The 144,179-nt window shown below is 36.5% G+C and overlaps 2 protein-coding genes and 1 long non-coding RNA gene across 7 annotated transcripts in view; all 3 read left to right on the forward strand.

Moving 5' to 3' along the window:
• Positions 1-20,538: 20,538 nt before the first annotated feature.
• Positions 20,539-76,368, forward strand: pspc1 (paraspeckle component 1). Of its 5 annotated transcripts, NM_001045258.1 has the most exon segments (9): positions 20,576-21,056; positions 41,040-41,341; positions 41,430-41,525; positions 41,642-41,838; positions 42,109-42,193; positions 57,344-57,449; positions 72,945-73,002; positions 74,274-74,401; positions 75,734-76,368. In NM_001045258.1, coding segments are annotated over 9 exon segments (1,539 nt in total). In that variant the 5' UTR covers positions 20,576-20,702; the 3' UTR covers positions 75,947-76,368.
• A 7,161-nt stretch (positions 76,369-83,529) lies between these two features.
• Positions 83,530-109,136, forward strand: dnajb14 (DnaJ heat shock protein family (Hsp40) member B14). The gene is given in 8 exon segments (NM_001077787.1): positions 83,530-83,688; positions 91,852-92,032; positions 92,701-92,846; positions 92,952-93,140; positions 99,933-100,018; positions 102,536-102,645; positions 107,927-108,099; positions 108,204-109,136. Coding segments are annotated over 8 exon segments (1,143 nt in total). The 5' UTR covers positions 83,530-83,555; the 3' UTR covers positions 108,329-109,136.
• Positions 109,137-141,745: 32,609 nt separating this feature from the next.
• The window catches only part of LOC137495495 (uncharacterized), a 4,492-nt gene continuing 2,058 nt past the window's right edge, over positions 141,746-144,179 (forward strand). Inside the window, exons 1-3 of the long non-coding RNA XR_015476626.1 lie at positions 141,746-141,842; positions 142,120-142,814; positions 143,035-144,179. The exon at positions 143,035-144,179 is cut by the window's right edge and continues 2,058 nt beyond it. This is a non-coding gene — a long non-coding RNA (uncharacterized LOC137495495). The remainder of the gene's footprint in view (positions 141,843-142,119; positions 142,815-143,034) is intronic.

A 144,179-nucleotide genomic window follows, 5' to 3' on the forward strand; every position in this document is an offset into this window, starting at 1 on the left:
CCATCAGTACCATATGCGAACATTACTGCTACATATACATAAAGCGTCATATTTAAAATGCTTCTGGATAAAAATTCCAGCACCAACCCCACAGGTGGTGAAACTGGACCCAGGTAGTAATCGGTACACCACAAAGTGAAAAAAATTCACTTGGGGGCATACAATATCCTCATGGAAGGGGCGAGTATGGTTTGAACACGTTTAGTTAAAAAAAACAAGATCTATGAGCAGGGTACCCTCAGAGGCCACACCCATAGTTTGCCTGGAACAGAAGAACTCTATGAACAAGAATCTCCCATGGGAGACCATTATGGAAAGACATTAAGCCTGAGAACCTCACTCATGTAGGCCACGGGGCCACCAATAGTAAGTTGTGCCCCCTAAATGGACTCTCTCCAGAACTCCAAGGAGCAGAGCGATCGAGGGGAAAGCATACAGACAAAGCCTCAGCAATGTCTGCACCATGACATCCAGCCAAAATGGTGCTGAGTGTGTCAGTAAAAAAACACAATGGCCATTGTTCGTTTTGACAGGCGCATATATGCATGTCGGATCTGCCGAATCTCTGTCAAATGGCTGCCACCACTTCTGGGTGCAATCGACAACCCCTGCCTCAACAGGAGGTCTGCTCCTACATTCCTGGGCCTGAGATGTAAGCTGCCTTCAGTGAGTGCAGCTTCACCTGAGCCCACAGAAGGATCTGCTCCAAAAAACCTGCACAGAGGGCGTAGATTCAGACTGCCTAATAGTTGATATAAAAGACCTCCGATGTGTTGTCGGTTTTCACTAACACATGGTGACCTCTTACTTGAGGGAAACAAGTGTTTCAAAGCCTGAAACATTGATAACATCTCCCTGCAATTGATATGCTTGTGGTGAAGATGGTCCCTCCTTTGCCCCAATGTGGAAAGGCACCTCAGGGTCACTTCCCAACCCTCGCAAGAGGCTTTTGAGGTCAGTGCCATGCGCTGAGAGATTACTCCCAATGTAGGGCTTTGGGACAGAAACCAGGCCTGTCACTATATCGAAAAAAGCTTGTAGATAATGTCACAAGGCTTTGATTATGCAAAATCCCTGGATTTGAGCCACCACTGAAACAATGTCAGGGTAGGGGAACAGACATGTGAACATTTCTGTGGAGTCCCATAATACACCTTAAATGTGTATGCCAACTTCTTTCTCAACAAGAACTGGCACAATAACTTTTCTGTGAGATTAGCCGCAACCACAACTTCTCTTTGTAAGAAAGAACAACACCTCTATGTGGAATTGCTAAATCCTTAAACTGGAATTAAATTAGCTAGCTGTTGAGAAAATTGAGAATACAAACCCTTTGTAGCCAAAGCGAAACCAATGACACGTTAACTACTTTGAACGTGTGGGGTGAGAATGCCAGACCGAATGGAAGAACCCTGTAACCTTGTAAGCCCAAATTGTGGCAAGAAAATATCCCCAGCACCATTACACCACCACCAGTCTGAACCATTGATGGATCCATTCTTTCATGGTGTTGATCCCAATATCTGAACCTACCATCAGAATATCGCAGCAGAAATCGACTCGTCAGACCAGGAAACGTTTTTCCAATCCTCTATTGTTAAATTTTGGTGAGCCTGTGCAAATTGTAGACACAGTTTCCTGTTCTTAGATGACAGGAATGGCACCCGGTGTGGTCTTCTGCTGTTGTTGCCCATCCGCCTCAAGGTTCACATGTTGTGTGTTCAGATGCTTTTCTGCATACCCCAGTTGTAACAAGTGGTCATTTCAGTTACGGTTACTTTTCTATCAAACCACTCTGGCCATTCTCCTCTGGCATCAAAAAGGCATTTGCACCCATAAACCTGTCACTCATTTTCAAAATTTATGCTCATCTTGGCATTTTCATCAACCGTTTTTTAAACACATATACAAAATTCACAAAAAATATAGGTGGATGGAAATATAGCAAATAACACCCATCGTGTCCTTTTTCTAATGGATCTGTTGTGATGAGAAATTAGAACTATATAGACTATACTAACTATACTATATGCCTACAGCGCACGCGCGCGATCAGTTCTCTCCGCTCGCTCGCTGGTTCTTCTCTCTGCTCGCGCGAAACATTTCGGATTTTTGTCAGTCCTGGGGCGGGACTTGGTTTACTTGTTATCTCTAACGCTATTGGCTACTCTTCCTTTCCGGAAGCTAGCCGGGATTGGACGCAGGTAAGCTAGTTTCCCCATTAAATAAAAATATATAGGATATCTTATCATAATGTCACAATGTGAAACTAATAGACTTACTTTCTCAGTAATAATAGGTGACGACTTACTTTCAATTATGAGATATTTCTTGTAATAATTAATCTCATAATAATGCCTATTCTTACCATCATGACCAAGTCATATAATGACAAATCAAAATAATGAGATATATTCTTGTAACAAACTTTAACTCTTGCTTTTATATCTTATACCCTAATTTTAACTTGAGCCTATCAGCACAGTGCTCAAACAACACGGCTTGAAGATCACTTTAACATTGTTACTTTAAGTCCATTACTTGGGAGAGAAAGAGAGAGTTATACCATGTGGCAAAAGATCTCTCCATTAAACAGAAATTGGGGAAAATATACATGGGCTAATAAATCAGAACGAATAATTCAGACTTTAAATGTGTGTTTTAAACCATTTGATAAAGTTTAGCACCTACATTTAAACTGAACTCAAGCCAAAAGTTTTAAAATTTATAAAAATCTTTTTTTTTTCTTAGACTCATTGTCCTTGACTTATTTTCTATGAAAAACAAGTCAGAATAAATTTGATGGACAATATTATTCAAAATAGGCTACACATGCATGCAGTGCATAAAGTACAAAGGTTTATAGTAAATATATTGCCATTAGTCTGTTATTCCAGTATACAGTTGAAGTCAGAATTATTATCCCGCCTGAATTATTAGCCCCCTGTTTATTTTTATCCTAATTTTTATTTAATGGAGAGAAGATTTTTTTTCAACACATTTCTAATCATAATAGTTTTAATAACTCATTTCTAATAACTGATTTATTTTATCTTTGCCATGATGACAGTAAATATTATTTGACTAGATATTTTTCAAGACACTTCTATACAGCTTACAGTGACATTTAAAGGCTTAACTAGGTTAATTAGGCAGGTTAGGGTAATTAGGCAAGTTATTGTATAATGATAATTTGTACTGTAGACATTCGAAAAAATAAATAGCTTAAAGAGGCTAATAATATGGACCTTAAAATGGATTTTAAAAAATTAAAAACTGCTTTTATTCTAGCCGAAATAAAACAAGAAAAAAGTGGGCTAATATTTCTGGCTTCAACTGCATATGTGACCTTTAAGATGTTGGCATGTTGTAGAGAGAGTGGTATTTGTATGCCTCTGAAGTGGAATAATGTAATGGATACATGCAGTAAGTAAAGCCAAACGAAGATTGTAGAAATTAAATTGTTGCTCAATAGGTGGCGATAAACACCCATCTGAATGTCTGTCACTGTATTCTTTATGTTTGATTGGGCTAATCATTTTTGATTGAAGTCTTTATATGCAGGTTATTCAATCATTAACTAAAAATGAGATTGAAAAAAAAAAATATATATATTATATATATATTTTTCCACTGATCTATATTACAAACAATGGTAATAATAATAATAATAATAATAATAATAATAATAATAATAATAATTATATACAAAGCTGCACTGCACATATAGTATGCATTGTATGGAAAGATCTAAAAAGCAAATAAACTCTTCTGAACACAATATTTCCAAGAAAGATCATCCCCACGTGTAATAATGAGCACTGCTGTTGTGGTTAATAATGGGTTAATAATGAAGTAAAATACAACAAACCAGACAAGTGCTGCACGAGACAAATCAAATGGGTTCAGAAAGTCATGTTACAAGAATGCAAGTCATTATTTTAGAAGATTAATTATTATTATTTGACTGTTTCTCGAGATTGAATCCTCATAAAGTTCTCAGAAAGTTTCTTATGATTATGACTTGCAAATTGTATATATATTTAATGGCGTGATCTTTTAACCTGCGTCCAATCCCGACTAACTTCCGGAAAGGAAGAGTAGCCAATAGCGCTAGAGATAACAAGTAAACCAAGTCCCGCCCCAGGACTGACAATAATCCGAAATGTTTCGCGCGAGCAGAGAGAAGAACCAGCGAGTGAGCGGAGAGAACTGATCGCGCGCGAGCGCGCTGTAGGCATGACCTCGCTCGCGAGAGCGTACATCGTGCGCACATCGTTCTCGCGTGTGAACCTGTAATCTGCTCACGGTTCACTTCTCCTCGCGCGCAAACATCACCGCTGCGCTCGATTAATATTGTCATTGATATGCCGTCATAGCCCTCTTTCTTGTATTATGCTATAGAAATAAAGGTGACAAATGTACAAGCAATGGTTTGTTAATTTTCTTATACATATGACCTTTTAGAGCAAATAAGTTGTTTAATTTTGTATATTTATAATGCCAATATGTCAGCATTATATGGAAGTTGAATTTTCCTTATTTCCTAACCCCAATCCTCAAACCTGATAACGACTTAAATCAGGATGGTAGAATAGGGGCAACTTTCTTTGCCTTGTGACAATGCTGTACATGGGAGGAGATTTAGAATGGAGATATGGTGTGCAGGATAGCAGTCACATAATTTCTGGTTTTTGCAACTATGTTCAAAGATTGCAGCTAAATGCTTGTCTTCTGTGAAGCTGACAGGAAGAAGTGGGCGCTCAGTGAACCATGGCTTGGCTGCCACGAAATGACAGGAATCATTGGCATACATTTCAAACAGCTTGCACGATCCCATTAAAGTGCCACATACTCCACTTCAAAATAGACAAGAAAAAATCCACTTTGATAGATAGAGACTAGAATGGATTATTGATTTTTTTTTTCCTTTCAGTGTGAAGAACTTTCCAAGAAAATTCCAACAAAATATAAGGAGAATTATAACAGCAAACTAAGATATCTAAAAAGCTATTAACTATTAAGTGTGTATGTGCTTATATATCTGTGTATGTTTTGATTATTTGTTTTCAGATTTTAAATGAAATATAGGATACGAGGAAAAGGACATTTTTCATTCGCTCACAAATAACCCTTTTTTTTTTTTTTTGGTTTAGGGTAGGAAAACACATAAACGACTTTAAGATGTATTATCCACATATATAGGCAGTGTCAAAATACACACACACACACACACACACACACACACACACACACACACACACACACATATATATATATATGTATTTCGCCACTGTCTATATACCATATTTTCTCATTACGGTTACTTTCAACTTCCATTTGGACTGGTCTCAGCCCAGGATGAGTTCCAATGAAAGATTGACAAAAACTATGAAGCTTTGCATGGAGTTATGGCCATTATTGATGACTTTCTCATTCATGGAATGACCAAAACTGAGCATGACAGAAATTTCTGTGTGATGCTTCTTCGTTCCAGAGAGAGAGATACATGTCAAACTTAATCCAGAAAAATTCATTATCTGTGCCACAGAGGTAAGCTACTTTGGAGATCTCCTCATGTGTAATGTATTCAAGTGAAATTGATATTAAAAACATTTGGTGTTTAAAGTCTGTGTGTGGTCCATTAATCACCTTCCACAACAGAAACAACCTGGGGGCTGTTTCATAAAATTTGTTTAGAAAAGTGTGGATTAAAGTCAAAAGCCTGACTTCAATGAGCCAAACTAAATGTCCACTCTTAAAATGGTTCCATAACAGCAAGTTGAAGATCATTTGATCCAACTAATCTGAGTTCAGTTTAAATAATCTAGATAACTGCTCTTGCACGTTACTGTCGTGAAACCTTAAAGGTCAAGCAATAGATACACCGATTATGTTGTGTGCTGCTAAGGCAACTTCAAGAACTGAAAAGCTCTGAAATGAGACACAGCTATGTTTACAGCGAGTAAACAGCATTAGTTTTTGGATTTCAAACATTTGAATATTTAAACAAAAATCAAATAATACGGCTTGCAAGGCAGACAGGAAATTGCAGATCGTCTCAATAGGCTACATATGTAGCAATATATTTTAAAATATAGGCAATTATTTGGGCCTTTTAATATTTAATAAAAAATTTGTCATAATACCTTAAAATTGTGCTTAACTGCGCGCGCAAGAGAGAATATGCACTTACTGCCAATTGTTGCTTGCAAGGAAAAGTTTTAATGCCTTGCAGGCTCTCTGTAACATACAAAATGTGCTAAATGTAAACACATTAGGTTTAAAATAAATAAATAGCCGTGCACGCACAAGCGTTGGGATTTTTAATTTGCTCCTGAAGCTGCTGCAAATTGCTACTTTCTCTTTGACTCATGTGTTTCCTGTGGCCCGTAGGAAAATATCTTTACATTAAAGTGAGACTTCTGCTTAACCTGAATCATCTCCCGATTATTCCACTCAGTGTTTACAGCTTTAAAGTCATTATATGAAAAATGTACGTAATCTACTTCTTTATATCAGTCAGTGCTTTTTTTTCTCCCGTGTTGGTGCAGGTTTCCTCCGGGTGCTCCCGTTTTCCCTACAAACCTAATGACGTAGTATTGGTGAATTGGGTAAGCTAAATTGTCCGTAGTGTATGACTGTGTATGAATGTTTCCCAGTGATAGGTTGCAGCTGGAAAGGCATCTGCTGCGTAAATCATATGCTGAATAAGGTTCATTCCACTGTGGTGACCCCAGATTAATAAAGGGACTAAGCTAAGAAGGAATATATATATATATATATATATATATATATATATATATATATATATATATATATATATATATATATATATTTATATATATATATATATATAGCTAATAACACCCCTCAATATTTTCTACAGGATGCTTTCCAAAAATATATTTGTGCATATACATTACATTATTCAGTACCAAACAAAAATTGGAACTGATCTAACAAAAAATAAACTAAAAATCAGTCTAAAAATAGTACAATCAAATAATTTTGTTGGGAATTTTTTTTAGATAAAATTTTAATCAACAGGGGAAAAAAAATCTACAGAAACATAAAAATATATAAAATTTAGTTGAAGTGTTGTAGTTTGTATTTGTTTCATTTGGAATAACTTATATGAATTTAAATATATTATCGTTTTATTTTTAAATATGCTTGGTGAATATATATATATATATATATATATATATATATATATATATATATATATATATATATATTATTAAATTTTATCATTATTAAGAGGTTAAGTGAATTAAAATGGCATCAAGAAATGGCAGGTGAATGTAAACATTACTTTGATTAAGCTTGATAATTTTTCGATAAACGATAATGACAGTTGGATAATTGTTATTATTACAATATTGTTATTGTTACAATATTTACGCACTATGCGTAACGCTGCGCAGGCATTTTGCAGCATGCCTTACTGGATGCCACATGCAGTACAAATTTACAGCCATACAGTGTTAGTTGCACTTAGAGGAGTGAGAAAAAAATAAGGTAAAAAAGGTCAGAGTCACAGACTTGAAATGTCACTAGACATCAGTCTGGAGCTACTTAGTTTTTTGCAATCCGACAAATAACAGAGCATAACGTGCACTGCAAACTGCGCAGACGACTCATGTCATCAAAAGCAGGCAACACCACACACCTGTTTCATCATTTAAAACAACACCACCCTTATGAAGATGCTAACAAAATTACAGACCCAAACAAGTGTTTGTAAACTAGTGCAACTACCCGGCAGAGTTTCATTTCGTGTCTTACGAAAAAAAACACCCGAAAAAGACAGAAGATATGACAGACAACACAATCTCAATGAACACTTGATGCTTGCTGTAAACTACAGGCTGCATGTTTAAGGGCATTTGTTATGACATTGATTTTTGTTGTCAAGCTTATGTTTCTTTTTTAATATTGAGATATTTGTTTTGAAAAATCTGCAATACCACTATATCCTCATCGACGGCAAAATAACCTTTATATATTCAAAGGACATAATCACTGAGGAGATATCAGGTGCTTACGACATAATCTTTATTACAAATGCAGCAAATATATCACTGACGTTTACAACAGCAGTGGATCATTGATTAAATCCTTATTTTCTACGGAGTGAAACATCATCCACCCGCAGTTTTTTAAGATGGGCACAAACTTAATATATATATATTTCTTTGAAAATGTATCTTTTTTCAACAAAATGCGTTTTGTATAATGCGTAATTTAATTTTTATGTATTTTTGTTGGTCAGTTATCTACAGCATAAACAAGAAAAACGAATAACATCTGAGGTAAAGCAATTAGCCCGCTATGTAATATGATTTAGCGCTAAAACAATCCATTAAACTATTTTCATGGTTCCATTTTAATTCATTCACGAAGCGCGGTTAGAGCAGCATAACAGGGTTTTATGCGTTCCGCAATATGTGATGTCAAGAGGGTGACTCCATAATAAGGTAAACTGCACACACTTGATGATGTAATGTGTGGACGCATCTCAAAGCACAAATTAAACCTTTAAATGTCCATGCTTAATCAATCATCAATTAAAGCGTTTTGACAATCAATAGATTATCATGGAACCGTTAGCATCCCTAAATGAAATATATTAAAGGATATTTCACCCTACATTCCCCATACTTATCATTAAAAGGAGAGTTCATCAAAAACAGAAAATTCTGTCACCATTAACTCACAGTTTACTTGTTTCAAACTTATTTATTTTCTGATGTTCATATCCAATAACTTGTAGGTAATGACTTTGGTTGTTGAAAACTTGAATAGTAAATGCTGAATTAAGATTGTTATTTTGCTTATTATTTTATTTATGTTGTCAGACAGCTAAAACATTTTACAAAATGTTAAATCAGCTTCACAAAGAGATTTGCATGCTGAAAATCCCATCAAATTGATAGATATAAAGATTTTACATTTATCGTGATTTTTTTTTTTTTTTTTTTTTTTGCCATATCGCCCAGCTCTAGCTTGAACTTGTAACGACCTGTGTATGGAGCAATATGGATAGTCCTCAACATGAACAAAGTTTGCAAAGATGATTTTCCCTTAGTAGTAGTTTATTGTCCAGAAAATGAGTATATTGTCCTTTACAAACTAAATGCCGCACACAGGGTTACTGAAGAAAAGTAAAAATAAACAGAGTACATTACACTCATATACAAACAGGAGCTCATGTCTAATGCAACTATAGCAGCAACATAAAAAAGGGTGCGTGCTCTTAAAGGGGCCATACACCTTACGCGTTACACACTTTTGACACCCTATACCGACCAGAGAATACAGGGGCAAGCTTGGCTGTAAAGTTTGTTTTTGCATCAGATTTTGGGTGTGTTTTAACTCTCACCAGGGGCCTCATGTACGAAGACTTGCGTGGAAATCTTACTAAAACATTGCGTACGCACAAAGCTGTAAATGTGCGTACGCAGAAAAAATTTCAGATGTATGAAACACTGCGTACGCCGAATCTCACGCATATTCTTTTGTACATCCGAATGAACGTGAAACTGAGCGCAACATGCACGAGCGCAAAACCCCTCCCTGCCTCCTCCCCCGTATGAATATGCTAATGACTATGCTAATGGAAAAACCCAACGAAAAAGCAACGGCAAAATCAAACAAAAAGAGAAACTTTGAACAGAATGCGAATTGGAGGTGCTGCTTTCGGAGGTGGAACGGAGAAAAGCGGTGTTATTTGCAAGTTTGTTCTCCGGAATTAACAACAAAAGAAAAAAATAGAGTGGGAGAGTTTAGCTGATACGGTTAACACAGTTGGGTCTGAACATCGCACTGAGTGCATTTACAAAAGAAATAGTGTGGTTTATATCTGTAAACTGTTGCAGTACCCTTAGCAGTCTCAGTGGCGCACCTCATAAGAAGCATATGATCATATACTAACACGTTCGAGCACAAACTCGGTTCGAATCCAGCGTCTGATGAATTCTTTCTTCTTTTTTTCCCGCTACATATCAGATTTTGCCCACTATTTATCACGAGAAAAGACAAGTAGGAATCATTAATAAGTTTGTGCATCATATTTTATTTGCACATTTATTGAATGGAAATGTTTCTGATTCACGCATGCAAATTTATCTTCAGATAGTGTCTTTATAGCAATGTGCGTGCAGTAGATAGCTCAGATTACATTGGGAAAACAGGCGACCGCTGCAAATTGTGCTTTAATGTTTAGCTGGTCAACTGTATGGTATGGAAATCTTACATACCTACTATATGAACCCGTCTCATACAGCTGCCATTGCAAGGATCAGACACTTTGTAGAGAAGAATTTAACACAACTGCCTCTAGGAGTCGCCAATGGAAATAAAACAGACACGCACAAAAAATGTGCGTACGCCTGCCAGAAAGCTGCCGTGAAGGTGCGCACATTCCCACGTTCAGTTCATTGTTAGTAAATCCAAACGTGAGCGATTCTGAGCGTGAAACCTGGCGTACGCAAAGTTTTTGTGCGTACGCAGCGTTGATACATGAGGCCCCTGGTCATTTACAGCAAATGAAACCAAACGGTGCTTCAGGTCAAAGTGCTGTTGCCCTCTGTACTGCTTTTATTTTGACCCACTTAGAAAAGTAATTGACAAATACGAGAATATACTTGTTTTCATTCTGAGTGTGAGGGAGAGGGCCCTCAAAGTCAACACCAGTGTATTCCCATGGTTTCTGTGGTTTAATTGGGACCATCAAACCTGCTGGTTTCTTTTGACTAGGCTTTGTCAGCTGACACACAGTACATGAGGTAACATACCTCTTTACATCCTCAGCCATTTTAGGCCAGAAGAACTTGAACTTAAATCTGATCAAAGTTTTGGTTAATTCTAGGTGTCCTGCAATGGGGTTGTCGTGATAGTATTATAACAGGACACCTCTAATGGAGGCCGGCACATAAAATCTAAGCTGTTTCATTGGATGCAGTCCACAAGCCACTTTTTGTTCTTTGACATAAAGCAAACCATCCTTAATGACATACTTATCATCCAAATCTTTTCCATCATTTTCCAAGTCACACAAAATATCACTGATCACTGGACTATTTTTTTGTAGTTGTCCTAACTGTGCTTTGTCCGTCAGCACGACTGAGGACAGGCATCAGAGGTCCATCCTCCCAATAAATCCATAGTCAGGTAAAATGTCCATTGGTGTAGCCTCACCCTATATTAGGTTACATGACAAAGCACCTTTTAGGTGTTGAATAGGGTTTTTCTGCCTTGTGTAGAGTCCTACTTGCAAAAGCAACAACAACATCCTGGCCCATGTCATCCTTTTGCATTAAGGCTGCCCCAAGATCCAAAGAGAAATCTGGAAAATGCTAGATTGGTGCTGATGTAAGGGACTGTATCAACTAATCCATGGCCGTCTCTCAGTTTTCGTCCCAGCAGAAAGTTGTTTCTTTTCTGATAAGATGGAAAAGGGGCTCAGCTTTACTCGCATAGCCTGAGATAAATCGACGATATTAGCCTGTGAGTCCGAGAAAACTTCTGACATCCTTCACGTGTTCTAAACTCTTTGACAGCCTTTACTTTTTCTAGATTGGTGCTATATTTTCTGCCGTGATACGGTAGCCAAGGAATACAAACTCACTCAGACAGAATTGGCATTTTTTCAATTTCAATTGGAGACCAGCTGATTGCAATCTAGACAGAACCTCTCTAAGGTCATTGAGATGTTGCTCAAAAGTTGGCGAAGCTATTACAATATTGTCTAGATACACTGCACAGCATTTGTAAATCAGGCCAGCAAAGACAGTAGTCATGACCGTTTGAAATGTGGCCGGGGCATTGCAAAGCCCAAATGGAAGGACTTTAAAGTGCATTAGAGAGATACAGAGGGAACGAGAACCCCCAATGAGGTTCTATATGCATCAACAAGTTGAAGCCAATCCCCAGGCAGAACTTTGCCATCTCCTCTGAAAATTGGGGGCTCAAGTTTTGACTTATTTAGAACTGAGGCTAGAGCTTTAGTTGTGCTATTCAGGAGTAAGGATGTTTGAGCTGAGTCTGCTGCGGTTCCAGATGCTAAATTACATTCAACAGCTATTGCTGAACGTTTTGGCTTGTAAACAGGCTGGGCCTGAGCAAAAGGAGTGGAAGATACTACTGATGTTATTGTTTTTAGCCATAGTATTCTAAATCTTCAATTAGCAGACTGCTTTTTATACCAACAATTAATAAAAAGCAGTAGAAAATGCAATACTCAATAAAAGGCAAAAAAACAAACAAGTAGTTATTATAATAAAATATATCCCCACAGATATATTATGACAGCAAAGTTTAACTAAACTGACTGAATCAAAAACAATCTGTCAATCTAAAAAAAATCCCCAAAATAAAATGTATACGAGAGCTTGACTAGTAAAACCTGTTGAACAGTACTAATAGCACTGTGAGTCGAAAAAAAAAGGTCTGAATCTTGTGAAGATTCAAATGAATCAATCTGTAGTTGAACTGCAAGCTTAACAACGAACAAGTGAACAGAAAACGTGCATATAAACAAACATTTTTTTTCCAGTTTCTAGCAAAAATCGCAAACCTCCTTTTGTAGTTTATGAAACAAATGTGCATAATCTGTAGTTGAACTGCAAGCTTAACAATGAACAAGTGAACAGAAAACGTGCATATATACAAACATTTTTTTTCCAGTTTCTAGCAAAAATCGCAAACCTCCTTTTGTATTTTATGAAACAAATGTGCATTTTCATTTAGTCCACCGGTTCAAACGACTCCTCAAATGAACCAAAACGAATCCCGCATGCTCAAATGATTCTCACGTGGCAGGGTGCAAACTGTCCAGTTTTTCTCTGAACTTTATTGCATACAAAATCAGTCGATCCAAAACGAAGAGTAATAATGTCCTGAATATTTCAGATGAATTGCTGCTCAATTGATACATTCAAAGTGAATTGCATGTATGCTCCAATGAATCACATGTGTCCTTGCACACATCACTCACGTGCATCACGCTGCTTTAGTGCATTGAAAAAAAAAATGTCCTTAAATCCACAAAGGAAAAAAATAATATCCTCAAATGTCACTTATATTGGGTTGATCTGAGATTTAAAGACAAAATGTTTGGGCGCCACTTGTGTGCCACCCTCAAAATGAACAAAGTTTGCAAAGATGATTTTCCCTCAGTAGTAGTTTATTGTCCAGCAAAGGAGTATACTGCGCTTTTCATACTAAATGCCGCACACAGGGTTAATGAAGAAAAGGGAAAATAAACGGAGCAACAGAGTAAATTACCCTTACATACATGCAGGGGCTCCATAGCAACAACATAAAAAAGGGTGCATGCTCTTAAAGGGGCCATACACGTTACTCGTTACAATCTTAAGACGTTTCACACCGCAAGCGTCAGCGACGCGTGAGCAGAGCGTGAGCAGCGCATGTGTTTTCGGCGTCCATGTTAACAGATTAGAGCTTTCATACCTCACGCAGCAGCAGTGCGTCAGAGCGAGGCGTGAGCGTCGCCGAAGCAGCAGTGCAGCGATAGTTTCGGCGCTCGGTCTATTTTTGACGCGTTGCTCACGCTCAATTAAAGTGACAGTGCATTGATAATGACCGAAACACATTGAATGACAGTAAAAAGTAGCAATTTTACCAAATAAATGCGTTAATAATGTCAAATGGTTTATATATAGTCATTCAAATTAACTTAAAACGATTAAAAACGGCAACAAACATTTATTTAGGCCAGAACTACAAAACCAAATGTAAAACAATTTTAGTATCAGTTTTGCTTAAGTTGCACACTAGTGTTGTAGTAGAGGGGAAATAGAATATTTACTGCATTTGTAGCCCATAGCGAAGTGTATTGTGGGTAGTGTAGTTCGACACGCATGCTGGATTATTTGAGCTCGCTGTGTGCTGTGCAGCTGAGCAGAGCAAGAAAGTTTTAATCGGCTTTGTTTTATGTTCACTCGAGTTATTCCTACCGGGAGCTGTTTGCACTGTGAATCTGACAACATGAAAATAAGTAAAAGAATGGCATGCATTGGTTACTTTTGTCCGTCTCATCCTCTGCATGAGCATGAATTAACGAGCTGTTATTCTGCCGCTGGACATCACTGAAGCGGAGAAAGTAACACTAGTTTGATCATGTATAAATATCATTATAACTATATTGTATAAATATTATTATTACTAGGTCTACAGCAACCTGATAATCAAAAAACAAATGACATGATATCACAGGCGATTGTCTTCTGACTGTAGACACTTCTCATATAAGTTAGCTTAAGAAGCATACAGTACTATTAGATCTATAAAATTTGTAAAATAAACATTTGCAGGTTAAAGAAACAGCAAAGGAGGGGCCTTGGTGCAGATGAAAAGATTAAAAAGTGTATTTGTAAATAGACATGGGTAACTAGATAGAATAGACAGAGATAGGTTGATCTCAGCAGCAGCTGCCGAAGAGCTGCGCGCTGCAGACGGAGCTGGTGTGAAAGGCAAACGCCTGTGTGCTGCTACTGCTCGACATATGCGCTGCGCACGCTCTGCTCACGCGCCGCTGACGCTTGCGGTGTGAAACAGGCATTAGAGTAAGCCTGCCCCAGACCAGGCTAGTTTACCGGCATAAGTTGCAAGAGTAACTAAGATTGAACTATTAAAAATTTGATTTATGAAACCGAATCCGCCTTTAATAAACTTGGACTTACCAAAATAAGCCTGGATATTTCTGTAAGCTTGGTTTATGCAACAGCCCCCCGGTCTCCTATAGCTTATCACCCGTGTTGTGTACATAATAATTTTAAAGTAAAATTCTCACTAAATGGGAGCTTTCTAATGAATACAGGGAGTCATCACTGTAGTCAGTCAGCTTGAAGTATTAGTGTTGAAAGCAATGTTTGAGTGGTAAATAAAGTGGGAAAGGGCCTTAACCTTTAAAAAGCTGGAGCCCATTAAAAAAATAAAACCAAAATAAAATACAAAAAACATTTAAAACACATAATTACTTGCTGTGTTGCTCCTATCATATATCATTCAGTCCCTTCTAATTAATGTCTGGAAACTCTATAAGAGAAGTGTAGATTATCTACTTAAAGTGGATGCTCAAAAGTGATTGTCTCATTTCCATCTGACAAAATGATGAAAATTAAATTTGAGCCTTAGGAAGATAAATGTGTATTTGAAACAGTAAAATCCATGCACAGACACAGAGCATTATTAAACAAGTGTCACACCAATGTTTTTTTTTTCTTTCCAGCCATTATTTCTACTTACAGCATTATGCATATTCTTTTTTAAAGAAAATCAGCTGATGAATTTTATGACTAAAACTAAAGTCATTATTTCTCTACATTTTACTCTGCTCAATTTGAGTGTTACATTTTGGTCTTTCTCTCTTTACTTGGGTCCAGTGACAGGGTTCTATCTCCCAGCTACACTTGACTGAGTTCCACTGACACTCAACTGTCAGACCGGCAGCCCTCAAACCACGACCCTCACATGCTCTACAGACTCACCCAATTAACTCACTTTAACTTCACACTGTGGCAAAGAGCTTCATAATAGGTGGTCAAGGTGCTGCGTGTCTGCTTCGTCTATAAGACAGCTCACAAACAGTGAAGCGGTCTCTCTCACCTCACAAAAGTCATGGTCTACTTGTAGTGACAGAAAGACTGCATAGACCTAGGCATAGACTTAGAAAATTGGGTCATTGTATGAAACTGTTTTTTTTTTTTCTAAATGTAAAAGGTGATTTCTGAAAAAGTTTACATTTAAAAAGTGAAAAAAACAGTACTTTTACTGAGATTTTTTTATTAAAGGTTTTAAAGAAAAGCTGTTATTTATATTGTATGCATTTCACTGGGTTAATTACACTACAACATCAATAATGTGACAGCACTAAAAGTTATGTTGAGAAACACTGTTGCATAAATATTCTCTGGCCACTGAATATGAATAATCATTAAAAAAAGTGAGAACGAAATTTTGATTTGAGTGTTGTTAACCCTCAAATGTTTTCTGTATTCCAGGTGATATCAGCTGTCTTTTTTAAAGTCAGTGCAAAAGAAACTCATAAAATTACATCTATTTTTGTCATTTAGATAACTATTATACATTTAAAAACTGTTATGTGTTTTTATTACTTGTGTGCACCAATAACAAAAACGCAAAATTTTTATTATTATTTTTTTTTAAAGTTGAGCATTGTTATTCCTCATTGAAGATCAATCTAAAACAAATCCAAAGATAAACTGTAACTCAGCGAATTCTTCTCACACAAACATGAGTGTGCTAAATGCTAGAATGTCTGCTTTTAAACGATGTAACTCAAATATAGCATTTAATATTCTCTGTTTATTTAATGTTGGGGAAAGCAAGGAAACTCACGATTGATAAGCTGCACACAGTCCACCCCTGCTGTTTTCACGTGGAAAAAAGCGCACACATTCTGGACACACAGACCGCAGGTTGAGCAAATAAAAGCACAGCAATGTTATGCCAAATAATAAAGTTTGCTTAATAAATACCTTATGGCCACATGGTGGCACTATAACATCACAAAAACTCTTTGCAAATAACCAATTTCCTGATTGACTTGGCATGGAGTGTTAGTGTCCAAAGTGGAATGAGGGTCTATGAGGACTTATCTTCAAAATTATGGCCATAGGTTAATGATGATATCGAAACAAAACTCAGTGGGCATGTTTGACAATCACCAGGGGACAAGCTTGAGTGTGTAATTGATTGTGTCCAAGATTGACAGACATAAGTTAAATTAGCATTGATTAAATGTTAAAACATCAACCAAACTGTCATTGAAACAACAATGAAAGGTTTTTTGCACCGTGAAATAATGTTATTTCAATAGTGATAAACAAATCAAAATGATCACAAAATCAGCATTTATTCAACTATAATTAAATCAGTATTTACTATGAGGTGCCCTGTAGGATTGAAATCAAACTTTGCTTATCAACACATACATAAAACATGTTTATATACACCTATAAATTACTCGCATATACACCTATACTACTGGATGTTCAAAACAAAATAGATGAAACTTGAGTATATACATATAAACTTAATGCATGCACACATCCACATACACACGCGTATACATATAAACTTGATTCTCACATAAACACCCATATTAACACACACACACATACATATAAACTTGCTGCATGCCAACACACCTATACACATTCGCATATACATATAAACTTGCTGCATGCAAACACACCTATACACACTCGCATATACATATACTGTAAACTTGCTGCATGCAAACACACCTATACACACTCGCATATACATATAAACTTGATCTATGCATATGCACCCATAAACTCTCACATAAGAATGTAAATTTGATGTGTGCATAAACACCCAAATAACACTTGTGCAAAAATACAAAACAAAATTCACAAACATATATACAGTTAGTTGTGTATGTACATATATGCAAGTGATTTTATATGTGTGTATGCATGAATTCTCACTATAAAAGGAGGTTATTTCACTTTAAATGGAAGTAGTTTAATTTCAACGTAAATGTCCTTTGAGCATAATGAACAAGATTATTATTTGTCATCAATCAAGTTATTGCAAATCTTAGGAAACAGAAATAATGTGATTAGTAGAGGAATTACATCTGTTGAATTATGAAAATAGATTATGCTAATTCTAAAAAAAGATTTAATAAAATAAAAAGATAATGCTAAGGAATGCTCCTGCAAATTTAATGGTTTGTTATGCAATAAAATTATTGGAAATGTTATTATGGTTTAATAAATATAAGGTTGCTTGAATAAAATTTTGGATAAAATATGTTTGTTTAATATTAGTTTTTAATGTTTGTTTTATTGTCGGTGTCACTATTCGTTAAGGGTTATGATATACACTTATGTCCAGCAGGGGGCAGGAATGCACTTAAGTGGGTTTTCCTGTCATCAATAAACAGGTTATTTTACCAAAATGCTGGATGCCAGCTGCTGTAAAAAAGATTAGTAGTTATTAAACACAAAAGGAGTGTCCAGAGGATATAGCTTTTCCATGGGGGGTCAACTTGACCAACATGATAAACACAGACTTTTAATCAGCGTTTTTTTTTTTTTTTTTTTTTTTTTGTATATGCTGAATAATTACCAATCAAAATGATACCAAAATCTTGCAATTTTGACACCAACATTGTAAAAACCTATAAAAAGCATAATAATTATAAGAATTTAAAAAACAAAACAAGAAGACTATAGGTTTAGTTTAGTTCTAGTTGCTTTTTGAACGTCCTTTAAGGGTTCTATCTGTCCATTTATATTTGTGTATGTAATTACCTAATTAAATTAAAAGGTTTAAAATAGAAATATTTCTTATTTTGAATAGTCTATTTATATAGACTAATATTTTATATAACATATGTTCATAATTTAATATATTTAATCCCTCTATTAATCGCATTCTTTCTATTTCATAAGCTTTGCAATAACCAGATTTGTGATAAACATGTTTGTGAATATTATTATTTTTATTTTTGTATGTTTGCGCAATGTGTTATTTTGGGTGTTTATGCACGCATTGAGTAATATAGGTGTATATGCGAGTAATTTACAGGTGTATATACACATGTTTTATGTATGTGTTGCTAAGCAAAGTTTGATTTAAATCCTACACGGCACCTCATATCATACATAAGTAACATAATGCATTACGCAATTATTTATGTCTTTGGGGGAGTAACTCAATATTGTAATGCACTACTTTCAAAAGTAACTTTCCTCAACACTGTTAAGTATCATGTTTAACAACTATAGTGGAATACAGATTATGAAGGATATTTCTTCAATTTATAATTTTAATATTTGGAATACCTTAAATAAGTGTAGATCATATTTAAGAGACATTTATATTATTGGTGGTTATTTTTATTTATTTATTTATTTATTTATTGACAAAAAGGAAAGCATTTCTGGACTTATTTACCCAGTTTATTCAATTCTTTTTTAAATAAAATCAATAAAAGCTATAAACCAAGCTAATTTTATTTTACCTGTAAAAGAAAAATGTATATCAGAAAAGGAACATTGGTCAAAGAAAATGAAAAAGAAGGTTAAAGACCTTGACATTGAATGTGTCAATGATACAATTAAAATAAATTGGCTTAAATTCCTAAAAAGATCAAATAAATTAAATCAAATTATATGTATATCCCCAGCCTATTTTTTTATTAATTAAGATGGTATCCATTTTTTTTCCTTAGATGTGATTATGACCTTAAAACACTGTTAATAACATCTAAGGATATTAAATGGACGCCTTCAGTGTTTCATTAACAGGTTTTACTTGACTGGAAAATTATCCAAAAGCATAATTTTTGTCTACGTAATATTCCTTTATGGAAATGTAGATACATTGTATATAGGAACAAATCTTGATTTTACAAAAACTGGTGGGAAAAAGGAATATGGTCAGACATGCAAATGTTAGATAATAACAGAAAAAAAAATGTCTTTTTAAAAAGTATTTATTTTCAAATTGTATTTATTTGACAGAAAGCAATATAATAATATCATCAAAGCTATCCCACAATATGTATGTCTTGTAATCTATCTCAAAATAATATAACAACTTGTCTTCCTTAGCTTTTGGTGATTAGAGATTTGATTATTAATAGACATTTATCCAGTGTTGTTTTACAGTATGTTTTCTATTAATGTTTAAAAAAATGCACTATTTCTCTAAGGAAAAAAGTTAAATTGTTATGAACTAAATATTTAAAGTTTCCAGTGGCACCAAAAGTATAAAGAAACTCTATTTTAAAATTCAAAATGGAGTATATCCTTCTAAAGAAAGTTTAAAGTTTGATTCTGATTCCAACAATTTTGTGATGATCAAATTGAAACCACAGCATCTTTTCTATGATTGTAAATTTGCTTGTGCCTTTTTTGGGAAGATTTGCGTAATTGGTATTTTACGAAGTTTCAAGATTTACATTGCTTTAACAAAAGAAAATGTACTATTTGTATATTTTTAAACAAAACACATAATTTACCAGTAAACACAGTTATTATTCTTGGGAAGTTATTTTTTTTTTTTTTACATATTCTTAAGAATCCCTCAAAAATGTTATGTATTTAACTATGTCTTTATTTTCTATCGCTTAAATGAATGAAGAAATAGAATACCTCAATTATCTGTGATTGAATAGAACATAATGAACTTGCTGACAACCTTTAAGAGTTTTTTCTTTCTTTTTTATGATGCTTATCTGTCCTCTGATTAAGGAAGCTTTTATTATGTACCAGTAAATCATAGATGTATTGTTGCTTTGTTCAAAGTTGTTCAAAAATAAATTAAAATGCAGATTTTTTTTAAGAGCGTTAAAAGCAACCATATCCACTACAGCATAGAAAGAAAGTGAGCAGATTTTAGTAAATTATTTTCTAGGATATTGCTCCGCACTCCAGTTGGTGGCGGTAATGCGCCAGATGTTGGCTTGCCAACCGCCATTAAGTACCATTAGAAGAAGAACAATGCGGGGACTGGATTCGTCTCTGTATAGGATGTTGAGCTCAGTTAAATGTGGGTTAACATAATAGTAAACAGTGTAATTCACAGTGTCTATTATTAAATTTTATTACAACAAACTAGAAATCGAATTGAGACAGTATTGTAATAGTTACAGTTAGGTCTGCAGCGCAATGGCAAATCCTAACCTAAAACAGGTGAATATTCAAAACAATGCAACATTCCCTCATCAGCAGAATGTTACGCGCTCTACGGAATCTCCGGGAGACCCTAAGGAAACGATGGAGGCAGTCGCTCCATCACCACAAGACCCCAGTTCTGCAAACTCTGAACCTCAAGAGATGACCGTAGACATCAAGAACTTCAGAAGACCAGGTGAAAAAACCTTCACTCAGCGTTGCAGATTATTTGTCGGTAATCTACCTTCAGATATGGCGGATGAAGATTTCAAAAAGCTCTTTTTCAAATATGGCGACGCAAAGGAGGTGTTCATCAACCGAGACAGAGGATTCGGCTTTATACGCCTGGTAAGACACCGTGCTTTGCAAAATACAAGTAGCCTGAAAATCAAAACATGGATCATTTTAAAGAACTTAACGTTACGTTAGTAGTGTGTGGAAGGGGGGTCGTTGACTGTTTGAAATGGAAACAAATAAACATTTTAACAAACAAATAAACAAACAAATAAACATTTTAATTGCGTAAAAAGTTTTTTTTTACGCAACTAATTATTTTGTTTCTTGAGAAATATATTATTTTGTTAGAATTGTTACAAATATTATAAACTACGTTATTGCTTATTGCGTTGCTTGAAAAATATATTGTTAAAACTGTTATAAAGCTGAATATGTGTGACCAAAGGACAGAAACAATACAGAGGAAAAGAAACAATGAAGAGGAAAAGAGGGTGCATACCATACAGACATTTTCTAAAATTATTATTTTTAATAATACATTACTTATTGCGTGGCTCCAGAAATATATTATTATTCTGTTATAAAATATACTTTATTACTTATTGCGTTGCTTTGAGAAATATATTATTTTATTATATATATATATATATATATATATATATATATATATATATATATATATATATATATATATATATATAAAACAGTTTATATATAAATATGTATGTATGTGTGTGACTGTGGGGGACAGAAACAATACAGAGAGGAGTGTGCGTTTCATTCAGATTTTTTTTTTTACTGTGTAATTTTGTTAGATCTGATAGTTCAGTCACTAGGTGATTCCCATGAAAAAAACAATACAGAGAGGAGTGTGCGTTTCATTCAGATTTTTTTTTTTACTGTGTAATTTTGTTAGATCTGATAGTTCAGTCACTAGGTGATTCCCATGAAAAAACAATACAGAGAGGAGTGTGCGTTTCATTCAGATTATTTTTTTTACTGTGTAATTTTGTTAGATCTGATAGTTCAGTCACTAGGTGATTCCCATGAAAACCTTGTTTTTAAATCTTGTTCTTGACTTTAAAAAAAAAAAAAAACAGGCAAGAACGTTGTGGATTTTTTCTGGAAAAGCCCATTCACACATCCATTCCAAAATGCCAGTAAATTCTCACATCATTAACCAGAAATTAGCTCTAAACAGCTGCACTTGTATTTGTAAACATAGATGGGGTTAGGCTTTTGTGGATGATTGATGATACATAATATGTGTGTGTGCTGGCACTCACTCATTCCTGCACTTCATGTGCACACGTGTCAAGCAACTGAAGCAGAGCTTGAAGGTAAACAAACAGCAGTTTATCAGCCTGTATTAGCCGAGAGTGCTTTTTAAGTAGTAGGAGCCTTTCATTTACTCACGGCCCGCACTGACATTACATTCGGGCCTGGGCACGCTTACGTCATCAATGATGCGCTGTTCTGTAGAGAAACGCTTCTGCTCAGCACAGTGGAGATTTCTTTAGTTATATTGTTTTAGTCGTTTGGTATGCGGTGACACACAGTCAAATATTTCACTGAGCAGATCAACCACTTTTGATGCTCATAAACCACTATAAAGTCCTTGTGCTGCAGGAATTAGTAGGTTTGCTAAAGGTACATTGTGCATTGAGCGGTTTGCGTCTTTAATAATCTTTGACAGTTTGCGTTCATTGAACAGTAAGAATGATTGATAAATCCAGATGAAACAATCCCGTAAAAGTCACATCTCATTTTTAGTTTTGGGCTCAGGCGTGCTTTGCACTAACAAGCGTACTGTGCCAAAGCCCAAGTGAACCGTATTCTGGCACACCTCTTCCAACCAGGCCACGGCCAGCCAAGTGAATCGTACCTGAGCCAGATTCAGAGCACTCACACTTCACAAATGATCTGGGAAACATTTCTGCTGTGAGTTGGGTAGCTGTGGTTTTATTTTTTGTGTACAGTCCGGGTTAGCACTCAGACATTCCTTTCAGACAGCTTACTCTTGTGTCCACCTGCTGTTGGTTGTGGTTCATCCTTTTTGGTAGTATGCTGACAATACCTTGGGTACTGTAACTGTTGATACTAGGGCTGTCGCAGTGAGGAAATTTCTCCTGCGGTAAATCTGGATCAAGGTTATAATAGTTTTGATTTTTTTTGTAGTTTTAGTTTCTATTGCGTTTTGACTTTTTGTTTTTAAATTCAGTTAGTTTTAATTAGTTTTAGAGGTAGATTTCCTAGTTTTTATTAGTTTAAATATTTTAAATGTCTTAATTTTAGTTAAATTTTTATTAGTTCCAGTATTAGTTTCAGGTTTTTTTCTAAATGAGAATATTTGTTAGTTGCAAGATTCAAAATCAACAGGTTAAATAATGTTTAATAAAATTGCAGTCATACATTTTTTGAAAGGTATTCAGAGGACACATGAACACTATCATCTACCACAACCATCTACCCATCCTCAAATTCAAATACAGCAGCCCACAAGATAGCAGCATTAAGTACAATATGTGTGCAAGGTTATTTTTGAGGTTAGGCACACAGTAAAGATGGGCAGGGCCAGATTAACCAATAGGCATTATGGGCACAGGCCCAGGGGCCCGTTCGCATTTAGATTTTGCCTACTCTTCATAACGAGGAAGACAAGTAGGATTCATTAATAAGATTCCTAGAACTGGATTGGAGAGGTGTTATCCAAATCATGTGCATTATAAGTTTTTAGAAGTTATATATTAAAAATACCCTTAAAAATAAATTTTAGTACTGCTTTAGTGAACTTGAACAAGTATATTAAAATCCATTATTTTCCCCTAGTTGTATTAGTGTTTTTTTTTCAAAGTGTGCTTTAAATGTTTTAAAACTAAGTTAAATCTTTGTAGACTAGAAATATATGTACTGTATATCATTTATTAAAAAAATGTGGGCAATACATTAAAGATTAATTTTATTTAAAAAATATTCAATTCAATTCAGCTTTATTTGTATAGCGCTTTTACAATGTAGATTGTGTCAAAGCAGCTTCACATAAATGGTCATAGTAACTGGAACAGTGTGGTTCAGTAACTGGAACAGTGTGGTTCAGGTTTTAGTGTTTAAGTTCAGTTCAGTTTAGCTCAGTTCAGTGTGATTTAATCATTACTGAGAGTTCAAACACTGAAGAGCAAATTCATCGATGCGTAGCTCTACCAATCCTGAACCATGCGAGGCAGTGGCGACAGCGGAGAGGTAAAAAAAACTTCACCTGATGGGAGTGAAGAAAAAAAACCTTGAGAGAACCAGACTCAGTTGGGCACGACCATTTTAATTTCTCCGCTGGCCAAAAGTCTTGTGCAGAACTTCATTCGTCGTGGTTTAGGCTGGAAGATGGCCTCAGCGAAGACTCGTCTGTCCCTGGAGCGTCGCTGGAATCAGACACATGTTCTCCACTCCCCACGACCATCGGCGCAGCAGCAGCTCAGGATATGGCCTGGTCCCGGATATGGAATCCTTGGGATCATCACGTCGCTGGTCTTGGATCCAATCAGTGACTCCGCCTAATCTGAGGACCTCGGGATGAGTGTTCCCAGGTGAAAATAGAGAATAAAGAGAATAATTAGCGTAGCTGCTGTTCATAGTGTATATAAGCAAGATGCAGAAGCCAGTGTGGAACCCGCTAGGTGATGCATTGAGTGTATGCTTTACTAAACAGATAGGTCTTTAATCTAGTTTTGAACTGGGAGAGTGTGTCTGAGCCTCGGACATTACCAGGAAGGCTATTCCAGAGTGTAGGAGCCATGAAAGAGAAGGCTCGACCTCCTTTACTTGATTTTGCTATTCTAGGTACTACCAGAAGCCCTGAATTTTGAGATCTTAAGGAGCGAGTTGGTTCGTAGCGAGACAGAAGGTTGGTTAGATAAACAGGAGCTAGATTATTTAGAGCTTTATAGGTGAGAAGTAATATTTTAAATTCAATACGAAACTTAACAGGCAGCCAGTGTAAGGAGGATAAAATTGGGGTTATATGATCATATTTTCTAGACCTGGTCAGAACTCTGGCTGCTGCATTTTGTACTAATTGAAGTTTGTTAATAGAGGATGCTGGGCAGCCAGCAAATAGAGCATTACAGTAATCCAGTCTCGAAGTCATAAAAGCATGGACTAGCTTTTCTGCATCTGAGATGGATAGCATATTACGTAATTTAGCGATATTTCTCAGATGAAAGAAGGCAGTTTTTGTGACATGGGATATATGGTTTTTAAAAGTTAGATTGCTGTCTAATATGACACCCAAATCTTTTATAGTAGAGCTAAAGCTAACTTTGTATCCCTCTAATTGTAAATTGAGTTGCGAGATCTGCTGTGTGCAAGATTTAGGCCCAATAAGTAATAATTCTGTTTTGTCTGAGTTTAAGAGAAGAAAATTGTTGGTCATCCAGTCTTTGATGTCTTTGATACACTCAGTTAGTTTAGAAAGTTTAGACGTCTCGTCAGGTTTAGTGGAAATATATAATTGAGTATCATCTGCATAGCAGTGAAAGCTGATCCCATGTCTTCTAATGATGTCTCCCAGAGGGAGCATGTAAATTGTAAACTGTAAAGGGCCTAAAACTGATCCTTGAGGCACCCCATACTTTACTGGGCAGATTTGTGAAGGCTGTCCATTAAGATTCACAAACTGGTAGCGGTCAGTTAAGTATGACTTAAACCATTGTAGAGCCTGTCCCTGGACACCTGTAGACTTTAAGCGATTTATGAGGATATTGTGGTCAATGGTATCAAATGCCGCACTAAGATCGAGTAAAACTAATAGCGAGACGCACCCTCGGTCAGCAGCTAAGAGTAAATCGTTGGTTATTTTCACTAAGGCGGTTTCTGTACTGTGGTGAGCCCTGAAACCTGACTGAAACACTTCAAAAATATTGTTCGTCTGCAGAAAAGAGCATAATTGAGTGGAAACAACTTTTTCTAGTATTTTAGACATAAATGGAAGATTTGAAATAGGCCTATAGTTAGCTAAGTTGTTGGTGTCTAGTTGCGGTTTCTTAATAATAGGCTTAATAACAGCTAGCTTGTAAGAGTTTGGAACATGGCCTATAGATAAAGAAGAGTTGATAATGTTAAGAAGAGGTTCTCCTATAGCAGGTAACAGCTCTTTCAGTAATTTTGTTGGAATTGAGTCCAGCATACACGTAGCTGGTTTAGAGCTATTTATAATTTTTACTAACTCTTCATGTTCTATGATTTTGAAGCAGTGTAGGTTATTATTATGATTTAATGAAATATTTACAGGATTTGGAGTATAAGCCGGTGCAGAAAGTTTGGCATCTCCTATTTTCTGTCTAAAGCCTTCTATTTTATTACTGAAAAAATTCATGAAATCATCACTACTAATTTGCGGTGGAGTAGTTTGTTCCAAGGATGACCGATTATTTGCTAATTTAGAGATGGTGTTAAATAAAAATCTAGGATTGTTATGATTATTTTCTATCAGTTTGCGCAGGTGCTCGGTCCTGGCAGATTTTATATTATATTAATCTTATTTTTTTATTCAACTACATTTACATTTAGTCATTAAGCAGACGCTTTTATCCAAAGCGACTTACAAATGAGGACAAGGAAGCAATTTACACAACTATAAGAGCAACAATGAATAATGCTATAGGCAAGTTTCAGGTCCGTAAAGTCTAAGAAGAAAAGTATTAGTAAATTTATTTATTTTTTATTTTTTTGAGTACAGTTAGTGGTATATCCAGAGAGGCAATTGCAGATTAGGAAGTGAAGTGGAGACTAAATAGTTGTGTTTTTAGTCGTTTCTTGAAAACAGCAAGTGACTGCCATTCTGATGCGGTTAGGGAGTTCATTCCACCAACTGGGCAGATTGAACGCGAGCGTTCGGGAAAGTGATTTCTTCCCACTTTGGGATGGAACCACGAGGCGACATTCATTCACAGAACGCAAGTTTCTGGAGGGCACATAGATCTGCAGAAGTGAGAGCAGATAAGGAGCGCAGCCAGAAATCGCTTTGTAAGCAAACATCAGAGCTTTGAATTTGATGCGAGCAGCAACTGGCAGCCAGTGCAAACGGATGAGTAGCGGAGTGACATGTGCTCGTTTAGGTTCATTGAAGACCACTCGTGCTACTGCGTTCTGGAGTAGCTGAAGAGGCTTGATAGAGTTAGCTGGAAGCCCAGCTAGTAGAGAGTTGCAGTAATCCAGTTTGGAGAGAACAAGAGCTTAAACAAGGAGTTGAGCTGCATGTTCAGATAAGAAGGGTCGGATCTTTCTGATGTTATAGAGTGCGAATCTGCACGATCGAGCAGTTCTAGAAATGTGGTCAGAGAAGTTTAGTTGGTCATCTTTCATTACTCCAAGGCTTTTCACCCTTTTGGATGCAGTAATGGTTGCCCCATCTGTCTGGATTGAAAAGTTATGGTGTAGAGTCAGGTTGGCAGAAACTACAAGCATTTCCGTTTTCGCGAGGTTCAGCTGAAGATGATGATCTTTCATCCAGTGTGAAATGTTCAACAGGCAGGCTGAGATGCGAGCTGGAATCGAGGGGTCATCAGGATGAAAAGAGAGGTATAGCTGGGTATCATCAGCATAGCAGTGGAAGGTGAATCCATGTTTCTGGATGACTGGTCCTAGAGATGTCGTGTAGATGGAGAAGAGAAGTGGCCCACGAACAGAGCCTTGAGGTACCCCAGTGACAAATCCAGCAAGATGAGGACTGATGATTTTGAGTCTGCTTTAGCCAGTCTGAGATCCTCCACGACCGAGAGCAGGGCAGTCTCAGTTGAGTGGCCTTTCTTAATGCCTGATTGCTTGTTGTCCATGAGATTGTTTTGAGTAAGAAAGTCCAGGACTTGATTTAACACTACTTTCTCCAAAATCTTGGCCATGAATGGAAGCAGGGATACCGGTCTGTAGTTTTCAAGTAGCGTATGGTCCAGGTTGGGTTTCTTTAGCAGTGAGGTTACCCTAGCCTGTTTAAATGAAGTGGGGAATAAACCAGAGTCAAGAGATGTGTTAATTATGTGAGTCAGTGTTGGTATGACTGCAGGAGAGATGGCTTGCAAGAGATGAGAGGGAATGGGATCAAGTGGACAGGTGGTTGCATGGCTAGATAGCACGAGTTTGGACACCTCAGACTCAGAGAGCTGAGAAAAAGAGGTGAGTGTGTGTGGTGTTGGTGTTGTATCTTGCGTGTTTGTTGTAGGTGCAGCAAATTGAGCACTGATTTTTGCAGTTTTGGTGCAAAAGAATGTAGCAAAGTCATCAGTAGTAAGTGTGGAGGATGCGGGTGAAGGAGGAGGATAGAGGAGGGAGGAAAATGTTTTAAAAAGTAGGCAAGGATTAGTGGCATTGTTGATTTTCTGTCGGAAATAAGTCTGCTTAGCAGAAGTAACCTCAGCCGAGAAAGAAGACAGAAGAGTTTGGTATGGTAAGAGCTTTGCAGGATTTTTAGTTTTCCACCAAATTCTCTCTGCAGCTCGAAGTTTTGAGCATCCGAGAGCCAGGGTGCAGGAAGACTGGCACGGGCTGGCCTGGATACAAGAGGACATATTCTGTCTAGACATGATGCTAGTGTTGAGCAGAGTGTATCAGTGGCACTGTTCTTATCAAGTGCAGAGAGTTTACAAGATGGAGTAAGAGAGTCTGAAACAATGGTGGATAGTCTATTGGGTGAGAGAGAGCGTAGGTTTCTGCGAAAGGCAACCGGTATTGGACTGTGTGGTGGCTCAGGAATAATGTGGATGTTGAGGGACAGAAGGAAATGATCCGATATTTGTAGTGGAGTTACTAGTGTTTGATCAGCGAAGCAATGTCATGTGTAAATAAGGTCTAGCTGTAACCTGATTTGTGGGTAGCAGAAGTAAGTGCTCTTTTGAGGTCAAAAAAGGCAAGCAGAGTCTGGAAGTCAGCAGCTTGCGGTCTCTCAATGTGAATGTTGAAGTCACCTAGCACCAACAAGGGAGTGTCATAATTAGAAAAAGATGAGAGAAAAACATCCAGTTCATCTAAGAAGTGACCTAATGTACCCGGTGGGTGGTAGATGACAACCACATTTATGTAGAAGGGGTGGATAATGGTGAATGCATGGAATTCAAAGGAGCTGATTGTTGGGAGGGACGGTCTTAGAGTACATTTCCATTCTTTGGAAATCAGTAGTCCAGTCCCACCCCCTCTCCCTGTCTGACGAGGAGTGTGGGAAAAAGAGAAATTAGCAGAAAGAGTAGCATGTGTAGCAGTGTCCTCTGGCCTCAACCAGGTCTCAGTTAGAGCCATGAGATTATAGTCCGAATATGTAGCTTTGGAGGTAATAAAATCTGCCTTGTTAACTGATTGCTGATTGACAATTCCAGAGGCCCACGGAGAGAGAGTTGTGAAATAGCAGATACATGTATTGAACGAAGGTTGTGAAGATTTCGCCTGCAGCGTACCTCCCGTGTTTTGCGAGTGTTAGTAACAACAGGAATTAGTAAACACATAATAAAAGTGCAATGAAAACAAAAAATAGGAGTAAAGATAAAGTAAAAAAAGAAAGTTAAGTACTCAAGTGCTTTGTCGGTGTCTTTGCTTGGTGGAGTCGCGCAGGTAGAGTCGATGGCGAAGGTAGAGTCGATGGTCTTTACACTCATCGGTCTTCACACGAGGCGGTCTTCACACGAGGCTGCTGCAGTGAGACTAGTTGCTTATATACACCCCAGAGCACTAGCTGATTGAATTCAGTTGGACACCCAGAGCACTAGCTGATTGAATTCGGCTGGACACGCCTCGAGAGTAAAACAACGGCCGAAACTGCGGCGGACGATGCGAAACCGTCCGCATTCGACTATAGGGGTGCGGCTATAAGGGGCCTACAAGACATTGTCCCCAGGGGCCTCTGAATTATTAATCCGGGCCTGGTGATGGGAAAATCAGATTTCTAACGCAAATATTAGGACTCAACATTATGTAGTCAGCAATAGTAATTTCAGTCAGTTAAAACATGACCATGATCTGAAAAATGTCTTACAGTAAAGTTTTACTAACTGTAAACCCAACTGAATCATGATTGACTTATTTAAATTCCATTACGATTTTCTGTCATGAAATAAAGTTACGTTTTTCACCAGTTCCTCGCATTCAAGCCCTCGGTTTACTCACGCTGCAGTTGCTTCAAGTTCAGTTCAGTCACACAGCTGGTTGCACTTAATGTGTTTGGTTCACTCAATCAAGCATACGCAGTATTATTGGTTCACCGCTTATCAATGTAACGTTACTGTTCTGATAATTGCATGAGAGTATAAAGAGTCAGAGAGGGGGTATTAGGCTTGTTATAAAGTAAGCAGTTGGTGGATAAGTGCTTACTGGAGACGCAAATCATTTCAAATGATTCAGTTCGATTTGGTGAATTAGTTCAACCAGTACACTTAGAAAATCCGGTTAAAAAGATTCATTCGCGATCACGATACAGAAATAAAACCCATTATTGGGCACAAATGTGTTAAAGTCTCTGTATTTAATGCTGTCACCGTGCTGCTGTCATGTCCACTCGTTGTATTTATCACGGGATGCAACAGAGAGGACTGACTGGAGGAGAACCGGCTCGATCTGGCCAATGACAGCAGGAGACTCTGATGTGCGAAAGGGTCAAACACAAACACCTGGGGCCTCATGTATCAACGCTGCATACGCATAAAAACTTTGCGTACGCCAGGTTTCACGCTCAGAATTGCTCACGTTTGGATTTACTAACAATGAACTGAACGTGGGAATGTGCGCAGCTTCACGGCAGCTTTCTGGCTGGCGTACGCACATTTTTTGTGCGTGTCTGTTTTATTTCCATTGGCGACTCCTAGAGGCAGTTGTGTTAAATTCCTCTCTACAAAGTGTCTGAGCCTTGCAATGGCAGCTGTATGAGACGGGTTCATCTAGCAGGTATATAAGGTTTCAATACCATACAGTTGACCAGCTAAACATTAAAGCACAATTTGCAGCGGTCGCCTGTTTTCCCAATGTAATCTGAGCGATCTACCGCACGCACATTGCTATAAAGACACTATCTGAAGATGAATTTGCATGCGTGAATCAGAAACATTTCCATTCAATAAATGTGCAAATAAAATATGATGCACAAACTTATTGATGATTCCTACTTGTCTTTCTCGTGATAAATAGTGGGCAAAATCTGATATGTAGCGGGAAAAAAAAAAAAAAAAAAAAAAGAGTTCATCAGATGCTGAATTCGAGCCGAGTTCATGCTCGAACGTGTCAATACATGATCACATGCGTCTTACGAGGTGCGCCACTGAGACTGTTAAGGGTACTGCAACATTTTACACATATAAACCACACTATTTCTTTTTTTAATGCACTCAGTGCGATGTTCAGACCCAACTGTGTTAACTGCATCAGCTAAACTCTTCCACTCTATTTTTTTCTTTTGTTGTTAATTCCGGAGAACAAACTTGCAAATAACACCGCTTTTCTCCGGTCTATCTCTGAAAGCAGCACCTCCAATTCACATTCTGTTCAAAGTTTCTCTTTTTGCTTGCTTTTGCCTTTGCTTTTTCATTGGGTTTTGCAATTAGCATAGTCATTAGCATATTCATACGGGGGAGGAGGCAGGGAGGGGTTTTGTGCTCGTGCATGTTGCGCTCAGTTTTACGTTCATTCGGATGTACAAAAGAATATGCGTGAGATTCGGCGTATGCAGTGTTTCATACATCTGAATTTTTTTCTGCGTACGCACATTTACAGCTTTGTGCGTACGCAATGTTTTAGTAAGTTTTCCACGCAAGTCTTCGTACATGAGGCCTAGGGCTGTAACGATATACGATATAAAATCGAAATCGCGACACTCAGATCTACGATCCTGTGTCGCGGTGTGATAAGGGAGAATCGCGACACACCCCGTGACTACCTTTCCAATAACGTCACGCGTGCCTTCAAAAGTTGAGCTAATTAACACTTTTTTTCGTTCGACATTACAAGCACTACTCCGTTTAAGCCCTCGCAATATTTAGCCGGGAGAGCTCGCACGAAGCTCTTAGTAAGGGACCGTCTGAATGTGTCAGGGATATCAAAAACAAAACTAACTTAACCCCGCTTGACAACAGACAACGCCAGAAACATTGCCAATGCTGTCAAAGCGGCCGGATTTTCAGCGCATATACGATGATTTGCTCACACTGTTAATGTGGCTGCGCAGAGAGGGATGGGCGTTCACCAGATGTCAGGTAACAGCGCAAACTTTTCTGTAACCGTGCTGTGCGCTTTCTGTTTGAACCTTTGAGAGTGCTGACTGACAGATGCGTGAGGTCAGAAAACACGACGAAGCTTTAAGTTAAGATGAACACAGTTTCTATAGTTATACTTTATTTAGAGATAAAGGTATATGACTCTGCATATAATCACTTCACAATCTTGCTGGAGTTTATAGCCGTTTCGCTTTACTTCAGGACGCATTAACACCGCTCTGAAGGTTTAATCGCTGTTTTAAGTTATCCAGAGCTGTATGAATATATAAATCTTGAATATCACAATAGTATTAAATATTACTATTGTAACAACACAGACAGCAACACTTTTGCGCATTTGATACCCAGCTGATTCAGTCGTTTCATAAGAGGACCGCGCCTCTTCTTTTTTCCTTGTCAACATAAAGGCAGTGAGTTGCGCCTCATTTTCGGCCCCTTGTTTAACTGCAAGGCATACTTAATTTGCGGGACGATAACGTATAACCCGTGCCTATACAGACGCATTTGCCAAAGAAGCAAAATGGAAGAAGAATATTGCTGTTTGATACAGACCTGTTGATGCTGCAGCGCTTATGTCGACCTGGATCTGCGTAATAAACGCAACAAATAGGCTTTACTTTTTATTTTACAGCTTAAAGCATGTACGCAGATTAATGCAATATCATATTTAAACAACAAAACTGTTTACAAAAAGTCTACATATGAGCGCGTTTTTGCCGTCTTTTCATCACGCAGCGCGCACTTGAACCGCGAGGGAGAGAGAGGAAACCATAGGCTATATCAGGACATATTCTTTAAGATAATGATTTCTATTAAAAATGTAAAAGGTTTTGTGATTATAATAATAACAGCGGGGCATTAAATAAATGCATATTTTCCGTGAAGCGAGCAATTTAAGGAAGTCAGCTATTTTTATTTGACGGAAGAAAAAAACATATGATTGGAAAAAAAAGCCCATGCCGGTTATTAAAAAGAATCAGTCAGTATTTTCGTTTTGTAATATAAATTAATTATTTAAGTGAAAATAATTTAGGGCAGTCCTATTTATTTTATTCATTTTATTTAGATTATTCTGCTCTTCTGTGCTAAACACTTCAGGTGCGTGAAGATGCTCTGTTGTTCTGTTCCGCTATTAATATATAAAAATAAATCAGTATTTTAAAATGCAATATTTAATGTGTCAGACACAAAATAGACACGTCAATTTGTTTAATATAAAATTTATAGTAATCTGACCAGTTCACCGTTAATAACCGATTAATGAGCGGCGGTTTTCGGTTAGCAAAATTAACGAAATGAGCATCCCTAGTAGCCATTTAATTTACTTTTTCTATGTAAGAGAACTTGATTGAAAAATAATTTTCAACATGCTTGAACCATCTACACAATGCAGTTTAGTTCTGTTTGGTTTTTCAACCGTATTTTGTTACAAAGAAAACAGAAGTGATATAGCTTTGGCTATTTATTTATTTTATATATGGCTATTGATATTGTTAATAATTTGCATAGTTAATATTGTTCTTTGATGTTTAGTTTGTAAAGATTTTTCCAATGTTATTTAATAAAAAATTGTTTTAAAAATCTTTTTTTTCCCACCCCACACGAAAAAATAAAAAATAAATCGTTATACGAACCGAATCGTGGGTCAAAAATCGTGATACGAACCGAATCGTGGGTTTGGTGTATCGTTACAGCCCTAATGAGGCCCCGGCAGCGCAGGTTATATTTACTTCCAAAAGGCTTACTTAAGACTTAAGATTATGTATTAAATACATTTACAAATACGAAAACAAAGGAGGTTTTTGCTATAATTTTAGTTTCAGTTAGTTTTCTTTGTACACAATACAGTTTCAGTTCTAGTTTTTGAAAAAAACTCTCGTTTTAATTTTTATTTCTGTTAACGACAATTATTTTACATTTTAGTTTTCATTTTTTTGTTCGTTTTCGTAAACTGTAATAACCTTAATCTGGATGCTTATTAGCGCAATGATCGGTATTTCCGCCAGACACACCCGCAAGTAATCTACGCATGCACCAGTGGTGTGCAGTGAGGTACTGACTCTTTCAGAGTCCGATTTACAAATATATGCACCCTATATATTTGCCAAATAAACTGTTTCATATCTCATAACAGCATTCTTTATACTGTATACACATAGCAGGTACACATTGGGCCAAGCAAGAATGTAAAATGTAGAGCGATATATGCTTCCCAAAAAACACCAAGGTGGATGCAACAGGTGCTACCTATAACAAGCGACACACACACAGCACTGCGGGCCATGTGGGCGCTCGCTTTCACTCTCACTCATAAATACAGAGGATAATGAAGAATGAAGTATTAAAATGACTTGAATTACTTTTAAATTACTTTAATTACTTTCAAACGATCAAGTTATCTTCTGCTCTGTACTTTGAAGCAAGCCCTTTAGCTCCGACATTGGTTGTCCATTATTTATTCACGTTTTAATTCAAGATCCAATTTTTAGAACTTTTCGAGCTGAGATATAAAATCTGCGATTTTTTGCAGTCAGTCAATCAGGACAAAACGAAAAATAATCCTGTTGAACTGTACGTTTGAGATGAGCAACCACTGAACAAAAATGACCGTGAGCTCACACAAGCCCCCTTTATTGTGGGAGAGCTACTACCTGCCCCACCTCATGTCTTTTCAGTGGCTTTATGTCAGATTCTATCTCAAAATTAGGAATGCACTGATATGGATTTTTTGGCCGATACTGATAATTCTTCAGACTTGGAGGCCAATAGCCGATTCAACAATAAAACAATTCAAAATGTTTTATTTTTATACAGCAAACTTCATAAAAGCTGAAACTCCGCTCTTTTGAACTGAATAGCCTATACTCAAAGCAAAAAAGCTATGATTTTAAAATTGCAAGGTGATATAGAGCCCTATATAGACATATATTTACGATTTCACACAAATCAGCTTACAAAAAATACATCATTTCCTTTTCTTCATAGCAAATTAACATGCAAATTGACTGGTGCATAAAATTAAAAAGTTTAAATAACAAAATGGGATTTAATCAACAAGCAAGTTAAATATATTTTAAACAAAATGAAAATGAAAGAGCTAAGGACTAAAACCAGCTCATATGTTCTTAAATATAACGTGTTACAATAATGTACATGTTTACAAATATGTCATGTCCGAAAAAGCCTTTTTTAGAGGTGTTTGGACAGTTCATAGCCACAGTTCAAGTGAAAAGCTCTCCGCGCACGCACGGTGAAAACTCTCACTCGGGCTTGTTATAATCACTATGAATATTCCGATCAAACTGAATACAATCTTACATCAACAACACATGGCAACCAACGCGTTGATAATAACAAACAATTTTATTAGATTAAAAACCTTCTGAAAAAGTTTTTGTTTAGCGCGTCACGTGTGCAGGTCAGTTTGGTGCGTGTGTATGATACAAGTGAAGAGGGAGAGACAGAAAAGAGGAGCGCTTTTTTCACAATGAGACCAAGTTACATGGGTCCTCGTTCATTCCCCGGCTGCAACTAAAAGAGTTCACCCCGAAACTAATATTATTCGGCCCTGGAGTAATAAGTAAATCTTCCTGCTATCTCTAACACAACAACAACACACAAGTTATTAACGCACAGCAATACCACGTGAAGAAATGACAGACTTTGAAATAATCGGTGTGGATAGTTGAATAATCAGTGTGTGGAGAGATCCATGAACAAGTCTGAACATGTTCCGCCCACACGTGCACAACAACAATTACGTAATTTATCGGCTTAAAGATATCGGCCTAATTTAGACATCGGATCAATAACAATAATCTTAAAAATAGCATTCATCGGCCGATAACAATATGGCCTCCGATATATTGTGCATCCCTACACAAAATAAGTGATAGACATTCATGAAATACATTACCTATCATATGCAAAGTGAGGACACATAGTGGGGTTCAAAAGTTTGGGCACACCAGGTAAACATTTGTATTAATGTACATAAAGCCAAGGAAAGATGGAACAAATTCCAAAAGGCCTCCAATTAGAGAGTAGACGTTCTTATAATATGTCAAAAAAGTCAGATTTTATTTCTGTCATTTACACTTTCAAAACAACAGAAAAAATGGCCTCTGCAAAAGTTTGCAGACACTAACGATTTACTAACGATGAAATGAACGTGGGAATATGCGCAGGTCCATGCCAACTTCATGCCTGGCGTACGCACATTTCTTGTGTGTGTCTGTTTTATTTCCATTGGCGACTCCTAGAGGCAGTTGTGTTAAATTGCACTCTACAAAGTGTCTTTGAGCCGTGCAATGGCAGCTGTATGAGACGGGTTCATCCATATGTCTAGCAGGTATATAAGGTTTCCATAACATTGCAGTTGATCAGCCAAACATTAAAGTGCAATGTGCAGCAGTCGCCATTTTTCCCAATGTAATTGGAGCAATCTACTGCACACACATTACTATAAAGGCACTATCTGAGGATGAATTTGCATACGTGAATCAGAAACATTTCCATTCAATAAATGTGCAAATAAAATATGATGCATACACTTATTAATATTTCCTACTTTTCTTCCTCGTAATGGAGAGTATAGGCAAAATCTGATATGTAGCGGGGGAAAAAAAGCATGAGTTCATCAGACGCTGGATTCAAACCGAGTTCATGCTCTAACGTAGGGGTGCACGATTTGGGAAAAATATCACATTGCGATTATTAAAGGTAAAAATTGCGATTTGCGATTGCGATATGATAAACATGTGCTATGACTTAACTTGCTTGTTATTAAGAAAAATGCACACACAGATTACTAATAATGCTGAAATTTTTATTTTTCAACTGAGATACAGAATACAGTGCAATCTAGCAACAACTGGAAATGAACAATGTTTTCAAATTAAAACAAAGTTGTACAAAATTAAATAACAGTAACATCTTTACATTACTGAAATAAATTCCATTAAATTAATTTTAAAATAAAATTAAAAGGTCAAATGTACAGATAAATAAAACAAATACCTATTTTTTAAAAATATTTTTTCATTACTACTTTTGGCTTTTATCGCCATGCATTCATCATACTTTTCTCTGCTGCTTCAGGTGCTGATATAAATTTGTTGTGTTGCCACGTGATGTAGCAATTTTAGTTTGGCAAATTTTGCACTGTACCTCTTTCTGCTCAGTGTCCGATATCCTGTAGCCAAAATATCACCAAATAACAGAGGTAGCATTTTTTTCCTGGGCACAAGTTCATTGTTGGTCTGTTCTGTATCCATTTTCTCCCGTCTCTACACTGCGTGTATAGTCATAAGAAACTAAATCGCTTTTTGATCAACTACTAAAAGCTGGAAAAACATCTGATAAATAAGCCAATGAAATTAACATTATTGCTAAATAGATTCAATATTTACACATTTGCTTGAGGAAGGAATGTTGGGGGAAGTTACATTACTATTACTGTTTTCCATAACGTCTATGCCCTTCCATAACATTAGCTGATGTTAAAACTTACAGATAGCACTATAGCTATTTATTGATTAGCAATCTGTCAACGTTGAGATGTAAAAAATATGGTATAACAAATAGCTTCAAATGATAGAATACATAGCAAACAAAATATTGACAATAAATTAAAAGGTTTAGCCTATTAAAATCAATGGCCTATACAGAAATTAAATAAAGCTATAAAATCTTTGATTGTATTTGCATATTGATTAAAGTTACTATAGTTATTTAGTGAAGAGCAGCAAATGAATCTCTCATTTTGTTTGATAACAGAGGTGTTCATGTGAGAATGCACAGATCTATAATGAAGCATTCGACTACTTTAGTAACTGTTTGTGCTCATTTAAGAAAAAATTAGTTGTGTTTAAAGTAAAACACGCAGGACGGACATGTTTACATATTTTTAAGTGTATTGTCTGTTTCAACACACACCTGAATCTGAGCAGAGCAAAAAAAAAAAAAAGAAGCACTTTTCCGATGGTCCCTTACTAAGAGCTCCTCTCAGTGCGAGCTCTCCTAGCTACACATAATGCGACTGCTTAAACGGAGCAGTGCTCATTATGTCAAGCGAAAAAAAGAAAAAGACAGCTGTGAAACATAACCAGGTTTGTCTTTTTGTAGGAAACACACTTTAGAAGAGGTTTTTGAGTTATTGCCGTCTAACACTGAATGTGTCAGGAATATCGAAAACAAAACCAACTTAACTGCGCTCATTTCTGGCGACCCCCCTGGATGTACAGCGCCCTTAGCATTTGCCTATACTGCCTATGCAGCGGGCCTTAGTGCAGATAAAACATTTTTTTAAAGGTGTATTTGTATATAGAGAGATATATGTAACTACATAGAATAGACAGAGATAGATTGATCTCTGCAGCAGCTGCCAAAGAGCTGCGCGCTGCTGACGCAGCTACTGTGAAAGGCAAATGCCTGCGTGCTGCTTCTGCTTTCCATACGCGCTGCTTACACACTGCTTTCGCTTTTGTTTATTTAATATAATCGCATGATTTGCTGTAATGTAATCACATAGGCTGACATCGCGATTGCGATATGATTAATCGTGCAGCGCTACTCTAACGTGTCAAAACATGTTGCCATGCGTTTTACGAGCTACGCCACTCACGCTGTTTAGGACTCTACAAAATTTTACACCTTTACATCGCACTATATCTTTTTTTAATCCACTCAGTGCGTTGTTCAGACCCAACTGTATTAACCGCATCAGCTAATCTCTCCCACTCGTTTTTTCTTTTATTAAATTCTGGAGAACAAACTTGCAAATAACAAAGTTTTTCTCCGGCCTTCCTTCGAAAGCAGCACCTCTAAATCACATTCTGTTTAAAGTTTCTCTTTTTGCTTGCTTTTGACATTGCTTTTTCGGTGGGTTTTGCCAAAGTAGAGTCATTAGCATATTCATACGGGGGAGGAGGCAGGGAGGCATGTTGCGCTCAGTTTCACGTTCATTTGGATGTACAAAGAGAATATGCATGTGATTCAGCGTAGGCAGTGTTTCATGCATCTGAATTTTTTACTGCGTACGCACATTTACAGCTTTTTTTCATACGCAATGTTTGAGTATGATTTCAACGCAAGTCTTCGTACATGAGGCCCCTGGTCTTTCCAGACAATGATCGAGAATAAAGCCTTACATTGTAGTATACTCTGAATGAGCAAAGGGCACGCACTAAACCCAGTTGCCAGGGGATTGCACTGTCTGACTGAGGCACAACTCAGTGCTACCTCACCTCGCTTCCTACGCTGTAATTAAACAGGAGATGCGCAAAATACAGCAATTATGGTCATTAAAATGATTGAAATCAATTAAATTATACCGAAATTGCATTTATAGCACAGATCAGTGGACAAATATTTGTTTTATCCTTATACATCTCATGATTGCAGGTGAGGATGATGCGGTTTGGGTTTGGTCTAAAAAGGAAGGTGTTCTGAGGCGCACTGCTGGCGCGTTGCTATTTTGAGAAACTAAAAAAGATTTTTCACTAGACCAAAACAAACCCGGTCTAAACTCCGGCGCAGTTGCGCCTAGCTTACACACTGCTTAATACGCAAAAGAGAGCAATAGGCAAATATCTTTACATATGAAAAAAATTTTATATTAAGGATATAATAAGAATAGATATAGAATATAAATATAAAGGATTAAAATATTACAAAACATATTATTTTCTAGCCTACATGAATATAAAAAACCACTGCTTTTATGCCTTCTTCATCTCGGGAGGCTTTTTCAGTTCATTCATAACAATTTGCTTTTGTATAATGTTAATATTATTAGCAGTATTATTTATTATATCCATATTTATATTTGTTTTATTAAAAACAAGCTTAGATTGGCTTATCTGCAGGTTTTAGACCATACGGTGCACAGCATGTGTTTAAGGATATAACTCAGGTTTTTAAGCACACTTTGTTATTATTGTTCATTTATTCGTTTGCTGAAATAGCTTTGAAACGAATATTTGCGCTTAACAAGTGCTATTAATTATTTATAGACTAATTGATGTCTGTGCAAAGGTTCCCCTTATCCAAGAGCGAAAGTGAAAGTAGATCCATTATCTCTCATTCTCCCGCAGTAGATGCTCTGTTTTACAGTTTTCCATAAAAAAAACTGTTAACTGTTTGCTTGTGAAATGCTCGTTTTTCCACTTAGACTTACTTTACGTCCTGTAAATAGCGAATGCGCTTGGCAGGACGCAGCTGGCTCTTAAAGGGAATGGGAGATGAGACTCTAATTGGTTTATTCTCAAACCCACCTATAACTCATTAAGAAAATAAACTCAACCCTTTTAGACCATGCGCCCTGACGCAAAGCAGATTTTCCCGTCCTTAAATTAGCAAAAATGCATTCTGACACGTCCTGAAAGTGTTTGCGCTCTGCGTTTTGCGCTCTGCGCATGTACAGTAAAAATAAAGCCCTTTGTGTCTTGGTCACAGATGTGACAACAGGATGTGCACCAACCATTTGTCCTCTTTTAAACTGTCTTTTGGCTGATATGTCACCATAATGTTGTGTGCATTGCAATATTTTTAGCAAAATTGTGCTATTACGCTAATTAAACCTTCACACTCTGCTCTTACTGCTGGAATGTGCAATAAATAATGATTGGCCACTAATCTGGTCCAATTTAGCCACAAAACCTCCAACAATTAATTGGCCAGTGTTTCAGTTTAATGTCCAACCCCTGTATATGCAAATTTGTACATTTGTAAAATGCATTTTATTTACTAGTTACTTGGCATTGAGAAATCGGAATGAGTTTAGATACATAAATTTGTAAATAGTTTCCAGTGTTTAAGTAACCATATTTGAATTTGCCAACTTTTTATTATTCAGGAAACAAGAACATTAGCAGAGATTGCTAAAGCTGAGTTGGATGGAACAGTACTTGGAAACAGACCCATTCGTATTCGCTTTGCAACTCATGGGGCTGCCCTTACAGTACGAAACCTTTCTCCAGTAGTGTCCAATGAGCTTCTTGAACAGGCCTTCTCACAATTTGGCCCAGTTGAGCGGGCAATTGTGATAGTTGATGATCGAGGTCGGCCCACAGGCAAGGGGATTGTGGAGTTTGCTAATAAACCTGCTGCCCGGAAGGCCTTGGACCATTGTGCAGATGGGGCCCTTTTACTTACAACGTAATAACTTTTCTTTTTTAAAGGTTCATTCATTTATTTATGTTTGTTTGTTTTTTTGCATGAATCTGTATTTATTTTTGGTCCTCAGGTCCCCTCGTCCAGTCATTCTTGAGCCAACAGAACAATATGATGATGAAGATGGGCTACCAGAAAAGCTGTTACAAAAATCTGCACAATATCACAAGTATGTCTTGAAATCATTGACGGTCCTTGTTTTCCATTATGCTTCAATCATATCTAAAGGGTAAAAATTGTCTTTTGTACATTTTTAAACTAAAAAACATCAATGAACTAATACAGGGAAAGGGAGCATAAGCCACACTTTGCACAGCCAGGCACCTTCGAGTTTGAGTACTCTTCTCGCTGGAAAGCACTTGATGAGATGGACAAACAGCAGAGGGAACAAGTAGAACGGAACATACAAGAAGCAAAAGAGAAATTGGAGACTGAAATGGAGGCTGCCAAACAAGAACATCAACTAATGATGATGCGACAAGGTATAGTGCAGATTTAGAACATCAACCAGTTTATTTTGTTTATTGCAATATTATGAAGAAAATACTTGAGTATTTCAAAATAATGTTAATTGCTTTTAAAGGCAATTAGGATTTTTCTATTATATTATTACTGATTAAGACAAAAGAGATGAGTATGCAGTGACGGTGATATTACATAGTAACTGTGCGGTCACATGTAGCTCTTTAGAGAATGTAGTGCTTATGTTCTTAAATTAGTCAATTGTAATATTTGTTGACTTAAATCAATAGATCTCATGAGACGTCAAGAGGAACTACGGCGCTTAGAGGAGCTCAGGAATCAGGAGCTACAAAAACGCAAGCAGATTGAGTTGAGGTATGCTTTTTTACCTTTTTCAGCAGAGCCCTTTACTGCAGAAGGCATGGACAGAAAGTTAGGATTACTTTTATTAAAATTGTATTTATTTAAAAAGCATGTAAAGGCTAAAATGAGCACCTAACTCGTTGATTTTGGAGAAAATCTAAACTAATGGTAACTTAGCAGTGAAACTAGCTCTTAAATTGTTAGAAGTTATGAAGAGGCCTCAAACTGTCCTAAAATGGCTGTTGCTATCAATTTTAGAAACAGTTGGTGATAATGAGCTTTTAAGTGATAATGCAGATAATTTGCTAACAAATGCAAACTTGATTATGTTGACATGCTAGGGCTGGGCGATTTGGCAAAAAAAAAATCTAGGTTTTTTATAAAGTTTAATCGATTCATGATTTCGATTTCGATTTTTTTATTTTTTTATTTTTTTTATTGTGTTACTAGTCTTCTTAAAACATTACAACAACATGACTGAAGTAACATTCTCTTTAAAAGTAACTTGAAAAACCATCTGGTTAAGGAACATTGTATTTTTAATGGCAATGTCATACAAAAATCAGTCAAGGTGTAAATAAATGTAAAACTAATTCACAAGTTAACTAGCATTGCAGAAGATTTGAATAAGAAATATTTGTGTAAATATTGCACTTGCAGGAATACAGAGGTATTTTTTGCAAGTTTTGCTGAGCCTAGGAAAGATTGGCTGTCAGCTCGACTTTGTTCTCTGATTAAATGTCAGGTTGTAAAGCTGCTGCCTTTTTCTTAAAAAGATAGTGGAAGAAAAGGACTGAACATGGAAACTGTAAAGCCTAATTTAATCCAATGAGTGAAGTTGTGGACGTATAGCAAGAGCAAATACAAGTACCACATGTGTGTCTAATATAAAATAATATGTTTAATCTATTTTTCTTTTTTCCCCCTTTTTAATACCGATCATTTGATGCGCTTTGCTCCACTATCTGTATTATGCTGCCTGATCTGTCTGGTTTTCAACTAGGTCCGCTAAATGACGTCATGGGGCGGGTACTTACATTTTCACTGCTACAGGCCCTCACCTCTGCTCGTGTTCAAACCAAAAGATCGGCGCGGTTTTTCACATGGCAGGCTTTTACATCCTTCATACATGTTGAGATCGAGTTTATCGACTTGATGAGGGAATGTCTTGACAATCCACACAGACGTGACTCAGACTAATGCAACAAAGAAAATCCTACATGACTTCACGCTTTAACAGGAAGTCGTACACCAGGTCGTACACCAGAAGCGCCACGACACGGCGCCGCAAGACAGTTTAAACTATCACACACCAAATGCGCACATTCGCATGATATTTAACATGAAACGAATCAGATGGCTGTCTGTGGTGCGGCTGTAATATGAACTGCTTCGTGAATCGTGGCTGGGCGGCGTCGGTGTGTGTATAGAAACCTGTTTAGAATTCCAAAATTCATGGCGCTGCGTGGTGCCGCGCGACGTGTCGCCGAGAGGCGCTTCTGGTGTGCTTCCTGCTTCATACAGAGGGTGAACCAAAGCGCATTGGTGCCATTATAATGTATTAAATATATGTTTTTTTTTTTTTAAATCGCGATTTCTCGATTTGATTCAAAATTAAATCGTCTTAAAACGTAAATTCGAATTAATCGAAAAAATCTGAAATATCGCCCAGCACAATGACATACACACAAATAATGTTATTATTGTATTACATGCTTTTTTGGAGCCATAAAAATACTTTCAATGAGCTTGTCTGCACTACCCTTATAAAGAGGGTAAATAGCAAAGACTGATGGCTGCTAGTTGTGTTAACAGTATTCAGCATTTCGGAGTGGAGGGAAAATTTCAGGATACCATGCACATCACTCAGGTTTTAGATATGTGAGCTTGTTGATCTTCGAACGAGTCAACAGTAGGCATGGGCCAGTAAAAGATTCTGAGTGTATGATAAGCTTGGATAAAAATATCACTGTTTCATGGTATTGTGATTAATGCTCTAAAACATGTTCTCAAAAAACAGCTTTTTATCCCATTAAACACAATGGGCTCTATCATACACTCAGCGCTATAAGGCTCAGGTCTTGTAGGGCATGATTTGTTGCTATTTTCATATGAGCGTAGGTTTTATTTTTACGTTTTGCACCATGTTGTTTAAATAGCAAACCCATTTGTGGACACATAGGTGTGTTGGTCTGAAAAGGTTGGTTAAGGCATTGTTTGTGCATTGTTATTTGGGGCAACTGAGATAGACTGTGGCATTGACCAACAAAAAGCAGCAGGGCTTAAAGTATTCCAGCAACATGCCCGATCTCCGACGTGCGGCCGTGAGGAAAAAAAATATTTTAGAGCCTGCGCATGCGGTTTAAATATAGGGATGCTCAAAATGACCGATTAACCTTTAACCGAAAGAGTGCGTTTGTAACCGATTAATAGTATCAGTTATGCAATTAAAAAATATACTTTATATATTTTTTAAAGTTTGGCTACATAAGGGGCATCTGTTGAATAGTATACTAACGGCCGCGAGTGTTTTACTGTTGCGAGCTGTGTGCTCGAGCGGAAAAAGTGTGTTACCTCAGTCGCGTCTTTTTCATTCTTTAATCTAATGAAAGCACTGCTGAGTTTCTATTGAGATAATAGCAGTGTTTGAGTTGACAAGGCGACTATGGCAAACTTTTAATGATGAAGAAAAGACTTGTGGTTGCTGTTTCAAGTTATCCAGAGCTGTATTACTTTACAGATCTTGAATATCACAATATTATTAAATTTACAATTATAACATCAACGGCAACATGACTCGTGCACACCAGCTGACTTAGTTGTTTCCTAGTGACATACATTAGACCACCGCGCTTCTTTTTTCTTGTCACAAATTTTCTGTTATGTTGCCAAGGACTACATTTATGAATATAATGTTAGAGGCGATTCAGCAAGTTCAAGTTCAGCCATGAACCTCGTTGGAAAACCTATATTACATCGCAAATCTGGGAACATTTTGGATTTGTGGCGAACGAGAAGGGTGAACCAACAATTTGGATGAAGCTATTTGTAGGGCTTGTTTTAAAAAAAAAAAAACAAGCGTTAAATGGACAAACACGTTGAATCTCCATCTGGAGCCATCCATATGCGGAGCCAGCTCCAATCATGTCATCTTCACAACGCAAACACCCAACTAGTCAGCCAGGTATTGCAGAGGCCTTATCAAAAATGTACAAATACAAAAGAGAAAGTAATAAATAGTAGACGTAGACAACAAGAAATGGAGCAGCATATTTGGAAGCTGATAACACGCCGTTCCGCAGTGTAGAGAAGCCAGCTTTCCAAGCAAGATACCCTCTCTTTGCCACGGTTGCGAAAAAGTATCTGCGCTACAGGCACACCGTCTGAACGGGTATTCAGTGCTACTGGAAACATTGAAATCCCAATTAGGTCTCCGCTTAAACCGGACAAAACCAACATGTTAGCTTTTCTGGCAAAATTTTTTAAATATAAATAGAAAACAAAAGGCGGAGAGACACTGTTTTTTCAACATCTGACTTATATCGTTACAGGCCTAATAGGCTAATATTTTTGTTCTTTTTCTTATTATCATCAGTTACTATTTATATTATTGATTAGTATATTGTCATTTTAAACTATTTGTGAAGTTCTTAAAATGTAACATTTCATTGTTATTATACTGTTTCAAGCATAAAGTTGTTTAATATTTAACTATGTTATTTTAGGCTGTATTGTGTTGTTTTATCAATGAAAGTTAAACAATAAACACGTACGTTTGTACGGATATTTTAGCATAATACTTTGGTCTTTGTTATTTCTTATTTTTTGCATAAAATGTAAATTAACCTATGTAAATTAAATCAAATAAATAAAACAGCTTACGAAAAGGATGCAATGAAGAACAAGCATGCTCTTAATCATTCTTCATAATCTTATTTTGCAGCCTACATGGAATAAACCCATATTGCGCTGACAAGAACAAGCTCCAAAAGTTAAAGTCTAAAGCGAGTGGAGTTATTGATATGTTATTAATATTAGTTGTTAATATTAATGATCATATACATGATCTGCGTTGTATAATAATTGCTGTCACGGTGTCGTGTCTGCGAATTTTTTTATTTTTTTAAATTTTTTTTCTCATTGAAGAGCAGATAATTCATGTTATCGCCGTCTTCCCAGCCAGGTTTTCATCCACAGTTTCCACTTTAGTTTCTGTTCTAACAATGAAGTATCGTCATAGCAGGCCCGGCGGCAGGATGTCCTAATTGAGAAATAGTTTTGAAACAAATCTTTGCGCTTAACTAACGAAATTACGTACAACACGTTTCCTTATCCACGAGAGTGAAAGTGAAAGTAAAGAATGAGGAGGCTCATCTCTCATTCTCCTGCTGCAGGTGCTTTGTTTAACTATTTTCTTACTAGTGAAACCCTCAGTTTTTCCACTTACAAAGTCCGTCATGTAAATGGCAAATGCGCTATGGCACAAAGAGAATAAGAGATGAGACTCTGATTGGTTTATTCTCAAACCACACCTATAACCCATTAGGAGAATAAGCTGAACCCTTTTAAACCATGTGCCATGGTGCAAAGCAAATTTTTCCATCCTTAAAATAGCAAAAATGGATTCGTACACACTTAATGCTTTTGCGTCCTGCGCTTTGGGCTTGGATCCTCAAAATAGAGCCCTTGAGGTTAATTGTCATTTTCTTTCATCACACGCAGCGCACACACACATGAACCAAAATAAGTCATAATCATAAGTGATAATCTTTAATCTAATAACTTTTATTAAAAATGTTGACTAAGGTTTTGTGAAATAATAATAACAGCAGAGCATTAATTAAATGCATATTTCCTGTGGAACGATCGATTTGAGGTAGCCTGATATTTTTATTTAACAAAAGAACAAAATATGATTGGACAAACAGCAGACCCTCATCCATTGGACCAGCTCCATCTTCTGGTCCAAAAAAGAAAGAAAAAGAAAGAGTTTTAAGGACTTACAACCCAGAAAAAAAGAAGTGATAATGGTCTTGATTTCACTTCTAATCTTCAGTTTAGCAGTTCAGTTCTTTAGCATTTTATAGGACTTGCATTTTAAGCACTTGATATTGTTTAGAAAAAAAAACACTTCATTTGACAGTACTTTTAAATAAGTGGTGCAAAGCATAATCTCATATTTCAGGTTCAGTTTACCAGTTTTTTAAGCACTTTAATCTCTTGTTACTTTATTTTTGTTATTATCGTCAATATTTTAAGCTCTTCTGTGCAGTTTCTCTCCACCAAAAGTTCAGGCTCAGGATTTATTATTTTTTCCCCCCTTGCATACTAGGGATGTCCCGATACAACATTTTCACTTCCGATACAATACCGATATTGCAGTATTCAGTACGAACCGATATCGATACAAATCCAATATCAGCACAAATCATGAATATTTTACCTTTACTGATTTTTATTGAGTGGAATGTATGAACAGCTAGATCAAACTGAGAACAAAAGTCAGCAACAGTAAGTATGAAAAAAAAAAAACAATTTATTAACTATTGGTTGCATAAATGTGAACCTTTTACATAAGAATATATAAAAATAATTAAAGAATAAATATTAAGACCCTGAAAAATATCTTTAAAACAAAACAAACTTAACCAAACATATAAACAAATATATATATATTTTTAGTGGAAAATACTAGTTAAAGTATTTTTACTATCAGCAAATTGTAGAAACAGCTAAGAGCAGGAACATAAGAAGAAGAAAAAAATATTTTTTTCTAGTTATTGGAAGTTATTGTTATAAGTTATTGTTAGGTTTCTAAAAATGTGCAGTATTATAGTAGAAACATTTACATGATCAGATCTATTTAATCTGTGTTTCATGAGAAGATTATGGCTGTATCAATGTTCCCAAACAAAACATTATTAATTTTATAATAATATATATTGCACATATTATCTTTAACATAAATATACTTGCAGTAGCTGAATTGAAACACACATTTCCTCCACAGCACATAAAATAATGTGACTTTTAAAAATAATTTTATTTATCAAAATGTATTTTATTTGCATAATATATTGCACAGATTCCACCCTACTTCCCACATGGGAAAAGTATGACAATGTAAAGAAACACAGAGCTGCAAACTCATGTGCAAAGCTGACACTGTTTATCAGAGCACTTTATCTTTCTGGGCTTTTAAAAGAAAAGTTAAATATGGGAATGCCCATTAAATTTTCCTTCTGCCCGAAAGTAACACCATTCTTTCTTTTAAACTATAATGGCCCTCAGCAACAGAATGATTTCTTATTCTTCTTTAACAGAAAATTAAAACAACAAAAATGTTTAGCATTTAACACATTTTACATGACAGCTTTAGAAACCGAAAGCAACTCCCGGACTTGTTAGGTGATTTAGAAATCCTGGCTGAATGCATTTTTTAAGTCCCAAATAGAGGACATGTCCGGGAAAAAGAGGATGTATTGTCACCCTAAATAATGAGCTAGATCGGTCTATTTAGTAAAAGACTTTTCTTTTCAGCGTGTCCTTGCACTCTTCTTAAAGCTACGACCAAAGTCAGAACAGACCCAGCAGAGCATCCGAGTCTGTGGAGTTTCTCACGCACACAGAACCGGGCTGCTGAGGTAAGTCTTATGTGTGGGAAGCGCTGGTGTTGAATTGGGTATTACACTGGATGAACCACGACATGCCATGACCGAATTGTAACAAACGTTTTAAATGTGGCTCGCATGATGTGTGCTAAGTCGCCATTCGGTGCCTTGCGTTGCTTAGCAGCATGTACAAAACAATGTAAATATCGCTTGACGTGAAGTAAATAAACCTGAGATGTGCCATTGATGATGGCGTCAGCGTGTACTACGTCACAATAGATTTCTATCATAATACACCATAACTTAGTGTGAAGAGCATGGTAAATGTGCTCTGTGGAGAACATGTGTCTGATTCCAGCGACGCTCCAGGGATAGACGAGTCTTCATTGAGGCCATCTTCCAGCATAAACCACGGCGAATGAAGTTCTGCACAAGACTTTTGGCCAGCGGAGAAATTAAAATGGTCGTGCCCAACTGAGTCTGGTTCTCTCAAGGTTTTTTTTCTTCACTCCCATCAGGTGAAGTTTTTTTTCCTTCTCCGCTGTCGCCACTGCCTCGCATGGTTCAGGATTGGTAGAGCTGCGCATCGATGAATTTGCTCTTCAGTGTTTGAACTCTCAGTAATGATTAAATCACACTGAACTGAGCTAAACTGAACTGAACTGAACTTAAACACTAAAACCTGAACCACACTGTTCCAGTTACTGAACCACACTGTTCCAGTTACTATGACCATTTATGTAAAGCTGCTTTGACACAATCTACATTGTAAAAGCGCTATACAAATAAAGCTGAATTGAATTGAATTGAAAATCTTAAAAGGACTTTGCTTTTTACTATTTCGGATATAAATATTGGATCTGGACATCCCTACCTAATACATACAGGATCAGGGCCGCAGTGGGACTCCTTTTCAGCCTGGAGTTTCAAGCATTAGACTGGCCCACCTCAGTTCACGACTGACTATATTAAAATAAGGTCATTTCCAATTCAGTTTCTAATTACACTATCACATGCTGCATTTTGCTCATGGGGCTGCGAGACAATAAATAAGAAGAGCAGAGCTGCGGCAAAATAATGAATAAAAAGAGTGAGGCTATTGTAAAATAAATAAATAAATGAAAAAAAGTGCGACTGCTGAGAGTGCAAGCAGCTAGAAACACTGCTTGCACAAAAACGGACCGGCCCACCTGGAACTCTCCCGGTCCGCCCAATTGGCCAATCCGGGCCTGCACAGGATGTACAGCAATACACTAATATCTTTTCATATGAAAAAATAATTAACTATTAAAATGTCAAAAAAAAGTAAAAAAAAATAATTGTTTGCACATAAATATAAAACCACTACCTTCTTCCATTCTTTACCTTGGAGACTTTGTAATATGGCTCTGTTCTAGTCAATTTTTCATGACAGTTTGCATTTGTATAATGTTATACAATGTTATTCGTTTATGTGTTTGCTGGTAATTAAAATTGAATTTAGAAGTAGTTTTGAAACAAATCTGTGCAATTAACAAACAAAATTACCAAATTAAATATGTAGGCTAATGGATGCCTTCAGTGGAGTGAGTTCTCACCGTTTCCTTACTCCGTGAAAGTAAAGGAGTAAAGTAAAGAGGCTGAATGGAGGAGGCTTGTTCTTTATCATTGTTCTGTAGATGGTCTGTTTAACTGTTTTCTTGCTACTAAAGCGTAGGGCTGCACAATTAATCATATTATTATCACGATAATGATATTTGTGGCCCACAATCAATCAATAAATATTGTCGCGATTTTACATTATAAAGACCAAGCCGTTATTTAATTGGGTGGAGTTTACAAATTGTACCACATCACAAGCATGAGATGACTGCATCTGGATTACATGTGTTTGAGGAATTCAATGTGATCAGGCCTTTGCTTCTGTTTAGTCCAAACTTCCCAAGGTAACACAAAAAACCTCATTGACCACCTTCAAAGCCATCACAAAGTGTCTGTCATCAGTGGTTTAATGAGCTCAGGAGAATTCTGCCTTACATTTTTCTATGCATTACTAACATCACTAAACCAGACAACAAAAATTTTAGCACATCGAAAGTAATTAAATTAACTGTCTTTTGATTTAAAACTTTATGGAAAGGATTAGGAATTAATCGCAAGCACCAAAAAAGCAATTATCTAACACATGCATTGCTGTCACGCTACGTTTTCGAGGATAAATTCACATCTGAGTGCTGCTCTGAATAGAATAAAATTATTAAAAAAGACATTAAGACTATACACTTGAAATAAAACATTTACAACATTCATAAAACTTTCGTTTTTAAAAGAATCAAGCAGATAAAAAAAAAATTTGTAAAAGAGAAATGACAGGAAATTTGCAAAAGAAAAAGATTAAACATATCGGGACTGTTAAAACAACCTTTTATATTTTTTCGACTCCAATACAACAGCTAAGATATGATGAATGACAGAGTGTAAAGCTGTCTCTCCTGCACTCTTCAGCAGCGCAACCCAATGTTTATGTATAAGGAGGCAGAGAGAATGCGCTGTTTATTTTCACCTCAAGATATTGAAATAAAAACACTGAACTGCTCATCACACTTAAAGTTAAACTAGAATGCACAAGTTAATGCGCAAGTTAAAATGTTAAACTTGGTTGCACCTCTGACCTGCTGTTTAACTAACATTTGTTCGTTCGTTAGTATTATTTTAATTGCCCGCGCTCGCCTACCTTGCCATAGTAGTAAATGAAAAAATCACAGCTTTTAAGATTTGAAAATTGCACCTTTTTTAACTCGCGATTTCAGTTTAAAATCAATTAATCGTGCAGGCCTAGTCTGCTAATTATTTCTAACTGTGCCTTATTGACCTTATTCTCCGCAGACGAGCGGGCGCTGCCATTTGAATCTTTTTGGCACGAGACTTCCGGTCTCATTCACTTCCATTCATTTTTAGACATTAAAAACTGCTCGTTTCGCTGTTTAATGTTGCAAACTGATATTTCCTTGTTATATTATTCTACTTGGTTTGTATAGTCATGCAAACATTTGTTTGTAGAGCAAGTAGTTTGACCGTTTTTTTCCGTTTTTATTCCTTGTCATTTCTCCCATAGGCGACTGAAACGGAAGTTCTAGGACAATCGCGAAAACAGGCGCACTTTCGCATTTTAGAATAAGGTCAATAGATAGCCAATAGATAACTTACAAGCTGTTAGTTAACAAGTTGTATATGACGTTAATTGTATTTAATGATTTTTAACTATACCTAATAAATTAGTAATTGATCATGAACAAGCTGTTTATTGTTTATATATGTTATTGTATATATGTATATGTAATGAAGTGACGTGTCGCGGATCTCTATTCTGCCGCCCTATGCGCGGATATAACTGAGGACGCGCAGGTGTCGCAGACCTCTATTCTGCCGCCCTATGCGCGGATATAACTGAGGACGCGTGGGTGTCGCGGACCTCTATTCTTCCGCCCTATGCGCGAATATAACTGAGGATGCGCAGGTGTCGCGGACCTCTATTCTGCCGCCCTATGCGCGGATATAACTGAGGACGCGTGGGTGTCGCAGACCTCTATTCTTCCACCCTATGCGCGGATATAACTGAGGACGCACGGGTGTCGCGGACCTCTATTCTTCCGCCCTATGTGCGGATATAACTGAGGACGCGCGGGTGTCGCGGACCTATATTCTGCCACCCTATGCGCGGATATAACTGGGTGTTGCGGACGCCGCCCTCTCTATACTGCCGCCCTAGGCGGCCGCCTAGGTCGCCTCTATGGACGCGCCAGCCCTGTCCATCTGCAAAGATATTCAGCCTAGTGTCACGGAGAACGAAGGTTTTAAACACCTCCTCCTGTTAATTTTTATTTAATTATAATAATAATAATAATATTAATAATAATAATGATAAAAATAATGGGTGTCACGGTGGGTAGTTTGACCACCTCACAGCAAGAAGATTGCTGGTTTGTTATATTTTTATTAGCCTGTTGTTTACAGTGACAGTGATGTTTCAAAGCAGCATAACACTGCTAGTTCACAACCTTAAGTTTTGAATATTCAGTGGCAAAATATATCTTTGTAAAACTTGTTTTCATAGTTGAAAAGTTAAATCACAATTCTTGTTGTGCAATGCTAAACCTTTATGTTGAAAGAGTGCAAATATATATATTTTAATACATATTGCACTTATACATTCTGTTTATCTTGAAAATACTTAAATAATATGTGCTATATGTTCTAAAATGGCCCTCTACTGTAAACTGACACTCTGGCTCTGAGAGAAAAGCCAGTTTGTAAAAAAAAATCTTGGTTTTGCTTGGTTAATAAATAATCAAACTCATTCAATGGCTCAGCATCCTCTTTCACATAATCTCATAAACTTGATTTAATTAGTTAGTGCTGAATTATCGCATTGTATCGTGATATGGATGTGAATCGTATCGTGTTGCATCGCAATATGTCACAAATGTATCGCTAATATATCGGATCGTATTCTTTGTATCGAGATGTGTATCGGATCGGCATTATAGCTTAGATGCCCAACCCTACTGGATTCACATATGCCAAACGAACCATGCTAACTGGGGAAACCCGCCAGGTTCCAAAACAAAAGTCTATGTGTGAAAGCACCCTAAATCTAAAATTATGTCAAAACATGTTTGTGTGTGTTGAATAAACTCATTAAAGGATGATAATGTTTTCAATGATTGTAAACAGCTGATACATATATTATATCCATGGTTACCCGCTGTTTGTAACTTTAGTGTAAATCAAACAACAAAGGGAAAAGAAAGAATCATTTAAAGGGCACGCTTTTTTTTACCCCTTTTTAAGATTTAAGAGAAGTCTTTGGTATCTCAAGATTGTGTCTGCAAAGTTTCAGCTCAAAATACATCAGATTATATATTATATTTTTCTGAATATGTGAATTTTGACGTCTGAGGACACTGTAGCTGTTTTTGTTGCCTTTGCCTATTATGCAAATGAACTGGTTCACTCCACCCACAATTGCCATACATCTCAAAACCATCAATCTCCATCTATGGCTCTGCGTGTCTCTGTCTCCTGCTGCATCTCACATTAGATAAACAGCACAAGACAGACATGAAAGAAGCAGATCTCCTGTTAATAAGAAATACCGCAGTACATATTTTTCCAGTGGTTATTTCATGTATTTGTTGTGGCTTTAATTTAAGCTTTTCTGCAATGTCACACAAAATGGCGTTACAAATTATGCAGTATATGCACACACACATTTAACTTTCCACAGTTTTTTGTATGGCAAATGTGACAGGATACATGTTAATATACACTGCTGTATGGATATCCGTTATGTTAATGTACAAAAATAAACCTGATTTGATGTCCACATGTGTGATTGAAGAGTCTTTTTTTATAATTGTATTGACACTATGCAGCTGTGGTGATTAATTACAGCGATTTTATTGTCTTTACTTTGTAACAAACATAGAGGTTAAAAACCTTTAAACTTATGAAAGTCATTTTTGAGGTGCAGCTGATCACGCAGAGTTAAAACAGATCTTTGCAAGTCCTGATTTAGATCAGGAAATATAAAAAAAAGAGACTTGTTGTGTTTAAATCAATCCAATATGACTGTGCACACAATTTACTCACACTTAGTTCTGTCTAAATAGCTTCCTAAAGTTGATTTTTGCATCATCCTTTAAAGAATATATTTTTTGTACTTCTTACCTAAATACTATTGCCAGAAAAAAGGGATTTATTTCACTAGAGTCTATTTTTATTGTATCCATCACTAGTGGCTGTTTTTAAGAGTATGCAAAAAAAGGTTATTGACAAAACACTTTGGCATGATTGTATTGAAATTAATACCTGTCATCTTACCTGCCACTAAGTTGTACTTGAGATTTACAGTATACAACCGCAAATCAGTTTACAGCATGGTTTCGCAATTAAAGTGTCTGAAACTGTTAATTACTGTAAAAAAATAAAACTTAAGTAGACAGTTTGACACTAAACCTTTTTATTTGTCCTAAATGTTTTATGTTTAATTTTTTCAATATTATCTTAAGGGCAGCACGGTGGGGCAGTAGGTAGCGCTCTTGCCTTACAGCAAGAAGGTCGCTGGTTCGAGCCTTGGCTGGGTCAGTTGGCATTTCTGTGTGTGGTTTGCATTTTCTCCCTGCGTGGAGGAAAATGTGTGAACGTTACATTAGGCCAGTGGTTCTCAATTCCCACCATTCACGTTTTATAAGCCTCTTATACTTGACACAAAGATCAGTTCATGGATCTCTCTGTTACTGAGTTGATGATCCGAATCAGGTGTGTTAAGTAGAAGGATAAACAAAATTTGCAGAGCAGGGGGCACAAAGACCAGAATTGACGACCACTGCATTAAACATTTAAATTAAAAATAAATTAATAAATTGTGTGTGTTTGTGTGTGTGTGTGTGTGTGTGTGTGTGTGTGTGTGTGTGTGTGTGTGTGTGTGTGTGTGTGTGTGTGTGTGTGTGTGTGTGTGTGTGTGTGTGTGTGTGTGTGTGTGTGTGTGTGTGTGTGTGTGTGTGTGTGTGTGTGTGTGTGTGTGTGTGTGTGTGTCTGTGTGTCTGTGTGTGTGTGTCTGTGTGTGTGTCTGTGTGTGTCTGTGTGTGTGTGGATGTTTCCCAGTGATGGATTGTGGCTGGAAGGGCATCCGCTGCATAAAACAAATGCTGGATAAGTTGACATTTCATTCTGCTCTGAAATCCTAGATTTATAAAGGGACTAAGCCGACAAGAAAATGAATGAATGAACTGCATATTGTTGAAAAAATGAATATTAGTAACTATTAGCTGACTTAGAAAAACTTGAAAATATTACAAATTCTGGTGTAAAATGCACAACAATGTCTGAATTCACATTCAAATGCAATTTATATTTCAATAATGATTTTACAATGTTGATCAAAGATGTCAAAGCAGCTTAACATAAATGCCAATGTAGTAGATTAAAACTGCTTTGCTCCAGTTCAAGTTCAGTTTAGTTCAGTTCAATGTAATGTAAATGTCACTGCTGAAAACCCAAACCCTGAAGAGCAAATCCAGAGATGCACAATTACACCAGTAAAAGCCAAGCAAGCCAGTAGCGAAGAACAAAATGTAGGAATAAGAAGCCTTGAGAGAAACCAGGCTTAGTTGGGCACGATGAGTTTTTCTGCGGCCGAACTTCTTGTGTAGAGCTATAGTCTAGGTGCCGGAGGCTGGAGAACGCTGGATGTCTGTCATAGAGAAACTGCAGGTGTGAGTAGGTTACCACCAGCTGTTCAGGCTAGACTACGGGATCAATGCGGAGACTCGTCTGTCACTGGGGTCTTTCAGGAATTAGTCTCCCGCTCTCCACTCCTCCATGACCATCACAGCATCTGGTTAGGAAACAGCTCGATCCATGATTATGGAGGAGAGGGAAAAAAACGACTAAGGGGCCGATTACACGAACGTGCTTTTACATTCCAAAAATGCAAGGCGCACCACACTGCCTCAACGAAAACCCCACCTGTGCTTTCATTTGTTTGAAGAATGAAAAAGATGCAAGTGACGTAACGCACATTTTCCGCTCAGAGTTGACTTTTTATCAGCTGCGAGGGGACAGCATGCAAGGGCAAAAATGCAAGGTGCGGCAGGCAGTTAAGACGTGAGATAGGCAGGGTGCATAAGCAGTGCACAAAATGCTCACTGCCGATAGTAAATCATTCAAAAAAAGGCACCTCTCAACACAAAGCGCGTTTGGTGTGATCGGCCCCTAATACAGCCCATATGCCGGCAGGTTCCCAGTATTCTATATTGAAACCATAGAAAATAACAAAAAAAAAATTAACAGATAAGAATACAATCTACAACCTTCACAAAACATTTTTTAATCTGTTTAGCTTGATTGCTCACTAGTCTTTTTAAGCATATGTCTGTGTCAATCAAGATGTCCCTCCGAAATGGTGTTTCTTTCTTCAGACAAAACCTGTAAGCACTGCTGTGCTGGTTCATGTTTAAAAAAAAAAAAAGAATTATAAAGGTAAAAAAAACATGTAACCAGCAACCATTGACCTCCATAGTAGAAAGTAGTAATGGTGTCTAACAGAAGAAATAAACTCAAACAGGTTTGTGACAATTGAAAAGTGAGTAAATGATGACAGAATTTAGAATTTTATGTGAACTATGCATTTTAAATTTGGTCATGCTCTACTTGTCGAGCTCTTTTTGAGTTTTTCTAATTATTTTCTTATATTTAATTTAAATGTTATCCCATGTTTGTGCTCTGTTCTCTAAGGCTGTTGTTTTTCTACCATTTAAGTTTATTTCTTTAACATTAACATTTTACATTTTAAAACTGAAATAAAAAAGTCTGTAATATTTCTGCAGAAAGACTCATCTGAGTTTATATTTAATACTTTAAGTTCCTTTTGATATTTAACAATTCATAAGTTCATATATGAACTCATATTAATTATATCTGAGCATACAAAATACTTCCTTTTGAAGTGTTTAATGCTGATTATTTTTGGCATTTGCAGTTTAATTGAATTTGAGTTATTTATGTTTAGGCACGAGGAAGAAAGACGTAGACGCGAGGAAGATATGATTCGTCATAGAGAGCAGCTAGACATAAGACGCCAGCCAGATGGATTCAAGTCCGGTTTCATGGAAAGTGTGAGTACAAAAAAAGGTTTCATTCTGATATATAAAAGATTTATTTTAGCAAATGTTGTGGCCTCAAGACAAGCAGTACATTCATAAAAGCATATAGAACGATGACCACTTTTCTTGCTCTTTGTTAGTAGGGACAGGCTATAGCACTAGTGTCAATCTCAGCTCCTGAGATCAGGGCTGCAGCTCTGCACAGTTTAGTTCCAACCCTAATTAAACACATCTGATCAAACTAATTGAGTGTGTAAGAGCAGGCTAGAGTTGACACCCTTTGGCTATAGGATTAGCTATGCAAAAAAGTCTAGAAAAAATATCAGGAGACTTTGGAGTATCTTCAAGCAGCTTCATTTATTTACAAAGTGTAACTAGAGATCGGCACATTGGTGTTTAGAAACTTTTCATGATGCAGAAATGCTAATTGGATTAAAAAAAGCAAGTGAGGGTTTCCGGTATGGCGTCGACACGTGTAGCAGCATAGAAAGAGCGCTCCCATACACACTGGTATTAATCCTCCTTTTTACATCATATATGATAACCTAAACCACAGGTGTCAAACTCAGTTCCAAAAGGGCTGCAGCTCTGCACAGTTTAGTTCCAACCCTAATTAAACACACCTGATCAAACTAATTAACTCCTTCAGGCTTGTTTGAAACCTACAGGTAAGTGTGTTGGAGCAGGGTTGGAACTAAACTGTGCAGGGCTTCGGCCCTCCAGGAATTGAGTTTGACACCTCTGACCTAAACCATATTTAAATAACATGGAGGCGGACAAAAATAAAAAGGCTAGAACAAAACAACCAATGAAACCTGAATAAAACGAGAAATCAACAATAAAAATCTGAGACGGACAGGATAGTTGATAGCCTGTCAGCTAGCATTGCAGCAATACACACGGACATCAAATCTTCCCTTATGGATATTAAATCCGATTTAACAACCTTCCAAGATTCTCTCACAAAAGATGTGAAAATGGAACTAAGTAACTTTAAACAAGCAGTCAAAAACTGGATGGCCTTATCACGGATCTGAACGCAACGGCACAAAAGGTCAATGAAGCGAAGCAGCGAGTGGGTGGAGAATTGGTGGAGAACTAGGGTTGGGTATACCGGTGCTAAATCGATACTTTTAAAACAGTACCGGTGCCAAAACAGTGCCTGAACTGATACTTTTTAGCCACAAAATTATTTGACAAAAAAAAAAAAAATAATAAATATATATATATATATATATATATATATATATATATATATATATATATATATATATATATATATATACATATATATATATATATATATATATATATATATATATATATATATATATACATATATATATATACATATATATATATACATATATATATATATATACATATATATATATATATATATATATATATATATATATATATATATATCTATATATATACATACATACATACATACATACATACATACATATATATATATATATATATATATATATATATATATATATATATATATATATATATATATATATATTAATCATTGTAATTGAACAATATAAATATATATTTTTAATAAGTTTATAATAATCATCAATTCATATTTTATATATTCAGATTGCATTAATATATTTCTTTTGATCATTTGTTTGTTATCATGTACGCAAGATTTGCATTATGCTATTAACATTACGTTATCAGGGAACACCTTTTTTCTTGGTTTAGGGCTTGTGACTACTTTTACATGGACATCATCTAATGATATTTCTTAATCTGAATGAGACAATAATATGATTCAGGTGTTTACATGAGTTGCTTTTTGAATGTTACATTCATGATTCTCAGTTACATGTTATAGCACATAGATCTATTATCGTCATTGCGTCACCAGCCTATAAATATTTCCTCTGCAGTGTGTCTATAATCATTTAAGATAATCAAAATTCAATGTTTACGTGGTAGACTCTGTTCAGAGTATTGTCTTAATCATGTTAAAATCTGAGTCTTGGTGTCCATGTAAACATACTCACTGAAAGTGCCAGATGATGTCACAAGCTGTCAAAGACAGTCCATTCCTCACCTTTCATTCCATGAGCCCTCACATTTCAAAAGTTACACGCAACTTTTGTAAAGCATCTGCTGCATGTTGGTGTGTCAGAATTCTTGCTTGTAAAATATAGCCATACTTTAGAATGCTAAGTTTAAGCAATTAGATGAATGTGTTGATGAAAGGAGTCGCTCACCGCATGCGCCGTACTGTGCCCTTTCATGGTGCTACATGTGCGTTGCCGAGCAGCTTCTGGTGTGCGACCTGCTTTACATTATTGTCGCAGCACCAGTAGCACCGGAATTAGGGACTGAAATTCATATACTGATTCAGTCTGGAGCATACCAGTTCTACCATACCAGTGCCATAATGGCATCAGGTTTCGGTACCTAACCCTAAAGCCTGATTTATACTTCTGCGTCAGGTGACGGGCGTAACCCAGGGCGCAGGCAACGCGCGTGGCTGTGCATTTATACTTCTGCGCGCTGTCTCTGTCGGTCTGCATTAACACTTCCTAAACGCTAGTTGGCAGTGAGGTGTAAATGTTCCTCTGTGTCGAGTTTCTTCGCTACTTTTTTGCTTTTCCTGAACACTTCCGGGATGTAAAAGTGGCTCAAACTCGCTCATTTTGAGGCAGGAACCGGTGGACGAGCAACAACTTTAACTATGAGGTAAACACAAAACAAAACTTTCCATCCGGAGCTCCTTCACGGGACTCCACACTTGTAAACAATCGCTCGCGCGGCGTTGCGCAATTCGCACGGCTATCGGTCCCGCCCAGACTCGTCAGCGCTACCGAGCCGACCAATCACAGAGCTTATGCTACGCGTCGTTGCGACGTGTAGTAAAATTTTTTGAGAGGTGCACGTCAGTGACGGCGATGGCCACGGCGAAGGGCTATGAGTCAGCGCCGTAGCATACGCCGGTGTTTGACGCAGAAGTATAAATCAGCCTTAAGGAGGAAAACGTTGCTGAGGTGAAAGAAATGCTCAATCAAATCATCCAAATTCAAGAAGATTTAGAAAAGAGACTGTTATTATTCAGATTTTTTAAATCCCGGAAGGGAGTGAATGGAATAGTATCCAAGACTTGGTCATGGATTCCGCTACATTCATTCTTCCATTGAGGGGCCTAACGTCAAAATTGATCCCACCACGGCTACATTACAGCTTTTCTTTCCAACATTCAGTTTTTTTTGTTTTTTTTTTAATAGCGGGTGATAATTGCACCAAAACGCATTAAAAGGTAAGTGAATTATAAAAGTGCAAACTTTTCTATAACTGTAGTAGTGCTTTGTGTTATTTGTTTAACCCTTTAAGGTAGCGTTCTGACTGACTGACAGGTGCGTGATGTGTGAGGCCAGCAAACACAACATATAGCCGTTTCACTTTACTTCAGGACGCATTAATGCCACTCCGTAGGTCTATTGGAGACTTTCATAAATATTCCTAGCAAATCTAATAAATGTTGGAGACATTAACGCACATAAACGCACTAAATCACAATTCAGCAGCATTTATTTGAGAGCGCACAAAAAGATCTGCGCTTGAGCAGCGTATATTTGAGGGGGTGTGCAAAAAGTTTTGTGCTCGAGCAGAGGAAATTGGCTCGCAGGCAAAGAGATTCGCATGCTCGTAGGCTACTACATAAATGCGATCTCGACTTTTAATACTGTGCTCAAAACATGTGTCATTGAAATAACGCCACAGGTAGCTGATAATCGTGTAAAAAAAGGCCTGCTGCCACAGCTGAATAAAATCCTAAAGGAAACACTGTTGGTGAAAACGATTATCAAAACAGAGCTGTCACTCGACGAATTGGACCTTAAAATCTAACGGTGTCAAAGGGCACTCGGACCAAAGCCACCCACTGATGCAAACCCTAGATGAGTGGTGGTATTCTCCCTAAAATACAAAACAAAGGACCCAGTCCTCCGCTGTGCATAGAGGAAGAAAGTAATACACTGCAACGAAAAAAGGATTTTCTTTGACCAAGACTACCCACCTTAGATCCAACAAGAAAGATGGACGTTTGCTCAGATATATAAAATTCTGAAAGAAAAGGGGATTAAGTTGCAAACACCACCGCCGGCGAAACTTAAAATCTTTCTGGAAAACAGGCCGGTCATGTACAATTGAATAACGGAGGCATCAAGACAGAAAAAGTACTGATAAATGAAATGAAAGAAAAAGACTGATAAACAGCGAAGAAGAAACTGTTATAGTAATCTCTAAAAAAGTGAAACAAGGACCTTGGCAAAAAGTTGGAGTGACATTGAAGAAAAGGAAAAACATCAAGCAAAGATCCGGGAAAAACTGACATTTAAAGGGACAACACTAGCTCCATTTGAAAGAAGGGTAAAACTTGACAGATCCTAACAAAGAACTCTAACAAAGAAGAGAGACTGGTAAAACTTCTTGACTTAATTCAACGATGATGGACATCTAAATCGTTTAAAGAAAGAATGGTAATTAATCGAACTGACCAATGACACAAGATGAACGATTAAAGCACACCAAGACTCAAGTCATTGAGTAACATACTAGTAGGAGGACATAAAAGGATTCTAATTTATACACTTAAATCCCTTGCTATAATTAGTAGAAATACAAGAATATAATATTGCCAGCTATGGACGCTGAAAATATTCATTAACATTTTTGTGCAATAGGCATAGCAAGGAGGGGCCCTTTAGAGAAGGAAGGCTTTCCCTCTCATTAAGAAGTTATTTAAGACTTCAAGGTTTGGAGACCTTTTTCGTTATGTTTTTTTTTATGTGGTTCAAGATATTCATGTTTGTGTTTTTCATGTTCCGGTCACCGTGATCTTCGCAATAACATCGGATTATAGTATATGCAAAAACAGGAACATAGAGTAATTACTTTGAAAATTAATGGGTTACTAAATCCGATAAAAATAAGTAAACTTGTGGCTAAAATGAAAAGAGAAAAGCAACAAATAATCTGGCAAGAGATGCATCTTTCTGATACAGAACATAAGAAATTTAAAAAAAAAATGGGATTTAAGGTTTTGTTTTCCTCATATATTAATGGTCGTAAATGGGGAGTAATGACATTAATCTTAAATAATAATAAAAATTCCTTACATTTTAAATAGATCTTTTCTGAGCATTCAAAGCGCTTTACACATAGGGGGCAATCTCCTCATCTACCACCAGTGCGCAGCATCCACCTGGATGATGCAGCGTCAGCCATTTTGCGCCAGACCGCACACTACACACCAGCTCATTGGTAGAGAGGAGACAGAATGATAAAGCCAATTATGATATGGGAAGGGTTAGGAGTCCATGTTGTACAGAGGCCAGTGGGCAGAATTGGCCAATATGCCAGGGTTAAACCCCTACTCTTTTTGAAGGGCATCCTGGGATTTTTAACAACCACTGAGAGTCAGAACCTCGGTTTATCACTATACTGGGGCATAAGGACCCACACATACCGCAGGTTGGGCGCCCCCTGATGGCCTCACTAACACCACTTCTGGCAGCAACCTAGCTTTCCTATGTGGTCTCCCATCCAGGTACTGACCGGGCGCAGCCCTGCTTAGCTTCAGTGCAGAGTTGCAGAGAGCTAGCTACCGGTTATGTACTTCCAATTAATTTCTAAAATTACTGATAAATAAGGACGATAACCTAATTATAAGATCTATTGACCAATAGTGATGGGTCGTTCATGAACGATTCGTTCATTTTGAACGAATCTTCAATATGACTCAGGAACTACGAGTCCTCTCAGGGAGTTCATCCGCCGTGCACACATGTACAGTATCATGCACAGTATCATTAATTTCAAGTCTTCATCACATTGGCAGAAGCCAATCATATGCGTTTAGAGCCGGAAAAAGAATTGATCCGCTCACCTCTCAAGTCCTCGATCGGGTCTGAGTCACTACTCGTTCATCACGGGCCAATCATACGCATTTAGAGCCGGAAAAAGAATTGATCCGCTCAGTTCTCGAGTCCTCTATCGGGTCTGAGTCACTCGTTCATCATGGGCCAGTCATACGCGTTTAGAGCCGGAAAAAGAATTGAACCGCTCACCTCTCATGTCCTCTATTGGGTCTGAGTCACTCGTTCATCATGGGCCAATCATACGCGTTTAGAGCCGGAAAAAGAATTGATCCGCTCACCTCTCGAGTCCTCTATCGGGTCTGAGTCACTTGTTCCTCACGGGCCAATCATACGCGTTTAGAGCCGGAAAAAGAATTGAACCGCTCATCTCTCGACTCCTCGAGTTTGAGTCATTCTGTCACGTAAACAACGAACGATCATGGCTCCGATCGGCTCAGACTGTGCATTGATTAAGATTATATGTGACTGTCAGTGTAACGTGAATGAACCCCTGACATTTAAAGACATGAAGAGGTGAGCTGAGCAAAGAGACAACATGCCTTCATAGACAAAAGAGCAGGTAAACATTGAATTATTATTTTCTCCTTCTTATAGTATTCTAGTTATGACATATTTGTCATGCAGTCAACCTTTTGGGTTAGTTGTAGATGTGTTTGAAAGCAATTCGTAACATTTTAATAATATTTTGGCAAATTGAACCTAAATGATCGAAATGACTCAAAAAGATTCATTCATCTTGATAAACGAGACTCAAAGATCCGAGTCAGTAAAATGATCCGAACTTTCCATCACTATTGACCAAAACGAAGTTAACTTAGTTGATATATATATATATATATATATATATATATATAGACCACCTGAAAAAGACAAAGCACTTCTCTGAAAAAATATTTATGATTACTATTATTATCAGCTTCAACGCTTCCCTTTCACTTTGAATGGGTGATGTCTGGCATTGCATGTAAGGAGAGACATATACCCTTTTAAAAAATAATATGCTTCTCTTTTGCCCACATGTTTCATTCTAGAATTGATTATTTTTGTGTTTGGGTCAGATTAACATAAAATAAAAGACTGTTTAAATAAAAGACAAGGGACATCTCAGACCATGCAGGAGTAAATTTAACAGTGTACCTGGACAATAAACCCAAAAATATGGTAGTAAAAAAAGATCCAGATATTTTTCAAAACATTAAAACTCAATAAAATATTCAATGAGCAAGTATAATTAAACATTACATTTTTAAAACAAAATCTTTATGAAAGTGGTCCAAAAGCAAAAAAGCTCCTGGCATGGAGGATAAGGAAACAACAGGCAGAGAGGCATATATTTAAAATGAAAGATCCCAAAACTAGAAAGATATGTCATAAATTGGAGGAAAAATACTATAAGGAGTTACATACCTCAAAAGATAATATTGAACTTGTAAACATGCAAGCATTTTTACACACGTTAGATTTACTATCAATTGGATCAATACAAAATAAAACCCTAGCTCAAAATATAACTAAAGAAGTAATAAGTAACGCTATATCAAAACTTAAAACATCTAAAGTACCAGGCATAGATGTCTTCTCTACAGAATGGTATAAAATATTTAAAGAACAATTGATGTTAATGCTTTTTGAATACTTCAATCATACCTCACATGAGGGCGACCCCAGGAGAAAAGCTATCATATCTGTGATTCCAAAAGAAGGAAAAGATCCACTAGAGTATTATTCATATAGACCTATTTCAGTCCTAAATATTGACTATAGACTCTATGCATCTATATTAGCCTATTAGCTAAACGATTAGAGGACATGCTTCCAGACCTAATAGATACTGATCAAACAGGTTTTGTAATACAAAGACAAACATGAAAATATATGGCGAGCGCTTCATGTAATAAATTATATATCTCATAACAAGATTAACACTCTCCTAATTAGATATGCAGAAAAAGCATTCGATTCTGTGATTTGGGATCTTTTATGTTTAGTTCTGCAGCGATTTGGATTTGAGAATGAAACTAAATTTTTTAAAAAATCTTTATATTTAACTCCTACAGCTAGAAATTATATTAACTGAGATATTTCGGAACATATTATATTAGAAAGAGAATGTTGACAAGGGTGCCCATTAAGTCCTTCCTTATTTGCGTTATTTATTAAACCATTGGTACAACTAATAAGAGATGATATAGAAATAAGGGAAGTGAAAATTAAAGAAATAGATCATAAAATTTGTTTATACGCTGATGATGTCTTACTGTTTCTTACATACCCAGAATTTAGTTTACCCAAGGTGATGTATTCTCTTGAAAAATTTGGATTAAATTCAGGATATTACTGATATTTCAGGATTAAATATAACACACTACTAACAACTAGCACAAAGGAAATTACAAAAAATGGCTAAAGGAAGATGCTCCATCTGTAAGCAAATGGTATGATATTGTTAAAGAGGTGCATGACACCTGTTGATCTTTGACACGTAACCCTTAGCATAATATTATATAGCAACATTTTATGAACGATAAATACGAATTGATTGTATTCGATGACCTTTGACACTTGTATGTCTTTTTAGTTTCCATGTTCCTTTAAAAATGTCTCTTTGTTTGTTTGTTTTTCTTGCTGTTTTTTATGAACTTTTTTGAAAAAGGAAAAAAATTAAATATTAAAAAAAGCAAGTGACAACACTGTAAAAAATTATTTTTATTTTTTTTTTTACAGTTTAAAACTGTTATTTTACAGATTTTTCTTAGATTATGATCAAACACGTTCAATGAAACTTTTGCTATGAAATGGTTATTGTATAGATTTACTTTTTGATGCTTTTTTAAATCAAACATGTTCAATAAAGTAGCGTTCTTAAGGGTTTGCAATAAACACTGTTATTTTCTGGATTTCTCACACTAACATACTTAGTTTAGTTAATTTACAGAATATTCAGATTATTACAGTAAAACACCAATGAAGTGGCAGCATTAAAAGTGCAGTAGAATATAAACATACTGCATAGAATATAAACAAGCTCAAAACATATTGATAAATTTTTTTTCTTTTTCATGCCACTAATGATCCTAAACATTTGAATTTATTGACATGTAAATTTATGTTATAAGCAAGTTCTTCTCAAACTGTTTTCAGAGAGCCTAATATTAGCATTTCTCTGCTAGAGTTGACAGTTAGGTTAACTGTCACGATAAGGTCATGATTTCTGTTCAGGTCTATTTGTTTAGTACTTTTCACAATATAATTATTGTTCCAGAGCAGCTTTACAAAAGATGCACATTATTGTCACAGAAAGGACGGGATGCAGGTAAGTGATATAAACACAGTTTATTTACAAGACGGCAGATACAAATAGCAGGTTGGTAATTTTAAAGCAGATAGTCCAGATGTGAATTGTAGATTAACATGAACTGCATAGAAGACGTGGTCCCAACAAAAACTGTCCTCATCTACTCCAACAAAAAACCATGGATCAATGGCGGAGTTCGAACACCCCTATCAGTGCGAGCACCCGCCTATAAATCCAGAAAAGCTGAAGAACAAAAACAAGCAAATTACAACCTCAGAAAAACCATCAAAGCAGCAAAACGTCAATACAGAGACAAGGTAGAGGGTAAATTTAACACCAATAACGGAAGGAGCATCTGGCATGGACATAATTACATCACGGACTTTAAAAGTAACAAACCCGCCACTGTAAACATTGCTGCGTCTCTCACGGAGGAGCTCAACTCATTCTACGCTTGCTTTAAAGCCCAGAACAGCATGCTCCTGTGGCCGAAACCGCCAGCACACTGTCTGTTTCTGTAGCAGACGTAACGAGATCTTTCCCATCGCGTGAACATCCGGAAAGCTACGGGCCCAGATGGCATCCCTGGACGTGTACTTAAAGCATGCGCACATCATCTAGCGGGAGTTTTCACGGACATCTTTAACCTCTCGGTCTGTAGCTCCCACATGCTTTAAGACAGCTACTATTGTGCCCATACCGAAATCAGCTAAAACCACATGCTTTAATTATGGCCTCCAGTTGCTTTGACACCCATCTTCAGCAAGTGCTTTGAGAAAAGCACATCTGCTCTGTACTGCCCGCTCACACTGACCCTCTGCAATTTGCATACAAGAATAACCGCTCCACTGATTATGCAATTACTTTCACCTTGCACACTGCTCTGTCTCGCCTGGAAAACAAAAACAAAAATGTGAGAATGCTGTTTGTAGACTACAGCTCAGCATTCAATACCATAGTGCCTACCAAGCTGGTGGTGAAGCTCCAGGATCTGGGTCTACTCTATGTGCAACTGGATCCTAGTCTTCCTGTCAGGCAGACGCCAGGTGGTCAGAATGAACCACATTACATCATCCACACTGATCCTCAACTCTAGTGCTCCACAGGGCTGTGTTCTCAGCCCACTCCTGTACTCCCTGTACACACATGACTGTACAGTCAAACACAGCTCCAACGTCATTATTAAATTTCCTGATGACACAACGGTGGTGGGCCTAATCACAGATAATGATGAGATGGCCTAAAGAGAGGACACTCTGACACAGTGGTGTGAGGAAAACCACCTCTCACTCCACATCAGCAAAACCAAGGAGCTGGTGGTGGATTTCAGGAGAGAGAGGAGAGAACACACCCCCATCACCATCAACGGGACACCAGTGGAGAGAGTCAGCACTTTTAAGTTTCTTGGAGTCCACATTGCTGAGGATTTGACATGGACTACTCGCACAGACACAGTGCTGAGGAAGGCACAACAACGCTTCTTCTTCCTCAGGCGTCTCAGGAGGTTTGGAATGAGCCCCCACATACTCCGCTCGTTCTACACCTGCACTTTGGAGAGCATCCTGTCTGGCTGTATCACCACCTGGTATGGAAAATATCACCAGCAGCAATCGCAAAGGCCTACACAGGATTGGTAGGAGGTGAGCTTCCCTCCCTCCAGGACCTTTACACCAGGCAGTGCATAAGAAAAGCCAAGAGAATTATCAACGACTCCAGCCACCCAAGCCATAGACTTTTCTCTCTGCTACCCTTAGGCAGACGATTCCGCAGCATTCGGTCACGCACTAGCCGGCTGAAGGAAAGCTTCTTCCCTCAGACTATCAGGCTGATGAACATTTAACACACCCCATACAGACTCTTCTATACCCCTCACTGCACACCATCAATATGCATGCACTGCACCTTAACCAATCGATACTTGAAACAATACTGCCTACAACTATGTGGACACCTATTCATTGTACATAATGCTGTCAGTTTTTTTGGGGATTATGCTGTTGTATTTTGCACTGTCTGTATTTTGCACTCTCATTTTATTTGCACTGCCTGTATTTTGCACTGTATTTCTGTATTTGGTACTGTCTGGAGCTGGATTCTAAGCTTTTCACTCATCATAGCACACGTGCTGTTGATGATGTGACAATAAAAGTGATTTGACTTGATTTGGGTACATGACACAGTACACAGTGAACAGGAAGATGACCAGACAAGGAACCAGAAGACATCACAACTAGGTGAGACACAAAGACACTGGCTGGACGCATATCGTTTATGGGCAGCCGAATGTTTTGGCAAACTGTAAACTCCAGGGTTCGAGAACAAAGAAGAGCTGCTGAAGTTTTGTGTCTTATTATGGCCCATTGAAGATGATTGTCCCACACCCCCTTACTCTCCCGGAACAAATAGTCAACTACAGGGACGTCAGATGGTTTTTGAACCAGGAAAATAGTGGCGGCTGGTAACAGAGTATGCTTTGGTAGGGTGTGAGTCCAGTGGCGGGTTGGCAAAGAGAGTTCTGAGCATACCATAGTTCTGGTGGCTGTGGCAGAAGGTTCGGAGGAATTGCCACATTTACTGCATCTTTCTTTCTTTCACTCCGTCTGTTTATTTAAGGATGTTATCCTGAGGTTACATCTAGGCACAATAGATAAACCAATGACCTCTATTTGAAATTATATTTTTAGGTAATCCAAAGTATCGACATACATGATTGAACATTGCAGCACCCCTGCACGAACCTTCTCATGCCGTGTGGCATTCCTGGCTTTCAGTAGTGATCTTTGAGCAGAAACAGGGTTTCATTAGCCACTGGGAGACTGATTATAGATACGCTGATGGCTTGTGTGAAGGCGTTCAACAGACTTTGGAAGACTGTTGAAGTGGCTTAGTTCCAGGTAAGGGATTTTGATTTTCCTCTGAGGAGACTGGTAAGATTACTGGGAATGGTTCTATAGTGTTCTAAAAACAGTTGATAAAAATTCCCAAACCCTAGAAATCTCTGGAGCTTCTCTACTGTGGTAGGTTGGGGCCAGGGGATTTTTTCCTTGTCCATCTTTACTTTGTTCATCGATCACAGAGCCGGGTGAAGTCCTCCACAACATGGTGGTAATTTTAAGCGAGTAGATTAAGAAGAAAATTCAAATACCTTCAATATAGACATTGACAGTTTGTACGGGAACTGCTACAGCACCTTAAGTCCTGGAAGACAGAGGGGGCATTAGCTAATTCATAGGGCAATTACAAGAAGCCTGCAATAATCATAGAGCTCTTTTATACATGTTTTAAGAAGTCCTTTGTCATTTGTGTGGAGACACAGATTGGAGGATACATGGGGTGCAAACTTTGTCACATTTTGTCAAAAAATAAAAACGCGGGTACAGAAACAGTGTTTTCCCTGGTGTCGGGGACCTTTTGTGAGGATTTCGGGGGTGTAAATGGATTTAACTATTGGTCTTTCATCTATTCATCTATTCTTTACTGACTGACCAATTACAAACAGGGGTGAGACATCTGGTGGAACTAATGAACATGAACACACAGCGGGGAAACAGAACAAAGATGTCACATGACAAACACAAGCACATGGAAAACAGCACATGACACAATACAGATGCATCACACAGTGACATTAACCCCTTCCACTTTTGAAGGCTTGACTACATGGAGGATGCGGGCAGGGAGGAGACGCAGGAAGGAGAAGCGAGGAAGGGAGCTGGAGCCATAAGACCCAGGACACAGCCAGGAGGATGGCCTAGACTGGAGTCAAGGGATGGAGGAATTATAGAGGAAGAGTAGTCACTGACTCCAGGGATGCTGACGTGAGTCCGGAAGTCAGCGGTGAAGTGACAGAGAACCAAGGTGTAGCTGAAGGGAGAAAGGAGCTCAACACAGCCAGCAGGACAGAGAGACAAAGAATAGCAGCCAGAGGAGTGGAGGCCAGAGGCGTAGACAGGGCGATGACTGCATCTAGGGGTCCAGGATTAGGTCACTCTCAGGTGTAAGGAGGTAGGCAGGACTCTCGCTCAGTCCCTCGATGTCTGTTTGGACTCCCACTTTAGGAAATGTTGCCAGCTCACACACCTGGTCAGATGATCTGTTGAGCTTCTCCTCGGTGGTGGTTCTTCACTCTGTTGCTTATAGTTGCGATGGCTTGTACACCGCAGGTGGCTCTCTGTCTGTGATGGGCTCTGGTAAGCGGTCTCTGCTGACAGGTGATGTTGAGTTGGTCTTTGAGTCTAGAGTGGCACTGTCAAGGTTTTCCCTTCGCATGGACGATCAACGTTGATCCATTTCTTACTAGTGTCCACTCCACATAGGTGGCGAAATTGCCTTGAGGACCATCTTCGGATGACAGTGCTCTTCAGGCGGTGTGCAAGCTGGTGTTGTAAAACTTGCAGAGCACATCATCTGTATAGCTGGTGTTGTTAGCCATAGACAGGTACAGTCTTATATGGTCCCCCAGACTATTTAACCAATTAACCTGATTACTAGCCCTTAATTGCTTTTGTCCCAACTTTTTTTGCAATTTGTGGCAGGTCTGAATGACAGAAAAGGATGTATATTTACAAATAAAGTGAAGTTGACCAGACAAAACAAAATATTTTGTGTTCATGTTGTCTGCAATGAAATGCATGTTAAAGTAAATTTGTAAGTAAACTTTCATTTTTTTATTTACATTTTCCATTTATTTGCACTGTCCCAACTTTTCCTGATTTGGGGTTGTATAACAAACTATTAATTAACTGCTGACTCCTGTTTTACCAATAATATTACTTATTTGGATATTGTTTAAAAAATATATGTTTTTGTTTTTATAAGTCAGATTGTTTCATTAATTTATTTGACCTTTTATTAGAAATTACATTTCATAAAATTAAAAAGTCTGATATTGAAGGATTTTTTTGTACAATGACAAAAAAAAAAAAAGTAATTTTTGGTCTCGGGTTCACAGATTAGTTTATTTAGAATTTTCATGATTAAATCAACTCTTTTAATTTAAGTGCGTCTCTACATCTGTCATGGTTTAGCTCTCTTCACAAATGCACAGGATCGGAGGAGTTATCAAAAATGCATATTTATTCATAACACACAAGAGACACTGAAACAAACACACCCAGAAAGCATTAAGGGTGAGGATAGTTCAATACCAGACAAAGGAACTAAGCAAACTCAGGGGTACAAATACATGGATATGATTAACTCTGATAACACAAAGGGGAGGAACACATGTGAAACTCAAGAAACTGACTAGTGGTGGGAAAACAGAACAAAGAAGCACATGATCACAACAGAAACACATGGAATAACAAACTGGGATGTCACATAACACAACAAACACAGGAACAGAAAATGACTACATCAGACATTTTAAACTGTAAATCAGAAAAAAACTTCTAGGACAACGGTCTGAGTAACAATATTTAATCTTTGAGAAACAGATGCACAATTAAATTACTTGATTAAAAGTTTTTAGCTTTATGTATATTCAATTATATTTAGTTACGTTACTTAAGAAAACAGTTTAAGATTTTTTTATGTTTTACACTATTATTAACTCTATTCAAGAGAATGATGTTGTCAATATTATTGAAATATCCAGTGATAGAGGGTTGATAATGTTCATGAGATCTTTTGGAGGTGGTTGTGCTTTGAATGTGAGCACACAGAAATCAATCCATGATTGCTGAATTGAATGGCCTTCTTGTCTTGTGGTTAAATGTTTGGGAATGTTTACAAATGATAAACTGACAGTGGGAGTTTAGACTAGCTATGGTTGTGTATTTTGAAAGAAAGAAGAGAGAAGAGACAGTAGTGTTTTGCTATTTGTATAATAAACTTGAATTTTTTTTTTACGTGCACACACATGGAGACCATTATATGTGGATAATTTTTTTTTAAATCAAATTAATCAAGTAATGTAGTGATTGATTAATCAAATTAAAATATTAATCAAGATTAATTCAATTAAAAAGCTCTTTAGAAACTTTGGTACTTGAATATTGACAGACTGGTTATAAATGCATTTTATTTGTTTTGGTTTGTTTTGGTTATTGGCAATAATATACATATTCCATAAATCACATTTATATTTAAGATTTCCCTATATACACTTTATTTAATCTTTTTTATTTTCGGTACTTTTATATGATCGAAAGAATGTGAATTTACGCTGTAACAGCAATTGCTTTTTATGAACTCTGCATTATTACATTGGTTGAAAGCGAATCTAAATTTTTCTTTACAGAGTTGTTTTCCCAAATTCTGTGTTGATCAATACAAAAACATCTCCTTCACTTTCAGAGAGAACAGGATATGAGAATGAATGAAATGGGAACACGTGGAGCCATTAATATAGGAGGTATGACTGTAATAAAAATGGTTTTAATAATGTTATTTATTTATTTATTTATTTTTATTATTTCATTTGTTTGGGCCAGTACATCACTTGCATATGCATTTAAGTGGAGTCGATGCTGTTTTACACATTTTCTTTAATATTTTCATCATCATTACAATTAAATACACAGATTATGATGTATTTCTGAAGGATTCTGAAAACAATTCTCGAAAATGCGTCCTCTTGTTCTTTGGACTATTATGTGGACAATTATAATTTACCCGAATAAGTTTACAATATTACTTAACTTTTTTATATATATATATATATATATATATATATATATATATATATATATATATATATATATATATATATATATATATATATATCTGTTTGCTTATTGAAAATAAAATTAGAATTAAATTAATGATGGAAATAATTTCTTCCATGCTGTGGTGAATAACAAGGACTGTCATAATCATTCAATGTAAATGAATTTTACACTCCAGATAGTTGCTGATTCATTCCTCTCTTAATGAACGTTAAACATTACCCAAAAGAAATTGTGCAAAGAGGAATACAGAGAATTGATATTGTCAACTATCTATATATAATAAACACAATGCTATTTTTATTTTTTTTTGCTTTTGAAAAACACTTGTATTAAACAGTTATAATCTGTAGTTCAGTTCATATATTCTTGCATTGTATCTTTTTATTTTCTTTCGTATTCATTTAGTTGTTGTTTTTTTGTTTTTTTACTTCAGCCTCACATGTTCTTCACTTCACTGCATTGTGTTTGGTGTGAAAGGGCATCTACATTACACTACATTATGTGCTGTTTTAAAAGAAATTTTGCTTGCTGCATGTTCACTATAGATTTCTATGATTGTTGAATGAATTTGTTCTGTTTTGTATATAATTGTTTTAGTCATCACTGTCCACTGTTGTACTGTTTCGGTGGGTTACAGGAACACAAATTTTTATCATGACATGGGTATGACCTAGGAATTAAAATGTTTAGGTGGTTTATGTTTGCATGTCTTGTGCCAAACACTTAAAAATCATAATTAGCCAGGTTTCATGTGAGGGCTGGGTTTAGGAGTAGTGTTGTATTTACAGTTTAAAATACATTATGCCAAAAGAGAGTTCTCATAAGCCACCAAAATGTGTGTCTTTGTTGTTTTGTTTGTTTCACACATCATTGGCTCATGTATGTAGTAAATTCGATATAGTTTCAACACATTTCTCAGTTACTGTGTGAATGCCATCTACGTTGTCTTTTGTAGATTCATTTAACCCTGTGACAGCAATTAGTGGTAACCAAGGCCCCACACAAATGATGGGCATGGGAGGCAGAGTTGGAGCCATGGGGCCGGATGGATCATCGAAAATGATTCCAGATAATGGAGTGATGGTAATGTATTCAAATAATTACACAGTTTGATATACACACACACACATATATATATATATATATATATATATATATATATATATATATATATATATATATATATATATATATATATATATATATATATATATACATACATACATGCATAAATACATATATACATATACAATTGAAGTCAGAATTATTAGCCGCACTGTTTATTTTTCCCCCTATTTCTGTTTAACGGAGAGACTTTTTCAACACATTTCTAAACATAATAGTTTTAATAACTCATTTCTAATAACTGATTAATTTTGTCTTTGCCATGATTATAGTAAATAATATTTTACTAGATATTTTTCAAGGTGTTTCTATACAGCTTAAAGTGACATTTAAGGCTTAACTAGGTTAATTAGGTGAAGTTAATTACTAGGTTAGGCTAGGAAGGTTAAGGTAATTAGGCAAGTTAATGTAAAAGGATGGTTTGTTCTGTAGACTATCGAAAAAAATTACCTTAAAAGGGGCAAATAATTTTGACCTTAAAATGGTTCTTAAAAAATTAAAAACTGCTTTTATTCTATCCGAAATAAACAATTAAGACTTTCTCCTGAAAACTTGCTCTGTCATACATCATTTGGGAAATATTTAGAAAAGAAAAAAAATTAATTTTATTATTCTAATAATTCTGACTTCAACTGTGTGTGTGTGTGTGTGTGTGTGTATATATATATATACACACACACACACACACACATAATTTCTTGGTATATCACGTAAAAAAGCAAATTTTTAGAAAGTTTGCATTTTGGAGAGAGTTCACATGGATATATTGTGCTCATGTACTTATTCCAAAAAAATGACCTAATGCCTAATATATGACAATAGGACATGCAATGCTAACGAAACATTTCTAGAAAGGAAAAAAAAGCAAAAGCAGCAGATTACAAAATTAAAGCAAGAGTTTCATTTTCCAAGCTGTATTCTTTAATAGATTTTTCAGTGTGCATTTTATATTGCAGTTGTTTTGTTTTTAATTAAGGTATATTCCTCTGGGATTTTGATTAGATTTTTTGATGTTATTGTTCTTGTGTAGATAATACAGGATTTGCTTTTCTTTATATACATGTGCTAATTATGTTTTTTTTTCTTCTTTTTCTTCTTCTGGGTGTTCCTGATCTTCACTTCTTGTCTTACTTATGTGTTAAACCTTCTGGGGAAAAAACAAAACATATTTGTTAATATTTCGGACTTATTGTTTTACAACAACTTAACTACTTCATGGTCGATTTAAAATTACAACATATTCCAAATGCTTGCCACAATGTACCAATTTATGTTTACACTTGATTACAGCCTAATGAGCGATTTTCTGAAGGAGGACCCCTTCAAATGGGTTCTCCTGTTGGTGGGCAGACTGGTGTTGACTCCCCTCAGCCACAGCAACACTCACCCATGCTGGTTGGGGCAGGTTCTGTTCCTGGTGTGCTTGGCCAAAGTGGCTTTGGGAGAGGAAGTCCAGTTGGGGGCAGCTTTGATGGGCCTAACAACAAACGACGTAGATATTAAAAAAATAAATAAATCTTTAGTAATTGTGCTCAGATTGGATTATTCTGACTCATGATTACTTATATATAATCATATATTACCTTTCAGTCATTTTGACAAGTACATTTATGTATAATATAGACATAAATTGAATGAGCCAGACCTTGTGTAAATGTGAAGCACTGTTACAAATGATTAAAAGCCATTGAATTAGCTTGTACTTTGCAAAATATTGTAGCTAATTGTAGATTGCTTACTATTACTGTATTCATGTCTTTTATTTAAATATCTGAAACTAAGCAATGTTTTCCTGTGAATGAGTGTTTTTTTGGAAATTGCATGTTTTCATTTTTATTCTATTATTATCATTTTCATCTGTATGTTCAGAGTTGGATTTTTTAATCAGTCCTTTGAATAAAAGTGTGAATATTAGTGACACATAATTACTTGCAGTAGTAATTAAATTTGATTTAAATAAGAATTCCCTCCTGTTACTTTTGAGTAATGTCATTCTTGTTGCAGATGACTGGTAAAAGGCAAGTACAAAGTGTTTAATGTGCTTATTATATATAAGCATTATATATAAGCATTACATATAAGCATTACATATATATATATATATATATATATATATATATATATATATATATATATATATATATATATATATATAGGCATATCAGGTCTATAGCCAGCCTGGTGAAAGGGGTGGTTCTTTTTCTCCAAAGTTGGGACCTTTTTGCAGTTAATCTCTTTATTTCATATTTAATTATGAAGTTTAAATACTACATTTTAGTGAAACTTCAAACAGATTTTTGCTGGATTAGCTTTTAAGCTGATATCATTATATACATGCTTTTGATGCACCAAATGTACTATTATGTCATAGTAAATGGTAAAGAGTATAAATACTATTTTGTCAGATTGCTATTTCACTGTATTATTTGCTTCTATATTACCCCCAAAGATACCCCTAAAATCAGAAGCTTGGGTTTGACTTTTTTGTACTGATCAGCTCTGCCCAGGGGCGGACTGGCCATCTGGCAATTCTGGCAAATGCCAGAAGGGCCGGACCAATTTTTAAATGTGGGCCGGTCAGTTTTTCAAATTATTTTTTTTATTGTTTTTACGTGCAGGCAGCTTTTATCTCTTGCTAGATGTGATATTATGATGATGATAAATAAAAAACATAAATAATAAAAATAAATAAATAAATAAAAAAGAATAATAATAATAATAAATGTTAAGCATTTGGCCCAATCGGCGACGGCCGCCTAATTTCAAGATGGGATGACCCAATCTGAGGTTACCCGGACGTAATCAAAATCTGGCAAGAATGTCATATTATTTCACCATCTGTACACCAAAATAAATGGTGAATGTGCGTGTCCGTGGGTGGGGCTGTGTCGGTGTGGTAATGTGGGCTGATGTGATTAAAGTGCCAGGGCTGAATTTTTGTCCCAGTCTGCCCCTGGCTCTGCCACTAGTATCAGTGATTTAAGGGGCAATTCACATATTGTGTGTGGAAAGCGTGATATGTGTCACTTTTTTTCACCAATTAAAATTCACCTTGTGCAATGATTTATAATTTTTTCCATAAATAAAACTTATATGTGCAAAAAATTTATATTTATTGTCCCCTAAGGGGAACAATTTTTTGTGGACTCATAAGTAAACTTTAAAAAATAAATTGAACACTTAAACAACAAAATGTAGCTCCAAGCGTTTATACTCCCTTAATTTTATTTTTAGCAGTATATTTCAGCATCGCCTGATACTATAAAGAAATTAAAAAACACAAAAAACACATACATAGATATTGGTGACACTGGAATAAAGGAGTTTTTGAGCCTATTCCACTTGCATCATGGAATTCTGTATCTTCTGCCAGAGGGTAGGATATTATAACATGGGTACAGTACATGAGATGGATTGCTCAGCATTCTTATCTTGTCAAAGTGCATTGCTGGTATAGAGTCTGAGTGCTGGTATAGGTTTTTAGTCCTATAAGTTTCATAGCAATTTAAAACAAATTTATTTCAAATTTACAGAAGGATTACTCTACCATGTGAATAAACCATAAACCTTATATCCAGAGATGGGAAGTAACAAAATACTTATGTAGACTTTTCTGGTATCAGTACGTTACTCCACTATTTATTTATTTTTTCTGAGAACTTTTTACTTTTATTTATTACATTTTTACCCAAATATCTGTACTTTGTAAATATTACATTTTTTAACCAGGCTGGTTACTTTCGTTTTAGTCAGTTTAGTTTTGTGATCTATATTATTTCTTGTCATTGCGCAGTTTGAACTTTTTTTGATTAAGTTTTTTTTTTTTTTTCACTGTGCGCAAGAGCACAGCTTTTTCAACTCATATTGATCACGTACTGTATAATGTGGATGAGACTGAGGGAGGAGCTAATAATATGTCAAAACAATCAAAATTTGAATTGTGTTCATTTGAATTATTAAAAATTGTAATTTAATAAATCAGAAATATTTATGCTGTTGAAAAAATTGTTTTGAATTTTCTATCCATCAGGTGAAATAACTAGGATGGCTTGTATATACATGAAATGTACATACAAGCCATGCAGACAAATCTCTCCATACCTCACTCTTAACTTCTTTATTGGGAGCTGTCCTAACTATCTCTCAGTAAAACAGTTCATAACTGCCAATGTGGGGAAAGCAGAACATGTGCATTTTTTTCTCCCCATGCATCTTGAATCACTGTGTGATAAAGGACTAGTATTGAAAGAAATCAATTATTTTATGTATTTGGCATTTTAGAGCTGAAAAAAGGTCCAAGTTACATTTTCCAAGTCACATACATTTTTTTTGTAACCCGATTAGACAGGATTTTTCTGCTGGAGGAGAAAGGTGGAGGGGAGGAGAAGGCCAGATGTCCTCATCTGGACAACAGACATCCTGAGGTGGACAGGGTGAAGTGATTTGAGGTTGAATAGAAAATGGGGGTTGAGGTGAACTGATGTTTCCTGATTTTTTTTTTTAAAGTATTCTTGGCCTCTCCTCATGGTGGAGTTTCAAATGATCAATGCTGACCTTTTGTGTGGACTGTCCTATAGAGTTGACAAGATCCCCCTTTTTGTCATCTATTTTGGTCACTTGATCCTGAATTTGGTCACTTAATTCAGGATCAAGTTTTCCTCCCTTTCGTTGTTCACTGCGAACACTTCTTCTCCATACCCTGTCCCCCTCCTCAAGGCTTTGGCATTGCCTTTTTGAAAGTCGTCGTCTTGTTCTTTCATGGGTTTTTTCTGGTGTTTTTCTCCACTAGACCCAGAATCTTCTCATGGCGCCTCATAGATATATACATTAGATGTCGCCTACCCTGTTTTTGTCTTTTAGAAGGAATGCGTCAATAGAGCCGCCATTTTAGTACAGGGTAGCGCTCCTTTGAAATTAATGCAGGACCAAGGTGCAGTGGAGGACTGTGGTCATCCAAAGCAGAGATATACACATTCATACATATATTTATGATTCGGAGTTTTTCCGCTGTTCAGTATGCATTTTTTTTTTTTTAATGAAAATTATAACTTTACATTATTTTTCTACATTGATGGATAAGTGATCGCACCGGTATTACTGATAAAAAGCTCATGTTTGTGTGTATGGAAATGAACTATCCACCCTCCTTGTTACATTTGATCTAATCATGTCCTGAAACACCTCCTCACCTGCTTTAAGTTTTCATACTGACGGAGGGAGCGATTCGTTTGTGAATGAATCTCTGTTATGAACGACTTCTTCACTAGCTGACAATAATATAAGTTTCTGTTTGTTTGCTGATTTTATTTAACAAAACATTAAGCCGAGTGTTGAGTGTGAGCTAGTGCTGCTTTGCCCTATTATCGTATTATCATATCGTATTCGTATTATCATCTTTAACGTTACCTGTTTAGCACAAAAGTTCATAACATACAAAATCGTATAAAAATAAATCTTACCTATGAAATGTTTTGCCTTTGTGCTTTGTTTTCTTTGTTTGCTCGTTATTACACCCTTAGACAGTGCTAAAGTCCAGCATCTTCACGTAATAACACTGTCTTGACTAGTGCGGTTGAATGACACTTATCCTGGGAGCACTGTACAAATGTGGCGGCGCTATTGAAACATGCTCAGGGTCTCTATGCGATATCTAGTGTATATATCTATAATGGCGCCTGATGTCAATAGCCACCTCTTCCTCACAACACACTGCTTCAAATAAAGAATTAACCTTTGGCAACATGTTAATGAGAAATGTTTTATCTTCATTTCCATCTGTAAAATACAGCTTTACAATTATATACCTGGCACTTTTCATAAAATTCTAAATAAATATTTTTCACTTAATAGTTTTCTGGTAGAAAGAAGGGTATCTTGCTTTTCTCCCAAACATAAAAAAGGAGAAAACCTTATGGTTTTTCAGCCTGAACTCAGCCTGAAAATGTAAGTATTTTACCTTTTGCCAGTTTATTGGCTAATTCGAGTTCAGTCGTACAAAAATGTATGATTTTAAAAAGGAGGCGTGGCACCTAACCCCACCCCTAAACCCAACTGTCATTGGGGGATGAGCAAATATTACTAAATTGTATGAATTAGATCATACAAATTCATACGAATTAACCACTAAATTAAAAAGTTACAAATTGTTGTGAGATTGTGTTGGGTTTTTTGGTCCACACACCAAACATGGCTGCATCTAAATATTGGTCCCAGTTGCTGGGTTTGTCCTCCACTAGCTTTGCAAGTATACTAATAACATTAAAACATAAAAGGTAAATACATAAAATGAAAATGTAATTAGTAAAATGAATTAAATGTTTGTACTTTTATACACATAAGTCTGTACATGAAATGTTTCTGCACAAACAAGTGATGCATGTGTTGTGTTTTGGATGTGTTAATTGCATTTGTTACCTTTGAATTGTACCATTGAGCCTTTCCATCCGCCAATTGGTCTAAGGGTGGTTAACAGTTTAAATAAACCAGTTTATTAGTATTGTAATTTTTAAATATTAGCCCCCAACGCCCACAAAAATATTTTTATAATTTCTTTTCAACAAAAAGATTGTCATTATTAAACAGTTTGCCATGATGACAGCACATAATATTTGACAAAATTCTCAAGACTATTCATATTAAAATGTACAATTTGAAGACATTACTGGGTTAATTAAGGTAACTAGTCAGGTCATTGGATAACAGTGATTTGTTCCATAGAATACATTTACATGAATGAAATGCTGTAAAAAAAAAATCCTTGTGCGGAAAAAAAAACAGAGGGCAAAAAATTTTGACTTCTACTTCAACAATTGCATCTGCATTTTAAGGATTTTTTGTAAAAAGGATACAAATGCTTGACAAACTTCCTTCCTTGTTTTCTGTTAAGATCCGTTTGGGGACTTAAAACTGATGAATACATTTGAAAATAGATTGTGTTTCTTCTGCAGCAGATTTAGTTTTGAGCGGATATACCTGTGCCCTTTTTGTACAATAGTCTATAATGACTAAATTTTACTGATTTTACTGCTCAGTTTTTACCAGCTTCCCTATCAAATCAACTCCAACAAGCTCAAATTGAATCTTGGTCTGTCAAACCAGACAAAAACAGAAGGTTAGCATTGACTATTTAGACAGTAATAATATATTTTGTTAGAGGTATGCAAAATATATGCATAGTTCACCCAAAAATGAGAGTTACCTCACCATTTATTTCCAGTCAGTCAGTTAGTTTTTTTCTAAGGAATGCAAATGTGTTTTGAAAAAATGAAGGGTGTATAAAGTATGGCAGAATGTTCCTTTGGTGAAGCATCGCGTTAATACAAAGCTTACATTTGTAATGTTGTCAAAAGTTTAATTAAACAACGTTAGAACCACGGATGTGGTACCTTGATTGGTGCATAATCTGGTTCGTGTTTAAGATCTCTCCGGTTTTTCTGGCAAAAAGTGCACTGTGAAACCTCAAACAATGATTATGTAGATTAAGTTAAAAGTAATACAATTTTTTAATTTCATAAAGTCAGTGAACTGAAGTATTCATAAAGTGCATTAGCTTACCCATTACTCGTAGTCTTCTGACATGCCAGGCCAGTAAAATCTTTAAGAACTCGCATCTCTTACCCAAAATGTGCACCCTCGTTGCTTGCATGAAATTCTTTGAAAAGTTGGTCAGCCACTTCTGCGATACGCACAACTTTACATTTCGTCTTTGATGTTATATATAATGTCATCTGCAGAAAGTATATATTAAAAATATATCTAAACCCAGCTCTTACTCCTATACTGGAACAAAATGGTTTCTCAAATATACATGACCCTGGGCCAAACCAAAATATAAATTGTATGGATCCAAATGATAGATTCTTTTCTTTATGAGAAAAAGATTATTAGGAAAAGATCATCTTCCATTGAGATGTTTTGTACATTTGTAATTACACATGTAATATATGAAATCTGAATTTGCAGTATTATTTTAATAGTTGTCCTAATTGTCCTATCCTTTTACATGCAGCACACAATGCACACAGTTGTTTTATTTATCTATAAGTTATGCCAATTTCCTTACCAGTCATAGTGAAGTTTGATGCACTCCTCTTTAAGCTATATCACTGGTGTTTATTAGCATTTTTGGGGTATTCAACTAAAAGAAGGCAGGCCCTAAGCTCAGCTAGGAAATTACATTTACATTTTTCAGTGTAAAATACAAGGGATTTTATAGATACTTGTATTAAACAGACACAAGCTGATTGCATTAACTCGCAAATACTATGTGCGCGGGCACCCAGCGTGTTCATGCGAGAGCACACTATTTGCGTGTCCATTCTACATGTGGGAGCATTTTCAACATGTTTTTCAAGCCAGCGCCTCACAGAATACGATTGTCACAGAATTTGGTGTAACACCAGAAATGTAAAACTTCCTTTTTGCACACGTAAATTAAAATTCATGAATGCAAAAATTATATTTTGTTTTCACAAAGCTGTTTATGTTTGTGCAAATCTTAAATTCACAGACTCGAGTTGAAAGCCATTAGTTTGTGGATGTAAAAATGCATATGCAACATTAATGGAGCGCGGATGACAGAGTGTGCATTCACAAATAATATGAGACAATAATCATCCCATAGTGAATGTCATAGACCTTCTTGGGAAAGGCTTGAGAGATAGTCTTATATTCAGGGCCGTTTTAAGATTTTTTTTAGATCACTTGGGATTAGGTCATAGGAGGATTTAATAAAATTTGGATGATTCTGTCCATGTCTGTGCTGAGGAGCTGACACACAGCAACAGCTTTGGTCTGGCAACTGATGCTCTGAGATGGATGGGTCACTTCCACAATATATGGTCACTTTCCAGGTTTTTTTTCCCCAAGCTAAATAGATATTCAGATCCCCAACCCAAGTGCATGAGAAGTACAGCAGGCGGCGGTAATACTCCCAAGGAGTGAATGGCCATTAAACGAAAAAGAAGAAGAGGTAGACATGTACTCCTTACTCCGTACCAGCCGGTGGCAGTAATGCACCAGTTTGGTGTTTTCCAATTGCCCCTCTACGAAAAAAGAAGAATGCGAAAGTGTTGCTCCGAATCGAAAGTGCTGCTTGCCAGCTGATACAATAATGGAAGGGAATCGCGATGAAGCTAAAAAATGTTTAAATATTGCAGTTAAAGCCATCGAAGACGGTAATAAAAACAAGGCTTTGAAATTTCTATACAAAGCAGAAAAACTGTATCCAACAGAGAAAGCAAAAGGTAAGGTATTTTCAATCGTCACACAAGCTAAGTTAGCTGATGATCTGACATAAACAGCATAGAACATAAATGTATACATTATCAACAGACTGTCTTTATCGATTAAGTTGTGTCAAATTTCATCAACTCGCCGGTAATTCATATGTTAGCAGAGGGTCAGGACAACACACACGCATTTCGTTGTGTTGTATATATATTATTTTTTTCGATGTTTGACCATGGTAGAATGGTATGGCATGGTAATCTACGCTTAAAATTTGTAAGGCAATGACAGCATGAAAGTAATAAAGGCTTCAGTAACTGACATGAAATACAATTAAAAATGAAAACACAATTTGTGTATTAATAATTATAAATTAAAATAAAGCATATAAATTATTATTTATTAAAATAGAGCAAACCAATTCAGTGCATTGATCATTTTGTTTTGGTGTGTATGGTGCAAACGTTTGATGCTAGTTTTGGTTGACCTCTGAGTATATAGTGTACTTTTGGTTGTTAGTGTTAATTTGATTAAAGAATGAATAATTCAATGCTGAATGATATTGGATAAAAATTTCCAATAAGACATTGCTCTAATTTATTTATCTGCTGTACAAATTATATTAAGTATATTTCCTCCAAATGAAATGACTAGCTCTATTCAGAAAGAATGTAGAATTTTAGATAGTTTGGGATGATTGTTTTTGTAGAGGAGTGCATCTGCATAATTTGATTAAAGAATGAATAATTCAATGCTGAATGAGATTGGATAAAAAATTTCCAATAAGACATTGCTCTAATTTATTTATCTGCTGTACAAATTATATTAAGTATATTTCCTCCAAATGAAATGACTAGCTCTATTCAGAAAGAATGTAGAATTTTAGATAGTTTGGGATGATTGTTTTTGTAGAGGAGTGCATCTGCATAAAATATTATATATTTCACATCCTCTAAATGATTTAATTCACAATCTTTATATAAATTATTGTTCTTTTGGAATCTTTTTTTTTCTTTTCATTTTTAAATCTATTTTGAGGTTCTGTTTCCTAATACTCTAGCACTCAATTTATTTGTGAATGTTATGGTAAGAGACTGGCTTGGTTTCAGTTTCTTTTATTATTTGAAGCATGAGAGTGTTTAGAGGTCAAGGTGATGTCAGTACTGAACATCTCGAACAGCCTTTGCAATTCAAGGCCAAGGTGCTTGGTAGTCAGCTTTGCATTTAATTAAAGAATTACTAAAGTATTATGCCCCAGAGCAATTTTTGTGTCTAATTTATATGTTTTGTGGCAAGTAGCTCATGGTTCAGTCCTAAAGATTTTTTCTTCCTCCGTGGGGTTTAATGGCAACACCCCCCAGGTTACTACTCAAATTCCATGACTTTTCCAAGATTTTCAGGCAAATATTCATGACCTAATGTTTCATGTAATGTCTGTTTATACATAGTAAATAATAGGATAAATGAATGTTTAAATGTATCACAGCAGTGTATATAATATGGGACAATCTATATAGTTTATATTTATTTGTATCTCTAAAATAAATTTAGATAATGCTTATACACTGTTAGATACAATAATGTGAATGTATTTGATTGGCCAAGGACATTTGTACACAAACTATTAGAATAATGATTGAAAATTACATAAAATAAATGACAGAACTAAATGACAGGTATAACTACAATACTTTTATTTGACAAAACGGCAAATAAAACATGACTGATAAAACATTATGACATTAAAATTTAAAACTTAATCTAATGATAAATATAAGCAACTTATTTCTGAATAAATAAGCATTTTACATGTGACAAAACAGAAAGTATTATGAATACTCAATTTTAAGCTATTTTAGTTTTCTAAAAGGATTTAACAATTTAATAATGGCGAATCAATATGTTCACTGCCGTTTCCTGATATTATTATGACTAACAAATTTCACTTTACATCAATAATTTTTTTTTGAGCAAAGGTAAAAACCTGTCTTTTGTAAAAACTAGACTACTGAGTATTCAAGAGCTCCGCTAGATGGCGCCACTCACTCGTGAAAAGCTGTCTGCATTAACACGCATGGTAAGCATATTTGAAAACTGGTGCTTTTACATTACTTTGTTAAGCAGTAAAACAGAATCTGCATTGTGTCCTCTTTACCAGCTGTTTAAAGCGAGATTGGTTTCACTTTCTCTAGATTTATTTATTCTCTCAGATTTATGTATTTTACTTGCTCTATTTGCGAGTGTCTATAGTCTACTTAAACTTAATTATAATGTGTGCGTAATTATTGAAATAATTCTGACATCCTTTCAGAAATGGACAAACATAGGGCTGGACGATATGGCAAAATAAATTAGCCTGATATTTTTCATATCAGTCGATATCAATAGTTATTACGATAAATGTCAATATTTATATCTATCAATTTTAAAGGCTTTTCAGCATGCCAACTTCTTTTTGCAGCTGATTTAACACATTTTGTAAAAGGTTTTAGCTGTCTGACAATATATATATAAAAAAAAGACATTAGCCTACAAGTTAATGTAGAACAAAGTTAAACAGGTTTGGAATAAGTAAAAGGTGAGTTAATGGTGACAGAATTTTCAGTTTTGGAGGATCCTTTTAATGGTGAGTATGGTAACTTTAGAGTGTAGTGATAATTGGATTTATTAAATATTAAAATCAATATTTAGGTATTGATATTAAAATTAATATTTTATCCTCACTCGGGGCACCAAATAATGTAGAAATAACAGATAAATAACTGCTTTTAAATGGGGCACCAGACAGCTTTCCTATGTCAAAATAACAATAAAATATTATTAATTAAATTATACAAATGAGGAGTGTAATATCTGGCCAAATCTGAAGGATAATGAGATCGTTTGACTTGTAGAACCTTTTTCTGTATTATCAACCCAAGGAAAACACAATTGTAATAAATGTGTATTTATTAACAAAATAGTAATCAAGGGTAACTACAACTACTAAATGTACAATGAGTGAAGTGCATAGGTAAGTGATGAGGGTGATTAAGTTAGGGTAAGGTAAACCTTATTCTACAATAACAAAGAATTGAGGAAGGCTTTTTTTTAATAATGAATTTCAGTTATAAACATCTAATTAATTAGAATATTTTATACTGAAACACACTATGCCAAGGTCTAATTTAGAGGGTTGGAAAGTGGAGTATTTACATTTCTGCCTTTGATGGCTGTGGCTCGAAAAAGCTGGATCTTCTTGCAAACCTTGAAGCATGAAACTAACAGACTTGGCTCTCTTGAGCTTTGAGAAGAAGAAATCTGTAGTTTCTGGAACACGCAGACTGGAGATTTCTGTAGTTGGTGGTTCGATGTCGGGGACATGCCGACGTCTTTATCCTTGAGCATAGAAATCTGTATATTCTGGAACAAGCAGAAATTGGAGATCTCTGGAGGTGGTGGTTCGATGTCGGGGACACGCCGACGTCTTTTTCTTGTAGGTAGAGTTCTTGAAAACCTGGGACATGCAGATTTCTGGAGGTGGTGGTCTTGAAGCTATGGTTTCAGATGGCTTGGAAAAAGTACTGTGAATCCAATTACTAAATCCTTGCTGGAACACGCAGCAAAAGTTCTGATACCACTCTTTGTTACTACCACTCTTGCTCTGAACTGAACCACACTTCTGAACAGAACCCCTCTTCTAAACAGAACCACCCGAACTTAACCTCTCTTTAGGACAGAAGCCCCTCTACCACCATGAACCACCTTTTGGCCACTCTTTGACCACTATTTGACCACACTTTCTCTTTCTTTAAAAGAATGTCCGTTAATACTTTCTCTGGAATGCGGGATTAAACGGATATCACCTTTCAAATCCAACATTGTGATTGGATGATCCTGTGAGTTAGTCACTGGGAGGTGTCATCCCTAATGTGACCTGCATTTGGATAGTCATAGTCCACCTAGTTAACTATTATAATATTTAAGGGTCTTAAATATTTTCCTATGCATATTTCACTTTCCAAACCACATCTAATTTACCCAAGGCATTATTTACATTATATAGAGTCTAAACATCACTATGTAATGTTGGTCTTTACCCAAGCATTCATATATAAACCTTAATAAGCAAAGTTTCATACAGAGTAGTATTTAAAGCAGTGCATATTAAATATATACATGATCATTTGAATATACAGGTATATGAAGTGAAATATTTCATTTGTGAAATGTTAGTTTTCTGATCCATGTGTCTCCCTGTGTCTTGAGACGATGTCAAAAGTTGATTGGATTAAGAAGCAAGTTCTGGGCTCTTAACACCTTTGTCTTTTAGATAAACAAAAGACAGATGGTCAGTGTCTCAATTTCCACTTTCAGATGAGCTTAAGAAAAGGGTCGGAGTTTAGTGTTAACTCTGCAGCATTTGATTATATTGGAAATGAATTTCCACAAGTTAATTCCTTAAGTTCCTGGCTTTACCACTGATCATTACAAGAGTGAAATATTCCTTGGAAATATTTTATTTAGGGATGCTAACGATTTTTTGATGATTGATTGATTGTCAATAACACTTTAATTGATAGACATTATCGATGACTGAAGGATGGACATTTAAAGGTTAAGTTATGCTTTTTGCTGTGAGATGCGTCCACGACTTTATGCATTACATAATCAATAATTACAATATACATTTAAAATACATGAACATATAGAATATTGACATATATAAGGGCTGATTATTTTACCGTTGATGAGGGACAATTACAGATTTCAAAGAAAATATCTTAATATTAAAAAAGAAACATAAGCTTGACAAAAAAATTCTATCAATGTCATAACAAATGTCCAATAAATAAAGCAGCCTGCAGTTTAGTGCAAGCATCAAGTGTTCATCGAGATTGTGTGGTCTGTTAGCCTATAGTGTCTAATTATCGTTATCGAAATATTATTAATTATTATCATTGCCTTTTGGACTTATATGTGCTCTGAATGACGGAATTACTTTTTAACAAGATGTTAACCTTACATGTGCTGATAAAGAATAAAGATGAGAGGTTTGTACTGACTGTATATGTTTTGTATTGTTTATGAACCCCAAAAAAAAGGACTAAATGTATGTTTTGGGTATATTATGGAAATTTCAAATAAATTGTCTATTGATTAGTAAAAGTCTAAGTCCTGTAAGGTTTACTTCGAAAAAGATTTCATTCTTTGCAAAGAATAGATCCGACAGTCATACAGGAACACAGATTGCTACAGAGTGCGACAAACAGGCTAACTAGACACTAGAGCTGCACAATTAATCGAAAAAAGATCGCAATCTCGATTCGACCCCCTAGACGATCTTAACCCAGCATTTCTGAGATTCTGTCAATCATATTTTCAAGATCAGGAGAGAAGAAAAGGCGGCAGCATGAGTCTTTTCATTGCTTTACACACGTTGCTCAGTGACATGCACACCTCCAAATTATGTTAATAGAGTCACATGCTCAATTTATAAGGTATAATTCACCCAAAAATGTCATTTTTGTCTATACATAATGATGTATTCGCAGCCGGGAAATCACACGTGACGTGAGCTGCTGACTGTGCGGGTGATAGACACGCGCGTGTCTACTAGTGAACAGAACTCGCAAATGCTGAACTCACGTGAGTAACGGGTAATAAAGTTGTAAATAATATTCAGTTTGTGGCACAGAGTGGTCGTTTAAGAGCAGCGCGCAAAGTATGAACAGCACTTAGCCGTGAAAATAAAACCGAAAGCCTGCACATATTTTAAATAATCATATCGCATTTTAGAGCTATGACTGTGACAAGCATTTGAAATGTTTTTTCTTTCATGGCGAACAAACACAGAGTTGTGCATGAAAATAAATGTTTACAGTGTCAGTATAACTACTCGAGTTTGTTGTTATCTTAGAAACAAGATATATTACTTACACATTGTATATATATTATTTACATAATGCTTACAGCATATTATAACAGCTCGTCACCCAGTGACAAGCACAGTGATTCAGCAAAATTAACGTTAAAGTGAGCGGCGTTCATCTGACAGCTCCATTTGCGATAGCACCCTCCCAATAAATATTGGATAAGAAGAAGTGACCAAGCATCCAGCCCGAAATATACAATCTCAATGAAGCTCCTAGTGATTTTAGTAGAGAGAAGTTAAAGGTCTACAAGTCTTTGGATGCCAACAATGTTGTTCTTTGAGGTCATGTGCAATAAATATTGCTCCATGATGACCAGATTCAAGAGCTAAACTCTGAGATTCCGCCTAGCCAAAGACAAGGAAACAAGACGATGCTAACGTTATACAAGGCCTGGGTAATTAATCACCAACACGCAAAACGACTGCATTCTGACAGTGAACTTCACCTGTACGGCAGGGTATGTGAACCTACACATAAAGGTAAAGTTGGCACATTCAGACTTTCTCCTTAATAATATAATTTCATAAAAATATTATTTTGCAAACTCTAAACAGCGAAATCATATTAGCAACAGCCAATGACTATCAAAGTACAACATTGTTCACAGTCAAAACAGTGTTAATGTTGTTTTCAAGTCACACTTGCAGGTTTTTTCAGACCGAATATTCAAAGTGCCGTGGTAAACAATATAGGAAGTTTGTCACAAGTTGTCACTGAATGAATGTGTAAATATGAAAGTAAGTTTACCTTAATGAACGTACCTTTTACGTTTCATTCTTAGCATTCAGTGTCAGCAGTTTAACCACATGTAACTGTTTTTGCTGAAATCATTTCTGCAATCAAAAACGAGTGATGTATATGATTCAGCATAGCGTGAACTTACCTGATATGACATGAGAACTGCAGAGTCCAGCATTTCTATTTAGCTCCTTACTGCATTCAGCTCCCATTTAGCCAAAGACGTCTGCAGTCGGTATTAAAGCAGTGTGTGGTGTATGGTAAAAGTTAAGTTTTCCATTTTTGGACTCGAATTCTGCATCCTACCGCCAAACACGACATCTTTCCCATTGCAGCCTGTCTGTTTTTTGCAACCGGGGACCCATGTGACGTCATGTGTGACGTAGGTTGGTAATTGGTCTATATAATGTTGACTTTACCAGTGAATCAAATGGTCTAATAATGTTCTCAATGACAGATTGCAAGTATAGGCCTATATCTCAAACATAATTCAACATCAGAATTATTATTAGTAGAATAGAACTATTTATAGATACCACTAGACTTACACATAATATTAATGTTGTTTTACCATATGTTTGAGAAAAAACAATAATCTCATATTAAGCTTTATTTTTATTTTTTTTAAATTGCTATTCTAATTTTAGCCAGAATCATGCAGCTCTACTAGACACTAGGTTTTATCTTCTTTCCTCTGCTTCAAGGCCCCCTTCGTCACAGATAACACCCAGCTCTCTATAGCATTCCTCCTCTGAGGATCAAGATATGGCTCCCAGGATTTACACTTATTGAATGCATGTTTTAAAGTGGATGACCACCTTCAGAATGACCTTTTCTTGTAATATGTTTTTGTACCATATTTTCTTAGAAAGCCATATGTTTCTTAATCTGTGGTGTTTCTAGTAAGAAAGAGAAGTTTTTGTATAACTCAATATTTTAGTAATCATAAAAATGATTTTTTTTTTTTTTTTTTTACCACAGGTATTTATTTTTTGTAACTGGTAACATTTGAAAGGTTTTAAGGATCTGTACTTGTTCATAATTGTTTTAAATAAGCTATTATTTTATTAGTAAGCCATTTTACATTATCATTGATCTGTAGCTATAATAAAATATTTTTAAATTGAATAATTAAGATTTATGCATAAGTATTTATGTATATAAACTAAAGCATTTGTTTAGTAAGAAGTGCTTCTCATATGATATGTGAACTCCAAGCAAGAATGACGTCAACTGCAACTTTTCCAACTTTTCACCAAAAGGGTACCACTGGTACCATATTGCAGTAGAGACACAACTCTGATAAAGGTGACCCGTATCATACAGTTCCACTCAGTGGAAACGAGGCATATGAGAGTATCTCAGATCATACAATGGGAAGACGACCTGCATTTTTTTTTTTTTTTTTTTTTTTTTTTTTTTTTTGTTAAACCCCTAGTGTTTTTCTAAATTAGATAATAGGATCATTTAATTTGCCAGATAATTTTACTTTTTTTTTACATTTTGCTTGTTTGGCTTTATTGGCAGTATTGTTGGAAGCTTTGCTGAACAATGGAAATTCGACAGGAAACAGTACTGCATACTGTGGGAAGTCATCAAATGGATCAAAGCCTGGATCACAAACCCAACATGAGGCACCAAAGCAAGACTCAGCAGCTGCAGATTTAACAAAAGGATTTACCAAAGAGCAAGCTGAAGGGGTACAAAGGCAAGTATTCTTGTGTATTCATTAATAGGTCCATAACCCAGAAAGTGTCGTAGTCCCTATTGCATTCCTTTAGTCAGCGCTTCTCAGCCAGGATTCAAGAGCCCAAAAGATTGATTGATTAATTGACTCGTTGTCAGATTTATTCAAGAATTGAATAATTTTCGGAACTTAAGCACACCTAAAATAGAACATTCCAAATTTGCTTGCAAGATATAGCATCTCTATACATTAAAATCGTATGTGTGGGTGTGTGTTGGTGTGTGCGTGCGTGCGTGCGTGCGTGTGTGTGGGTGTGTGTTTTTTTTTTTAATATGCAGTTTATTTTTCAAAAATGCTAGGGCCCCATACCTCTATGTTTTCCAGCAAAATAGTGTGATTATCGCCAGCTGTTAGTTCACCATGTCCTGCATCCCAGTGCATGTTTGCATTTTTTATGTGGATTTAGATTTCTTTAAAAACTAACATTTAATAACTATTCCCATGGACTTGGCCTAAATGCATCAGCTATCTGTGTTGTGATTGGCTGATTAGATATTTGCTTGAGTGGATTATATAAAAAGCTTCAAAACTGTCAAGGTCACTGTTGTAATAAAAGGATGTTTTAGATAAATGATATTAGCTCTGTAAAAATTTAATTTTGCTTTTGTTGTCATTGTTGTTGACTGTAGGATAAAGAAATGTAAGAACTACTATGAGGTACTGGGCATCAGAAAAGATGCCAGTGATGATGAACTAAAAAAAGCCTACAGACAGCTGGCTTTGAAATTCCACCCTGACAAAAACCACGCACCAGGAGCAACAGATGCCTTTAAAAGTAATGCCATCTCTAAAGCACTTATTTTATTCCAGGACTATTTTAAATCGTTGATTAAAATAAAATATAAAACAACAATTGCTATTTGTTTTTGTCTTTCTCCAGAAATTGGAAATGCTTATTCAGTGCTCAGTAACCCAGAAAAGAAGAGGCAGTATGACTTAAGTGGAGGAGAGGAGCCCAGCACCCCAAATTACAGCTCTCATGAAGGATTCGATTTTCACAGAGGCTTTGAATCCGATATTACACCTGAAGATCTCTTTAACATGTTCTTTGGAGGCAGCTTTCCATCATGTAAGCCAATTTGCAACTCATTTATTATTGCTAGACACTTATATTTACCCCAAAGTAGTTGAATAATCTAAACAACATTCACTTTATGCATTTCAATATGAGGGGCTTTATAAGGGATTAAAGGTGCAATATACAGCATTGATTCAACAAGTTAAACTGTTCTCTGATATCAACACTGTAGATATGTGGATTAAGTAAATTCAAAATATCTCCAGAAATGGCCCAGAACCAGAAGGTCCTTATAGACTATATTTGGAATGATAGTGAATATTATTTAAATTTCTGCTTTGATGCAGCTCAAAGTGCCTGCTCTCTCTCTCTCTTTCTCTCTCTCTCAAATTTATATCGAAATACCAGAAAAGGGTTTAAAACTCATATCACCGTTGTTGATTTTTTTTTACGACGATATATATTGATATCAAATTATTGTCCAGCCCTAGTTGTGGATAAAATCTATGCTACAATTTATTATTATTTATGATTAAACTCTGCAAGCAGACTAACAGAGATGTTGTTTATATAAGCTATAATATCAATGAAAGCACAGTCAGGAATTAATGTCAACCACTGCATAAAGAAAGTGTATTTAAAAGTTAGAGTGTATTAACTGTACTTTCACTTCACTTTCACAAAAATGACAGTAAAATTTATTGCACACTGAATCTGAGGTTTTCACATTAAAAAAATAATTTTACCTCACATTGTGTCAATCATATTGGCAAAGGCAAAATACAAAAAGCCATAATTTGAGCCACAGATAACTTTGACAAACACTGTGCACAAAATAAAGACAGAACGTGGCAGATATGTATACTATTTATTGACTGGCGCAGATCTCAACTCTAGCTTTTTAAGGTGCATGTGATTGTGAGTGTGTGTGTGTGAGTGTGAGTGTATGTGTCCATACATTTTACATAAGCCTACTGCTCATGATCTGCTTTAGTCTGGTATGTCAACATGGCTGCCATCTGTTATAATGTCAATAGGTGCTGCCAGTCTCTGTTCAGGGTTTGTAAATGTGTGAAGCATCACATACAATGTATGAAAATTCCACTGATTTCATGAAATAAACCTTGCATTTGGGGATAATCCTTAATAATTTCTACAATGGAGAAGATAGGAGAAGAAAGAATCAGAGTACATACTGCTTGAACTGACTCTGAAATGTTTTGCGTTTTTTCAGAATGGATTAATTAATGTGCATTGGACTCAGTGTGCAAGGTTTGTGTACCTGACAATTTTTTCAGATATGAATATGAAAAAAACATACAAAAATCAGACTTCAGTGTGCAAAAAATTCAGACTTTATTGTGCAAAGACCTTAAAAGCTGAATGTGTTTGTTGAAACATATACAGCAAATTTCACAATAAACACAATAAATTAACAACAGAATAAAAAAAAAAACCTTACGCCTCTGTTGGAGCTGAATATATTTATAATCCGCATATCCTACATTTTGTGACTTGACGTGCATGTGAACAGGTGGCTTCTGCTGCGGCTGTTTGTTTTAGAAAATATGGGAGGAAATGATCTTTGTTATAATCTCACTAGGAAATGTTGCCAATCAAACACTGCCTTTTCACATCACTGTGAGAACTGATTTGAGTGTTTTTTCCACAGCTTTGAGCACTAAAATAGTCAAAAAATGTTTAAACTATTTAAGTGCAGAGGGACATTCGCAAAGTCAGCCCCTGTTGGTTGTCTTGGATGTGAGTCCCAATGGGTGGTTGCATTAACTCCATTCTATCTTGTCTAAAAGTTATAGGCATTGCATTTTTTTTTTTTTTTGTTAAGTAATATGTAATTAAGTGATCAATGATTTCATCTGTCTCTTCAAAATATTGTCTCTGTTAAAATAAAATTTCAGCGAATCGACTTAAGAAGATCATTTCACCAACAGAGATCAGTGTGCCAAAATGTTCTGAAGAGTGATTTTCTGCCTCTCTGTGATCGTACTAGGGTGCACTTTTCTTATTGACCTCAGACTTTTGGAGGCCAAACGTTTAATTGCACATGTAGACACCTAGACAAAGGTCTGGATAAGAAGTTTAGAAGCAGCATTTAGGAAGGACTCTAGTCAGAGTTAAGTTAGGACTTGTTTGACAAATATTTATGACTTGACTTTGACTTGAGTTAAATGGCTTAAAATTTGTTTTATTGGTGTTTATATGTTCAGAATAATTGTTCACTTTTGTAGATTGTTTTATTTAGTTAGGTTTCTAGTTCAGACAAGCTAAGTGGCAAACTTAAGTTTCTCTTTGATCCTGGTATGCACAGGTGCCCTTACACAGAGTTACAGCTTCAGAAGATACAACTGCCAAAATGATTTGTTTGGTATATGAAGGGAATATCCAGGTAAACATTTGCTTGTGTGTGTAAAACATTTTTGCCAGACTAATTTTTTACGATTGGGCAATATGAAGCAAAATTGTATTTAAAGTAGTGCTGTCAAAATGTGCGTTAACGCATGCAATTAATTTGAAATAATTAACACGTTAGTAAAATTAACGAAGTTATTATTTTTTTTTTTCCTGTTGTGGCCGTGGTGTGTTTAACATGCAAAGAAATATGGATAAGACCAAGAAAGCACTTTTTTAGGGCAAGTTTTAGTATAAAATAATTAATGTCGCATTACCAGGCATTCCAGCGTTTCCTCCAGAGTTTCATGTAATTTCAGGTGTTTCATTTTAAACATTCGACTTCTGTTTTAATGGAATTTGATACCGCATGACGAACAGAAAGAAAAACCTCCGCACAGTGGTCCTTTAAGGTAATCAAAAATCCCTGTTTTTACATGGTAGACTCTTAATAAGAGTATTATCTTAATCATATTAAAAGCGGAGTATTGGTGTCAAGTAAATGAAGTGCCAGATAAAGTCGCAAGCTGTCAAAGTCAGCGCATTCCTCAGCCCTTCAGTATGTGCCCTCCAATGTTTCATTAAGTTTGACGTGTTTCCCGCTTTAACGCAACTTTTGTAAAGTGTCTGCTTCACGTTGTTTTGTCAGAATCCTTGTGAAATACAGTCATACTTTAGCACGCTTCATTCATTCATTTTCTTGGCGGCTTAGTCCCTTTATTAATCCGGGGTCGCCACAGCAGAATGAACCGCCAACTCATCCAGCACGTTTTTACGCAGCGGATGCCCTTCCAGCTGCAACCCAACTGTGGGACACATCCACACGCACACTCATACACTACGGACAATTTAGCGATGAGTTATGAGTAATCCACCTGACAGATTTTTTCTGTCCCGCTCCCACAAAAATATATATTTTCTCCTGCTTCTGCCCGCAAAACATACAAATAGTTTTATTTTCAATGTTTCTTCCAGCTACTGTTATTCGCTTCACTTGCACAAATGGAACATGGAAATACAGTCACAGAATCATTAGAAATAGAAAGGCTAATAATTCAGGCTAATTGCACTAGTGTAAATAGCTGCTAGCCTGCTACCATATTTTCTTACCCTGTTGGCTGAGCATTTGAAAATAAATAAACTTAAAATATTATAATTATTATCATTTAGTTTTTTTTTTCCTGTTGTATACCATTAAAATAAATGTCTCATTAGTTCAAATAATAAATAACATTGACCTTAAAATGGTTTTGAATTATTTTGACTTAAGCTGTGAGTATATAATAGCATATCTTCGCGAGATGGGCAGGGCTTCTGTCTGCCCGGTGACTCTAGCTTTGTTGCTAAATGGCTAACATGGATTTTATTGAGAAAATAACTGTTTATGTGCTTTGTAAAGGTTAAAAACAGCGTTGATTCATTTGGAATAGTGTCTGAGTCCACTAGACCCTTTCAGAGGTGCATCCAACTCTGGGAGCTCATAAACTCCTCCAGAAAGAGAGCTTGTAAACTCCTCCAGAGCCGAGCCCAGTTTGATGAACTTTTGTCGATTTAGGCAGGTTTTCCCCCAGAACACCTACAACAGGCGCTACGTCATAAGCATGCCCCATACAAGAGCAAGCTCCTTATTGGTTAACGTAGTGCGAACTGTGCGTTAAGCGCGTCAAATGCACAAAAGGATCAATTCGCGCCATGCCATAAATTTGATCAATATTTTTATTGTAATTGTTTTAGACAAATTAATTTCTCAAGACAAATAATTTTCCTCTTAGCACTCATTAGAAAATAATTGCTTATTATAAATTATAATCTATAGAAGCTGTTTCATTAGTTTAGGTTTATGCTAAGTGCTCATGCTTACTTCAAACCCACATGCTAAACTATGTTATGGCTGGTGCATTTTGGTACATTTCTCTGTTTTGTAGTGTGCCTAAGTTGTGAAAGCAAAAAAAAGACATTGGTTTCCCAGCAAAAATATGTCAGATGTTTTTGGTTCTAAATGCAAAGACTTTTTATCCTAAGGCAGCCATCTACCTTTGCCAGAAATTGGCAGAAATTTTAAACTGACTAAACACTTACATATATTTCTTGTACAAGTTTAAAGGGCACCTATTATGAAAATCAGCTTTTGTAAGCTGTATGGACAAAACTGTGTGTAGGTATAGTGTGTCCACTGGCATATTGAAGGGATAGAAAAACAATAGCTCTTTTTTTTTTTAATTTCTTGATGTTTAAATAGGATCTAAATCAAGACGTTGGAGTGCGATTTTGTTAATTATTATTATTTTTTCCTCGCCCACTGAATTGATCGACAGCCGAGTATGAACATGTCTCCATAGTAACACGTATAATCATATCTACAAGAAAGGAGGAGCGCAAAACAACCATGATTTCACACATGCATGTTTGTAATAAAGACAGTAAAATTGCTGTAATTTATTACCACAGCTGCATGTGAAATAACTGTTGGGAAAGTTCTTCCTGTAGTATGGGAGATTGGTTCATTCTTGTCTGTGACTGTGCTGCTAATGCCTGAGTCGCAGCAGAAGAAGGACACACACATGGGAATTGTGGGCGGGGAGAACCACCTCATTTGCATTAAAGGCAAAGGCAAAAAAACAGCCTCAGTGTCCTAACAGCTCAAATTTCTAATATACAAAAGGTAATACATAATCTGATGGTTATTTTGAGCTGAACCTTTAGATACACATTCTGTAGACACAAAAGACTTATCTTAAATTTTGAAAAAAAATAAAATGGGTGCCATTTAAAGTAAAATAAAATGCATATTTATTACTATACCACAAATGCACACACACACACTTGTATTCATGGTTTACAGGGACTCTTCTTAAGCGTAATATATTTTAAACAGTAAAAATTACTTCTAATATGGCCCTATCCTAGAAGCCGTGTGGCAGATTTTAAATTGTAGAATGGGGAGAAATCTTTCTTCTGTTGAAAATAAAATAAGATATTTTAATTAAAGCTGGCCACTTATATCTATTGACTTCCCTATTATTTATATTACTTGTTTTTCCCACATTCTAAATCAGTGGTTACAGGTTTTCAGCTTTATTCAAATTATCTTCTTTTGTGTTGAACTGAAGAAAGAAACTTGAGTAAATTGGAGCAGTTTTTCATTTTGGGTGAATTATCTCTTCATTAAAAAACATCAGTTTAAATAGTTTGCTTTATTCATAAATAAACTGGATAGTGTGGATATTAGTTCACCAAATCTCTGTATTCTGGCTTAATCTCTGACTGTGAAGAACAAGTTCAAGTGTTCAATCTTTTAACAAATATCATTTGTGGTAAATGTCATGCAAGATGCAGCTATTTAAAAAAGTGTTGTTGTTTTTTTGTTTTTTTTTACACTGGATTTGTGTTATAGCTGTATCAGATGTCAGGTCATGTTAACCAAAGTTTTTCAGTAAATGTTGTCATTTTGTCATCACTTTGACAAATTTGCGTTCACAATAGTTTTGTAAACGTCTTCTAGTGATAAAAAAGCATTGTAGATAAAAAAAATAATAAAACAGCACACAAGATCATTAATGTGCATGCTGCATTTAACTGCCAACATCTCTTTAGTGAGATTCTAACAATGTTTTTATCTTAAATATCGGAAGGCAGGGAGACAAAAGTATGTAATTACAACAGCGATGTAGTAAATGATACTTAAAGTTGAAATGAAAATGAACTTTTTTAGATGTATATTATTGTAATTACATCTGAGCTGTATGTGGCGACCTTTATATAGAAATCTTTATTTCTATTTCTTTATCTTTATTTCTATAGCACTTGTTACAGTGGAGATTGTGGTATTTAAAATCAGAATGTGTAATTCACATAGCTTCAGTGACATCTTTAAGGAATGTGGATGGTAGCAAATTTAATTCTTTTAAAGAGGTTGCCCTACTGACCTTAATAACATTGAAAAACCTAAAGATTAGAGCTGTTTCATAAGACTGGTGTTTGGCCACCCAAAGGAAATAGTTTTACCCTTGCATCTTTGCAAATTTCCCTAAAGTCATTGACCTTATCCAAAGTTTTAACAAATATGCATACCAACAGCTCTCTGTCTGGTACAGTCATAAAAATCTGTAGTAACTCACTCAAATCAGTGAAGGTGATAGTTGACTATTGCCAGGCCTCTTTGCAGTGCAGAAATAATTTTGCATTATTACTTGCATATGGAAAGTGTTTAAACAATGTAAAAAAATAAACAATTTGTTATTAATATGATATCAATTTTAATAAACATTAAAGAATGTTAAACAATACAAAACAAATATTAAATGTTGTTTGGCTGATTAAGGATAAAACTGATGAACATGGAAAACGTTTTTTCTTTCTCTTCTTTCACTTCTTCATTTTAATAGTCTGATTAAGTGTTTAGATAAGAAATATGTGAATTCTTTTTTTTTTCAGCTAATTCACATGAATTCACCAATGGCCGAACATACAGTCATCATACAGAAGAAACCAGAGGAGAAAGAGTGGAAGAGAGGGGAGATGTATGAACATTTTTTTCTGTCTTGTATATTTATACAACAGTTCCATTGCATAGATTATCTGAACAACATTTCCAAGAGTGTGGATATTAGTCTATATTAGTATGCTTGTCTGCATTCACTGTATCCAAGGCTGCTTGTTCAGATATGAATAGAGCCTGTTACAAAGAGTGGGCGTGACTCCATAAAGTCATTTATCATACTGTTGATGAAATGGAAAACCTGCTGGTTGCTGGAATGCTTTGAAGGTTGGTCGCTTGACATTGTGTAGCTGTCACTATGAAGTCCTTGAATTATCAAAACCATGCTACCAATAAATTAGCAGAGAATAATTAGATTCAAACTGCATCCTAAATGCATTATAAAAATAATAAAAAATGGAATAATGGTTAATCTGAGCCTTTAAACAAACTCTACATGCTACATGTTCAAAAGCTCCTTGATTTTGGTGTGTCCAGTTAAACAGGTCTTTCTTTCCTCCCTGATCATCTGCAGCTTCAGCAGTGATAACTTCACCAGAGAAAAGAAAAAATGCATTTCTGCTTGGTGGACCAGCATCTCCACTCAGGGGAACATTCAATGAAGAAAAGAGGGCAGTGGGCATACTCCTGTGTGGGACAAATTTCAAGACACTCCATCTTAGAGTATGAGACAACTCGTTAGGAACAACACTATTTCTGGACCTGTCCACCCAGCCTACCAGCAACTGCTGGTCTGTGCATGAAGGCCATAATTTTCTTTAAACAAAGTTCTGCTAGCTTTTTTAATGCGTGTGACCCATACCTCTCTGATGACTTATTAGGCCACTGCCTTTTTTTTGCCTTTTTTTTAAATGCTAGACAATCAAGCAGTGCCAGATTAACAGCCTGTTTCTGTAGGAAGTTTCATTTGCTTGTCTTTTGAATTGTACCTGAGAATACACCTGAGTTCCGAGGCAAGGATCTGTGGATTATTAGAGCTCTATCCAAAGCAGACCACTGTTCTGAGGGAGCTAAGATGATTGTGCTTTTGAATGGGCACCATTCAGATAGAAACACCACAGGCCTAAAGGCATTTCATTCATTTATTTTCCTTCGGCTTAGTCTATCATTTATCAAGGGTCGAAGCCACAGCGAAGTGAATCATAAACTACTCAGGCATATGTTTTACCCAGCAGATGCCCTTCTAGCCACGGCCCAGTACTGGGAAACACCCATACATTCTCACATTTAAACAAACACTTACTATGGCCAATTTATTTCATCCAATCCACCTATAAGGTGTGTCTCACTCAGAAAACCAACATGAAAATGCAAACTCCACACAGAAATCCCAACTGGCCCAGCCGGGACTCTTTTTGCTGTGAGCTGAAAGTGCTAACCCTAAAGGCATTTAAAAGGAAAATGTCGCACTCACCATAATACTGCAGGGCAGTGGCAGCCAATGACCTCAACTATATGCTGCAGATGGCTTGTAGATGGAAGAAATCATTCAAAACAGGCAAAAGGAAGTAAAGAAAGAAGATTTAAAAATAATAGCTTCAGGCTAATGAATTAGCCAGACCATCCTACACTTCATGCTTTTGGTCAATACTGTGATTTAATCAGGCTTCAGCATTTTAGAGATGAGTAGTTTCAAGATAACATAGTGTCTGCACAATGTTGAGAGACCAACTCCGAAAGAAAATTTACCATATAAAGCAAAAGCAAAGCAAAAGTAACAGTAACCAATTATTATAGTAATAAGAGTCAAACACTACTATCTACCTCTTTATAGAACTATTGAAGTTGTGAGATTCAGAAAAAATACTGCACAATAATGAATTGTGAAAGTACTGTTTTTATTGTATTTGATGTTGCCACTTGTCTGTTTTTGTTATGCTAGCCAAAATTGTTCCAAACAAAACACATCCAAATGAAAATAGTGGGGTGCTCAGTTCTGGAATGTTTATGTAACAGTAAAGTGATTAATTGGTAATGATCAATCGAGACCCATGTCTTTTGAACTAATTGTTTGAATTGGTGTTATTAGAATGACTCAATGAGAAACGTTAACCTACAGAAAACTCCTAAAATCCCATCTATCAATGCAATGTCTGTCTGAAAATCACAAACAAAGACAAAAAGACTGGCTCAGTTTTCAGCGCTGTTGGCCTATTGTAATTAATCTCTAAATACAGACCAGGGAACCTCAAGTCATTCTAATACCTGGATAAATAGAATCCTGGGTTGTCTTTTATACTGAATTTACTCTTTAAATGACAAAACTAAATGTAACATTGTCTTTTTTTACTTAAGTTAACATAATTTCTGTCACCATTTGACGTTCTTGTATATGTACTCACATGGTACTCAATAGCAAGTGGATTAGCTTAGCAGTACGGAAGACAAGTATAAACCTTGTGTTTCAAGATTTATAGATTAAACCTTGTGTTTTCAAGATTAACAATTCATCTAAAATGTCCATTTTGAATGTTTCTTTCTATTAGTTTTGCTTGGAAGTAACACACAGATCATTACTAATGCTGCTTCTGTTTTTTAGGGTGGGTTTTCCATGTTTATTCAGCTGATGCCAATCGTTGTGCTGGTCTTGGTCTCAATCCTCAGCCAGCTGCTGGTTTCCACACCACCTTACAGCTTATACTCCAGACCGTATGTCATTATGCCTTGTAATTCATCCCTTCCTTACAATACCATATAGAGTATTGTTTTTTTTTTTTTTGTCCTAGTTTTTTGTCGTGTAGCCAGGGATGAGAAGTAACATGCAACTGTGTTAATTATTGTGTGATAATTACATCAGAAAACAAAGTATTCATTTCAATTACATATTTACAAAAAAGGGGAATATTATCAGGATTATGTATTGTCGATGATGGCTGCTAAATTGTTGTTTATTATGTAGGTTTGTACCTAACTCAATACACAATATCCTGGTAAAACATGATATTTTATGTGCTAAACTGTTTGGCAGCATGGTGGGGGGGCTGGAACTGCTAAAAGTGGCAAGTTATCAGTGCAACAAATGCAAACACATTTACAGTGTAAGAGTCCCCTCATGGATTTTGTCCTTATAACAACCTAAAATACGGTTATTTTGGTTCATACAGATACAGTAAGAGTAAGAATCATTTAAAACCAAATAAAATGTGCCTTTGTACAGCAAAGAAAAACAAAATGCTTTTCAGCCACTTGCAGCTTGTTAAAAAATAATTATTGGTGAAACAAATCATATCAAGTGTTAAATGAATTAAGACATTGAAATATGAATGTGTTCAAATCAAATGTAGTCTGCTGCTTGGTCATCATGTAGATGAAAAAAAATCATCAATGCAATGTATGTCTGAAAATCACATTGCTATTTGATCATATGAGACATGATTTTGTACTGTGACTCTAAATACAGTCCAGGGGCCTCGTGTACGAAGACTTGCGTTGAAATCATACTAAAACATTGCGTACGCATAAAGCTGTAAATGTGCGTACGCAGAAAAAAATTCAGATGTATGAAACACTGCGTACGCCGAATCCCACGCATATCCTTTTGTACATCCGAATGAATGTGAAACTGAGCGCAACATGCACAAGCGCAAAAACCCTCCCTGCCTCCGCCCCTGTATGAATATGCTAATGACTCTACTTTGGCAAAACTAAACAAAAAAGCAATGGCAAAAGCAAGCAAAAAGAGAAACTTTGAACAGAATGTGAATTGAAGGTGCTGACCGGAGACAAACGGTGTTATTTGCACGTCTGTCCTTCGGAATTAACAACAAAAGAAAAAAATAGAGTGGCTGATGCGGTTAACACAGTTGGGTCTGAACATCGCACTGTGTGGATTTAAAAAAGAAATAGTGTGATTTATAGGTGTAAAAGGTTATTGGACCCTTAACAGTCTCAGTGGTGCAGCTCGTAAAACGCATGGCAACATGTTTTGACACGTTCGAGCATGAACTCGGTTCGAATCCAGCGGCTGATGAACTTACTCTTTATTTTCCCTGCTACATATCAGATTTTGCCTATATACTCTTTATCATGAGAAAGACAAGTAGGAATCATTAATAAGTCTGTGCATCAAATTTAATTTGCACATTTATTGAATGGAAATGTTTCTGATTCACGCATGCCAGTTCATCCTCAGATGGTGCCTTTATAGCAATGCGTGTGCAGTAGATTGCTCCGATTACATTGGGAAAACTGGCGATCGCTACAAATTGCGCTTTAATGTTTGGATGGTCAACTGTATGGTACGGAAAACTTTTATACTAGACATGCGGATGAACCCTTTTCATACAGCTGAGAAGACACTTTGTAGAGTGCAATTTAACACAACTGCCTCTAGGAGTTGCCAATGGAAATAAAACAGACACGCAAAAAAATGTGCGTACGCCAGCCATAAAGCTGGCGTGGAGCTGTGCACATTCCCACGTTCAGTTCATCGTTAGTAAACCCAAACGTGAGCGATTCCGAGCGTGAAACCTGGCGTACGCAAAGTTTTTGTGCGTACGCAGCGTTGATACATGAGGCCCCAGGTCTTTTCAGGGCAACTCAAGGAGCACATAAGCCTTAATGTTAATAAAAACACTTATTTGGTTTTGTGTTTTTGAATTCTGAATCATGGTAGATCCTTTACCTTGGAGAATGTTTTGCCATTTCTTCTCTCTGTACCTTGCTGTAAACTCAGAAGGTAAAACTGAGAGACTCTCTGCTATCTTCAAAAAGAATTGTTTATTAAGAACTTGCCTGTGCACTGCAGGCAGTGTTTCTTTCTATTTTATAACCATTCAGTAGGCAGTTCTTAAGGGTGTTGACATTACACAGCCTCAGCACTGAACCCTTAACAAATCTGTAAATTGCAATAAAGGAAACAACCCTTGTGATGAGCTTCTAGCAATGATAGTCCCTTCAGATAATAATACTAGATCATTCAAACAACAACTGGTTGTGAGAACTTGTGACAAGTGATATTCTAACACTCACTGGAAGCTGTATTGATTCTAATCAGTCCATTCATGTTTTTCTTAAATGCCCAATGCAGTATAGTTCATAGATGCATGTTATCAACAGATGTAGATCTTGACCAAATTCAAACATTTATAACAACCAAGCAGCAAAGATTAAATTGATATTTCTACAACCTCATGAATACACATCCTCTTTAAGGCTGATTAAGAACTGGCTCTATTTTGCATTCCAGACGCGAAGTCCAAAGTGCAGGGCGCAAAAGCATTAAGGGCGTGTCCGAATTCACTTTTTTTTTTTTTTTTAACGGCGGAAAAATCCGCTCTGCGCCGTGGCGCATGATCTAAGAGGATTAAGCTTATTCTCTAAATGAGTTATATGTGTGTTTTAAGAATAAACCAATCAGAGTCTTATTTTCAATTCCCTTTAAGAGTCAGTTGCGTTGCGCCATAGCGCATTTGCTATTTACATAACAGACTTTGTAAGAGAGGAAACTAAGCGCTTCACTTGCAAGAAAACTGTTAAACAGACCATCTGCAGTGCGAGAATGAGCCTCCTCATTCTTTACTTTCACTTCCACTCTCGTGGATAAGAAAACGTGTTGTACGCACAGACATCCATTAGCCTATACATAATTAATTTTGTTTGTTAAGTGCAAAGATTTTTTCAAAACTATTTCTAAATTCAGAGTTATTTGCAAATACACTTGCTATGTCTCATATGGTCTAAAACTTGACAGGTGGGTAAATCTAAAATTGTTTTTAATAAAATATAAATATGCATATAATAAATAATACTACTACTAATAATAACAACATTATACAAAAGCAAATTGTCATGAATAAACTGAAAAAGCCCCCCGAGATGAAGAAGGCATGAAAGTATGGTTTTTCATATTTATGTAGGCTAGAAAATAATAATTTTTGTAATATTTGAATCCTTTTATTCTTGTTTTATTTTTGTAAAATACTTGCGTGTTGCTGTACATCCTGTGTGTATTAAGCTATGTTTAAGCAAGACGCTCAACTAACGTGCTCTGCACTGGACTTCAGACCTGCTCTCAGCTGGTCTGTTGTGCATTCTATTTTAGTTCCTCAAAATAGCAACGCGCCAGCAATGCGCCAATAGTTAACGAAAACTAACGAAAAAATGAAAACTAAAAATGTAAAATAATTGTCGTTAACTGAAATAAAAATAAAAACTAACTGAAAACTGTATTGTGTACAAATAAAACTTACTGAAACTAACTAGAATTATAGCAAAAACGGTTCTCCTCGAGTCATCTTCTCTGTTGCTCCCGCGACAAAAACAAGTGGACATGACAGCAGCACGGTGACAGCATTAAATACAGAGACCTAAAACTATTACTTTAACACATTTGTGCCCAATAATGGGTTTTATTTCTGTAGCGCGATCGCGGTGAACCAATAATACTGCGCATGCGTGATTCTTTGAACCAAAGCCTGCTGTATGACTGAACTGAACTTAGAACAACTGCAGCGCAGGTAAACCGAGGGCTTAAATGAGAGGATCTGGTGAAAAACGTAAGTTTATTTCATAACAGACAATCGTAATGAAATTTAAATAAGTGAAGCATAATTCAGTTGGGTTTACAGTTTGTTAAACTTTACTCTAAAACATTTTTCAGATCATGATGATGTTTTAACTGACTGAAATTACTATTGCTGACTACATAATGTTGAGTCCTAACATCTGCGTTAGAAATCTGAATTGCCCATCACCAGGCCCGGATTAATAATTCAGAGGCCCCTGGGCACAATGTCTTGTAGGCCCTCTATAGCCGCACCCCATTGTTTAATTAAAAATAATATTGATATAATATTTGTTAAATAAAATTAATCTATAATGTATTGGCCACATTTTTTAAATAAATGATATACAGTACATATATTTCTAGTCTACAGAGATTTAACTTATTTTTAAAGCATTTAAAGCACACTTTGAAAAAAATACTAATACAACTAAGGGAAGTTAATGGATTTTAATATACTTGTTCAAGTTCACTGAAGCAGTACTAAAATTTATATTTAAGGGTATTTTTAATGTATAACTTCTACAAACGTATAATGCATATGATTTGGATAACACCTCTCCAATCCAGTTCTAGGATTCTGAGTCCCCCATAATACACACACTTATTAATTTTTCCTACTTGTCTTCCTCGTAATGGAGAATATGTGCATTATGTGTCCATAATGCCCATTGGTTAATCCGGCCCTGCCCATCACTACGTCTAAACTCACAAGCAGCCTTGCACACATATTGTATTTAGGGCTGCTTTCTTGTAAGCTGTTGTATTTGAATTTGAGGATGGGTAGATGATAGTGTTCATGTATCCTCTGAAAACATGTTTCAAAAAAATGTATGACTGCGTTTTTAACAATACAATATTTATCCTGTTGATGTTGAATCTTGTACCTTACAAATATCTTCATTTAGAAAAAAAAAACTGAAACTAATACTGAAACTAATAAACACTAAACTAAAGACATTTAAAATATAGAAACTAATAAAAACTAGGAAATCTGCCTCTAAAACTAATAAAAACTAACTGAATTTGAAAACAAAAAGTCAGAACAAAATAGATACTAAAACTAATGAAAAATCCAAAACTATTATAACCTTGCAATGCGCCTTAATGCATCTCCTTTTTTAGACAAGAACGCCTATGCATTGAGTGCAACATGAGCGGAAATGCATTTGCTATTTAAACAGCGTGGTGCAAAATGTCAAAATGACTCTTGTACTGGCCAAGTATATATTCTCTTAATCACAAGCATATTAATCTTGGTCATTAACAACCACTATTCTAGGTGGTAGAACTCTACTCTTCTCACTGTTGTGGGGTGTGGAGACTGTTGTCTATGTGCTTGTATTGTCCATATGTGAGAAAATCAAAGTATTTGAAGTTTCTCACAAAAAGTAATGGTTGTAATCTTTTCTCCTTTGCATCCAGCTCCACAGGACAAACCGTTAAGAGACAAACAGAGAATCTGCATGTGGACTATTTTGTCACCACAGATTTCAAATCCGAATATAAGGGCTCAGCTTTGCTAAAGATTGAGAAGAGCGTGGAGGAGGATTACGTTTCCAATGTGCGCAACAACTGCTGGAAGGAGAGGCAGACAAGTATGTGCAGTTATTCATAATTACCATTTTATTGCTCCATTAGGGGTTAGTTCATCTGTATTAATGCAAATGTAATATTTTGAACATCATGTCACCCCCTTCAGAAACAGACTTGCTGTATGCTGCAAAGGTCTACAGAGATGAAAGACTACAGCGAAAGGCTGAGCTCATGACCATGGAGAACTGCAAAGAGCTGGACCGATTAAATGACCTGTTCCGTGGAGGATAAACCACAAATTGAGACTAATGGACCCTTAAGACAATAGGACATCTTATGTATAAATGTATTATGTGTTGTTTATTTTTTGAACATCTTTATGTTAAAAGTCAATCATCTTTTGTTGCAATATGCATTGCTTCTTAGTAACAGTGAATCGTAAAAAGTTCCATCACTCCATTTCTATAATTTATATCTCTTTAATTGACTTAAACTGTGAAACTCTACATGTAGATGTTTTACACTTTCTTTAAACCAATTCTATTTTCTTCAGAGTTTAACTTAAGTAATTACTCCATGTCAGTGCTCTCTTGAAAGGTTTTTAGCAATTCTAATAATTTTTTTTTTTAATCTGAAACAGATCAGATCAAATATACATTTTTAAGTGGAGGACTACTCTGTTTTTTTCTAGAATATGATTAATAACTTCACCAATCATTTTTGTCCATCCATTGAAGTTTCACGAGTCAGAATATTTAATATGAATCAAGTGTATCAGGCCAAATAAGGCAATGAAACACTTGTTTAAAAATAGAGCTCTCCAAAATAGTGTAAATGGCAGCCCTATAGTGAATGCTTGATGTATGAGATCAAATCAGCTGTGGATAAATTTTATGGCTTTTTTTTTTTTTTTTTTTTGATGTTATAATTTTTGGTTTTGAAGGCTTTCTGTGGATGTACAGAAATAATGACAGAATATTAAGAAATAAGTCTATTAAGTTCTGCAGATGATATTACATGATGGGGAGTAAATGAATACATGCTTTAATTTCTGGCTAAAGAATGTTAAAAGAATAAACTGATATTTGATATTTCTGGACACAAGTACTTCTCAAATGTGTTCTAATATGTTATTTTAATTAAGTGGTACTTTAAAATTGTTCTTAACCATACAATGCATTTGGGTAAAAATAATTGTCTAATTTTTGCATTGTGTATGTATATACTGTATACTTTTAAAGTGAAAGGGGTCTGCCAGTACCCCTTTAACAGGTCGAATTTACTTACGAATTTAGCAGCACCTACTTGATCCACACAGTGTTAGACTCTGGGAAGTGGAAAAGCATCAGGTTAAGAGATCTTATTTATCTTTCGATAATTTGTACACAAAGTCGATATGTATTATCAGATTTTTTAAACCAATAAGCAGGGTGAATTCCAACTAGAATAAGATGGTTTTGCTAAATTATTATCAAGCAAATACTGAACCTCAGCCTCTAACGCCTGTTGCTTTACCAGTGGCCCTCAATAAAAACGCTGACGAACAGGTGTTGCGGCACCAACATCCACGTTATGTTCGATCAGATGGGTGCGAGATGGAACATCACCAAACAAATCTGGGAATTTGTGTACCAGCTTTATCAATTCTCCCTCTTGAGAAATAGTTAGATGGCTCATTAAATTCTCTAAATTAAAAAGAGTCTCTAAATTGGATAACATCTGTTACAGCACACAATCGGAGCACCAACTTTCTCCATCTTCGGCACAATTTCATCTGTCCGAGAAACAGTTAATATAGCAGATGTTTTACAATCAGTCTGATCACGGGAAAAATATGGTTTTAATAAATTTACATGGCACAGCTGCTCAGACTACTTTCGATCTGGAGTTGAAATAAAATTATTTAACTCAGACATGCGGCAAGTAACTATATAAGGCCCTGAAAATTTTGCTCGGAAAGGCGAAGCAGGCAAAGGCAACAGCGCCAGCACCTGATCCCCTGGAGAGAACTCACGCACATTAGAATTATGATCAAATAACTGCTTCACTTTTTCCTGTTTCTTCTCTGAATTCTCTCAAACCGTCTGACCCGCAAGAACCAATCTCCTCCTAAACCCATTAACGTAGTCCAAAAGACTTCTCGGCAGCTTCTCCCCCTTTAAACAATCTTTTAAAAGTGCTAACGGGCCCTGAATTTTATGTGCAAATACCAAATAATTTGGGCTGAAGCCCAAACTAGACTGGATTACCTCTCTAGCTGCCAAAAGGAGCCACGACAATCCCTCCTCTCAGTCGCGGTTCAATTCAGTGCAGTATGCGCGCAGAAAACTCTTTTATAACTGATGGAAACCCTCAAGCGCGCCCTGACTTTGGGGATGGTGCGCACTCGACTGCTGATGACGCACTCGCAGTTGCTTTAAGATCTCAACAAACATTTTAGAGAAAAAATTTGTTCCTTGATCACTTTAAATGAATCGCGGAATACCAAAGATGGCAATAAACTGGGAGAAAGCTTTAACTATTTTTTTACGCAACGGAAACGCAACAGAATAACAAGAATTTTGACACATAAAGGTCAATATAATTTTGCTTCCTGATCTTGAAGGATGCAAAGGTCCCACACAGTCAATCAATAAATGCTCAAAAGGCTGCCCCATCACTGGTATGGGACACAACGGAGCAGATTTAAGTGACTGGTTAAGTAAGGTTGGGCTTTCCTGTCATTTGGCATACATGGCACGTTTTAATGAATATAGAGACAACCTTCTTTAACAAAGGCCAATAAAAAAATGTCACAGTATTCGTTTATACGTTAACACCTAAATGTCCTGCAACAGTACTATGTGCTACTTCTAGAACAGCCGTGCGCATTTTAGCGGACACCACAATCTGACTAGCTCACCCCCACAAATATCACTTGGTGATAACTTGGTGCCTGTTAATTTATAATTATCAACAATGACCCACAGCTGTTGCTGCGAACCCAAATTTTAAGGTGCATTGGGTGATTGTCTTCAGAAACATTTTTTGTTGTGCTGGTTGAAAGTCTCTTCACAGTCCAATAGTAAATGATCTGAATGTGTTTATTTGTATTTTTATATTCTGGGTAAAGCATAAAACTAAAAAATGTTCATCCAATTAAATAGAGTCGGACCGTCATCTCCCATAATTCTGATAAGCAGGTCAGACTGTCTGTCAACAAATGTAGGTTCGGACTTCTGCGCATCTGTTCACACAGATCTGCCATTAGCGTGTGCCCATCTGCATCACAAACACATGTGCGCGAGCGAGCTGCAGGCCGCTTGCTGATGCCGAGTCGGAGCCGGAGGCGCCGAAGGACAGCCGAGCTCGGGCCGATTACTGTAAAGCTAGGCGCGAGTATAATTCCCCCTTAAAGCGGCCGCACGGTCACCGGGAGAAATCAAATACTGAATTGAAACTTTTAAAAACCTGAATCAATATTGGAGTTACTTTAGCACGCTGGAGGAAGGAAGACACCATGGCTGAAGTATTACTGTTAGACAGGTAATGTTCTGTTTTTAAACTATTTTAGTCAGGCTAAGCTTATGTTATGCTTGTGTTAGCCAAGCATGTTCTGTTATGAATGACTTAAATGCACAGACGTGTTGTTTAGCGGTTAGCATTTTGGCAGATCACCTACTGCACCTTTTACTTCTCCTCCGATGGAGAACTACCAAAACTTCCAACAAAATCATCCCAAAGAATAAACTTACACAAATACAGTACTAATAAATACCTACAACTTAGATCTAAACTTCGGACATGAGCATTTGGCTCATAATCAAACAGGCTACATTTTCCACTAACTAAACTTACCTAACTCTTCTGTGTTTTCCCGAGAGTCAAGCCTCTTTAGGCAGCTGATACCGGTGGTGCACAGCTGAATTGTCGGTCTAGAAATGCAACCACGGCCGTGCACTTAACCCAGGAAAACACCAAAATTGAAAATTAAAAAAAAGCAATAACCTATCCGGGGATTACCAAAAAAATATTTTGAGCTGAACTTTCCTGTCCGAAGCCAAACAAATGCTCTGCCTAAACACACACCTGATTCTGCTTAAAGAGCCCATATTATATATGAAATAGGGTCATATTTTGGTTGTAAGGGTCTCCAACAACAGTCTAATATGCATGCAAGGTCAAAAAACACTTTCTTTATCTTGTAATCTGCATTTATTTTTATCTAATTATCCCACGACTCCCATATGAATCGTTCAGTGATTCATTTGTTCCCAAACCCCTCCTTAGCGCGAAGCTAATCTGCGCTGATTAGACCGATGACAGTCTGTTGCGATTGTTCGACACTGGCTGCCTTCAGCACAAGACAGAGTGGAATGCGCAGCAGCTAATAAACAATATAAAATTAGTCACAGTGCATACACGCTTTATAGTGTAAGGCGTGGATTTTGGCTGCCAGTGGGTGAATGTAAATACAGACGATGGACTTGAAAATACAAACGACGAACTATTTTATTGAGCAAAAACTCCAGGAACTGGCGAGGAGATCTCCTAGCTTGTCACACTCTGCTCTCTTCACACACACACACACACACACACACACACACACATTGCCCACCTCGGAGGAGGACACAGCGCGCAGGAGGACACTGCACACACATACACGCATTACCCTCCTCCACGGAGGTCCATAAACAAAGCAGCTTCTGTTTTAACATGATATGAGAATATAGATCACAACTAAATGCATTTGCAAGCTAGAGTAAATGAGGCAACAACTTTAAATCGCACTTACTTACACTTGAGAAATGGAGGAAGAAACCGATCCATGTTCTGACAAAGTCCATCAGTAGTCTTTACTGATCCTTCCTTTAACAAACGGTCTATAAAGTATTCTTTGTAGCATGTAGTTTCCAGAAGCACTCAAACTGCTCAAGACTGGGCTAATGCTGAGGTTTCATCTTTGGGTAGAGACTCAATAATATCCATCTGCACATTGCGAGTTCATTTGACAGGCGTGTTTGTGGTTGTGTGTGTGGCTTTTTCTGTGTTAGAGGGCGGGGCCGAAGGTTTCAAATCTCTCGGGTTTGCGCATGCAACTACTTGGTTTCGTTGTCATGTCATATCGAAATACCTAATGACTCGTTATCAAGACGACTCTTTTATAGATGAATCAACAGTTTTAAACACTGTAAACTTACACATTTAAGCCTTAGGTGGATATTTCACTTCACTTAGAGCCGTGTTACACACTACATGGAAGAGCATTTTCAAAAACCCCTATGTGGTGGGGAAGGCATGATCGAACACCCAGAAAGGGGGGAGAGCAAGCGGAGACACCGGTGGCTGGTCAGTGGTCTAATCATAAATAATTATTAACACCTGTATTTTCTGTAGTGATTGGGCCGGAGAGACACCTCCATAAGGGGAGAAGAAGGAGAACCTGTCCACCTGCAGACTCGACACACACATACCCACACAGAACATTAAAATAAAAAGTTTGTGCTTACCTGATATCGCCGACCCTGCCTTCTTCCCTCAAAACGAACATTATTACACCCTAATATGGGCTCTTTAACAAATACTGGTCTGCATGCCTCTTAATAAAACAAGCCCCCATATGTTACAACCGGTTCAAAGTTGCAACATTAGAGAGACAATATGGACCAGGTATATTGAAAAGAGAAATGGTTTATTATTATTAGTTAAACATAACTAACAAAAATATTTAAAGCAATCAAAGTCAGTATAAATGGAAGTCAGTAGTGAAAAGCATGTGTATGGTAGTTAACTGAGCTCATGATCCAAAACAGACTAAAATAAATCAAAACCACCAGGCAGGTACCTCCATCTAATTGAGCTCTCCCTCAAAAAGAATATTGGTTTCTTTATAGGAAACACATAATTGGACTCAGGTGAGATGACCCACCCACCAATCTGCAATCATGCAGGCTCTGTAAATCACAAAACACAAACAACAAACAGGTCCCACATGGGACCCAACAAGTGAAAACATTTCACATTCAATTTGGAATTTCATCAATCCTACATAGCAGTATGAATATTTTTCTCTTTAAACTGAAATAATTTGAACGTTTTTCTACAATTAAGTTCAAATTACTAAACTTTAATTTTGTTCCATATAGCCAACAGTTTCAGAACTGGCTTAGTTTGCATTGATTTGTAATATCATCGCACAAACATTTGAATTTGCATTTGTTGTCAATCATATACTGTTGTGAAATTGGCCCAGTAGCCTGGAATTTGACACATGGTTTAGTTAAAATAATTAATTAAATTTATTGTGAGCTTATGTAAATATTATTTGAAGTGCGTACAAGCAGTATATAAAGCATGCAGGGTGTCAAACTCTACACATTTTAGTTCTAACCTTAATTAAACACACCTGATCGAACGTATTGGGTCCTTCAGGCTTGTTTGAAACCTACAGGTAAAGCCTCGGTCACACTGCAGTTTTCCCCAATAGACTTCTATTCATACGCATGCACAGTGAGGGGCAGTGTTTATGAGACACTGTATTTCAAATGTATTTTAAATTTAAAAAAACATTTATTTTGTCATTTGTATTTGGTAGGGTTTGTGAAAAATGGGTTAATGATTTTTATCAAAATACTAGAGTCTTGTATTTTTTGGGATTTTAAAGTACTGTTAAATACTTTTTAGGAATGGACTTTTTTATAATGAGATCATAAAAATGTGTCCCAAAATTGATGTTTACTAAATTATTTGCCTAAGTTTGAGATCAGACCAGAAAATTGTTTAAGAAGGTGGTCAATACTTGGAGTATGGATGGAAATTATGCAGCACCCATAAAGAAAATAACAGACAAATGGCATGGGTATATTTGAGAGCAAGTCAACAATCATTGAAAATGGGATAATGCACAATGATAAGACCCGTCATATGTAATAGCAGTGTAGTATACAATTCGGCGTCAGCAGTTTTGCTTAGGAAATGAAATGGCATAAAATATCAGTCCTTAAGAACAGGATGTGGAGCTTAAGAACAATCAGTATCAGTGCTGCTGCAGGTGGAAATGCAGAGGAAGTTTAGAAGTATAAAACCGCTAAAGATGGTGTACTGTTGTTCACTAAGGGGGTAAACTGAGGCTCCTGGGAGAATGAGTAAACTGCACAAATAATATTAGTTTTAGATTAATTGCTGATGTAGATGCCAAAAAAATAAGACAAACAACATCAAAATCCTACAGTGGCAATACTTCATTGCCTGTTTCAAATGCCAGTGGTTAATAAAGAGGAAAGATATCTGCCTAAATATGTCAGTAATACAGTACAGTGCATCCTAAAAATAGCACTTCACTTTTTCCACATATTTTTGTGTTACAGCTTTATTCCAAAATCGGATTAAATTAATTTATTTCCTCAAAATTCTACAACACAATACCCCAAAATGACAAGTGAAAAATGTGAAAAAATATATATATTTTTTGAAATTGCACATTTATTTAAATAAAAAAACTGAAAAATCAGATGTACATAAGTATTCACAGCCTTTGAATTGAGCTTAGGTGCATTCTGTTTCCACTGATCATTCTTGAGATGTTTAGCAGCTTAATTGGAGTTCACCTGCGGTAAATTCAGTTGATTGGACATGATTTAAAAAGGCATACACCTATCTATATAAGGTCCCAAGGTTGACAGTGCATGTCTAAGGCGGAGGTGAAGCGTGGACGCCATTTTCGGAAGGTCGTTTGTTTTGCAAATTGGAGGGAAATTTAAATCGGATAAAAACGTTTATTGAAAAAGACTGGCGGTTGTGCACAACAGCTCTGTGAATGGATCAGAGGAAGGTAGGTGAGGAGATATGAATAATAATGATGATTGGTTTGATAGTAGTGGAAAGGGAAGGTGGGGAAATGTAAGGATGAGTGATAAAAACAATAAACGAGTAAGAAGTGAAGATGGAGAAGAGTCTGAAATAGATGATGAAAGAATGGACTCTTTTCAGAAAGAAATAGAGAAGTATGAAGTAGTGATAAGGTTTAATGAAACAAACCAAGAAATAATGAAGAAAGCAAACCCATTTGGGTTAACAACTAGCTTGGCAAATAAAATAGGACAGATAGAGTACGCAAAGATCCTTAATGATGGTAACCTACTAATAAGATGTGCTGACGCTGGGCAAATGGAAAAAGCCCTGAAAATTAAGGATGTGGTCAAATGTAAGGTGGAGAATACAGCTAGGGTGGGAATGGGAAGGAAAAGTGTAGCTAAAGGGGTGATCACAGGAGTATCATTAAGTGTAACAGAAGAAAAAATGAAAAAGAATATAAAAGGAGCAAAAGTAGTGAATGTTAAAAGAATGAAAACAACAAGAGATGGAGAAGCTAAAGACAGTAAAACCGTGCTATTAGAGTTTGATGAATTGGTAGTGCCAAAGAAAGTATTTCTTGGATTTGTGAGTTATCCAGTGAGATTGTATGTACCAAAACCATTGAGGTGCTATAACTGCCAAAGGTTTGGACACACAGCAAAAATCTGTAATAGGCAAAGAAGGTGTGCAAGGTGTGGAGGGGATCATGATTACGGAAACTGTGGAGCAGGGGTTCAACCAAAATGTTGCAATTGCGGAGGTGCTCACAATGTGGCATTCAGTGGTTGTGAAGTCATGCAGAGGGAGACAAATATACAAAAGTTAAGAGTGGAGAAAAAAATCACATACGCTGAGGCGGTTAAAGTGTCAGGAGAAAAGAAAAACAAAGAAAATGAAGTGGTTATGGATTCTCAACAGCAAAACAAATCAGAGAAAATCTACGTCAAAAAAATAGAACTAGTAACGTTTATAGCAGGTGTGATAAATAGTACAGCAGAAGTCAAATCAAAAAATGAGAAAATACAGCTGATTGTAAAAGCTGCTGTCAACCATCTTGGACTAGTAGGACTGACATGGGAAGAGGTAAGGGAAATCCTTACAAATCAGTCAAGTCAGGAAGCAACATGTATAGGGTAGTAATATTAATGGTTATAATCTTACAATGGAATGCTAGGAGCATTTTAGCTAATGGACAAGAATTTAAACAATTTATAAATGAGTTAAATGAGGAACCAGATGTGATGTGTATACAAGAAACATGGCTAAAACCAAATTTAGATTATGTAGTACATGGATATTCAATAATTAGAAGAGACAGAAAAAGTGAGGGAGGGGGAGGAGGATGTGCAGTTTTCATTAAGAATCAGATTCAGTATAGAGTAGTGGGAATAGGTGAGGAGCAGGAGTATATAGTAGTGGAGGTATGGGAAAGATGTGGGGTAATTAGAATCATTAATTATTATAATCCATGTAAGAAGTTGGATATAGAAAAGTTATTAAATATTGAGGGACAGGATAGTCAAAAAGTAATATGGTGTGCTGATTTTAATGCCCACAGTTCAATGTGGGGTAGGACACGTACAGATACTAACGGTAAAATAATAGAAGAACTGATAGATGAAAGAGAGTTGGTGTGTTTGAATGATGGTAGAGGAACAAGAATAAATGTAACAACAGGAATTGAATCTGTCTTAGATTTAACATTAGTATCTAGTTCTTTGGCGGGAAGTTGTAAATGGGAGGTGTGGACAGAATCTACAGTAGGAAGTGATCACTACCCAATCATAAGTTCAGTAGGTGAGAGATCGGAAGTGGGGCTAGAGTATGGAATCCCTAAATGGAATTTTAATAAAGCTGACTGGGAAATGTTTACAAAAATCAGTAGTGAGTTAATGATAAAGATAGAAGATCATGAAGATATAAATATAGTAAACAATCAAGTTACAACAGCAATTATTAGGGCAGCAGAGGAAGCTATCTCAAAAAAGGAAACCAAAAGAAAACGGAAAACTGTGCCATGGTGGAACGAGGAATGTTGGAATGCAATAAGAGAAAGAAACAAAGCTTTTAGATTATTAAAAAGAACACATAATATGCAACACCTCATTCAGTATAAAAAAGCTCAAGCAGTAGTCAGAAGAACAGTACGTCAAGCAAAGAGAACAAGTTGGAGGGAGTTTTGTGAGGACATAGGAAGAACTACACCAATAGGAGAAGTATGGGGAATGATAAAAAGGATGGGAGGAGACAGAAGGCAGTGGGAATACCCAGTGATAGTAAATGAAGAAAAAATAGCAACGTCAAATAAGGAGAAAGCAGAGATTATAGCAGAAGCATTTGTTAAGGTACATAGTTCAGAAAATTTATCAGAAGAAGGGAGGAGGAGGAGAACAGTAACAAAGAATCAGCATTTTCATAAGATTAACAGGAAGGAAGAAACAGGAAATGAATTAGATGATCCGTTTACTTTGGCAGAGATGGTGAGAGCAATTAATAAAGCAAAACCTACATCCCCAGGAAAAGATCAAATATGTTATATAATGATAAAGAAGTTGGAAGAAAGTTCAAAGTTGAAGCTCTTGGAGATGTATAATAAGATATGGAAGGAGGGAAAGCTACCCAAAATCTGGAAAGAGGCAATAGTGATTCCAATAAGGAAACCCGGTAAAGATCCAACAAAACCAACAAGTTATAGACCAATAGCACTTACATCAAATCTTTGTAAAATCATGGAGAGAATGATCACAGAAAGGTTGACACATGACCTGGAAAAACGAGGATTATTGGATAAATGTCAAAGTGGATTTAGGAAGGGAAGGAGTACAATTGATTCAGTTATTAGACTAGAAACAAAAATAAGGAAGGCTCAAGTAAATAAAGAGAATGTAATAGCAGTATTTTTTGATATAGAAAAAGCATATGATATGATGTGGAAGGAGGGGCTATTGATTAAACTAAATGAGTTGGGAATTGGAGGGAAGTTATTTAACTGGATAAAAGATTTCCTTTCTAGAAGGAAGATTCAGGTTAGAGTAGGGACGGATGTGTCAAATGAATACGAAGCAGAAAATGGCACGCCTCAAGGGAGTGTGATAAGTCCATTACTGTTTATTATAATGATCAATGATATGTTTGCAAAGGTACCAGAAGATATAGGTAGGTCTCTATTTGCGGATGATGGCGCTTTGTGGAAGAGAGGAAAGAATATGGAACATATAATAAAGAAGTTACAGGAAGCAACTAATAGGGTGGTAGAGTGGGGATATGATTGGGGGTTTAAGTTTTCTGTTGAAAAAACTCAGTCAGTTTTCTTCACTAGGAGAAGAATTGCAGAGGAACTTAAGATACAGATGTATGGAAAAGATGTAGAGAGAGTTGGGAATTTTAAATTTCTTGGAATTAAGTTAGACTCTCGTTTAACATTTGTAGACCACATTCATAAAATGGAAGGAAAATGCAAAAAAGTAATTAATGTAATGAGATGTTTGAGAGGAAGGGATTGGGGTGCAAGCACACAATCACTGTATAGAATTTATGTAGCTTTAATAAGGTCAGTTTTAGATTATGGTAGTGTAGTGTATGGTTCAGCAGCCAAGTCAAACCTGAAAAAATTAGAAGTAATTCAGGCGCAGGCACTGAGAATATGTAGTGGAGCTTTTAAGACAACACCAGTGTCAGCTATCCAAGTGGAAATGGGAGAATTGCCACTGGAATTAAGAAGGAAGCAGTTGATGGCTAATTATTGGGTAGGTTTACAGGGGCATACAAATACACATATCACTAAAGCAGTATTACAGGATAGTTGGGAAAATGGGAAAAGTCACAAGGAGAATTTTGGTCGGTGTGGAAACATGGTGGCAAAAGAATTAAGAGTGTTTGATATGAAAATAAGTTCAAGTGTCATTTATCCAGAAATTGCTCCATGGAGGTTAGTTTGGCCAGAGGTAGACTGGTTTATTTTAGAGAAAAAGAATGAGGCAAGAGAAAGCATAAATCTGGAAAAAATCTATAATCAAAGGGTCGAAGAAAAATACAAAGAGTACACACAGATTTTTACAGATGGAGCAAAGAACCCAGAAACTGGAGTGTCTGGATTGGGGGTTATTATACTAGCAAAAGAAATTGAAATAAATAGAAGGACATCTGATAATGTGGGAGTGTATACAGTGGAGATGCTAGCCATGCTAGTAGCATTAAGATGGGTACAATTGACAGGACAGGAAAAAAATTTGGTATGTTCAGACTCAGCATCAGCTCTTGAAAGTCTAAGATCATTTTCTTCAAGTAGACAAGATATCTTGTATGAAGTACTCCAGTGTATAACTAAAATAACAAGTCAGGGAAAGGAGGTAAGATTTATATGGGTTCCAGGTCATGTAGGGATAAAGGGAAATGAAATGGCTGATAAATTAGCAAAAAGGGCATTAACAAAAGAAAATGTAGAAATGCAAATAAGGGTTAGTAAAGCAGAAGTGAAAAGTCTAATATGGGTAAGAATAAATCAAAAGTGGCAAGAGAAGTGGGACAGAGAAAAGAAAGGAAGGCATTTGTATGCAGTTCAAAAGGCTGTTAAACACAAAAGAGTCAGTAGAGGTAATAGGCGAGAAGAAATAGTGATAACAAGATTAAGATTGGGTCATTGTTTATTAAATAAAACACTTAAATTGATACAAAAACATGAAACTGGATTATGTGAGGGATGTAGTGAAGAAGAGTCAGTTGAACATGTGATACTAAAATGCAAAAGGTATGAAAAGCAGAGGGAGGAAATGAGAAAAGATCTAAGGGAAATAGGGATTCAGGAAATAACATTAAAAGGTTTACTAAATACAAAGGACAGGATTCAGACCAGAATACTTATAAAGTATCTGAGAGAAACAGGTGTTTATGATAGGATATAATAATTTAAGTTATAAGGTAAAGGGAATAAAGTTAAATATAACCAAGTAGTGGAAGTAAAAGTAGGGGTAAGAGCAATGTGGTGGTTATTATTATTATGGTATTAGTGTAAATAGTAGTATGAGAGTATTATGGATATTATAATAACATGGGAGTAGGGGAGAGGTATGTATGTAAGTATGTATGTGTGTGTATGAGAAGGGGTGGGAAAGAGGGAAGTGGGGGGAATGATTAGTCTGTAAACCTAACCTCTGGTCCACACTCCGGAGCTGAAGGTGGCGGTAATGCACCAAAACGCTGGATGCCAACCGCCGTAAAATTATAAGAAGAAGAAGAAGAAGTGCATGTCTAAGCACAAACCAAGCATGAAGACAAAGAAATTGTCTGTAGACCTCGGAGACAGGATTGTCACGAGCCACAAGGCTGGAGAAGGTTACAGAAAAATTTCTGCTACTACAAGTTCCAATGGGCACAGTGGCCACCATCATCCGTAAGTGGAAAATGTTTGGAACCAGCAGGACTCTTCCCAGAGCTGGTCAGCCAACTAAGCTGAGTAATCGGGGGAGAAGGGCCTTAGGGACTTGATCAATAACCCAATGGTCACTCTGTCTGCACTCCAGCGTGCTTTGGAGAGAGTTGAACCTTACAGAAGCACAACCATCTGTGCAAAATCAATCAGGCCTGTCTTGTAGAGTGCCAGACTGAAGCCACTCCACATCTTGCCATAAGGCATCTGAAGGACCAAAATTCTCTGGTCTGATTAGACTAAAACCACTAATCACCAGGCTAATACTATCCCTAGAGTAAAGCATGGTTGTGGCAGCATCATGCTGTGGGGATGTTTTTCAGCAGTATGAACTGGAAGATTAGTCAGGGAAAAATGAATGCAGCAATGTAAGAAACATCCTGAGTAAAAACCTGCTTCAGAGTGCTCTTGACCTCAGACTGGGGCGATGGTTCATCTTTCAGTAGAACAATGACCCAAAGCTCACCGCCAAAATAGCAATGGAGTGGCTTCACAAAACCTCTGTGAATGTCCTTGAGTGGCACAGCCAGACTCCAGACCTAAATCCTATTGAACATCTCTGGAGAGATCTAAAAATTTCTCTACACCATCGCTTCCCACCCAACCTGATAGAGCTTGAGAGGTACTGCAAAGAGGAATGGGCAAAGTGGGAAAAAAATGGAAAATTCCCAAAGACAGATGTGCCAAGCTTGTGGCATCATATTAAAAAAAGACTTGAGGTTGTAATTGCTGCCAAAGGTGCATCAACAAAGTATTGAGCAAAGGCTGTGAATACGTATATACATGTGATTTTTCCGTTTTTTTTTTATAAATATATAAAGGTGAGGATTTCTTGCTGAAACATTGTAAGCTCAGCCATGGAATAAGGGCACATCGCTCTTTGGTTTCCAGTGTGAGTGCAACGGGATCCCCAGTCTTTGAAGAGGAAAATGATGGCACGTCTCTGAGGTTGTATATACTTATATCAAATTGTAGCTTTCATTTATGTAATCTTTATTGCTCATCTTTATTTCGCATTATGAGCCTTTTATGCAGTTTTGTTGTATTTCAATTAATGATATTTATGACTATGATTCATAATTATTGAATATTATTGATTAGTATCATGTATGGACATTTATTGGTGACTCCTCTTGTCGATTAGCACACCACTTTTCTTTTTTTACTTGCATAAACAAACCATACTAAAACCTTTTTAGTATGCTAAAACAATTTACATATTAAAATTTGGGGCATACTAAAACAACTGGTCAAAACTCCAGACTCCCATTACGCGGCAGCAGCAGGATGTATATGAAGAGTGTATTTGCAAAATGGATAACTCAAGTTTTACGTTGTGCACTGAAGAATACAAGTGGAAAAAAACATGACTTAAGGAAATGAGTAAAACTGAAAATTTTCATATTTGCACGAAATAAGTTTTTACATTATAGAAGATTTCAATTGCAAAAAAAAAAAAAAGTTTTCTTTTTAAAAAAGTATGTGAACAAAAATATTTAAATAACCTTTTTAAATATCACTCTTTTAAAAAAATTAGACTGTTAAGAGATAGTGTCAATTTTACTGGCCACGCAAGGATAGAAACACAATGAAGAGATATAGTGTATAACTCATTATCTACATTAGATGGTTTTTACAGTGATTAAAGAGACATGACTTTGTGTATGATATTTGTACAAAATGTTGACTAAGATGAAAGAGAAACAAAGGTTCGTGAATACCTCTTTATGTTCAAGAGTAGAGGTGAATGAGTTGGCAAAGATGCTAACCTAAACGACAAGTAGTGCTGTCGCCTCACAGCAAGAAGGTCACTGATTCGAGCCTCTGCTGGGTCAGTTGGCGTTTCTGAGTTCACATAGGTTTCCTCCGGGTGCTCTGGTTACTCCCACAGTCCAAAGACATGCAGTACAGGTGATTTGGGTAGGCCTAAATTGTCTGTAGTGTATGAGTGTGAATAAGTATGTATAGATGTTTCCCAGAGATGGGTTGCAGCTAGAAGGGCATCCGCTGCGTGAAACATACGCTGGTTAAATTAGCGGTTAAATTATTCCGCTGTGGCGACCCCAGATTAATAAAGGCAATAAGCTGAAAAGAAAATTAATGAATGAATGAATTTTAATGTATTTTTGGCCATCCTATTGCTCAAGTTTTGCAGTTTGCTGCAATGTAAAGTTCAAGCTTGGTGAACTCTGACCAGTGAAATCACATCACGTGACTGTGTGAGACCAATTGAAAATCTAAACTTGACCTCTCAGGATAAACATTTAAATTACTTGCTTTTTTAATGTCTTATCATTTCACATGCTCAAACTCTAGTGTGACTGTGGCATAAGTATGTTGGAACTAAACTCTTCAGGCCAGTGGCCCTCCATGAACTGAGTTTTATGCCCATGTCCTGTGGTCAGAACCCTCTGGGGTCTGACGGTGTTTTGGGGCTCAGTGGTCCGTTCTTCATACCTCGCTTAAATGATCTAAGATTATATGGCAGATCCTGGATCTTTTAATCTTGATAACTGATCTCTCGCTAATTTGGTTCTTCAAACAAGTTCCCGAATCAGATTAGAATGTCTGGATAAACTGATCTGAGATCGCTGCATGTGTTGTAAAGGACAGATCTATCAATCCTCGAAATCATGATCAGCAATGCAATGATTGGCTGACGGCACAGCAGCGTAATGACATCTTCAGATTAATATTCAATTATCCATGTGAGCAAAATTACATCAAATTATTAGTAAACGGCTTGTTAAATATGACACGCAATAACCTTCCACATTTGTTGTGAGCTGCAGGCTTTACATTTTCATGTGTCAAGAGTATTCATCATGTATTTCAATGCAAATCAATGTATTTAGTTCTACATTTAAAAAAGATTTTCTTTATTATGGTAGCCGTTTTTTAATCGGTGTAAAGAATTACTGGTTGTTTACAAAAGCATTTTCATATTGGTAAAGGCGTCTGCAACTTTTGTGAAACATCAAATCACTGGTATAATAACTATCAAAACATGTTTATGACTGCATAAATGTATTATTGGTTTAAAAAAAAGTCACATATTGTGCATTTCTATTATACAAAATTTGTACTAAAGCGATTTAAAAAGTTCAAATCAATAAGTTTTCTCTTTGCACCACCAGGTGGCAGTCTTTGTACTTTCATTTCGAGGGTGCAGATTGCATACATTTTATTAATATGTATAACTTAGTTTATTTTATTAATGACTAAAATTTTATATATATAGTTAAAAATATGTACCATTTTCCCAAGTGTATAACTATTACTGTAAGAAAATATCAGAATTCGGAACATACTTTCTGTATTATCTTTGCTTGAACTAAGCCGATCTAATCCTGTTTATATGAATTGAACCTGCTCCCGATCAGGTTTGACCTAGCAGAACTGTTGCTATGACAACAACTCTCGGATCAGCTTTGAAGAATGAAACGATCCTGGATCGTGTCAAATCGTCAATATCCAAATCCAGCTAACTGAGTAATCCACGTACAAAGAACGGACCCCTGGAGAAGTTTTGACATGCACTGACATTTGTGTTGTTTTCAGTATCTTAAAAACATATTAATGGCTGAAGTGTGATAACACTGTAAACAGCACAAGCTGGGCTACAATAATACCTAAGCAGGATGTTTGTATGTGTTTGTGTTTTTGAGAAAGAAACGTTTATGCGTGGTTAGTGAAAAACTAAAATTTTGAAGACACTAAAACAAGGCCGTGAAACACACAGAGAACATTTGTGCACAAGACTTTTGAGAACTGGATCTTGTAGCCTAGTGTTTTTGGTTCAAATAATTTGAGAATCATCTTGTTTACTTGCTCACAGAAAACAATATAATGAATTAAAATTTCTAAGTCATTTTTAAGTGAAATTGGTCTATGCGAGAAGGCGTGAACTATAATTACTATGCAGTGAGTCACACCTGAGAAGACAAAGACTTGCATATTGATCTGCATAATGAGCCATCAGACAGGTATGTGACTAAAGCTGCGTTCACACTAGTGTTTGTGTGTGCGAAATTTTGTCGTACGACGCTGCGAAAAGGGACGGGATTAAACAAGATTATTAGACATTAAAAAAAGTGAGCGATTGGTCCATGTTTTAAATTTTTGTCCAGAGAGGTCATGTTTTAATCCTCGATTGGTCTCACAGTCAAGTGTTGCGATTTCAAAGGTCAGAGTTTACCAAGCTTGAACTTTGCACCGCAGCAACCAGTGAAACTTAACGCATGACCCTGCATTTCCGGTCTGATGCATTCGCGTGAATGAATGAATGAAAGCCTATGGGGAGAAAAGTCAAGTGTGACCACAGCTGTAGGGAAGAGTTTCAAGTAAGAATCTGAGAAAAAAAAATAAGTTTATTTTTATATATATATATATATATATATATATATATATATATATATATATATATATATATATATATATATATATATATATATATACACTGTTAGACCTTACCGGGGTTTTTTACAGTAGAATACTGGCAACACTGTTGCCAGCTACTCACTGTAAAAGTTTGGTTACAGTAAGTAACTGGCAACAGTGTTGCCAGTTAATTACTGTAACTGAACCATTACAGTAAGTGGCTGGCAACAGCGTTGCCAGTATTCTACTGTAACTAAACCATTACAGTTAGTGGCTGGCAACAGTGTTGCCAGTTATTTACTGTAACTGAACCGATACAGTGAGTAGCTGGCAACAGTGTTGCCAGTTAATTACTGTAATAGAGCAGCAGTGGTAACTAACTGGAAACTGTGCACAGTTAATTACTGTACTGTAGTGTTACAAATCACAGCACTATACTGCATACACATTAATAGTATGTCATATATAGTTATTGTAGTGTTACTAAAATGAATCAGTATTCTTAGCTGTTATTTAAAAATAGAAGGCATAACATTTTTTCAGACAAATTTATTTTATTGTTTTGGCACCAAACAAATAAATAACAGAAAATGTTTAACAAAATTAAGAAATCAGCAGATATAAATATTGTCTTGCATATTACAGGTCTGTACAGTAAGACTGCGGTCACACTAATGTTTGAGCATGCAAAATTCTGTCATACTGCACTGCGAAAATAAACAAAGCGAGTAGTGGAATTAAACAAAATAATTAGAGATTGAAAAAGCAAGCCAGAGAGGTAATGTTTTGATCTTTGATTGGTCTCAAGCAATCACATGATGTGATTTCGCATTCAGCTTTCTCCAAGCTTGAACTTTCCAATGCTGCAAATTATGAAATTTGTCGCATGAGCAATCATTCCAGGTCTGCAGTACTCACATGCGTATGAATGGAAGTCTATAGGGAGAAAAGTGCAGTGTGACCGGGACTTTAAGCTGTAACTCTAATTAAACACACCTGATCAAACTAATTAAGGCTTGTTAGAATTCTACAGGTAATGTTGAAGTAGGGTGGGTACTAAACTCTGTTCTGCAGATTTCAGTTGCTACCCATATCAAACACACCTGCCTGTAATTATCACGTGGTGTTCAGGTCCTAATTAATTGGTTCAGGTGTGTTTTATATGGATAGCAACTGAAATCTGCAGGAAGGTAGATCTCCAGGAACAGGATTGAGAACCCCTGGTATTAGCAATACTTTTAAAGCAACTGCCAACATTTATCACAATCACATAATAAACACACACACACAAAGTGCTGCAGTGAAATGTGTTACTTTCTCCTCAATGCTGACCATGCAAAAAAAAAAAAAAAAAAAAAACTGAACAGCAAAAAACACAAAATAATTATTTTAAATTTTAAAGTTTTAAATAATTAAAAACTATGTCAACTCTCAATAAAAAGTTTAAAATAATTGTAGAGAACAAAAATAAAGTTGGCAACACTGAAAAACCAAAGGATCCAATATTTTATTGTTATAATTATCTCATGACAACAAACCTTTTTTATTGTTTTTAATATAAATTCATAGATGGAAACACAGCTCTGAAAAATACTTAGCAACAAACTCACAACCTGGGACCGGACAGTGGAGCTTTTGTGTGTGGATGGCTATGTGTATCATGTTTTTGTGATTCCCTGTGATGATGTGCACATGTTACCTTACAGAGATGATGGAATTTAATTTTGGCTTAGTTGCCAGAAAGATACAAACAACTGTTAGCATCTGTACATTATGGCAGTATGCAATATCCAATAAATACATAAACTGTACTTAAACAAAAGCAATGTAAGAAGTTATATGAGGAGAGGCTAACTAGCTAACAATATAGCTTTCAAGTACACAGTTCAAGATAACAACAGTATAACTTAAAACACAGCCTTATTTTAGAAACCCTCAAAAACATTTGAACACATTTTACTTACTCATTGTAGATTCTTATTTAAAGCCTAAAACATATCAGACTCTACATCTCAATTGATGGACATTGCAGAGAGCACAATCAGCAGTAAACAAATCAAACACCTGGCTCCCTTAAAGGGCCGGCATTTTCTGAAAACTTTCTAACACCTTTGTGTTTAGAATTAGACGGACAGCCTGTGGGAGTATGTGGTGATGCCTAAATCATTGTTTTTTTACAGTTATTTACTGCACAATCTACAGAGTAACAGTGCAGTTATACTAATTAAACACACCTGATCAAACTAAATCTAAAGGTAGTGTGCTGAAGCAGAGCTGGAACTAAATTCTGCTGGGCTGCGGCCCTTCAGGAGTTTGACATCCCTGGTACATAGCATATTTTCAAAGAAACTGCCTACATTTATCACAATCATGCACATATCATTGAATAAAAACAATAAAAATATAAAAACTTCATCCAAAGCAAATAAATAAATAAATAAATAATAATAATAATAAATAATCTGATCCACATGTTGTTCCAAACCTGTAGTAATAAAAATAAATAAATAAATAAAATAACCTGATTAATACATTTATTTAGGAAAGCCTTTATACTATATTGTTAATGCCACTTTTACCTACTTCATTTGAAGTTTTCCAGACAAATTAATTGAGTCTCTGCAAAAATGTATGTATGTGCTGTTTAAGATATTTTTTAAATAACACATTTTTACTAGTTATTTAGCAAAATACTAAAATTTAGCTTAAAGTGCAATTTAAAAGCTTAACTATAGGCTAAACTAGGCAAATTAGATTAATTATAGAAAAGTAAACAAAGTTATAAAAATGATTGTGATAATTTGGTTGCTCTGTGTGAATATTTTTGCCTTTAAATGCATCTCGTCGATATCTTTACTTTTTAATTACCTCTGTGACATTGACATTGGTTGACTCCTGATACTCAATGTTAAAAACATAAAAGGAACCAAAGAAAACACAAAGATGGCTGCAGAGAAATTTAGCTTATTATTAATGCATTGTCTCACTTTCTCCTCAATACTGACCATACACATACCAAAACTGAACAATATATATATATATATATATATATATATATATATATATATATATATATATATATATATATATATATATATATATATATATATAGCAACATAAAGCATCAGAGTACATGGGGTAATAATGGTTGAGCAGTAATTTATCATTTATTATCACAGTAACTATCTGTAATGGGTACATAAAGTAAATTACTGTAATTTATTCTTTGCACTACAAAATTTCATACAAATCCTGCTCCTTTTACAGTAAAATACTGTTTCCTTTTATTACAGCAAAACACTGGCTATTTTAAAGTTATTTACTGCATAATCTAAAGTAAGGGTTAACAGTGATATATATATATATATATATATATATATTTTTTTTTTTTTTTTTTTTGCACTTTATTTAAAATATATCTAACTATCACACAAAATAACTCGAGATACATTTGTGAGAGTCAGTACACTGTATAAAACTCTGTAAGCTATATAAACTTACACATAGCAAATCTACTTAAAGAATAATCAAGTTGATTACATTAACTACATCATTAACATTTTTGTGATGTTCACTGATACTTGCACTAATTTACCTAATAAATTCAAATACCACAGGAATTATAAACTGAATAGCACCTGTTTTGTAAAAAACTGTGAGTATTTATTGACATAATTTGTTTTATTAATTCAATAGTTGCTGTGGTAATATAACAACTACCCTATGGTAATATACAAATTATATAATATAAATTATATATATATATATATATATATATATATATATATATATATATAATTGTTTATTTCATATAACATTACATTTTATTATATAGTCCTATGCTTACCATTATACGCTATATGTTATAGGATACCTGTTTTATAGCAATGAAACTATAAGTGGTCTGTAAGGACATACTTGACAGAAATTGCATCAGTTTCTCTGAGGAGAAAGTAAATTCTTTATCGCTGTTCAGTACTGTGCTTCTTCAAAGTAAGTAACTAATATGCCTTGTCATTTGATGCTATGTCTCGGGGAGCGTGTACATTATTACCTGGATCACGTTCGCTGTATTGAGGCGACAGAAGAATCCGTACCAATCCTTACTTTTATAAGCATTCGATTGATGTATTGATCTTATCTGTACGATCAAAAGTGAAAGTGTAATTTAAGTATGAAAGTGTAATTTAAGTCCATTTCAGCTTAATGAGGTAAAAACTTGTCATACCGCGTATACGTGGTCTTAGACCCCAGGGGGTTAATGGCATATAATGAACTTTGTAGATAGTTATTGCTCTTAAGAAATAACTACTTAATATGAGCATGTCTATGGTGCCAATTTAGATTAGTCAATTAACTTAAGTTGCATGATTTAAGATGGTGGGAGGAAACCTGTAAGGCAACAGTGCTAACCCCTGGGCCACCGTGCCACCCATCTAGGAAAGGAGGAAGGGTAGGAGAGAAAGGGGGATTCTCCAAAACAGAGCTGACTGTGGTATGGAACCTAGGGTATTTACAGTGGTTTAGATATCGTCTGATTGGTGAATCGTAAATTGAAAAATGCGGGGCCAGCCGCAAATAATCATAAACGTGATCTTCTTGAAATCAGTTTATAAATAACCTTCACTTTAAGAGTTCAAAAAGAAAAAAAGTTGAGATTTTTTAAAGGCAGGGGAGGGGTGATAAATGACTCCTGCGGGTTGAAAGAAGAAAAGTAGCAGAGGAACTCAACGCTAAAGTTAGGAGTGGGGAAGGAGGGGGCAGAGGGGGCTCTTACTGGAAGTGTGACTGTGAGGGGGTGGCCTGGGATGGGCTTGGAGTGACTTCTGAGGGATTTATAAATTGTTTTCATTATAACATGATTCAAACTAGTTTCAAATGTGTTTCATTGATTAACCAATTGTTTGGTCTAGTAAAAATCACAATAACGTATATACGAGTGAAATAGTTGTTGTAACATTGTTACATTAGAGTGTTCATTCTATGAAATGTTTGAAACTTTATTGAAAGAAGGTAATTATGTGGAATGATTATATGTGTGTAATGATAAAACAATTTAAATATTATATTATTAACTAACACTCATAAACCTTTAATATAATATTGTTATTAGTTTATTAGTATTATATTATTGTTTATAATAGTAACCAAATTTAATATTAGCTTTTAAATATAGAAAAACAGAAAAATAGCACAATATTACTTACCTCATTAGTGATACAGGCATAAAACCCTGTAAAGAAAGATAAGTGTTATTTGAGAGTGTAAATAAGATTGATTGGTCATTTGATAAGTGTGGAAAAAAAAGCCTAGAACTTGTTTTATTTATTTGATTTTATTTTATATTTTTGTGGAATTTTTACAATACAATCTTTTATTATTCTTACCTTACCTTTTTGGCGAGTAATTTACTGTTGTCGCATCATCTCTCTCTTTGGAGAAATTTAGATTTCTGAGCATCTGGTCCATTGCTAAATAGCTTACAATACATTTGTGTATCGAGGGTTACAGAATGGTTCAGGAGGGAAGCCTGAAAGGCTAAACTTACCTGAAAGGCTAAACTTACCTTTAAGTGTTTTTGGAACCAAAAACGAGTTGCTGAATGATTAGCGTTGTCAGTAAAAAGTGGGGCGAGGGGGTTAGGCTCTTGGGATTTCCTTAGATAGAAAAATGCTAAAAGGATTTGGAAGGGGCGTGTAGGGGAGAAAATGATAAAAATATTAATTAAATGCCTGATTGGTCTGTTTTGCTTTGCTGTGTGGGTGGAAAGGTATTCTTTGCAAAAAGTGTTGCAGCGTGGAGGTGGGAAATAAAAGAGGTGAGGTAGAGCAAGGAAAAATCTGGGAAAGGTGCTTTGTAGAGAGTGTGGAAATGTTTGAAGGATTTCCATGCGGTGGGATATGACTGAAGTGTTCTGCTGGCGACTGCTTTTAAAATGAGAAATATGGAAGTTTGACGTAAGTTGTGTAATGGGTGATTCAGGGCAATATCATTTGTAAATAATGTGGTACAGTCGTTGGATGCTGGTCTGCTTCTAGTGCCAAGAGCCAAAACTACTGAAAAAGAAAGAGAGAGAGTGAGAGTCAGGATTTTGATTTTTACAGCCTGGAACATGTTCAGCAGTCATAATAAATAGTTTTTCGGCTAACGTCGATACAAGGCATCTTAATAAGGGCATGAGTGGTGGTGAATGTGAGCGCCCTTTATTAATGCAATAAACGGTGGCTTCGTTATCACAGTGTACGAGAATGCTGGGGGCGACCATTCATCTCCCCACAGAATGCCTGCAGCAACTATGGGGTAAAGCTAGATAAGGCTGGATGAGTGCTGATTTTGGGGTAAAGTGAGCATTTGTGGGGACCATGGTGAAGCAAACCAATGTCCCTGGTAATAACCGCCAAAACTGACTGAGGGGGTGGAGTCATTAATTAAGTTAATGTCTACTAGAGATGAAAATAAGTAGCTGTAGAAAAAAAAACAGCCGTTCCATTGCTTAAGGAAGGATATCCATAAGCTGAGTTGGTTGTGACTTGTTTGCTTGTGAGTTGAAGGAGGTGAGTAATAAACGGGTGGCCCTGGGGAGTGATTTGCAAAGCATAGTTTAAGTGCCCAAGAAGAGATAAGAGTTCGCGTTTAGTGCATGTCTGTTTTTCGAGAAAGATTTGAGATCTGAGGTTTGTTTTTTTCTTTAGGAAGAGATGCTTGAATTTATTCGAATCTAGGTTGATACCCAGCAATTCTATAAAAGTGCAGGGTCTGAAAGTTTTCTCCTCTACGAGGGGAATTCCCAAATCGGGCGAAAACCTTTTGGGTGATCGCCAAGTGTTTAGCCAGAGGCAAGGACAGGGGAGAGATAAGAAGGAAATCATCTAGAAGATAGATAAGGTGCGGGATTCTGTAGTTATTGGATAAAATCCAGCATAGCACTTGAAAATTTTGGGGCTATTTTTGCAGCTGAAAGTTAGTTGGACTGCGAAGTAGAATTGTGAGTGCCAATTGATGCCAGAAGTCAGGATGAATTGGCATGATTTTGAAGGCATATGTAATGTCGACTTTCGCTAGCCAGCAATGACTGGCTATTTTGATGAGTGAAATAGCTTGGTTTATATCGTGGTAAGTAAGCGAGTATTTGTCTGACCAAATAGTGCTATTAATGCTAGGGAAGATAGAATTGTGAAGAGAGAAGAGGTTGATTATCAAGCACTTTTACCAGAAAATTTTCTAGTTGCAACGCCTATAGGACTAATACGAGAAAACTGTGAACAGTGGGCCGGGAAATGGTTTAATTATAAAATTATTGTCAATTTCTTTTTTAATTACTTATCGACTGTTTTGTGTTCTGTAATTGCGGATTGTAGATTGGGACAGAATAGATTGTAGGAAGAAGAATTGTAAAGCCCGGGTGAAATCCGTGGGTTAGAACTGAAATCAGAGAAGTTAGTATCAGAGTGAAAACGCAATTTAAAGCAAGTTGAGAAATATTCTTAAGATCTGGCATACTACTTTGGCGTGAGCGTTGCCGCAGTAAGCGCATAGGTGGAGGTATTTGCAAGGAGCCCTGTGACATCTGCTAATAATGAAATTTTGGCAAATGTCACGATTGGAGGGAGAGGGGTGGGTAGAAGAAGAGGGAAGAAGAGAAGGCAGATTATAGCTAGATGGGTAAGGAACGTAACTGGTAGATTTAGGTGGTTTTGCTAAAACGGAAAGGGGGAGTGAGTAAGTGCAGGATATGATGGGGTGGAGACTGGAGCGGCAGACAGAGCAAGATGTAAAAATGTGTGCCCCCATAGGAGAGGGCGAGCTCAGCTATAATGGCCATGTAGTCATTCAACTTGCGCCTTCTATGGGGAAAGACGGAACAGATGATGTCAGTGTAGAGTGCGAAAGTGATGAAAAATTCAGCGAGAGACATGGTGTGTGATTAAGTGTTGGAGTGTGGTTTGAGAGTGACGGTGAACTTGCTGCAATCTACCTTGCGCTATGCCGTGGGAGGTGTATTGGGTTAAAGGAGTGAAATGAGATCCAGAAGCCTGAATCAGCGTCAATTTGACAGCCATCTCAGTGAGAAAAGCCTCATACCTTTTTTTGTATCCGTCCAAGAAAACTAAACATTCGCTATCGATTAACCAGTGGAAAATCTTCTCTCGCTCTGCACGTTTCCTACTGCTGGTTCTGTGCGTGCACGATCTGTCACTCATACAGAAATTCTCACGTGCTCTGCAGATCCACTGAGATTGCCTTTTCCGCTAAAATGCATCAGACCATAGTTTCTGAATCTCCTAAAATGTCCAGAATTCAGGTTTTACTTTCGCATTTTAAAGTTGCCGTTATTTTTATGCGTTTTTGCATTATGATTTCACAGCTGACTGCGCATGCACAGCGATGAGAGAAACATTAAATAATTAATAATTTAATAAACGACTCAGATAAACTTTATACTCTGAGTGAACAAAATTACATCTATAATGGCTGCCAAAAATTTTTACACCATCAAAAATGGTTAATCAACTAATTTGCCTTATTTAAATAATCTACACTTTTTATTCTAGTAATTATTTTTAAAAAAATTCAATAATGTCTAATTTAATTTTTTTTCTGATATTCAATTCAATTCAATCATTTGCTGCATATTTTATTAATTTAATGATGCTAATATATTACATAATTTATACATATCTAAAATATTTTTATCATACTGTAAATGTTATTCCAATATAGCAACTTTAGAGAGAGAGAGAGAGAGATCAGAGCGCCCTTTACCTGTCAGTGGGTGCACATGTCTCCTAAACTGCTTAAAAGTAAGAGAAATAGTGGATTTCTATTATTTCAACAGGCTTTTTAAAATAATTTAACCCATTGAAAATAAAAGGTGTTAACAGTGTCATAATAAATAAAAATCAAGTTAAAAATCACATTTTTTTTTGTTTGTTGCATTTAGTTGACCATTTATGTGCTGTGGGAAAAAGGTGTTTTTCAATCAGGCTATCACTGCAAGTATATTTCAAACCTGTGGGAAGCCCTACACACTGACCTCACGAGGAAATGTAACTATTTTAGGTTTTGTCAGTTTAGTGGCTATTTTGTACGTGTTCAGTCGAATGAAAATGTACCATTTGAAAATAGAGGCGTTGTACCACGCCTATAACATGTTAAGCATCTGTTAACCAGTTGTATCGCTGTAAAAGCTGATAACAAAAAACATCCCGTTGAACAACTTTTATTCATAATCTCTACTTGTTCTTCATTAGTTCCATCCACAGGTATCCCTCTCACAATCTTAGTTGTTTACTCCTCCACTGCAGACTTTTTCAGTTTCTTCCATTGACCAGCGAGACAAGTCAGCTCATACTGTAAAGTGTCAATAGTAGCTTAGTAGTAGTAGTTGTCAAACTTTAGTAGGGATCTGCTTAGTTCTTTGAGTGACGTCTTGAGCAATTCTTTATCTCTGATCTATTATAATCTTCTAGGGTCCAGATTACCAAGATCTGCAAACATTGTGCCATATGTCGGGAAAACGTTGATGGATGCTTTCAGTGACTGTATCCATGACCCCTTTCCACCTCATTCTGAGCCAACTTCCCTGGCATTGTCTTCCTGTTCCTAATCCTTTTCTTTGCCAGCTCAGTTTGCACTTCCAGTTCTGTGTCTTCATCTCATTCTTGTAGCTTGGAATTAGCACACTGCACAAAGATGTCTGCTGCTCTTTTCACAGAGTCAAAGTTTCTAGCTTCTTGAGTTTCCACAACCATCTGATGTGCTGTCAGAATGTCCAGTCCACTGTTTTGTAGGTACTTGGAGAGAGGAGATGTTTGCTCAAATACACACTAAAAAGTTTGGGCAGTAAGAATGGTTTCATAGTTGAGCAGGGCCTCTTTAAACCCTCTGGCTTTGACACGTACATATGACTTTTGACTTGCCATCTCTTCAATATTTGTCAAAGTGAGAATTACATCCACAAACAATGCCTTTTATGAGTTGCCAAAAATCTAAAGACCTTCTTCAGAGCAGCATCCTAGGCACACCACCGTGTCTCTCCTGTAAAAGAGAGCCATCTGTGGTGAGGGTCCTGACTCTTTTTTCCCCAAACATTCATTCTTTAATAGGACTCTCAGATGAAAATTGCTAATTCATTTAGTAGTGAGAAAAGTGATGCACTTTCTATAACAGCTTCTGTGGTGTGTCCCATCACAAGGTTCAGGATATGTCCTTAACACATGTACTTGGTTCTGAGAGTGTGAAGAAAGCAAGGCAGATAAGCCATTGTACTGGCCTTTGCATGTGTGCAGCTCCATCAGTAGAATTTCCAATACAATTACTCATGTCTAGCTGTAGTGTATCAATGACTTCTTAAACTAACTGAGTAAAGTACCTCCCAGACTATGCCTCACAACTGACAACAACAAATGGCTCATGGACAACATCATTCACATAGGAGAATGACTGAACATTGGTCTGTGTGTTGTGTTGTATATATTTGCACTGAGAACATTACAGCTTTTCTAACCTCAGAGCTAATAGATTTTTTAAATATGTATCGGATGGCATCTATTAAATTATTTACTGTATTTTTGGAAATTAGATTGACAAGGGATCCTCTGCCTTTCCCTCTGGTTTGATGTATCCTCTTGCTCTTCTCTATGCATTCCACAACGTGTTCTTGCAGGCAGGTGTCATACTTGCTTATTAAAAGAATAAGCTCCAAAAAGTTCCCATGATCTACAGAGATGCCCCCTAATGTATAAGCAGCTTCAGACTTGGAGCCCCTTTAGCTAAGTCCTCTCTTGCTTATCACCTTGACCACCTATACAACACATTCTAGCATCTGACCCCTCTTGCGAACCTGCTCTCTGTGTGCAAACATTTGCTGGCCAAAAAGTAAATGGTTTATGTTTGCTTTGCAGGCCCTCAAGAAGTACCCTTTTGCACAATTTCTGTGGACCAAACTTAGTTGATGCTTTTCAATTCTCTGATGGAAATGCATCCAATCTCTCATTCCTACAATAAATGGATTGCCATCATCACTGGTCTTGGCATAGGCAAGACAAACTGAACAAAACAACGTATGCCTCTTCTCACAGTATGTCAGCCAACTCCGATTTGTGCTATCCTCACAATGAAATACTTTCTTCACAAATGCATTTTTGGATGTTTGTTTGAGATGGTACATGAAAAACAGCTCATGATCTGTAGATTTAGTCCGTGTGAATCAGTCAACATCTGGGGCCTCTTCTGTGTGCTCTGCTTCTCTTATGTGCTCTGCCTCTCTTGCAAGCTCTTTTACCTCAACTTCATGATGAACCTGAGTGTCATCATTATTTGGATTACTGCTTATGCTAGCATTTGCTTCATTCTTGGTTTGAATAAACATGTGCTTATGAAACAATTGTAGGTGACCTAATGATTAAATGATAATAATTATGACCTAACATACAGCTTACAGTGCAGTAGGTGATCTGCCAAAATGCTACCCGGTTAGCATATTATCTTTGGACGGCAGAGGGTGTCAAGTTCGAGGTTAGGAAAAGGAGCGAGGACTCAGGTGCAGCAATAATGGGTTTTTATTAATTATAAAATGAAAACAAAAATGCAAAACAAACAACCCCGAGGGGGAAAAACTCTAATAAAACAAATAAATGAACAAACAAACTTGACTGGCTGGACAAGACAGGGCTAGACACAACAGGACAGGAAACTTTCGACAACGAACTGGCAAAGGACTGAACACATGAGGGGGGTTATAAAGCAAAAAGTAAATTGACACACAGGTGAACATGACAAACTAATAATGAGTAAACAAGGAGGGTGGGACTAGACAATAGACGGGAGAGCGCATGACACAGAGAGACAATACAAGCCATGCGCTCACATAACACAACACTGAAGCACACGACAAAAGCACGTGACCACAATGTAAACACCGAGCCACGTGCTTTGACAAAAGACGCAAGACACGAGCACACGATGAATGAAAACACTCACCGTGCGCTCACACACGCAGTGTGTTTTAAGGCCATGCCTCCTGAAACCGTAAATGCCTGCACAGCGACATGACCGCAGACAACCCACTAGTTCATGTCATTCACCAGTTAGAAATGTAGTTAGTGGTTAGCCGGTGGCGTGCAGGAATTACACTTATCACTAAGCCACACTTGCATGCTATTCCAGAGCGAATATTCAGAGAAGCATGTAAACAGTATAGGGTGTCATTGTTCAAAATCGAACCAATGTGAATATAAACGCAACTTCACCTCAGTAAAGCAGGCTAGGCGGAATAATATGCTAACCGGTTAGCATTTTGGCAGATCACCTACTGCACCTTATGGCCTTCTCACACTATGCCATCCGTACCATGCCTAGGCCCATTTCCCGGATCGTTTGAGAAGTGTGAGTGCAAACCCGTGAGAGAGGTGTGCCTGAGCCCGGTTCATTTGGCCCAAAACTAAAAGCGAGACGTGACTTTTAAGGCACTTTTTTATATGGATTTATTAATAATTCTTACTGTTCAGTGAACGCAAAGTGCCGTAGTTTATTAAAGACGCAAACCCCTCACTGCACGACAGCTGCGCGGCTTCAGCAGACCTCCTCATTCCTGCAGCACGAGGGCTTTATGATTGTTTATGAGCGTTAAAAGTGGCGGATCTGTTCGGCGAAATATCTGACTGCGTGTCCCCGCATCTCTAAGGACTGTTTGGCGAAATATTTGCCGGCATATCAAACGACTGAAACGATATAACGATATAACTAGAAAAATCTCCAATCTTTCCGCGAGCCTGCTGCTGAGTGAGAGAGTGCTTCTCACTGAACAGCGCAGCAGCGATAACGTAAGCGTGCCGAAGCCCGTTTGTGGTGTGAGCTCGGGCCGTCGGGGGAGACGGGAGGGGGGACAAGTGTGCTTTGGCCCGTTTCGAGGCAACTGTACCTAGTGTGAGTACGGCCTCAAACTGTACGTTAGGCCATACCTCTACCACACTCCTCCCTGTCTCTGTTAGGCCTACTGTAGCATCCTTCCTTACAGCACTGGTATTGGCAGAGTAGTCTTTGGCTGCACTGATTTTAGCAGCATGCTAGTTAATAAACACAGTATAGGATTTAAAGATTGCAGCAAAAAGTTTTCTAACTACTGCTCTCAATATTGGAATACACATTAATACAACACAAGAAGGAATATAATATGTAGCAGCAATATTTGTGTGTGTGTGCCAGCAGATTTGTACATTTTTTAATCCTTCATGATATTTCATATTTGACTTGACTGCTGCCGCAGCTGAGCTCTCTGCACTGGGTTCAGAGACATTCTAGTTTTGAATAGATGAACATACAATTCTGTCAAGGGAGAACATAAGCAAGCCAAAGTCTACCTATTGCATAGACTTCTAATACAGGCAATAATGTATTATATCTATGTTCCACCCTACCTTAGGATTATTTACATACTGTAACATATGCATGTAGGCCACGCGGTGGTGCAATAGGTAGTGCTGTCGCTTCATAGCAAGAAAGTCGCTGGTTGGAGCCTTGGCTTAATGTTTTACTTTAAAGGTTAGCTATGCCTACAGTACTATGGTTATAGCTATAGGTTCTTTTGCATGTTATAGTATATTGCTAGTAGCATATAGCAGTCTGTATAACCTGAATTGTTATGCTAAAGCTAGTAATGACGCTAAGCTTACAACGGTTAAACAGTGTAGGTTTCTGTCAAAAACAGTCAGTAGCAGCGTGAATAGCGTGTAAATTACTTATCATATTTAAGTATAATGACTTTATACTTAAGAAGTATATTTTCTATTTTCCTCTTACCTCCTCTACTACGCTACCGTCCTCCAATGCAGCAGCCGAATTTGAACATTTCGCAAATATTTCAGTTAATTTTATGCATTTGGCATTGTCTAATTTTAGAGCCCTTTTTTTACTCTCTCTGAGCTTTTTGGCACTGCCTTTCCTTTTTTTGCGGTCCATCTCTCAGCTTGTGTTGCACTTACTGTTTGACATTCTTGCTAGATTTTGATTATTCTGCATAACCTCTGACTGGGTAGGCGGGGTCTATCTCCAAACCATTTCTAGGCACCTATTGTGTTTGTTCTGGTTCCTATTATTATTATTATTTTTTTATTATTATTAATATTATTCTGCTTCTTCTTCGGCAGCGATTTGAATGGCAGCCTATATAGGAGTTCACTCGAAAGTTATGAAATTTGACACACTGATAGAAGAAAGGCTCCTTATTAATTACAGCAAGTTTGGGCCATCTAACTCAAATTCTTTAGCGCCACGACTTGTTTAAATTAGCAATTTTTGAAATACTAATAACTTTTGAACCGTAGACCACAAAATCAAAATTCATATTTTCTCTGAATCCTTGGCTCATGGCAATTCAATTTTCCAAATTTCAAAAATCGTAAGGTTTAGTTTTATTCTATTTTTTAATGAAGTTTTTTTATAAAGTAATTCCGAGATGATCACGTGCTTATGATTGCTTGCAGCCAGCCCCGCATTATACAGTTTATAATTAACCGATCAGACGATTCCTAAGCCACTATAAATACCCTAAGTTCCATATGACAGCCATCTTCATTTAAAAGACCACTTTGCTTCGCATCAGCTGCTACTGCTACAACAACAACAACAACAACCACTACTTCAAAAACAACATATTCAACTATGACTTTAACAACAAGTTCAACATCTTCAACAACATCAAAACTTTCCACTTCAAACTGAATCACACAATGCTTCCTGTAATGATTGATGGGTCAAATGACATTAATCATGTGAGACACAAAAAAATCACTGATGTATTCTGATATTCCTATGCGTAAAAGCACAACTCTTAATGATGAAGTGAAACGTAAGAGAAAGGAAAGGCGACTCCGACAGAGGTCGCGCCGAGCCAACAAATCAACTGGACGAACTCTCTGTGAACCCCTTGCTACTTCAGATGACCCTCTTGCTAGTAGTCGAACTCTGAATGAACTCCCAACTTGTACTTTTGCTGAACTTTCTACCGAGTTCACGCACCTGAATTTGAGTGCATAACTATATAGCACATTATAAATCAAGGCTTATATTAAAATGCCTAAATGTTGATTTATATGATACAATGTACTCTTGAAGACTATATATCTGTCTTTTTACTGTTCAAGTGATTTAGCATGCTCCTTGAATGTATGATTTAAGTAGTCCGTGCACCTGTGTTTAGGGTTGATTTATGAATACTGTCACTGATACACTGAGTATAAAAGCTGACATGTACTCTTCAGTTTTGCGCTTCCCGACTTCTGTTCATTGAGGTTGGTTGCCCTTTGTCTCTAACGGGAGGCAAAGTAAGGATTTCTGTTTTCTGTTTGTCTTTTGTTTGCTCTACTTTTTCACTGGATTTTATTTTATTAATAAAAGTGTATTTTATTAATTTTCTTCACTGGAGTGGACATTGACTTCATTTTCCAGAACCCATCTAAGTTACCCTGTGTGGTAAAGTATGCTCTAATTTATTCTTTTGCAAAAATCTTTAAAGACGATCCTTTAACTAAACTCTTGCTAAGAAAATATAGCTAAGGGAGGATCCTGATCTTAACTTTGTTTAATTAGGGTGATTAAATAAAGGGAAATCAGCACAATCCGCTGTGTCTTCAACCTAATTCTCCAGCAAGATCACAGTTAAAACTCGATCACCGTCCATAAACTCTGCCTAAACTCTCAAGATGGCACCATGTCTAAATCAGCACCATAGACATGCTCCTAGAAAGTAAAAAAACGAAATGGGTAGATGGTGGGTCTTTTTTACTGTCTGGAAAACTGATTTGGGGGATAGGGGGTCTCTGAAACGTCCGTTAGGGGGATGGTGGGTCTTTCTAGCGAGCGTCTGGAACAACCCCAAGGTCCATTAGGAAGACAGTTGGTCTGACAGGTGGGAACGACGTGATGATGCTCACCGGTAGAGTTGGTTAGACCCAAGCCCACCAAGCCATGCCAGAAGGGAAACCATCTTTCTTGCCCTACCTTTGCAAAAGGGCGATTAAAGGAAGTGAAAGCATGTTGTTGCGGATGTTGCCCGGAGGACTTTTATTATGAAAGTGCAGTTCTCCATCTGTTAAGAGCCACAGACGGACACTGCAGCTCATTTCTGTGACAGAGGATCATAGACAGTGTTGTGTGCGTCCTATAAAAGTGAGTAGCAGTGCGGATGTCATGTTAGTAGCATGAGAGAACATTCCAAATGTGATGTAGCACTTCAATGCTACGTGTTAGTTTTTATTCATTACAGTGCTTAGCATAGTAAGCTAAAACTCTCATGTCTAGTTATAAGTGAAGATATTTAATGTTTTACTGTTATAAAATATGTTTATGGTTCACTTTGTTCTTGTTTATGGGGAGCAGCCTATATTTTGAATGTTACTTATCAATGTAAGAGTTTTAATTTAGTTTATTACTTTGTGTGTTCCAGAGAAACCACACACATACACCTCACAAACATCCATAAGTGCTCAGATCAAGCGTAGTTCACCACTAAGCCAACTGCCTAGTTGCAAGGAAGATCTTACTGCTCTTCAGTGTGCAATGCACTACCCTTGGACTGCTGTGCATTCTGCCTTAACCAGCTCACTCATAAATACGGTGCTTCAGTTCATACCAGCAAGTGCACTTCAAATCACCCTCTCATTAGCCTAAACGTTGAGGTACACAGGATCCTAAGCCATACAGACTTCAGTGGATGCTTTAAAGCTGCCCTGCCCCAATACTATCAGTGTTTGCTGCTGGATTAGAGCTCACTTCCCATCCTGTTAATTGTTACTGATTGAAAGCTGTACAGGCTGGCTCCCCCCTTTTGTGGACGTTTTGCAGTTTGTAATAAACCCTGTTAAACCTGACCTCATCTCTCTGTCATGTTCTGACCGACACCCCTGGTTCGCTACGCTCCCTTTAACTAGCCCTAACGGCAATGTAGTCTTCACTACGCTACCTGTTAGGATGTCTCGCGCCTGGAGGTGCGGGACTGATGCCAAATGCCTCTGACCTGCCATCACGATTTTGGCGAAGGTGTGAAATCGTGGACTTAGTTCCTGGTGGCCATACGGTTTAAGGAACCAGGGAGTCTATGCCTAGGCTGGATGCCCAAGCAGGTGCATGTCACGGTTGCAGGTTTGTGCACTCTTCCGGAGTGTCTGTTTGATTATGTGGGTTTGTTTTGTTTTTGTTCTCCACGTGTATTTGTTTTGATCACGTGTGATGACGGCACTTAGCTAGCTTGATTAGTCCGCCAGCTGAGGCCCCTTATTCGTGCCTATATATGGGCGACATTTTCTGTGTGTCCTTGTCAGTTCGTTATGTGTGCTTATGTGTGCTATCTGTCTGTGCTCAGGACCGTGAGGAGTTTCTACAGGACCCTGTTTTCCTGCCTGATACCTGCCCTGTTCTCCCAGCCCTAGCATTGCACTCATTCCTTGCATTTGTTTAGACTGTGTAAAATAAATACTTTTTGTTCACTCGCACTTGGATCCATCAGAACATTTATTTGAGTGTGACAGTGCGTCTGTTTCCCGCAAGTCTACGACCGTGCATCCTGGCACAATAGAAAAGAACCAGGGGGTCTGAGGCCAAGCCGTCTGCCCCAGCAGGTGTGTCCATTTTCTGCAAACCTTCAGCTGCGCATCCTGGCTTGACGGAAAGGAACCAGGGGATCTATGGCCGGGCTGTATGCCCCAGCAGGTGTGTCCGTCCGCGCGTCCTGGCACGATAGGTATGAACCAGGGAATCTGAGGCTAAGCCGTCTGCCCCAGCAGGTGCGTCCATTTTCCGCGAGCCTTTGGCTGCACATCATGGCACGATGGGAAAGAACTAGGGGGTCTAAGGCCAGGCTGGTCTGCCCGAGCACGTGTCCTCTTGATGAAAGGTATGTGACAAAATTTGATCTTACCTGGTTTCTTGATGGTGTTGTTCTGAGGGGGTGTGGTTTAAAACGTGTTTTTAGCTTAATGTTTGTTGGTTGTTGTTGTTGAAATTGTTGTTGGAATTGTAGTTAGAGATGTAATTGTAGATGTTGTGGTTTTAGTGGTAGCAGTAGCAGCAGCGGTAGCAACAGCAGTAGCAGTAGCTGGCTGTGACGGAGAGGTCTTCAAAAGAAAGATGACTGTGATATGGAAGCTAGATTATTTACAGTGGCTTAGGAATCGTCTGATTGGTGAATTGTAAATTGGATAATGCAGGTCCAGCCAAAAGCAATTATAAGCACCTGATAGTCTTAAAATTAGATTATAAATAAACTTTAAAATAAACACAATAAATAAACACAAAACAGTCTATAGCCCCTTTCACACAGTGATACCGGTAAATATATGGAAAGTTTCATTCAAAAAAGCGCTGTTCACACAGGCGAGGACGTTACGGAAATTTTCCGGAAAAGAGCATTCACACATCTATTCCAAAATACCGGTAAATTCTGACATCATTAACCAGAAATGAGCTCTAAACGGCTACGCTTGTTTTTGTAAACATTTGACTACATCA

Source organism: Danio rerio, chromosome 1 (assembly GCF_052040795.2).
Source record: "Danio rerio strain M-AB ecotype USA chromosome 1, GRCz13ab, whole genome shotgun sequence".
Lineage (NCBI taxonomy): Eukaryota > Metazoa > Chordata > Actinopteri > Cypriniformes > Danionidae > Danio > Danio rerio.